At 45.7% G+C, this 142,611-nt stretch overlaps 1 protein-coding gene across 1 annotated transcript; it reads left to right on the forward strand.

Moving 5' to 3' along the window:
- Positions 1-2,276: 2,276 nt before the first annotated feature.
- VPS13C (vacuolar protein sorting 13 homolog C) lies at positions 2,277-69,516 on the forward strand. The gene is made up of 83 exons (XM_088148310.1): positions 2,277-2,432; positions 5,618-5,661; positions 6,316-6,358; positions 6,703-6,798; positions 7,590-7,691; positions 10,994-11,103; positions 11,489-11,548; positions 11,866-11,925; positions 12,464-12,544; positions 13,894-13,951; positions 14,506-14,633; positions 15,040-15,146; positions 15,722-15,893; positions 16,662-16,724; positions 17,492-17,624; positions 19,286-19,380; positions 19,807-19,949; positions 20,743-20,935; positions 21,081-21,195; positions 21,408-21,544; positions 22,068-22,191; positions 23,169-23,286; positions 23,943-24,072; positions 24,671-24,749; positions 25,520-25,665; positions 25,813-25,966; positions 26,197-26,273; positions 26,404-26,463; positions 27,065-27,218; positions 27,315-27,431; positions 27,885-27,988; positions 28,681-28,848; positions 29,051-29,355; positions 29,455-29,602; positions 30,467-30,575; positions 31,353-31,465; positions 32,273-32,429; positions 33,085-33,164; positions 33,791-33,850; positions 34,091-34,247; positions 34,554-34,670; positions 34,927-35,030; positions 35,542-35,709; positions 36,067-36,371; positions 37,299-37,443; positions 38,009-38,165; positions 38,803-38,927; positions 39,548-39,717; positions 40,499-40,740; positions 41,478-41,707; positions 41,801-41,893; positions 42,541-42,906; positions 43,083-43,172; positions 43,759-43,914; positions 44,516-44,780; positions 45,437-45,597; positions 47,591-47,712; positions 47,824-48,118; positions 48,829-49,218; positions 49,875-49,979; positions 50,291-50,455; positions 50,921-51,049; positions 51,297-51,430; positions 51,560-51,686; positions 52,073-52,308; positions 52,599-52,749; positions 53,714-53,854; positions 54,260-54,341; positions 54,431-54,500; positions 55,617-55,728; positions 55,969-56,082; positions 56,990-57,129; positions 58,116-58,197; positions 58,402-58,515; positions 59,007-59,082; positions 59,187-59,350; positions 60,803-60,848; positions 61,267-61,390; positions 61,706-61,820; positions 65,126-65,217; positions 65,879-66,002; positions 66,739-66,828; positions 67,390-69,516. Exons 1-83 carry the CDS (start codon positions 2,333-2,335, stop codon positions 67,483-67,485), a joined length of 11,130 nt encoding a protein of 3,709 aa, XP_088004436.1. The 5' UTR covers positions 2,277-2,332; the 3' UTR covers positions 67,486-69,516.
- Positions 69,517-142,611: the final 73,095 nt, after the last annotated feature.

The raw sequence follows: 142,611 nt of genomic DNA on the forward strand, positions 1-142,611 counted from the left end.
GTTCTTGACCGTCATTGGCAAGGACGGGGAAAGACGACCTGTAAAAATTCAGCAGCTGGAAATAAAAAGTCCCTCCGTGTCCATAAGAGGGCTGTCCCTTGAACATTTGATCGTGTTCCTTCAAATTCCCCATGATTCCCAGAGCAGAAACTTCAAATCATGTCAACACAAAGGACTCATTTATTCTATATATTTATCGTCTCTCCAAAACATGTGATTTCCTGAACCAAGCATACTGGGGACAGCAGGAGTTTAGCAGCAACTTGAGAGCTCTTACTTAGACAGGTCGGCTGGGTTCAAACAACACGTTTAGCCCCTATGTAGCTTCTTACTGGATGGTGTAAACAAAGACCCTTTGCTTTTTAAGCTATGGTCTCTCCCCAGCCCCAGCAGGTTCTTGGTATATGTCATCCTCGTCCCTCAGGATGATATTCCTCGAGGGAGACCGCAATTCACCAAACCTTTTGCAGTGGCAAATCGGTCTGGCCTTAAGGTCTCACCAGACTCTTTCATTTGTACGTATTTGCTGTGAAAATTAGCCCTCTGGGAAGGGAAGCCCCAATGGTGGTTTATTCAACAGTAATGATTAAGCAACCTCTGGCCTAGCCCAAGGTGCGAGTGACAGCGTGATAACCCACAAGGAGAGGATTCTTGGTGGATGAACTCATTCGCAAGAGTATCGTGGAATAATTCTTCCTTTGGGGGCCAGGGTTGAGCGGGGGGGGGTGGTCTGTAGAACTGGGCTACCCGTGATGAATTCAGGGTCTCAGACTTTGGGCACAAGCCGGTGATGTTGGTCCTTTGCAGAGCAAGTCCAAGGCCTTCTCTTAATTTCTCCCAAAGACAGATTCCGTCCAGAGCCGCTGGGAGTTGGTCGGGGGGCATATAATTCAAAAAGTTATCCTTCTTCTTCTTCTGTCGCCGCCTTGTGCGTGCAACCCCCGAATGCCCTGGTACCCCGGCTGCTCCGGATCCATTGTGGTACGACCCGACCTCAGAACCCGAGGCGTTGGGGTCAGCCGGCCTGCGGGCAGCGTGCTGACCGAGCCACCGTCCTGGCTTTGTTTGAAAACAAAGTGGCTTTGAAGTAAAAATAGCCCGAGGACGTCAATGGGTTTTCCTTCTTTTCACAGGAGGGCCCCGGATTCAACGCCGCTCTTGCCTCCTCAGGCTTAATCCCAGGCTTTTAACGCCGTCGATGGATCGCAAAGGTCACTCGGAAGCAGCACCCAAACACGTGAGAGGGTGGCGAGGGCAACGGCCGCTCCCCGGCGGGCTCTCGCGAAAGGAAAAGCCGGCCGCCACGTGCGCGGCCTCAGCGACCTTCCGTGAAGTGGGCGCAAGGGGCCGCTCCCTGGCTTGGCGGGCCCGGCTCGGTGGCTTAGTGCCCGGCCGAGCCCTGCCCGGGAGGGGCTCCGACTCCCTTCCTTCCTCCTGCAGCTGCTGGGCCGAGCTCGACTGCCCCCTCCGGGCAAACGGCGGCACGTGGCGGCCACCCGGGCGTGGAGGGACGTGCGAACGCCGCTCCTGCGCCTTACGGGTCTGGCTCGCTTCTCGGCGCCCCGGCATCCTCGGCGACGCCTTTTCTCACGTGTGCGGTGCTGCGTTCTCGGGCCGCGACCCCCGACTCGGCCTCCTGGGCGCTTCTAAGCCGCAACGCGCCAGGCAGCTGACTCGCTGCCCCCGAGGTTTCGGGTTCCCGCCACCCGGGCAGCCTTCACCTCCGCCGGCAGTGGCAGGCTCAGTTCTTCAGACTCAGCTCTGGGCGAGTCAGCGCGTCCAGCAACGCGGAAGCCGCCGCGTTCCCACGACGCGTGTACCCGGGGGACCCACCGAACGTCCTCGCGCGGCGAACCCCCAAGGTGGCGGTTCCTCAGCTCCACGGGCGCCGCGTGCGAGCCAGGCCAATCAGGGCGCGGGGAAGGGTCGCGCCCCGCCTCGCGCTCTCCGGAGATCGAATAGGGGGCTGCCGGGGCGGGGCTTGGCAGCCAGGGTCACGCCCACCGCGCGGCTCACCTCAGCAGCTTCGCCGCTACGCGGGCTCGGGGCCGGGCCGGGCCGGGCCGGGCGGGGCGGGGCCGGGCCGGGCCGGGGAGCCTGACGCCGCCGGCCTTGGGAGGCCCCCCCTCCGCCGCCCCCCCTCCCCTCAGCCGTCGGGCTCGGGAGGGCGAGCCTCGCCGGCGCGCGTGAGAAAAGGAGGGAAAGCCGGCCGCTTGGACAGAGCGCGCATGCGCGGGACCGCCTCCGTCGACGGAGGGCGGGGTGATCTCGCGGGTGCGCGCCCAGCTGGCCTTTCCCTCCCGCCCGGCGAGGAAAGGCCGCCGCCGCCGCCATGGTGCTGGAGTCGGTGGTGGCCGACCTGCTCAACCGCTTCCTGGGCAGCTACGTGGAGAACCTGAACAAGTCCCAGCTCAAGCTGGGCATCTGGGGGGGTAAGGAGCGCCAGGGTGCCGTGCCATGCTGTGCAGCTGCGGATTCCCCTTGGCAGGGCGGGGGGCTTTCCCTCCCCCCTCCCCCCAGCAGTGGGCTTGCGGAAGCTCCCCGGGGCCGCTTGCAAGCCGGGGTGCAGGGCTGAGCCCCGCCGGGTGCAGCCCAAGCAAAGGGGGCTGCGTGCGATGGGCGAGCCCGGGATCCCTCGCCGGGCCGCGGATCGGTGGGCAGGCCTGGCACGCAGCGAGGACGCGGCCGCCCCCCGTGGAGCGCCTCCTCCGAATTTGGTCCTTCCTTCCCTTATTTCCTAAGCTGTTCGTTCCTTTACAAACACTTTAGCGTTCCCTAAGGAGTCCTGTGAAGACCTTGCTCCTCCCAGGGAGAGAGAAGCCCCGCAGGCTCCCAATTATTATTAGTATTATTATTATTTATTTAAATTGATTGGCTGCCCGACTCCAGTGGTCTCTGGGCGGCGTACCAAACTGGAAAAAAACATAAAAACAGCTAAACACATAAGGCCAGAGAGACCATAAACATATTCTGAGTATTTGGACACGCATCTGATTGTGAAATATTGCTTTGTGGAAGAGTCTCAGGTTTTCAGTGCCTGAAGCAGCAACAGGCTACTATTGTGACTCTTTGCTGTATGGCAAGGAGCCACCTTTCCATAATGCATAACTTGGTTCCTTTTTTAAAGATTAGTTTGGTGGTTTGTGTCTTGGTTGCACGTCACCTTTGTCCAAAAGTTAAGTTCCTCCCACTTGCATCTGCCAGGGTCGAGCAATAATAGTAAATATAGTACAGTGTACGATCCCTTATGCCATATTTATAATGCCTGATCTCAAAACCTTGATACTTTTTTTCTTGGTTTGTGTTCTTTGAAAAGTCAGTCGATCTTAGCTAGATAAGAAGACTGACTCGGTTTTGTCTTTGAAAATATATGTAGCTCAATGCATTGCATTCACATTAGGTTTCTTCAAAACACTTAAAAGAGAATGTTTTTGTGACATTTAAATCTGACTAAAAAAGAAAGACCATTTTAACTTTATTCACGTTAGCAGTACAAAGAAGGCTTCTTGCATTTACAGAAATAAAACTGAAGTTGGTGCTTTGGCTGTGATTTCTCAATGAATGGATTGGATCCAGTTTTTCCAGTTACAGTATAATTGGAAAGATTTTCTTGACAAACCACATTATTGTTTTGCGAATGTTTGCATTGGAAGGTGTCCAATGGGAATGCTTATACACGGAAGCTGGATTTCAGTTGTACGGTATCTACGTCACTTCTGCAAAATATGCTATACGTACGTACCTTATTGACTGTCAGTTCTGTTTCACCTTTTGGAAAGACACTTCTGAAAGAAAATCTCTTAAAGATTCGTTAGGTTGCATATAATCTAAGCTTCCTTGTAAAAATTATTCTTGCTTTTGTGGAGTGGATTTAGCAGAAAGTATATTTGCTTTCTGGGTTGGACAGAAACATGAATTCGGTTGAAGCAAGAGAAGTTGGGGTGAAAGGGCAAGAAAGAATTGAAGTGTTGCCTTGAAGAATCATCTGGCCAGTGATGACTAAGAACGAACTGTGTGTATTCTTTGGTTGGAAGAAGTTTGCAGATCATGAGATGTAGAGTCCCGAGTTGCTGGTGGGATAGTAGAGTTACACAATTATATGGGTGTTACATGTTTAAAAGGCATGGATTCTTTTAGGGCCGGACTCCCTGTCAGGGTTGGCTCAGGGCTTTTTGTAGAGATGTTGGGCTTTAGGTTTTAGAGTGTTTTTGTTGTTGGTAAGAAAACACTATTAAAAAGAGGATGTGTTCTGTTGCAAAATAGCAGTTTTTCAGGAATGAGAGGTCATCTTGATTCTTCCTGTTGGTTTGTAATAAGAATTAAGTGCACGCTGCCTTCAGCACAAGGACTACGTGCTTCAGAGTTGCCCTTTCATAGTAGCTTCCCTAGCTTTGACTGTGGTTAATCAGCACGTGTAGTTTTCCATAAATAGTTTACCCAGTATCTCATCAGGATATAAGACTGACAGTTTTCCCTTTTCATTTTGGCTGCAACCATGATTTAATCTCACATCTGTGGTATGGCTTCTCTCCTAGCCAGAACTCAGTAGTTGCAGGGTACTCTGGTTAGAGATAACCAATATAGGAAGAGCTGCATTGTGAATATCTTCTGATTCTGGTTGTTCAAAATGAGGTGTATTTCGTGAAATGAAAAAGTTCACAAAATGAGCCTTCTCTTTTGGCTCATGGGTATGTTAAACAAGCAGAAAAAGAATGTATTTCAAGCACATATCTGTTTGGTTTCAGTTGGGTTACTAGAAGTTTGACACGAGCTTAGTAACTGATTCAAAAATTGCATTGCTGCTTTTTGCTTTAAAACCATGTTGGGAGCAGTAGGAAGTTTGAAGCAAAATGCATTTCTAGAGATTGGCGCTGAGTCAAATATTACAGTAAAATTAAGTGTAAGTCTTCCACTGAAATTCTGGTGTTTAGTTCCTGCCCAGGTTGGGAAAGTTGTCAAAGTAGAAGATTCTGTTCATGATCTCCATAACTTGCTTCCTTCAGATGTGGGCACAGTTTCTCTAAAAGATTCAAAACTAAGCAGCTGATTAATGTTCACTTTGCTTTTCCTCTAGGTTAATGACTTACTTGTCACTGCTTAGATCATGGCATTCAACATTTTGCTCATGTTGCTGCTGTCGAAATTAGCACGATAAAGCTAACAGGATTATTATACTGGAGGACTTGTTCCTTTCATGATTTTATAATAGGAATGAATAAGGCTGGAAACAGGGGGTTGTGGTGCAGCACTGCCCAGTTCATTCCCCTTTTAGTTTTCTGTTTTAATCATTTTTATTGTATTAATGCTTACAATTGCTTTAGTGTTTTAATTTTTGTTTTATTTTGTTGGATCCCAAGTCTGACAAGAAGACAGCAGGCTACAAATATTGATAAATAAATAACCCAATATTCCATAGCCACTAGATATGCTCAATATTCAACCGGGGGAGCATCCCTCCCACTGACATTTTCCTTAAAGGTAGCTTGCACTGCAGCTTGAACCTACTGCTCTTCCTCTTATTTGTGGATGTTGTCACTTTGGTTATATAAACATTAGCTTTTGTGATTAGGTAGGTATGGTGGGAATATGTCTCCTAGATACCTTTTTTCTTTTATAGGCAATGTGGCACTTGATAACCTACTCATCAAGGAAAATGCTCTGGTAAGTTGTTAAGGAATTCCTTTCATTATTTCCGTGGAGCCAATATATGATTTACAAACTTAAAAACAAGGGCAGTTAATGCAGTTTTGATGGATTTAAGAAATTTGGATTTCAGATCATGCTGTAGATTTTGTGGTGTTAAGAGAAGCTCCGAATGGTACTGAAATGATGAAATGCCAGGCCAGAACAATCTCTCACAAGAAGAACTATAGTGTTTTCTTTTGCTGCCCATGTTAGAGCATGCATATTGAAAATCATCCCCTTTTAATCTTCATGCTTATAGACTGGCCTAACTGATCTCTCATCTGTAGCGAGACTAGTAACAGTTGGGAGCAGATTTATGGAAAATCTTCTGAGTCCTGCCAGTTCATTCTCACAAAAAAATATGTGAGTCTTTTCCCCGGTCCACCACACCCCAGTGGCCTCTCCAAAATATGTTTCCATTCTTGCAAAATAGGAAGATTAAGTATCCCACCCACAGGGCTGTCTTACTCTCTTCTCTTATCAAGGGATTGCAAAGCATCTGTGGCCATCACGAGGAGGCTCTGAAGGGACTAACCCCCTTTCCTGCTGGTCGAGGGCCTGCCTGGCTTGATTAGTAACTTTTACTATGGATCAACTTAGTGCTTAAAAAGTCTTTTCTTTCTTGATTAGAGCGAATTGGATGTACCGTTTAGAGTAAAGGCTGGCCAAATAGGTAAGTTCTTTACTCAGAATGATTTTTAGATGGCTCTGTGCACTCTGTGGGCCCACGCTTGAAGAATACCTGGAAATTGCAGCTAGCCAACATTCAGTAGCTCTCCCTTTGCCAGAACTGGCTTTGTAGGCTTACGTTCAGTCAGGCAGGCAACAATTTCTCCATTGTTGGTTTGCTTCCAGGCACAGACCAAGTACAAATGATGGAAATAACTAGTAAGGTGCATTTGAATATTGTCCCTACAGACAGAATCTAGGTGCACAGTATAAGCGGTCTCTGCTCGCTGCTTATTTAACGTATTAGCAGAATAAATGAAACCTGAATAGAGGATATTTTGTCTGCAGATAAGCTGACTTTGAAGATTCCTTGGAAGAATTTGTACAGTGAAGCGGTAGTTGCATCCCTAGAAGGCTTGTATCTTCTTGTTGTCCCTGGAGCAAGTAAGTTTCTTGGGGTAAATTTACATCGCTCAGCGGAGCTGCATTGGGTTGATTACTATCAGTCTCTGAATTTGGGATAGATTGCCGATAGAGGGATGCCAAGCAGAGAGCTCTCAGCCATTTTAAGCATAAAACATCATAAAACGTCCCATTTTGAACATTGGGAAGTCTCTGTAGTTTGAAACACTCCCAAAAGCTGTTTTGCACTCAAAATAGAAGAGTGGGTGAAATTTCACGCTCATAACCAATTTGAAATTAAACCCTTTTTCAGCCTTGACTTGCTGGTGTCTTTTACAAAGTGCATGGCCAAGATAAAATTTCGTCAAGGTGGGCCGATGCCTGTCTGAGTCTCTCATTACGGTCCAGGGCTTCCTAGAATTAAGTCCTCCTGTGTACGTGGAACCTGACTCCCAGGTGAATCTGCACAGAATTACATAGTTTGGCTTTCTTTGTTGGTAACCTTACATAAAACTTCTTACCAGGCAGTAGACACTCATATTACATTGGTCTTAAGCATGTGGTCTTGATGAAGAAACTTTTAAGTAGAAGATCAGAAATATCCAATAACAGTTAGATGCTAAGAAACAAAGCTGATCGTATTGAAGTTCTGAGCTTGCTTCAGAATATGTTTCTTAATTTCTGGTCTCTGAAGGTTATCGTAATTATAAGGAGAGATGGGAAAGGCAGGCTGCATAAGTGAATGTGTAAAGGGCAGGGTGATGGTCTGATCAAGATACTATGTTCCATAAGGATGCAGTAAGTATGACTTCCTTACTGTTTTTTCCTTGCAGGCATCAAATATGATGCAGAAAAAGAAGAAAAATATCTACAAGATAATAAGCAAAAGGAATTGTCAAGAATTGAAGAAGCCTTACGAAAATCAGCAGAAAAAGGTATATTATCTTTAAGAGATGAACATGACTGCTATGTTCAGAGCTACTCCAGAGAGCCATAGTGAAGCATAGCAGTCCTCGAAAATCCCAAGAGACAAATTACCTGCATTTTTGTTAACTTTATGTGGGAGAGAAGGAGCTTAAAATCTATTTTTCCATGCTTTAGAGATACTACTATCTGTTTCATGCCGTACTGGGAATTTTAGCTTTCATTTTTGTCCTTTACATTGTCTTCAGTTAGAAGCCCCTTGTCTTACATAATTTAAAAAATAAAACAAACGTGGCTTATGGACTTTTTGGTTAAGGCATGAAATCTCCCTGTAGATTGAAGCTCTCAGTGACGAATATGGTTGTGGGTCATAGCTTTATTTCTCGAAATGCGTAGGAACTCTCTTGTCTCAGTGCTCAAAAATATGTATTGGTGGTTCAGCTTGAAGAGCTGCTTCTGTGCTTTAAATGTGTGCTTTTTAATTGATTATGCTGCCATGTGGATGAAGGAGCTCCTTCAGATTTCATATATGGCCTGGAGAATATTGTGCACACGCCCGGTGGGTATGCATGCTTAATGGCGACATTCAAGCAGTTGGGAGGTTGGATGGCTGGATTGTAAGATTAACCATCTAGCTTAAGACTAACGGTTGTAATCTGCCAACTACTGCAGCATTCCCTGGATGGTAACTCTTCTCTTCTCAGCTCTCTGTCTTCCAGATAGTTTAAAAAACCATCACACTTAAGCGATTCTTAATATTTCAAGCTTTGCAAACCTAAACCAACCGCACCATACCTTAACATAGTGTATGAATCAAACATGGTGAGAGACAAGTTGCTTCTGCAGGCAGCTGAGGGTCTTAGAGGATGGACTCTCAGTCTCTGGTGACAGAATTGCTCTTTTTACGATGGAAGTTTTGCACAAAGCAACACTAGTAGGACGTCTTCCCAACATGGGTTGAAATTGTTTAATAATACTAGCGTTTCAGTTTCAGGTAACTTTGAGAACTTGTTGGCTAGAAAATTAATTAACCTCAACAGCTAGAAATGTTACTCTGTTTCATTTGATATTCATGCTCTGCTTATATGAAAAACGCAGAAACGCTTTTAAATAGTGCAGTGAATGTTTACTACAGGCACTTGTGGATATTTAATTTAACAGTTCTAATGAAAGATGGTATTTTCCTCAGTTACCTTCTTAGTTTGTCTTCCTTTATTTCTGTTGCTTGCTTTATAAGACTTTCCTAACTTTAATTTATCCTTTTTCTGTAAAATTGCTTACACTATGAAGGACGTAAGTCTAAAAAGACTAAAAAACATTTTAAGAAACCATTTAAAGCTCGTGAGCACTCAAAAGGTGGGTACAATTAGCAGAATTTGCTGAATATTCTGTTTGCTGCTTCTGTTTTTTGTAAAATGATTTGAAAAATTCTGCAGTGATATGTGCAACTTCATCTTTGTCAATAGTGTTTTCATGAGAAATGAAGGTAATGAGAGATAAACAAGAGGAAAACTAACAAAGGTGTTTCATGTTGTACATTGCGATGAAAAGTGAGCTGCAGATTTGAAAATATTGTGCTCGTAGCTTTGGGGAGAAAACAGTTTATTTTATATACAGTTCAGTTGCATGTTCTCTGCTTGATATTTTTCCATGTTGGCTATTTCTCAAAAATACAAATTATCTGTAATAAAGTTTAGCCTCTGTTTGGAGTTTGTTGGCTGGATGCTTTAAATTAGGTTAAGATCATGACAGCCATCTCCTTGAAATGATAACGTTACCTTTTTAAATTGCATGACTACTTAAAATAGTTAATATACAATGTTTATAGGGCTCTCTAAACTATAGGCTTCCAGGCTTGTGAGAAACGTTTTTTTTTTTTTCTGAAATTAATGTCTCTTAGTCATATTTTCTAAATGTTCTTTTAGATGCCTGGCAAATTATATCTACACTTCCAGTTATATTTCAAAGCCATTATGATTTTCATTTCTCCACAGATTAGTTTTGGGTCTTCTTGCCTATTTGTATTTTCTTATCAATTGCTGTAGTATTTTAGCTTTTTAAAAACATAGTGTCTTGTGCTTTTGGCAATAAAGCTGAATATACACTAACATATGTGGGAAAAGGTACAGGAATCTTAGTCTGAAGCAAAGGATGTTGTGTGGCATTTGGAAAACCAACAGTTCCATCGTAGTGTTGGCTGTCTTACGCTCAAATGAAGCAGATGCAGGAGAACTGAGTTAGGCCCCAGTAAAGCTCTGTGTCGTCTTTCCTGCAGAACTGGTTGCGTCACGATTTCCTAAGAGCTAGATGGGAGGGAAGTGCACAGTGTAAACCATCGCATGGAGACATCTGGCAGCAAAAATGTGAAGCAGCGAAACGCTGCTTGTTGTGTTTGCTGATTGATCTGGAGCCAGAGACTGGTTTTGCAGTGCCCTTGTGCACTCCTATTTTGGATGACACTCCCTCTGAACTTAAATTTCTTAAGAGCGAGATTGACTCAGAAGCTGTCGTTGGGTCAAAGAATCTTGATTTGCTAGAAGTTCCCAGTTACTTTTTATTGATTTGGGATAGCAGCCTTGTCAAGAAAAAGCTGCATGGTCTGACTGAGATGTCACACTGTCCTGTGGCTTGTACGGCATGCGTGTTTTGGGTTAATGTGCTCCCCCTTGATTCAGTGACATAGCGATGATTGGCATTGTGCTTAAACTTAGGAAAACAGCACTTGAAATTATTTGGAGTTTAGTCAAACAAAAACTCAGTTAAAAATGGAAGTGTAAGATCCTGACCCAGTTGTGCACACTAGAGGAAATGTAACACTAACCATAAATTGCACACATCTTGCATGATTCAGATATGTAGTTCAGAAACGGGCAGGTATGTGGTACCTCAATCCTATCAATTGTCAATCACTAAGTGCTGAAGGAAACGTGATGACTGTCACCTTGCTTGAGACTTTGCTATTTAGAGAAGATGATGAAAAAAAAGGGAAGGATAGTCGCTCGGTGACAGAAGATTGGTTGTGCAACAGAAGGCTCACATTTGGTCTTTGGTTTCTGAAACCCTGGAAACATGCCCAGAGAGCGTATTCGTTGCTGAAGTAGATGAACCAATTGTCTGGCTTTTATTCTGAAAAACAATGCTGTTTTTCTTAACTTGCATCTTAAAATGAAATAAAAACACGCTGCGTTGTTTAGAAGTGATGAAAAGTAAACAGATGATGCTTAATGTGATAATCTAATTTATAGTTTAAGGAATGAGTTTAAGGAATAATTTAAGGAATGAGATGGAAACTAACTTACAAATTATTGTTTAGATAAACCAAAGGAAGAGAAAAAAGATACTTTTTTGGAAAAGCTTGCGACCCAAGTCATCAAAAATGTACAAGTCAAAATCACTGGCATCCATATCAAGTATGAAGACGATGTAAGTAGCATGAAGTCTGTTTTGAACTGGTTAACTGAAAGAAGCAGGCTTACTGAATGTATATGAAGTGTTGGGGTGCTTATCTAAGGATCAGTGTAATAGCTTCAATAAACAGTGGCATAAAAAGTAGGTAAGAATATAAAATACATTGTTTCATGAAAAGGCTGGCAACTTACCTGTACAAGGTTTACAGAAGGCTACTGTTGCTTCAAAATATATGAAAATAATGGAATTACAGAACAGTTAAATCCTCTACTCACTTACCAGCACCTATCTCAGATCTTATGCAGATTTTTTTTTTTTGATGTAACTAAATTGCAACCACAGGAATTATACTAAAATGTTTAATATTCCTTACGAAATATTTTCTTCTGGTACTTTGTAGATCACAGATCCTAACCGACCAATTTCTTTAGGAATGACTCTGGCAGAGCTCAGTTTGCAGGTAAGGGGTTTAAAAGTTCCTGATGTGCTATGGACTAACCGAAGAATGAAAAGTTGTTTTAGGTTATATAGGTATTTTCACACTAGAAGCCATTCATAAAGATAAATGCTTCTTAATTAATGTAGAACCCAAGTTGCAGCTTTATCAACAGTTGGGAATTAGTGGGGATGGTGCAAGAGACATTTTTAGTTGTGAGACTTTGACTTCAAGGAAGGAAATAAATTAGTTCCAAGTGTGATAAAAGCCTGGCACCTAAATGGTGTAACACTGAGAAGTTTGAAACAAGCAATATCATGTGATTTCTTTCTCGTTTCCAGACTACTAATGAAAACTGGACTCCTTGTATTTTAAATGAGGCTGCGAAGATCATATACAAGGTACAGCTGTCATGTTCAAGTGCAGGAGTTTCCTTTTAGTAGTTCCTAGAGATACCTGGAAAAGCATGGACAGGTAGAATTTTAATAGCCATGATGCACAGTGATGCTGTGGTTCAGCCTGAAGCGCTGGACCCATGGCAGGGTTTTTGATCTCTTACCTTTTGAATAGGGTATTCTGCCCCTCTTTCTCCCTCACTTCCCTGAAAGATCACACACCATTTTTGAAAGCAAGTTTCTGCTCTGCTCTTTTGAAAGCAGGTTTCCTATAAACATACCCTGTTTTGACACACCCTTGGGCAAGCAGAACAAACTCATTAATTGGCTCCCAGCCAAAGAAGTGATTTTGGCAGCTTGTCTAGACCAAGGTGATCTTTCCCTCAAACTAAACTGTTCTGGCTTGGCTTTATACCCATCTCTGTAAATGTCTGTACTTTGAACTGCTTCCCCAAGTGCTTCCCTGATTTTAAAGTCGTTTGTGTTTGAGTGATACTTGGTAGTCTTCACTGTAGCAGCTAATGAATTACATCTGTTCTTTCAGCTTTTGTGCCTTGATTCCCTCAGTGCCTATTGGAATGTGGACAGTGAAATGTATTATCATTCTTCCCGGGAGCAGATCTTGGTAATTTAAGACTTAATGTACCTTATGTTTATGAACACGCTTCTTCCTGTCTTTTTACCGATAAGGTTGAAAGAGCAGTAGTATAAGATGAAATTAGCAAGCAGCCAAGGATTTCCACTTGAGGGAATTTCCCTTGCATGGTGTCATCACCAAAGTCCACGACAGACCAAACTTAATGGGCAAGTGTAAGATAAGAAGCAGGAGTACTTTTCCAAGACCAGTGTTTCTCAAACTTGGCAACTTTAAGATGAGTGGACTTCAACTCCCAGAATTCCCCAGCCAGCATTGAACACTGTGCTAAACAGGGGTAGAGTTTAATAAAGTGTTAACTTCGAATTGGGCAATTTTGCAATGGGTAGCTGCCCCTCAGATATAACCTCTGACTTTTTCTGCATTGTCTCCTCTGATGAGGCAAAAGGAAGAGAGACATTCTGACATGTTTTCCTAATTGAACGAATCACTGCACCCCACACTGTGTTGATGTTTTGCAGCCAAAAAGCACACATCAATTTACTTCTTGGTACTGCAGAAATTTAGTCTGTTTTCTTGTGTGAATGTTGGTTTATTTATTTCAATTTATATGGCCACCCCTCCTGCCAAAGCAACTCTGAGTGGTGAGCAGAATTTAAAATTAAAGCAACAATATAAATAACTATAAAATATGGCATACAATCAGAAAAAGAAAAGAAATGGCAGCCAAGAATTAAAACTTCAAAATAAAGACAGCCCCACCCTCCAGGGCTTCACTAACGTCCTGACCCCCATGCCTGGTCAAACAGCTGGGTCTTCAGTGCAGTTAGAGAGGACAGAAGTTAAAACATTTGACTTGTTGTGTTGTGCAGAGTAGGTCTAAATAATTTAGTTGATCTAGAAACTTTATTTCTGTTAAAACTTTTTTCTAATGAAGCTTTTTTCTTAATTCCTTATGCTACCTATCAGCTACTTAGAAGATGAGGCTCCATGCAGTGATGTTGTCTTTCTTTCATAGAAAATCCTTGGAACCCATCAGTCTTGAGAGTTAGGCCTCTGCAGGGTAACTGTTGGCAAGTCTTTGGCCTGATGCTGCTTTGAAAGTTACCAGAATATTCTTGACTTGCATCTATGGATGTTGCAGGCTATGTCTGAAAGTGTAGTGAGAGGTTGTACGGTACCCTGGTACTGTGGAAGAAGAACGGTGGGATAGCTTCTGTGTTATGGTTGAGTTATTTTTGGTACCATGAATTCTACCTCAATGAAAAGTGGTGAGATGTCCACATTGTCATTTGAGCTTCATCAGGACTATGTTCTCCTACACATTTGTTGTTAGAAAGCTTGAAATTATGGTTGTTGTTATTTTTTGCCACATACAGGAGCGGTTGAAAAAAGGAGTCCCTTCTATGAATCAGGAGCCTCCTGACTATCAGTACAGTAAGTGAGAAGGACAGAATTGGGGGCATGGATGCACAGAATTCACTACTGGTAATGGCAGATAGCCCATGGGTGGAACTTTGGAAGACTGAGCATGGAACTGGGGCTTACACAAAGCATGTGTGGTTTCTGTAGGTACTCTGGTTTTCTACCAGGTAAAGCAAATGGGTGTGGGGTGGGATAAGAATCTGGTGGCCATGGAGCTGTGTTGTGAAGAGGGATTTAGGCCAAGAAGTACAATATTCACAGAGGAATAGAAACAGGAGGAGAGGATCAGGGTGAAATAAATAGGTCAGATAGAGTTCATGCTACTCCCAGGGTAGAACTTCTTCTGTGACTCAATGGTTTCTATCTTGTGCTGAGTACAGAGTGAGTCCTTTTGGCGCAATATGTTGTATGAACACACCAGCTGTGATTTATAAACCAAGGCTTTTGGCACAGCATGACGTATGAACTCAAGTAGTAATAAGCTTATAAGTAGCATATTTTAGATTTGAACTCTTCAGCAATGATTTTATATCCATTTTTCCTGATTTCTCTCTCTTTTCTGAAAGTATTTAAGCCTGTATCGGCTTCTGCAAAACTCTACATTAATCCTCATGCTGAAGTAGAACTAAAAACTCCCAAGGTTGACTGGAGCATGGAAGTCCAGAGCATTGCTGTTGAACTGACCAAGCCTCAGGTAGGAAGATACATGGCATCAACTCTTGTCACCCACGGAAGGCAGGTGATGACTTCCATAAGCTGTCCTGGAAGAATGTGTGTGACAGCAAGGATTTGACAAAGCTGCAGGTTTAACATGCTCTATTATTTTGCTTTCCCGTTTTTGTGAATTGTGCTTATTTTCATAAACGGTTTTGTTCCAAGAAGTTAATTGTTCGTGATTAATTTGAGGACTGCCATAGTAATAATAATAATAATAATTATTATTATTATTATTATTATTTATTAAATTTATATGCCGCCCAATTCCCAGCAACTCTGGGCAGTTTACAATTATTAGAAACGTTTAATACAACTTCCTTAGCTGATGCTCAAAATTCAGTGATTCTCTGGTTAAGATTCCTTGTTGTTTCTTATTCATGTAGTACCTTAGTATGATTGATCTCCTGGAATCCATCGATTACATGGTTCGAAATGTCCCGTATAGAAAATACAGACCTGAAGTACCTCTGCATGGGAATGCCGAACAATGGTGAGCTGGAGCTATTTCTGCATTGCTTCTAATCTGGTTGCAAGGGTGTTTCAGTGCAGCAAATAGTAGGTCGCAAAGTTACTATTTTATCACCATTGTAAATGTGAATGGTCACTGTATGAGGCAGTCACTAAATGAGGACTACTTGTATTTCAGAAAATTAAGAGCCTTAGCTTAAATTATTTGTTTTATTGCTGTAAATAAAGCTGAAGCGAGAAAAGAGGTCCATTAATCAGACTTTCAGAAATTGTTTAACTCTCAGTAGATGAGTTTGGGTAAAAATGGCAGGCTTCTTGCTTGCTGGATCAGCTTCAATTTTAACTAGAACCCTATAAATTTCTTAGCATTAAGAAAGCAATTTGATTTCTAGTACTGGAACTGAGTTTGCATCCTTTTCATGCAGAATCACAAGCCTCCTTTGTTTCAGTTAGGAAAAAAAGTCTTGAATTGAGGAAATATTAGCCATAGAAGGCCTTGCCTGCAAATATCCTGCCTGCCCTGGGTCATGTTCCAGTCAGTTCAAAGTGTTCCTGAGTTATTTCTCAGAGGAAAATAATGTTGATTATTTCTTCCAGGTGGAAGTATGCAGGAAATTGCATTCTTGACCTTCACATCAAGCGATGCTCACAGATGTGGTTATGGAATAATATAAAGAGGCACAGACAACTCCTAAAAAGTTACAAAAACGTTTATAAAATTAAACTGACGCAAACCAAATTGTCAGAAGAAAATCAGAAACAAATCCAGGTAACTGGGACACGGCTAGAAGGCGTGCGTAGATTGCATGAAACGTGGAAGGGAGCTTACGTTGTAGGTGTTGTCACAACTGGGCAAAGTAGAGCTGCAGAAATACCACCAGTTCTTCTTCTGTAGTTTCTTACTTCATCTGTGTGCCCACTAATCTCAAAGGTTCTAGGCAGCTAACAGCCTCATAGCATCCCTAAGAGAAAAGAAAAATAACCCGAGTATGCATTAAAAAGGCAAACTGAAATCAGAAGATGAGACGGAAGATACAAAGGTTGTGCCCTCGTCAACCTGACTTCCAGTCTGAGCCTCCTCTCTTCCTGCGCTAGATGAAACAGATGGGTTTTGACAGCTTTCCTAAGCCCTGGAGGGACTGAGCTGACCGAATCTCTGCAGGAAGGGTGTTCCAAAGTGGGGGAGCGGCGACGGAATTATCTCGTGAAGGCATTTTACAGGGGAGTCTAAAACCGAGCTGGCCCCTGGAGAACAAGCTCTAATCTTGGATCAGACTGATGAGCCATAAATGCAAAAGGGGAAACTGGCAATGAATGATGAGCTCTTAACCTTAAGGGTGCCTTGGTGGAATAGTTAATTGCTCTGCTTACATCCGAGCTTCCACGCGTGCTGCGCGGGGCCGTCCCTCGTCCAGGCCGCTAGCTTTGGCCCTGGATCAGACAGGGGCTGGTGCCAGCAGACAGCTTTAACAGAAGCAGGGTTGGAGGAAGCATATGGACGTTATCCTGAAACTCCACATATGCATTTGCTCCACAGGACTTAGAGAAAGCTCTGGATGTTTTCAACATCGTTTTAGCAAGGCAACAAGCACAGACTGAGGTAGGTTCTTCTTCTCTTTTCTATATTCGTTTTATATGGATTTTAAAATATTCAAGGGTTCCACAAGTTTAAATATGAAATGAATTTTACATATCTGATTTACAAAATGGCTGTACTGACCATCGATAGAAATACTTCCAGGACAGGTTCCATTGTCAGCCAAACATAATTAATTTCTAAAGACAGCAAATTGAGAAGTTACTTACAGTATAGTAACACAACTTCGTGCCCTTTTCAGATTATTTAGTTTGAATTATTCTTGCCATTTTATTTGTTGATTAGTGATAATAAACTAGCTATTACCACATAGACCTCACATGTGCAAAATAGTGGTTGGTTGGTTGGTTTGTGTATATGTAAAATATACTTCTGAATGGTGAAGGTTAGGTCCTTGACACAATATACGCGTCCCTGCTTCTCGCTTGGTTGTAGCAGTCTTGCTGGATGAATTGGCTGCAGGGTTCCGCCTGCTTCTTTGCATGTGGGACTTACTTCAGCACAACTCACTTGTCCAGTGATGGAAGGAGTCACCCCATGTCCCCCTTTGTGATTGTACTGTTAGGTGTTGGTCCTGCAAGCTGCTTGTAGGTCACACCAACGACCATGCTGATTGCGGCAGTCCCCTTTTCTCTAAAATGTCTGGCCGCAGCATCAGCAGACCTTTCAAGATTACATTTCTTGAGCCCTGTTCTGCTTGCTGAGGTTGAGGCTGGTGAAAGTATAGTACCTCTAGTCATTTGCCTGCATCTTAACTCTCTGGTTTACAGGTCGTTAGGTCAGGACAAAAGCTGTCAAAGAAATCTGCTGATGGGGAGAGAAAAAGGGGATGGTTTTCTGGCTTGTGGGGGAAGAAGGAGTCCAAGAAGAAAGAAGCGGAAGAAGAAAAGTCAGTTCCTGAAAGTAAGCCTGACTCTAACCAGCAGCCCTGCTCCAGAGTGGTGGTTGCAAGCGGCTGAGCGTTCAGCTGGGCTGCAGAGTGGTGAAGTGAAGACACCAGGTTAGTGGGAATGTGACAGCAGAGGGGAAGGCAGATGAACAGCGGTACCAGCTCAGCTTTGCGCCTGCTTGGCGGCAGCAAGAGGGACGGAGCGCCAACGCTTCTTTGTGCTTATTGTGTCCTCCGACCCCAATTGGGAGCCCTATTAAGAGGGACCTGGATCCTTCTGGAGAAGGGTGTGTTCATATAAGCGATTTATGTGGCTGTCCATCTCACAACACTGACTCTGGGTGGCATACAAAGGTTAAAACCAGCGGTTGCAAACAATAACCCCTGATGCCTGAGGTGGACAGTATGTCCCAGTCATAGTACTGCATTAACAGCAGAGCTCACCTAACCACCTGGACCAAACACCTGGGGAGTCAGCAGAAGGCGAATGGGGTTGGGGCTCTCTGGGGGGGTGCTGTTCCACTTGGATGGCCCACATGATGTTGCCAGATAATTTTGCGGGTTTCCTGGCTTGTATTCTCTCTGGTTTGAGCAGTACAAGTGAGGTAAGTGGGGTGATGTCTTTTGTTATAGTCAGAGATTCTTTTGAACTTGTGGAACCTCAGAAAGTAGATAGGGGTCTCCTTATGAACTGCACTAAGGCATGACCCACATCCCTTCTGGACAGCTGGATTCAGGAGGGATTAATCCTTTGAGAGAGGACGTTGTGCCACTGCATCTGAAAGAAGTGGTGGGTCCCTCCCCTGAAGAAGTCCTGTCTTGATCCAGATGTATTGGACAACCTCTGCCTACTTGTTGAGAAGGTGGTGATGAATTGGCTGCAGAGGATCCAAGAGGAGCAGATTATCTGGATTCCCTTTAGTTGGGATTCAGCCCTGACATGCAACAGAAAGGGCCTTGTTGCTCTGGTAAATTGTCATGGACGGAACCTGGATGTGGGGAGGGTACCCTTCCTTGTCGTCTTGGTCCTCTTGGCAACATTTGGCATTATTCACCATGGTATCGTGCTGGACTGTCTGCAAAGGTTAGGAGCAGGGGCATCGTCTTATGGTGGCTCTGGTCTGACTTGAGTGAGCAGTTCCAGTCCTAGAGGATGGGGGGTTGAGCCTTTGGCTGCTCAGGTGTAAGTACCACTGGTCTCCTTTCTCTCCCCTTCTTTGTTTAACATCTGTAAGAAATCACTAGGAAACATCTGCCAGTTCAAAGTGACAGGTCATAATGCAGTTGTTGGGCAAGAATTGTTTATTACGTTAAAGATGGCTTCATGTTAATTCCTTTGGGTGGTTTCTCATTCCGGTTTTCTCTGTTGTGTGCTACCCAACGTCTCAGTGACTGGGGTGGTATACAGAAACTGGAAAATCAATCAATAATCAATCAATCAATCATAATAATAATCAAGGGAGCTTGTGCAACAGTTGCTGGGATAACTCATGCTTTTAAAAATGATCTTTATATTCATGAACATGGGCCTGCTGTCTCTTTATATGTAAAACCTTTGATGATGGAATTGCTGTAAATCACTTGTGAATTGGAGAACTGTGTGCAGTTGAAGGATGCTGGGAGAAGGTAGCCTCTCAAGAGTGGCTCACGATCATATCTTCAACCCTTTCCGCAGCTATTGATGACCTCATGACCCCTGAAGAGAAGGCAAAGCTTTTCACTGCCATTGGGTATAGTGACAGTTCCCACAATCTGACTTTACCCAAAAAGGTATTTGTGCCTCTTGATTAAAGCTGGCATGTCACAGAATATGATGATTTTCTCAATTTCTTGTGGGTGAAAGTTGACATGAAAACAACTCTGCATTTTTTGGCTGGATTCACACCTTAGGCCCAAGCTGGCATTTTGCCATTCAGTGGACCACAGTGGCTGGGTTCACCCAGAGTTCAGGCAGAATTGGGTAATTCAGAGCATTGAATTACAAATGATAAAAACCAGTGATATTACTGCTTCATGCATTGCATGAGCCCAGTTTGAGCGTTGCCAGAGAAACTGACAAGTGGGCTGTAGTTGACGTCTGTCTTTCTTTCCCACCTGTGTTTTAGAGTAGGGGCACCCTGGGCCTAATTTTTATGGTAAAAATACAGCATTTGTTAATATGACTAATGCTCTGTAATGCTTTTGTCTCCTGTTTAGTATGTGGCCCATGTGATGTCCCTGAAACTGTTAAGCACTTCCTTTACTATTAAAGAGGACAGAAACGTTCCAGACACTCTTAAAATTCAGATCATCGATTTAAGTACTAAAATCTCACAGAGGCCAGGCGCACAAGCTCTTAAGTAAGCGTCAGTTCCAGAAGTCTTGCCATCTGGGACGCAGAGCAAAAATGACTCCAGTTCCAGTTTCATTATGGGCGCTGTGTGTATGTGCTTGTTGGTTTATTGAAAGGGGTGGTTTTTGGGGGGCATCACTGATGACAGATAACACTTTGGCAGAACAAAACTGGATTCTCTAAGTTTAACGTTTGGGTTCTGTTCCCATTCCTGCATCAGCTGGGCTGTCAACCTTTCCATTTTTTTTTTTCATTAATTGTACAGATACTTCCCCCTCTTTAAGACAGACCCTCGTATAGTCAGTCCCTTATATTTTGGAGAGGAGAAACAAGTTGACCATTCCTGACATCCTCACTTCCAACCAATCTGTGCTGTGCAAAGTTGGCTGGCTGAGCAATTGAGCTAGTTTCTACGAAGTGCAGTTGGAAGAGAAAGGGTGTGAAGCCTGAAACAAACAGGGAGGCTTGCATGAAAGCTGGTCTTCAAATTCTGCTCTTCCGCGCCTTTCCTTTTATTCTTTGCCGTAGTGTTACCTGAATGCATGCTCACATGTATGATGAAGACGTGGGAAATACCTTGTCGATAACTAAACAGGAAAGTGATTTGACAAGATATTTCCTCATGTGTTCATGAAGACAGTAACAGTGTTAAACTTAGAACACTGGTCATTTGTAATGTGTTCAAGTGTTTGTTTTATTATTAAAAACTATTTAATAGACCTGAGACTATTTATACTACATCCTTGGTATATCCTATTTACATGGATATTGAAATTCTGCTTTCCCATGATAATTTACAGGATAGAGGCAAAGCTTGAGCATTGGTATGTGACGGGCTTGAGGCAAGAGAATGTTGTACCTTCTCTCGTGGCTTCCATTGGTGATGCTGAGTCATCTCTGCTCGAAATAAAATTTGAGACAAATCCGGAGGATAGCGTGGCTGATCAGAGCCTCTTCGTTCAGTCACAGCCTGTAGAAATTATTTACGATGCAGTGAGTGATATCAGCGTGAAATGCTTATCAATTCTTACATGTGATCTTCCTCCTTTCCTATTTCCTATTTTTTCCCTTACGGAACTCCGTATTTGCAGTTCCATAAGGGGGGGAAAATGATACAGTTGACATCCTTCTTTTTCAGAGAACGATCAATGCCCTGGTGGAATTCTTCCAGACAAACCGAGGGATGGACCTTGAACGCTTAACCACAGCTACTTTGTCGAAGCTAGAAGAAATTAAAGAGAGGACAGCCACAGGTCTGTTTTAGAAGCGTCTCTTCTCATGCTAGCAAGTCAACTCCAGATGACTAACTAGCCACTTTGACACTGTGGGAAAATATATGCAGGTGTGGAGGGGGCAAGGGGTTTCTCGTTGCTTCTGGGGGCAGTGATGTATTTTAAACAGAATTCTGCTCCAGTTGGGGAGGGGGGGACCGTCCTTCTCAGCTCCATTCTGCTTCCTGTTTTAGGACTTATGCATATTATTGAAACTCGAAAAGTCCTTGACCTCAGGATTAACCTGAAGCCTTCCTATCTTCTCATCCCACAAAGTGGCTTCCACTGTGAAAAGTCGAACTTGCTTATTTTGGACCTCGGTACTTTCCGGGTATGTTATGATGACCTTTCTTAAAGATTGAAGACAAGTCATTGTGAAATTAAAGGTTGGTGGAACAGGGGAACATTGTCCTCTCGAGTGTAACTTAGAAACAGGCAGAAGATGAAAATCAGTTCCCCACCTCCATGCTTCCTGCTGCCTTTCACTTCCAAGGTCCTGTACATGCATATATTCTTTCAAAGGTTTAGAAATGTCATGAAAATACGTATTTCTGTTTGAAATATAGTAACCAAATTATGACACTGATACTAATAGTGTTAAATGTTTTCTGGTCTGCAATTGGCATGTTGATGCTAGCCCATTTTAGAGACAAAAAATAGAAAATGCTTTTTGGCATGAAAAGTAGTTGATATAGCACTTTATAATGCAGAAAAAAGGTACACCATTACACACAAAAACATAGATTGCATATGCTTTGATGAATACAGTAATTGGCTGGTTGTGTTTACTGATACTTTGTGAACACTAAGTGACAGTTACATTTTAAGTAACAGAGAAACTTATTATTCAATAGCTGAAGAGCATCAGTCAAGGTAGCCACCACGCTTCAAGCAGTTCCTTGGAAGAGATCATGGACAAAGCATATGATAAGTTTGATGTAGAAATCAGGAACGTACAACTGCTGTTTGGCAGATCAGGTACTATGACTCTAAACACAAAATACTCTTGACTACGTATCAAGTGGAAAGTAATTCTTTAAAAATGTAATAATACCTAAGGGAGGAAGAAAACTTGATCATTGGCAATGATTCTTTTCTGCTTCATCTGAACTTGTACGGGGCTGGCATCTGTCCCATTTCTAAACAAGTCAACTTAATACCAACGTGAGGTTCCACTTCAGAATTGACCCAGAGGCCGTATGCCAGTGTGTGTCTCATCTTGACTTGGTCTCCTCCTCCTCCTCTTCCTCCTCCTCTTTTAACAAATATCTCTAGAGTACTTACTTGGATAGATGTTAATTTGTTTAAAACTATCATAGATTGAAATTAAAATAGCACATTTAAGCAGCTTAGGGGCAGGCAGGGAGAATCATTACATGGCGCCAGGCTTATTCATTTATTTAGGATATTTATATGGCTACCCAACTCAGCATGATGCTGGGTGTGTGGTATACACAAATCAGTAAACCAGAAGATAAAAGAAGAACAACGCAAACCACTAAGGCAAGCTAAAACAATGAAATGGCAGTCAGAACTAAAAATAGACCCTGCTTCCCACTTGGAAGAGCCAGATCTGAACTGCTTTTCTAAAGGCCTGCAGGGTATGTCGGGGGAGATTGTTCCAAAGGCAAACTTGGGGAAGGACTTCTGTGGAGACGATGCCACCGGTTGCTTCGGGAGATTGGTTCAAAAGTGTTTGGACTAGTGTGATTTTCCATCCGAAGGCCTAGGTTTCCTGCCAGCAAAAGAAAATTGGCACAGGTGGTACAGTATTAACTGTATAAGCTTTTTGAAATTGGAGTGTATTTACTTTTCTGGAGTTCGGCAGTTGAGCATATGTAATTCTTCATTTTTTTTGTGGCATCACTAGGACTTACTAGACTTCTGCGCATCAGTGTTATTTAGTATTATGCTATAATTACCAAAGGATGAGCCACTCTTTACTTGTACTTTAGGAGAAGACTGGAAAAAGGCTCGGTTTGAGCCTGCATCATCGCTGCACATACTGCGTCCCATGGATATGCGTGTACAAGTTGCCAAATCAATGGTGGAGAAGGATGTCAGAATGGCAAAGTAATGTAGCAATTTTAAAAGCTGTAAATAGGGTTCAGTTGGGGTAGGCCGCATTTTTGTGGCTAGGGAGCTGGACTTTTATTCAACATGCTCGTTGCTGCCACAGGCCTCTTAAAGCGTTGCTAGAGTGACATCATTGGCAGGAGTGGGAATTCATGGCCCGTTTTTCATTGTGGGTTGTTTGGGAGAGTTATTTTTAACTATAAACTTTGGCACACATACGCTACTGATGGATGCCATGAAACTCTTGCTAATTAAATTTAATTATCCAAAGCTTTTTGGGAGAGAGTAGCAGGCTGGTTTCCTTGGAGAAGTTTTAATGGTCTTTTTAAAAACTGAAAAACTGGATGTTTCTCAGAAACATTCGTTCAGGCCCAGTTCAAAGAAAACTCTGAGCTGGCAGTTCATTTCATGTCCTTGTAGCCAGAGGTCAGTGCATTTGTTTGTAAAAACAAGATCTCACTACATTTCTTTTGATGGTGCCTTCCACGTCGTGTGTGCCAGTTTCAGAGCCCTGCTGATTTGGGGGTTGTGTATGTTTGTGTGCGTGTGTGTGTGTGCGCGTGCATGCTTTCCCTTCTAGATCAAAAGTGTAGCAAAGTTATTAGCAACCTAGTTCTGTTCTACACAGCGTGAAAATCTTTTTATATCCTTAGGTTTAAAGTGTCGGGGGAGCTTCCTTTAGTTCATCTGAGAATTTCTGATCAGAAGATCAAAGGTGTTTTTGAACTTATTGATAGCATTCCCCTTCCACAGAAATCAGTTGTTTCAGCTTCAAGTGCAAAGGTAAACTATCAAACATGTTGAATCTCAGAGAGCAATCGAGGGGGTCACATCCTATCGTCTGATAGGAATAGAAGAATCTGTTAAAAAACAAAAACAAAGCCACGAGCAGGGTGTGTAAATTCAGGCATCCCTGCTGAAAAGCACAGATCTTTTAGAAGATTGGCCTGAAGAGCATCTCTTGCTTCGCAGACACTGTTTGTTAGAGGATTTCAAACAGGGCTTCTCTCCTTTCCCTTGCCTCGCCTCGCCTCATCTCATCTCCATCCAGTTTTGCTTCCCTGCAACTAGCTCTTCCCTGACCTACAGCCTGTTTTTTTTCCACCTCCCCCCCCCCAATGTTTTTGTTGAAAGAAGAGAGAGATGCCTAGGTATATGCATGTCCTTCTCTATGTGAGAGAATAGTGGGTAAGGTACACATGGGGAACAATTAATTTCTACTTTGGGACAAGTCCAGTCAGTAACTAGCATAATGATTGACATTTCTGATACACAATAACAAATACTTGTGAAGCAGTTGTGCCATCTTTGCACTGCTCTGGGCCCATTCCAGCCTGAAGTGTTGTTCGGTGGTTTCTCACTGTCCTGAATTCTTTTGTAGGTTCCTGCCATTCCTGTGGTTTCTGCAGGAAGGAAAGATTTCCTTGGTACTACGTTGTTTCTGGAAGAATTAGGATCAGGTAAAAAAGGAAAAAAGAAAGAACATCCAAATGTGGGGCAAATCCAAGGCAATCGCTGGGTTTGGCTCCTGGGCTGTTGATTCAGTAGAACAGAAAGGGTATCTGGAGCCCACCAAATAAACAGTGGGGAGAGGTGGCCCCTGCCAATCCGGGACGGCTTCTCCATAAGCAGAGGGCCGCTGCTGAGAGGAAACTCAGGACCTCTGCCTTCCTTGAGAAGGTCGGGCCAGCAGACAAAGCTTTTAAGGGAGACCCGCTCAATCTGCTATTAACCTTTGCCTCCAAGGAGATCCCACACTCCCTCTTGTGCAATTCCTTGATTGGATAGTAAATGATTATTTGAACAGTGAGATGCTGCTAATTTCTCTTGATGGAATTATCACTTGATAATCTGCAGGTACCCAAACCCATGAAATTAATAAATTGAAAAATTATAAATGAAGACTGGAAAACCTTGCAGTATTTTTTGGGTGTGGGGAGGACTATATTAATATTTTTTTGCTGAAGCCCTTTGAGATTGAGCCCAGTCTAAATGGAATCACCAGATTATTTTAGAAGGGATTCTTCTGGCTAAGGCAACTTACCTTAACTTTCAGTTAAAACCTTTAAATGGAACGCTTTTTAAAAAACAAATTATGGTAGTTAGAAAAAAACTGCAAATGACTGTACCAACGCCATTTTATTTAAACGTTTGAGATTAATCAGTACATTCCAAAGAGAATATTTTGATGCCCGCAGAATGTTCTAATAGCACTTTCTTTGTTCCTTAGAATCTGAGGATGAATATTTTGATACTGATGAGCATCTCCAGCAACCAGGGAAAGCGGTTTCCCCTAAAGAAAGGCAGTTAAGGAATGAGACTGGAGCCATTCAGGAAGAGCTGACAGACCTGCTATTAAAATTTGAAATTAAGGAGGCAAGTGTGGGTTTATCTGTTTTTTTCCAGGAGGTGGAAGTGAGCAATTCAGCTGTGTGGGCTGCTAGAGAGACAGAGAGCATCAGGGAGAAACCAGGTGTCTGAACATGCCCAGAGTGCAAAATTTAACAAGCATCTCTTGTTTAGGTGATTTTGGAGCTCACCAAGCAGCTGCAGAGAGAAGAAACAATACTTATACTTAACGTAAAGCAGCTTGGGATGCAAGCCACGGCTAGAACATACGACTTGAGAGCTGTGTCTTACTTGAGAAAGATTAGCCTGACTTATTATGAAATTCAAGGTAACTTGGTCAATAAATTAAGGAGTTACAAAAATGTACTTTTTGGGCAGGGGAATGAGGGGAAGAAAAATGATTTAATCTATATCCTGTGGTCCTTTGGTAGAAAAGACTTACGAAAAAAGCTTTGTGGATTTTGTTTAGAAGTGCTAATTCTAGAAAAGGCTTAGTTTAAAAAAAATCTGTGGACTTTACACAATCTGTCATTTCTTAGATGTCGCATATTTTTGTAGGTGAACGGCAGCAACTTCATTTGATTAGTTCATCGGATAAATCTGGATTAGATCTTTTGAAAGTAGAATATATCAAGGTAAGAGCTTTTTTAAAAATAATGTTACCAAATGTTGCGTATTGAACTGCATAAGCAAATAATTGCTTTTGTATGATATGAAGATTGTGTTTTAATTTTTAGTCACTTATTCATTGATCTTTGCCCTCAGGCCAGTAAAAATGGTCCAAATTTTCAGACAGTTTTTGACAATACTGAACAAAGAGTGGAGGTAAGAATAATTTAAGAAACCTCATTCTAACCTTTATTGTAAATAATGCCTATAATGCCAGGTTTGGTCCTACTGAAGGCTCCTTGACTCCCCCCCACAAGAGTGGTTTGGATGGAAAAATGTAAGCCAGTTTTTGAGCAAGGCCTGGCTTTTTATAAACTCTTGTTTGTGTTGTTGCTCTTGACTTACGTCAAGGAAGGTGGTCCCCTGTCTTTGGCCCTCCCTCATTTTGAAACAACCCGCTGCATCCTCAGCCTGGTAAGCTAAGTATCCGTCATGCCCCAGGTCAGACAACGAAGTGGCATTGTGTCCTTTTTAGTAGTTTTGAGTCATAAGCTGACATTTGAAATAGAGAAGCCAGTCTTCTTCAGAGTGGGGTACTTTTATTCTTTAAGAAAACGGTTGCTTCTCTCTGGGAAGCTGTGCTGAGATCCATTTATGGAATGTGCATGAAAGGCAGTATGCAGAGGTTCCCTATATTTTCCCCCTAACCAACAATGTAATCCTTGTGCATTAAGAAAGCGATTCTTGTGGACTGGTGGGTGAATTGCGAGGTCTTGCTATTGAAGAGGTGCCTTCCCCTGTCCCCCAAACCCCACAGGTGGCTTTCTCCTCCCTCCAAGTGTTGCTGCACACCCAGGCTCTTCTCTCGGCCCTCGGCTATCTCATGGCTGTGATCCCAGCAAGAGACCAGCAGCCTCAGGCCCTGCAGAGACTGGAGGAAAGACAGAGGAAGGAGTCTGCTTGGAAGGAAGGTAAGCGGGGGGGGGGGCATATTTGGATGCCATTTTCTCCCGATCGAAGGTGGGGTCTACAGCATGTTGATTTTTTTTTTTAATCTCTTCCTACAGTGGCAAAACTGAGCAAAGACAAGGATGTGTTTAATTTCAAACTTTTTGCCAAGATGGAGGCCTTCTGTTTAAACGTTTGCGATGAGAAGAACAATATTGCTGAAATCAAAATCCAAGGTAATGGGAAGATGCAGCATTTCGTACAATCGTTCCAAGCTGTCAAGAACATTCTCTAAGCTTGAATTATCGAAACATACTCCATACATCAGAGGACCTTGAGTGTATCCATTTCTCATTTCTTCATTCTAATCTAGCGTATAGCAGAATGTCAGGTTAAATATACATATTTCTGGTGGCTTGAAATGAGGGGGGAAAAACCAGCTGGACATAGATTTGGGCGCTTTGAATGGTCTCGCCAAGACAGGGCAGAATGAGATAAGTTCCTCGGCTATTGACATAATGTATTCGGTGGCCCAGATCTTAAAAATACAGTAGTTGTAAAACAGCCTCAAAATGTGCTTTTGGAATTTGAGTAATATGGTTAGTCTGTTTGATTAGGGCTCTATGATTGCATTTGTATGGTTCTTAACAACCATGCTTTAAAATAATTAACCATTTTTTCCCTTTCAGGCCTTGACTCCTTTCTTTTTCTGCAGTCCAGTCAAACCATTTTCTTTGCACGGCTGAAAGATATAGACGTTATAGATGTTGATTCGAGGACAATTCATAAAAAGGTACAGTTACTCATTTGACTGCAAGTCTTTGATATCGTTCATATAAAAGACTTTTTATTCGTCAAGGAGAAGCAAATGTTATTTGGCACACTATATTGTAGACTTGCAAGCTGCTTGGTTTGGGCAGTAAGGCAAGACTGAATCCTCCGTCTTTTAGAAAAGCTAAAATCTGTGCTGGAAATCAGCTTGCTTGCTTTGAAATGATAGGATGGCGTCCACAAATTGGGAGGAGTCTGGTAGCACCTTTTCAGTCTCGCAAATGTTGTTACAAGGCACCAGCTCGTGTGAGCTGCAGCCCCCTTCAGATGTGTGGCTGATGAAGGGAGCTGCAGCTTGCAAACGCTGGTGCCTTGTAACAACATTTGTGAGTCTGAAAAGGCGCCACCGGACTCCTCCTGATTTTTAGCTACTATAGACCAGAATGGCTCTCCTATGTTATCTGCCATGCGAAGCACCACGAATGCCTCCAGGAAGTTTCTTCTCTCAAGTGTTTTGAAAGGAATGGCTTGCAAATCCAGTCAGAGTTGATTTGACTTTTCAAAGTCCACATTAGCCTTCAGAACTGCAGTCTTAAGAACCACCATGCACTTGCATTTTAGAGCGTTGCAAAAACGTCTTTTGGATACTGATCCAGAAACTGATCTAGAAACTATATATCTAGCAAATGATATGTTTGCTTGCCCATTTTTTAGGCTGTTTCAATTGTCGGTGATGAAGTCTTCAGTTTCCATCTGGCGTTATATCCAGAGGCGACCAAGGGCGAAGCTTACACAGATATGTCCAAAGTGGATGGAACCGTGGCTCTCAAAGTGGGGTGCATTCAGATTATATATCTGCACAAATTCCTCATGTCGCTCCTGGTAAGACTGCCAATGTGGGAGTTTCTATTCTGTTTTTCATGTTGCGTGGAAGGAAGTCTTTATACTAGTATGCAAAAAACACAGGATCTCTCTATGTGGTTAACAGGATGCTCAAAAATGTGAAATGTAAATATAAATGTTAAGTAATGCCTCACTGCTCCTTCGCCCCATTCCTGACCTGCAAGCCCTTGCTTTGTTACAGAATTTTTTGAGCAACTTCCAAATTGCCACCGAGGCCTTGAGTGCTGCTACGGTGCAAGCCGCCGAAAAGGCTGCCACCAGCATGAGAGACTTTGCTCAGAGGAGTTTTCGTCTCTCCATGGACATAAACCTGAAGGCTCCGGTCATCCTCGTACCGCAGTCTTCTGTGTCTTTTAATGCTGTTGTCATTGATCTTGGACTGATTAAAATACAAAACCAATTCAGTTTGGTGCTGGCAGAGAATTGCCCGCTCCCTCCAATCATGGATAAAATGGATGTACACCTCACACAGCTGAAGTTGTCAAGGTAAATCTGATTTCTCTTTTCTTTTTACCAGTGAAACGCAGCATTATTTTGGGGGCATTAAGGGATGCTACCCCATAATAATCATGTTACTTTCTATAGGACAGTCTTGCAGCGAGGGGGTTCACAGCCTGACATTCAAATTCTGCACCCTATTAATCTGGACCTTTCTGTGAACCGCAACCTGGCTGGAATGTGGTATCACAAAATACCCATGGTGGAAGTCAGAGGTTATCTTGATACTATCAGCGTAAGTTGATTTCCCTTCCTGTGTGTGCTTGTACATTTCTCCCAGTCTCCCGAGAGAGAGAAAATGGAAGATGCAGAGAAATGGGCAGAGGCCTTTGGCAGGATCCCCTTTTCATTCCTGCTCGCCAGATGCTGCTGTGCTTTTAAAAGCAGCTCTTCTGACTATACTGCAGCTCTGTGTTGGAAGTGTGTGTGTGTGTGTGGGGGGGATCCTTCATTATACACATACGTGAGGAATTCCTGGGTTCTAACCTCTTTAACAGCCCTTGATTAATTCCAGTATTATGAGAGGTGCCTTTTCTGGTCTGTGTCCTTGCTGAAGGGGTGTGCTGGGAGTGCTGAACGGTCCCCCAGTAGTTGGGGCCTAGGGGCTCCCTTTGAGACCATGGTGATTTGGGGAGGGGTGACCTTGTTACCTTGGCTTTTGCTGAGGCTAAGCCCCTCAGGGACTGGAAAAAGAGGCCTCTGGGATATTGAAGGAGGTGTCTGTCTGAGGAGGAAGGGAGGAAGAGCCGCAGAGGTGACTTTTAAATGCATGATGTTTATATAGCAAACAGTGGTTGACATAATGATCTTGACTAGAACCTTCGCTTAGTTATGGTTGCAGTAGAAGCAAGGAAATTGGAGTGGGATAGTGAATGATGAAAGGTAGCGTAGCTGGACTATTAAGGGCTGATAAATATGTGTCTGCTTTTATTTCACATTTTATTGGACACACTTTAAAGGTATGGGTGTGGAAGGATTTACCGAAAAGGCAGGAGAAGGTAGCCGTTTACTTGATGTGCAAGGATAGTCCCCATTGTTCAGCGGTGGTTCATTCAGTTGGAAGAAATGTAATTTCCCCTTGAAATGCCACTGTTTTTAGGTTATCCTGAGTCAGGAGGACTTAAATGTTCTGCTTAAAGTTGTGACTGAAAACCTGGCAGAAGCAGACAAAACCGTCTCTGGTGCAGAACCAACGGCACAGGTTGAAGGTAGGAAATTGGTATCTTCAGGGCCAAATGGGTCTCTGTTCCCAGGTTTCGTAGTTAGAGAGTTTTTCCTGCAGGGAGGTTTCTCCTTGCTGTTCATGTTTCTGCTGGCCGAATGCTCAGAGGAGAGGAAGTCCTCAGAGCCATCAGAACAATAAGAAGTGTGAGGCTAAGTGTCCATCCAATCCAGCATTTGCTCCAGCAGTTCCCCTCTGAGCACCAAGCGCAGCATTTGCGGAATTTCAGCTGAGGAAAAAGGCACATAAAAAATCTGTCAAGATGTGTTTGTGGAGAGAAGATGGGTCTGAGGAATTTTTATTCCTCTCTCAAAGTACTAAAACCCGGGAAGCTGAATGGGGAGAAATTCCGGGCAAATAGATATTCCGTTTCATGGAGTACATGATGAAACTCTGGAATTCCCTGCCATAAAAGACACTGGAGCCTGCCACCTTGGGCAGCTTGAAAAGAGAGCGAAGCAGGTGGGCAATAATGAATTAAAGCTGGTTAAGACTGACGGTGGTGTCGCTCTCCAGCTCCAGGGCCACTTGAGCCAGTGGTCGGGCAGGATTGTCGTGTGACTAGGAGGGAGCTAATGTGCCGTGTCCTGCTGTGGACTGACAGCTGATAGCGGGCGGACTGCAGCAGGGAAGATATTCTAAATGAGAGGGGCTCTCGGCCTGATCCAGGCTCATAGCTGACGTCTGAAACTGACAAGTATTGCTTTTGCAACAAGAGGTAAAAATGCTTTCTTCAAATGGAAGTCTCTTGTTTTGGAATTAGCGGACAAGGCAAAAGAAACGACGCAGACAACTGGAGCTCAGAAACCAAGCATCTCAGAAGAAGCCCTGAAGGAAGATAGAACCAATCTGCTGCTGAACTTTGAAATAAACAAGGTAAGAAAGCTTGTGAATCTGTCTCAGTTCAGTTGTTGTATTACACATGGACCCTACTTTTTAGATTTTTTAAAAAACATTGGTTATTACTGTGCTTGTCAGTGTAACATTCAACTTCTGAATAAGTATACAGAAGCAGATTAAGCCTAATTCAGACCTAAGGGACCCACGGTATCCCTGGATAAGCGGTGGCAAGAACAGCCTCATTTGTTCTTCTTCCTATGACTCCTTTCTGGCGTGACAGGTGTATGTGCTTTACCTAGACCAGAGGAACTGTGACTGTTATTGGTCCAGCTCTCTTTGCTCCCAGTGGGCTTCCAGCATTTATCTGGAGGGTCTTTCCCTGTCATACTAGGTGGAGGTAGCAGTTGAGCTTGGGAGTGCCCATTTGCAAAGCATGTGCTCCCCTCCCAAGGGAACGTTTCAGATTTCTGCGGAGGGGTGAAAAGGGATGGGGGAGTAGGTTAATGCCCCACTTGCCGTAGCTCATCCTGGTGTGGGAAATGGTGGTGGCTTCTCAGGAGTCATGAGTCAGACCCAGCTGGATGGTGCCTCCACCTGGACGAGTCAAGGTCAGAACTTGGTGTGTTCTGATTGGATGCTCTGTTGAATCTAGAAATGACTTCTTTGGCATATTCATGAATCTGACTGAAATGAATTCCTGTTTCTTCCTACAACAACACACCTCTCTCCTTGAAGATGGCTTGGCAAAATGGGAAATGTAGATAGAAGACTGGGATATGAATGGTTGATGTATTCTTAACACGTCCATGCAGTCTTTAAGATACCTTATTCTCCCCCTTTTAGGTTTCAGTAACATTAACGAAACAAGTGGAAAAGCAAAGTTTTCCTTTATACAGGCTAACAGTATTAAAACTTGGAAGTGAAGGCAGAATTAAAATGCATGATATGACTGTTACAGCATATCTTAAGAAAATCCAGATGAATTGCCTTGAATTCACTGGTAAGTCATATTTAATTTAGGTTTTGACAAATGTAAATCAGATTAGACACAGATTTTTATATGACAATGTTAAGCTGCAGATCGAGTTTTTCTAAATATTTAAATTTTGTGTTGTGACTTTTTATTCTTATTCATTACGCAAAGCTGTATTTGAGTTTAGTTTTAAAGCATTTTTAAGGGACTAGTTTAACTTGCTATTTTTCCATAAAGACTCCCATTTTCTCAGTTCCTGTAATTATTTAGTGGTAGGTGGGTTTGGGTGGTTTAAGAAATATGTTAGAGAATATGGCTAGAAATGTGAGACACTGTTATTCTGGGTTAATTTTGACTGCAAGGATTTTTCCTAAAGAGAAAAACTGAATTGAGAAATTATATAACTTGGCAAATTAATGACTATTGAGATGTAAATCTTTAATGCTAAAACAAGCCAGTTTTCCCTTCATAGACAGGAGGATCTTATCAAGCTTGTGAAGCATCTGTTTATATTTTGGGTAATTTCCAGTTTCTTAAATTCTACAACTGTTCTTTTGAGGAACACTGCATCAATGAAGAAATTACCATCTTTCCTGTATTAATCAACTTTTACTTGCTTAGTGAATCTGTTGGCAACGAGTGGCTTACAACTGTTTAAATATGAATTGCATTGTTTCTACAGATTCCAAAGGAGATCCATTAAATATTATTAGTTCTTCAGATGAATCCGGCAAGCATCTTCTAAAGATGGAATATGTTAAGGTAGAACAGTTTTTTTAAACTAAAAATTACTGTGGGGTATTTTGAGTTGATGTTTAAAATAAAAAGCCAATTATTTTATATGAAGGAGCAAAGTAAAATAATGCAAATTAATATGCATTACAAAAAATTGAATTGAATCTTAGTTGCTAGTAGTCATCAGACTGAGGCTTCTGCTAGAAGGCTGGACAGTGCTGGCCTGTCCGTTTTGACCGGTCGGTTTTATAGTGAGGCGGGCGCCTGTTTCTAGACAGGAAAGAGAGTGCATACTCCTTTCCACTTTTCTTTCTTGCCCTCTGGTCCTGGGAGTCGAACAGTACCCAGGTTAGTCTCCTCTGTGGCATTTCTAGCGGTAACATGGCATGCGCTTACTCTGCTGAGATAGTGGTTGGCCAAAAAGGTTAGATATTTGAACCCAGGGCCACCTGCAGGATATAGTAAAACATGTCAGGATGGTGGCTGCAATGGTGGGACTGAACCAGGAGGAGCTTTGATTGCACCGCTGTGTCTGCCGACGTGACTTTTTTGACCACGTACCCCTGTTTGAACTTAATAGTTTGCTTGAGCCTATGTATGCTTAGATTTTGCTTCACCATTTGCAATAAACTGCAATTTTGATTTTCACTTAGGCTGATGTAGATGGTCCTCACTTTGAAACAGTTTACAATAAAACAAAGCAATTGTTGAATGTAAGTATTAAAACATATTACTATGTTAGCTACAAATATAGAATGCTCTTGGTGTCATTTTGAGAACAAATGTTAGTTTAACTAAAAAGATTTCAGGTTCTAATTGTATTTTTTTAAAGCAAAATAACTTCCATTTAACCTACATAGGCTGAAGGGCATTTTTTCATAATAGAAATAATAAAAACCTGCTTTCAGATGAGATGGCAGAGACCCCCTGATTTATTTTCTTCCTTTTTTCAGGTCTCCTTTTCTTCGTTAGACTTACTTTTGCACACCGATGCCTTGGTTTCTATCATGAATTTTTTCACATATGCCTCAGGCAGTCTTACACCAGCTGATAAGGGGACTGATGTAAAGGAACAGTCGGAGGAGCCCAAATTAGCTGTTGCAAAATCAGGTATCAGAGGGTTGATCTCCCTCTCTCTTTTTCGCTCTCTCTTGCGCTCTCTGTGGATCCTTTTTGATAATGCTGAGCCAAGGTGGTTCATTAATTTAAGAAGCATTTTGAATTTTCAAGTTTCTTTGCATGGCTTTGAAAGTTCAGGAATGTGGGGCAGTGGGGGGCAGAAAAGAAGAAAAGCTGGTGTGATGTAACTGAGGAGGAGGCTAAAGAGGATTACAAGACGAGGAAGTGGATGAAGAGTTAGGAGCACTGCTGAAAAGGAGCGCCTAATGAGCTGACAGATGTCTTCTTGTTCTGCAGTTGCTGCTACTGCAGCCAGCGATGATGTGTTTGAATTGAAGCTCACTGCCAAACTGAATGCCTTTAATGTTTTGGTCTGTGATCAGAAAGCTAATATTGCAGATATCCGAATACAAGGTAAGTGCATTTGAGATAATGTACAGGGAGTCAGAAAAATGTCAAACCCCCCCCCCCACCATTATTTAGCCCCTGCTGTTGCTGTAGGATTGAATTCTTCTGGTTCAGTCCTTGGGTCAATTATTTTGCCTACTACAAGCAAGAGAGGACTGCTAGTTATGGAATCAGTGTCAGTTCTTTAAGAAAAATTCCTGTGTCAGAACTTTTGTCAAAAGTTGAATGCATCCCCCTTTGTTTTGTCTTCCTTTCTCCCTAGGCATGGAGGCCTGTGTGTTCACAACAACAAAGCACACTGAAGTTTTTGCCAGGCTTCGGGATTTCATAATAACAAACGTTGATCCGGAAACTGTTCATAAAAAGGTGACCATGGAATTGAGACTGCTGAAATGAGCCTCATGAACAAGTTTGGAAGTTAAGAACAGAACAAAAGAGAAGGGCGGAGGGAAAATAGCCCATCTTGAATGTGTTGAGGAAGTGGAGGTTGCATCCTCTGGGCGGTTCGCACTTTGCCTTTTCCTTATGAGACGGAGAAACGGGATTGGAGGGCAGGGAGTGGGGCCTGGGGGAGCTGGAAGCTTTTCAGGAGGAAACTGGGACTGAGCAACCTGGGAAGCTATTGAGGCTAATGCAGGATCTAGTTAAACCAGGAGGAGAGAACAGGGGTCCCCCGTTTCAAATTAAAGACCAGCACTATTGGCTTTTAATGAATGCTCCCTAAAATTACTACATGTGCCTTTTTTAGGCCATAAGACCTTTGTCCTATTCCCTGGGGACCTTTTTTCCTTACTAAAGGGCAGGGTAGGCAAGATGATGGAGGATGATACCAGAGAGATCAACTCACTCCTAATCACGGTAAATACGATCTTTGCAGACAGTCTCGATAGTGGGAGATGAAGTCTTCCGGTTCACGATGTCCCTTTATTCTGATGCCACAGAGGGAGATGCTTATATGGATATGTCCAAGGTTGATGGTCAGATGTCTCTGAAAGTGGGCTGCGTCCAGATTGTTTATGTGCATAAATTCTTCATGTCGCTTCTGGTAAGAGAGCGTGATCTTTCTGTTGACTTGCCTTAGACTTTTCAAATGTTGTTTAGGAGTTTGATTTTCTGGATCAAGATCCCAATCTCATCACAAATGACAGAAAAGAATGAGATCACTTCCAGCACACTCCAGCCCCATTACTCCAAGTTCTTCTTCCTTTATGTTGTGACACTTGGGAATGGGACTGTTAGTTGGTGGAGTTCACACAATAATACTTGTTTAGCTTTTTTTTTTTAAAAAAAAATACTGGCTACAAACTCACCTGTTGGATCCATTTGTATCTTTCCTTCTTGAATCGCTTTGAACTTATGCTGGTTCTGCTTAATCAGGCTGTGTAATTCTGTCTTTGCTTAGCATTTCCTAAATCACTTCCAAACTGCAAAGGAGGCCCTGAGTGCTGCCACAGTTCAAGCCGCAGAAAAGGCTGCTTCCAGCATGAAGGATTTTGCTCAAAAGAGCTTTCGCCTCTCAATGGACATCGACCTGAAAGCTCCAGTTATAGTGATTCCTCAGTCTTCTGTGTCCAGCAATGTACTGATAGCAGATCTTGGCTTAATCAGAGTTTGGAATGAGTTCACTCTGGTCTCTGGGGAAGAGAATACTCCTCCTCCAGTGATTGACAAGATGGATATACAGTTAACCCAGTTAAAGATCTCCAGGTATAAATGTTGTTAACTTCTTTCTCCTTGAGGTTGAGGTTAACAGAGAGATGACTGCCTAGTGCAGATTTTCATTGGATGTTGTGGTGTGGTTTCTCCTGGCAGTGGGAACAGTTTTCTGCAACAGAAAGGCCTGACTAGAGACACTGTGGTGGTTCTCTGGAGCATAGCAGCGAGCTTCAGTTGGCTCACCCTGTATTTGGATATGAATGCAAGCCTAAACAACATAGGTTGCTATTCTAAGCAAGCCATTCTTGCTTGTTTTTCATCACACACAGGGAAGATTTCAGAAGGGCTTAGTCGCCTGTACTGAACTAAGCTGTGTTGGGGCAGGGTAGCCTGTTGGATTAGTGGCCACCTCAGCTTTACTCCAGGCCACGGATACGACTTGGGCATCTCTTGAAAATGTCCAACCCGCCACAACAGCCTTTCACTAGTGAACCTGCATGGAAACACCCCTGTGGTGGGAGCTTGCATTACAGCAGTGTTTCTCAACCTTGGCAGCTTTCGGATGGGTGGACTCCAACTCCCAGAATTCCCCAGCCAGCTGTGCTGGCTGGGGAATTCTGGGAGTTGGAGTCCACCCATCCGAAAGCTGCCAAGGTTGAGAAACACTGCGTTACAGTGAAAAGATCAGTTCAAAAATAAGCAGAGGACATTATACAGAAGCCGTAAAACCTCAGCAGGAAGGAAGCCGGCGGACGCTGCCAGGCTCCCCTGCCTGTAACAACTTATGATCCCATGCAGCAGAAACAGATGATGAAAGATGTGAGCGTGCCTTCCATGCCGTAAGATGCCCATCCCCAAGTGGGTGAGCCTTAGACCTTGAAGGCTATTCCCAGTGACGTCACGGACTGCCGGCAGGAGGGGCTGGTTTGCTCAGAGGGCCACCTTGTGAGTCACCATCTCTTCCCCTTTCATCTATAGGACCACCGTAGGCCGCGGTCCTCAGCCAGACCTTGAAATTTTGCAGCCCGTCAATCTGCAGCTGTCCATCCAGAGGAATTTAGCCGCAGCTTGGTATCCTCAAATTCCAGGGATTGCCGTCCAAGGAGACTTGAAGGCCATGCTGGTAAGGTCACAAATGTTGTGAGAGCCACGACCTCTGTGGAGATAAGCTTTGGACCATAATTATAACTTGGATTATGAGGCATTGGCCTAATAAAGGTTACGCTGCTTTTGCCAGGAAAAGGGCTTTGCTTTTCCAGTTCAGCTTGTCTCCACTTACAAGTTGAAGCTGTTTTACCCAAGATTTTTTTCTTCTGTGTGGAAGCATTCCTGCCTCTTTTGAATGCATGCAAGTATGTAAAGAGAAAACCAACCGTTTCTGCCCTTTTGGGCAATACTTTGTGCAGTTGCTGCCATCACTGTGTATCTGTATTTGCTGCCTGATATTAGCTAATTCATACAGACCCGTCACGGTGAACGGCAAGTATTTCTTATCTATACTGGTTAGCATTTTTTTTCCTGGTGTCTGCAATCTGGCGTCTTGAAGAGTTTTAATAAACGGAGGTGTGAAGTTCCTGCGCCAGCCTAAGATTGATCTTTACTATTTCCACCTGTTTATAAAAACAAAAAACAAAATGGGTAGTGTTGCCAGAGGAAAGCAGTTTAATAATGGATTATGCCCTTTGCAGATCTCAATCAGTCAAGATGACTTGACTTTGCTCATGAAAATTTTGCTAGAGAATCTCAGTGAAGCTGCTGCGGATCCCAAAGTTACGCATTCAACCTTACCAGAAGCTCAGAAATTTCAAAAGCACAAACCTGAAACTGTGGCTGATGTTGGTGAAGGTACTTCTTTTCCCAAAGTTGGATATTTAATTAAAATAGTTGCAAAATACTTTATTTGGTTGTTACACAATCAAGACAAAATAGTACTGTGAAGCACTGGAGAAAAGAGTTCGGTGTAGTGGCCTGACACCTGGAGACCTTGGACATGAAAGCTGGCTGGTGACTTTGGGCCGGTCCGTCTCTCTCAGCTACTAAGCATATGATGCACTAATATGCTGGACATTTGTAATTCGTTCAGAAGAAAAAAATATTTCTTATTTCAGATGCAGTCCTGTGCATGCTTACCAAGGGAATAAATTTAGCTAGTGTGTGCCAAGTTATAAAATATATTATAAGAGAACAGAGAAAGCAGTTTAAGTCTGCAATGAAAATGTTTCATATGCAGTATTTCATTCAGTTTTCATGGCTTCAAAATTTCTAGAGATGTTTACATCTCTGTATTCTATTGTGATTGATTAAATAAGATTTTATGCTGGTCTTTGGCCGTAATAAAATTTTTGTTTGTGAAATAAGATCAAACAGGGTTGGCATCTAATGTGAAGATAATGGTCACATAAGAATTAAATGAGTATCAGTCCTCAGACCACTAGTAGTCATTATTGCTTTTAAATGCCTTTCTTATTTCTCAACCATTCAGGAATTCCTGAGATTTCTGGAGAGGAAGGACTTGGTGACGCTCAGCCTAAGAAAAGTGTGGCTGTGATGTTTCATTTCAACTTTGAATCTCTTTCCATTGTTCTCTACAATGCTGATGAGAACCAGGTTTGTGACAGTGTTCTTGAAAGCCAGTTTTCTTGGGACCCCTAGATATAGCATTAATAAAATAACATGCAAACTAGATCAGTGTGGTCCAAATAGGGGAGAGTCTGTAGCAAAAACATGTAAAAATTTGTCTTTGAGTTTGGTATCCATTTGTGTGTGCCCCTTCATACATGCACACACACATTGTTCATCAGGCCCCCAGCTTTCCCCGCCCCATTCCTGCTCCTTACTTTTGCTCTGCCTGGCATCCTGCCACCCTCTCCCACCACTTCTGATATTTTTCAGGATTTCTCTATTGACTAACTTGGGTGTCAAAAAGCCTTAAAATATTTGTTTGGAGAGATCTCTTCTTTGTAAACTGAGTTTTGTTGTTTTAATACAAAAAATTGTCCTTCCATGCTCTTTCTCTGTTCAGATAGGTTCTATTTGAACCTTCTGTTTACAGGGTTGTTGTTGAGGGGAAAATAGAAGGAGGAGGGAGTATTAGGTATGTTTGTGGCTTGAGTTATTTATAAAAATAATAAAGGGATAAAAAAAACCAGCCCAAACCAAGATTGATGGAGAAGTATTGTGAGCTATGAAAGTAATCTTTTTATCTCAACCATTTTTATCTGTTGTAGAAATCTCAGCTTTCGCTTCACAATAGCCACTTACGTCTTGGAGAGCTCCGGCTGCATTTTATGAGATCATCAGGACAGATGTTTTCAGACGGCTCTATAGATGTCAGTACTAAGATGGAAACATGTACATTGGATGATCTCAGAGAAGGGATACAGAAAGTGACTTCAAGGTTAGCTGTCTAGCAGTTATTTGAAAACACCGCATCTCTGCCGTGTGTACCATAGGTACTTTGCTTAACACACACACACACACACACACACACACACACACTGATGTTCTCCTAAGGCTTTACTACCCAGGTAAATAGAATACAAGGGAAGAGAAGCAGAAGTGCAAATGAAGACCAGTTTGTAAATGCCATAATAATGCTAATAGTGCATATATCAAAGTTCACCCTCAGAATCTCCCTTCAGCTTTTGTTCCTTTCGGTGGTGACTTGAATAGTTCTGCAATGTCATCAGTTTACTTACTCGCTTCCTGTGTTTCTAGACTGTTCAGGAACTGCAGTTCTATGGATGGTGTGTAAATTATACTGTCCCTGCCTCTAAATTAGGTGTGTGTGTGCGTGTGCATGCACATTCATTCATTCATTCATTCATTCCTTTTATTTAAGTTATTTGATTTGTATCAAAGAAGAAATTAAAAAATGATTGGGAACTGCCAGTTGGCATCAAATTATAGTAGCAAGTGGCAAATTATGGTATCTTTATTTCCTCAAACAGATGCATGTCTTCATATAATTGGTCAGCCATTAAAAATCTACCTTTTGTAAAGAATATGGAATTTGGTTGCAGGTCTGTTGAATCTGATGCCTTGCAGATGGGGGCCCTCTGACTAGAAATTCTAGGAATCTTAGCCTCGGCATAATTGGAGGGTGCAAACTGGATTAATCTATTACAAATTCTTCTATAAACACAACCACCTCTTCTATGAATGCATTTCTTTTCCAGAATGCTAGCTAAAAAGGATGGTAAGGCTGGTAGCGTCATGATTGACATCAGCTACAAGCAAGATAAAAATGGGAGTGAAATTGTATCTGTCTTGGATCAGCTGTATTTGTGTGCCAGCATGGAGTTCTTACTGACCGTGGCGGATTTCTTCATTAAATCCATGCCTGCAAGCTCTCCAGCGGAAAGATCAACCCAGTTTTCCTTAAAGCACGCTTCCCAGGCAAAGCCTAAGCCTGAAAAAGGTCAGCAGACAGAAGGAGTCACAGACGTCCGCTTTGAATATCAATAACTCTTAATCACTGGGCAGTCTTGTGTTCTGACTTTATTTTCAGTTTATGTTGGATGGTGCCTTGAGTGTTTGTGTGATCCACAGACTATCTGGAATACCGATAGTTCTTGACAATCAATGTCTCTGGAAAATCAAGTAGGAGACTTGAGGATATTTTCAAAAGTAGTTTGTAACATGGCGTCTCCCATACAGGAGATATGGGAGACAGAAGTCAGTCCTTCTGTACTCTCTCGGGCCGTTGAGCCTGCCCCCCCCGCCACCGATCTTGGCCTTTGCGTTGACACTAGGAATGTTGAAATGCTCTTTTTCATGACAAAATGATTGAGTTCCTCAGGGAGTGTGTGTGCGTATGTGCGCATGTGTGTGTTTACCTCCTTTCTGATCAATATAATACAGTGAAGCTTTTGCCTCTCAGTTGGATTCAGCAGTTGTGTGACAGGAGGCCACTTGTAAAAGACTTTCTCCATTTCTTTCTCCCGCTGAGCGGGTCAGTTCCCGAGATCCTGCTGGGGCCGACATTGCTGCAGTGCCTCTCTTCCAGTTGCTCTGTTTTCAGAGCAACAGTGCCAGGGCAGCGACTTAAGCGCAGGATTGTTGTATTTTCTATAGTCGTGATAATGATGGTGTATGTTATTGCTCTGTTCTGGTAACCAATTAATAGCTCAGTAAACTTGATTTAAACTTTTATAGCTGCAGCTCTGCGATCAAACATGTCGGTAATAGCACAAATCTTGGATCCAGAAATCGTGTTTGTTGCCAACTTGACAAAGGCCGATGCTCCTGCCTTAGCAGCTTCGTTCCAGTGCAGTTTCATGTTGTCAGGGGGCTCGATGGCACACCAGGTGACCGCTCAGGTGTTTGACCTCAAGGTGCTGGCCTGCCCCTTCCTCCAGGGGAAAGCAAAGAAGAATGTCACCACGGTAAGCCCCTTTGCATGTATTAGGGAAGTTGACTTTTTTTCTGAAAATAGAAAGGTTGCATTGACCACAATACTTTGCTTGTGTTCTTTTAAGGTGGTGCAACCATGCTCTTTAGCTGTGGAAGCCACGATGAATACTTCTGGAGTGCAAAGTGTGGATGTGATCATGGACACATTGATCGTGAAAGTTAGTAGCAAATCACATTCTGTCACCCTGGTGCTTCTGTGTATTCCTAGAAAAAATCTGCCGCTGAGTTCAGATCTACAGTGTGTAGGATAGATAATCTAGTATCCCGTGCCTTCCTCTTTTGGACATTTTAAATCTCACTTTAGGCTGTGTGCTAGTAAGGGAGAATGTCTGCAGTACATAATACTGTCCTCTGACAAAGGGAGGTTACCTCTCTCAGTGACAATGCAGCTTCTGCCTTGTGGTCATCCATCGTAAAAATACTGGTTTGATTTTATCAGGAGTAATCTTACCACCGCTCTGAAAATATCCCCATCTGTAAAATAGCAGCTCTTCATCAGAGGCTGATATGTGGAAGGCCCTTGATTTAAATCAGCCTTTGACTGCGCACGCAGGATTACGGGATTTAAATGGAAATGCATTTGCAAAGCGATAGGAAGCCTACTTTTTCAAGTTTACCCACTGTCTACAATAGTGTTTTTCAAACTTGGCAACTTTAAGAGGTGTGGACAGCATGCTGGTTGGGGAATTCTGGGAGTTGAAGTCCACACCTCTTAAAGTTGCCACGTTTGAAAAACACCGGTCTACAATTAGTACATATAAAGAAAGTGCATAGTTCAGCTTTAATTTCCTTTTTTTTTTTTAAGGTTTCACCAATAATTCTCAACACTGTAATGACTATCCTGGCTGCCATGAAGTCACAGGCAAAGGAGGAAGAATCTGGAGGGATTGCTTGTAATCCTGGGAACCTCTGGAGCGTCAAATCCGTTGACCAGTGCCAGAATTGGTTCCTAGGTGTCGACATGGCCACGGAAGTCACTGAAACCTTCCTAGCCAGCGAGCAGTGTGAAAAAAAGGAACGCTTTGAGGTGGAGGTGAAATCGGTTCAGGTCACCCTGGAGTGTGGATTGGGACATCGTACCGTTCCTTTATTATTAGCAGAATCTGCGTTTTCTGGAACCGTGAAAAATTGGTCTTCTCTCATGACAGCCAGAGCTGACATGACGCTGGAGGTATGTCAGTAGGGGTGATAGCTTCGAATTTGGGCATCCCTCTTTTAAATGGCTTCGTTGCTAGGGTCGGCAGTCCCTTGAACTTGTAATAGGTTTCCATGATTCTTGAGTTTGGTTTGTTGATCGGGAAGAGAAAGATAGATGAGTTCAGCTTTGTGTTCACTCCTGCATTCCAGGTGCATTATTACAATGAAACACACGCTCTCTGGGAGCCTCTTATAGAACAAGCGGATAGAGAAGGACGTCGGTGGAACTTAAAGTTGGAAGTAAACATCTAATTTAAAGTTTCTGCTTAGCCATGTGTTTTCTGTGGGTTATAAAAATGCAAAGTGTATTTTTAGCATGCTTTGGGGAAATTGGTGGTCTGGACTTCATTATGCAGCAGTGCAGCCTCCTTTCATTTCCTTGCTTAAGTCTGTCCTCTGCCACACAGATGAACAGCCTTTCAGGACCAGTTACAGATCCAATGCAAGCAATTATGCTAATATTGTTTTCTCTAATGATTGAATAGTTGAAGAATATGTATTATTCTGTATTATGTTTAATTCTAAAGTACCATGTGTTAAATGCATTAAGTAAGAATTGGTTTTCTTTTAAATTCACATTCACCACAAGTTGTTGTTCCTTAAAGCGTATCTATAAAGTTAAAGGAACCCTTTATCTGCATTCATCATTCTTAATTTTATTTTTGGGAAGTAAGAGAGTTAATCATTTGGGTGTAATGCTGCCTTTATTCTAGACAATCATAGACCAAAGGACAGATTACTGTCCAAATCAAACCTGGCAGGCCAAATTGTGCCTTCATCGTGATTCTGACGGGCATATATTTGACTCTGTCCTTTTCCTTTCTAGATGAAGACAAACCCTGAACAGGAAAGAAGTCTGTTGCCAGGAGATGACTTTATTGTTCTACCTGAACCACAACGAATGATCAGTATCTCGTCAAAAGATACCATGAATATAACAATATCCAAGTGTTGCCTAACTGTCCTTAATAATCTAGCCAAGGTAACTTCTGTGACCAAAGGGGGTAACGAAAAGGCCAGCTCTTCTTGCACTCATATCTTGCAGAGGCATTATTTTTCTGCTTTGATGTCTCAGTTTGCAAGCTGAAGATACCTTGGTCTCTTGAACAAGCATCATCCATTTCTGGTATAGCAATCATGCAGCAAAAATCTGTTATTTATCCATAGTACAATAAACCTGAAATTCAGATCCTAGAGTTAAATCTAATCTCAGTTAATAGTATGATCGTAATGGTTGATTAATGATGCTCCAACTTCGTTGGCATAGCTGTTGGTAAAAGAGGGACATGGCATAGACAATCCTGTGGTGGCATTTTTTCCCAACATGCCATAATTTTAGATTTGGTGAAGGTCTGCTAAAGGGCACATTTTCTGTAGCAATGATTTAAGTTGAAAATTAAAATTAAGTTTAATGATTAGTTAGGGTTAGGGTAACATGTATGTCATGTAACCTGTAAGTTACATGACATACAAGAAAGAACCCTAAAGTTCAGATAGACTTCTTCAAGCATTAGAGGGTGTTTTAATTTCTTTAATTGGTGTTACATCACAGTTTTTAAAGTAAAGTTTGGCTTTATTTTTAGGGCTTTTCAGAGGGAGCTGCTTCCACTTACGACTATGCTTTGAAAGACAGGGCTCCCTTTACTGTCAGGAATGCTTTGGGAATTCCTCTCAGAGTTCATGCGTGCAAAAGCCTCCAGGTTGTTGGACTGCCTACAAGTGATGATATTCACGATATGGGAATTGGTCAGAGTTTAGAACTGGAGTATGCTACCTCGGAGACTCTGAACAAAGGGAACCGAAGCATCTTACATCGCCAAGACAGTTCTCTGTTAACACTGAGCTTTGGTAAGGTGAAAGAAAGTGTTTGGAAATGTTTCCAAATGACTAAGAATGATTTTCAGACAAGGACTTCTGAAAACTCTTCTTTTGAGATTAGCAGGGGTTACCTTGTTGTCCTCCATTGATTGAATAAGCGGAAATTTACTTTGGTGGAGGAACACTCATATCGTATCTTTTTTTTTTCAGAATAAAACTTTTAATTATCAATACTGGTTTGGATTTTGAAGTTTTTCCATTCTCTCTTGCATTTGGAATTATTCCAGCCATTCAAAAAAAGTACCGTGTGTTATCTTAGGAGGCCTTCTGGAGAAAGAATGCTCTTGTTCATAAAAGCAAAAAGTTATCCGCAGGATAAAATATTAGTATTTTAGGTATAAAGCTGCATTTAGTATCCTTCTCCTTGAGAGGTTTATTTTTCACTGGCAGGGAATTTTTGACTGAATTTTTTTCATTACTTAGTTGCATGATCTACCACAGTTCTATGACAAGAAATATTTTATTTTCCTTGTAAGCAGATGAAGTTGTATACAGTGGCTGTAAGTTTCTGGAACTGAGGAATAATTGCTTGAATTATGGTTGAATTGTAGACTTTTATTTTTTTAAAGAAAAAATGATGAAGGAATAACATACATGAAATCTGATGTTGTTTTGATGTAAAACAGCACCTGAAGGATACAGTGAAGTGGCCGGTGTTCCCATAGCAAAGCCAGGGAGAAGACTGCATAGTGTCAGAGAGCCTGAAAGCAATTCCTCCAATACAGTCGTTGTGCAGATAGACGCAGAAGAAGGAAACAAAGTGATTACACTACGCTCCCCTCTCCAGGTAAATCATGGTGTTCTGAGCCTGCCTTGTAAAGGCCTTGTGCACATCGAGCGTGCCGTGAAAACTCCAATAAGCTGTGCTTTCCTGCAGCACCGATCCCACAGGGCAAAGCATTTTAACTCTCCTGACTTCAGTGTAGAGTAGCTCCTTTTTTTGCAGCCTCTGACATCAGTTTGGAAAAAGTTAATCTTTACATGTGTCAGAAGTCAGATTACGAAGGTAATATATCCAGATTTGTGGAGCACTCGGGACACTTCACGTATGCTGCATTTTGTTGTTTATACATCCTTTCCTGTACATGGCAGTGGCAGTCGCTTGAGGGGATGAGTATGTCGTTGTTTAATTACACTTATTTAGACTTTAATATCATTGGGTCTGAGGTCTCACAGGCTGGGCAGGCATCTTCAGAGGTCAGGGGTGAGGTGGGATTTGAAAAAGGAAGGGAGACAGCAGCCTGGAAGTCTTCTAGAAGGCAATTTCAGACGTACAGAACCTCAAGGAAGAAAGTGTGGACTTGTTCCAAGCAAAAAGACGAGGTTGTGGAACTGGGTGAACAACACTCTGCAGCAAGGATGTTGTTGGCATATGAGAATGAAATGATAATGGAGGAATCCATGGAGTTTCCTTAGTTTGGTGGTTCAGGCATGCCAGCTTTAGTTTTTTTATACGTAGTTCATCCGTGTAGATGAGAGATGTTATTTGCCCTGAAATATCTTGTGCTTTAAACTGACCTTGGGTGAAATGAGATTTTTTTCTCTGGGGACGTTCAAGTCATAGCTTGGTTTACAGACCATGAACGATTGTGTGTTTATGGACCAATATTATAACAACCCAACATCCCACAAGAGGAGCTGTGTAAGAACATTATTCAGACAAGTACAAATGTACTGCAGCAACCCAGAACGCCAGAAAAAGGAAACAGACCACCTGTACAACATCTTCCAACACAATAGATACCCACACAACTTTATCAAAAAGTGCCTGACCACTCAACCCACTACAGCACAACCAGCACAAGCTATGAAAAGGATAACACTGCCATACCTCAAAAACATTTCAGAAACAACCAACAGACTATTACAACCACACGGCATTAGTGTAGCACAGAAACCAACTAAAGCCCTCCAAAACCTCTTAAGTAAACCAAAAGACCCAGTAGCCCAAGAAGAAAAAACGAGTCGTCTACAACGTAGAGTGTAAGGACTATAACAGCCACTGTGTAGGACAGGCAGGCAGAAGACTAGCAGAGCACATCCATGAACACCAAGTAGCAGTCAGAAGACACCATGAAAACTCCTTGATCTCATAACTCACGGACAGACTCAACCATAGTTTCAGTTGGGAAACTCTGAGCATCCTAGACCGAGCTAAATCCAAAAATGCTAAGGAATTCCTGAAAGCCTGGCATTCAAAAAAAATCAGCCATCAATAGACACATAGAAATAAACTACACTTACACATCATTCAAAAGAGAATTTAAAAAGCTAAGAAGGACCAGAACACATCCTCTCCAGCAGCCAACACCTGGATAAGCAGGGATTAAGACCAGACAAACAAGCAGAAAACAATACCCTAATCAAGGAGCTTTGTTGTTTAGTCGTTAAGTCGTGTCTGACTCTTCGTGACCCCATGAACCATATTGCGTCAGGCCTTCCTGTCCTTCACTGCCTCCCTGAGTTTGCTCAGTTTCATGCTCATTGCTTCAGTGATGCTATCTAACCATCTCATCCTCTGCCGTCCTCTTCTCCCAAGGAGAAAACCACACTCCTACCAACACTGGCAGGGCAAGCGACTGTGTATAAATGGGGAGCAAACCCCACACTCCCTCACACTGATGATGTTACCTAGTTAGGTAATGAGATGTCTGCAAGCCAACAACCAAGCTCAGAGCACCAAGGACTCCACAGTTCAACCCTGAGCTACAGAGATTCTCTTCTCTTGGAGCCATTAATTTGTTCAAGGTGCAGTAAAATGTTGCTATTTTCCATTTCAGATTAAGAACCACTTCTCTGTCCCATTTATAATCTACAAACTTGTTAGGAATATTAAACAGCTGAAGCCTATAGGCGTGTCTATGCCGGAAGAGGAATTTCACGTTCCATTAGATTCATACAGGTAAATATTTCATTCATTCAGGTACTTAAGCAATTTTATTTTTTGTGAAGTATTCCAATGCTTTTGGCTTTTTTTCAATGCCTTCTGTTTTTTCTGTGATTGGGTTATTAGATGTCAACTGTTTGTTCAGCCAGCGGGGATCTTAAAAGGCCAGTTTGAGCCATCCACGACCTACATATCTTGGCAAGAAGAGCTGCATAGGAGTAGTGAAGTTAAATGTTTGCTTCGTTGCCCAGCCACCGAAGCCAATTTCCTGCCACTAACACTGAAAGCCACTGCTGTGCCCGACGAGCTGAACTTCATTGCAACTCACGAGGACAACTGGGAGCCAGCCTACCTTATTCATTTCTATCCCACGCTTACTCTGCGGAATCTCCTGCCTTACTCCTTGCGATACCTGCTTGAGGTATGTTAGCAGGCAGGGGCTGCGATGGAACTCGAAAAGGCCCAGGGGATTCCGGTATTCAATCAATTCCTTCCTCTTTTTTATTTTGGCAACACATCAAAGTTTGTCATTCTTCCACAGATCGTTGCTTATTGATATTTTAATTTTGCCCTAAATGCCTTTAGCACTCTCCATCCTTTTGTCTGGGAAATGAACAGGGTTATGATTTTTACAAGCATTTTAAAAATGTCTTCTTACGGTGATGAATTGGAGAGCATATTAACTTCCTTTTTAAAAAAAAAAAAAAAAAGCCCCATGTTCAGTATATTCAAGGATAAAATTAGTACCTCTGGCTGTCTGGGTTGGTGAGCAAGAGGGAATTAATGGGCAGTTGTGCCCGAGGCAATGGTAGAGCATCTGGTTGAACTGGAGCATCTCAGCTACGATCTCTGCCACATTCCTGAAGTTGTACTATGATGGATGATGCCCTGCTTCCAATTTTCTGTCACTGTTTGTTTTTCATACTTAGCCTGGAAAAATTACGATCATTTTTACTTCCATACAGTAGTAAATAGATAGTGTCTTCAAGGTGTGTTTTTATCATATTTAATTTTTCTTTGCAAACATCAAGGGGTTTAATTTTGTCTCAGTGTCCCAAGAAGTGCTCCAGTCCCTGCCAGCGCTGCCTGTATGTCTTCTCAGACTCTTACAGTTTTTATTGCCGTTCTTAGGGAACAGCAGAGGCCCACGAGCTACAAGAAGGAAGCACTGCCGATGTTCTTCACTCCAGAATCGATGGGGAAATCATGGAGCTGGTCCTGATAAAATATCAGGGTAAAAACTGGAACGGGCACTTTCGTATCTGTGACACACTGCCAGAATTTTTCCCAATATGCTTCACGTCGCATTCGGCAGACATAGCTACAGTGGACATATATATTCATGTCAGGAAAGTCAGCACCCACATGATCCTCTCTGTGTATAGTCCTTACTGGATCATCAATAAGACTTCCCGTGTTCTCCAGTACCGCGCTGAGGATATTCATGTAAAACACCCGGCAGACTTTCGGGACATCGTCTTATTCTCCTTCAAGAGGAAAAATATTTTCAGTAAAAACAAGGTATGATGTCAAGCTTCTGTTTAACTTGCCTAAAGAAGTAAGCTATGGAACTTTGGTGATTTTTATTAATAGCGTATTTTGCAGTTTGGAAAGGTTGTGCTCAACCTGCTTATAAAAATTGCCTGTTTTATTTGGCTAATAGCCCACTGTTTTTGAGGAAGCTAAAATATATTTCATCAGCTTGGTATTGATTTGCCCACTAGATTATGCTGGACTAAATGTTTCCTCATTAATTTTATAGCTTTATTTTTTTATTTGTTTTTACTGATTTGCACTTTATTGCAGATTTCCCATCATTTTTCTTAATTGGAAATGAGCAATTTGAATGGATCTCAATTTTCTCTGTTTATCCCTGCAGCTATCCAAGTATGGATCATTCTCTCTCTCTCTCTCTCTCTTAACGTTGCCACCTCAGCAGTGAATTAAAATTTTTGTCTCTAGCTTTTCAGGTGGTCAAGAAAGTGTGAGATCTGATTTCTTGCAGTTTTCTACACTTACCTTCCTAACGCTACTGTCACCACTTGTGGCCTATTGCTGGAAACCTGAGGCATAATTGCCGCTTCTTGACATTAGGGGCGGACATTACTGATCTTCAGAAACAAACTCGTGGCTTGTTTTCTGTGCTCCAAATCACTTTGTCCTCCCTTTCACTCTAGATCCAGCTGTGTGTCTCAACTAGCATGTGGTCGAACAGTTTCTCCCTGGATACAGTAGGAAACTCTGGATGTGTGAAGTGCCCAGCCAGCAACATGGATTTTCTGGTAACGCTTGACTTCCACACTTGCTTCCTGCCTTGACTAATTGCTGTTGTTTGTTCCAGGTGTAGGGAACAAAACCCAATTTGTACATCAGTCTCATTTACTCTGTTTTTGTTTTTTTTCCCCATACTGTTCTGCTGTCAGTAGATGGAATGAGATGGTTCTTGGTCAGAGGAATCAGACTCCCTCTTCCCGGTAGTGCCCAAACCAAAGCCTTCCCTTAGAACAGCACGAGCTAAAAATGTTCTGAACCATGTTAAAATACACACAATGCCGAGTCTTCTTGAAATATAAACCGTAGTATCATTCTGCAGGTTGGCGTTACTATTAAGATGAGCAGCTTCAATCTCACTCGGATAGTCACTCTGACTCCATTCTATACCGTAACAAACATGTCTTCTTTGGAGCTGGAATTCGGAGAAATGGGAGTTGATGGCTCGTTTCCTACTAATAAATGGAGTTATTTCTCACCCTCAGAGGTAATATTTTAAGGCTGAGTTTGTCAGTTAAGCTGGCTTGCTCTTAACGTCAAGCTTTCTGAAACAAAAGGCTTATTTTTAATTCATCTGAATATTAGAGTTTTTAGTTGTAAACATGGTTGCAGTGTTAGCAGTCCAGTGGCCAGCAGGTATGACTTGGAAGGAGTTCTGTCGTTAAGAATGATCATTACTCGTTACTGCTCCCTGATTTAAACATGCAGTGCTGGTTGGGACATTAAAGCAGCACATTCAGCTCAAGATCTAAGTGGTAATAATTGTAGTGATCACCCAACTTCATAACCTCCATGTACAGCTGACGTGGGATTTTGGGAGTTGTATTCCCAGAATACCTAGAGGGCACCAGGTTGGAGGACATGCCAACTCCAACTTCTTACAAGAAATTAATAAAAACAATTGGTGTACTTATTTATCTACCCCTCAAAACTGATCCCTGTTTTCGGTTAGTGTGTTGCGTTTTGGCCTGAAAATTCGTCTGGCAAGCTGTGTATCAGAGTGATTGGCTCCAACCAGTTTTCCAAACCGTTCTTCTACAATCGACAGGACAATGGGACATTGCTGAGCCTGGAAGAATTGGTGAGATTGCAGATACGTTTGTTATTTTCTTTTAAGGCACTGAAAGCGATCTGGGGTCCTTGTTGAAGCCTGGCAGCTCACGGCTTCCTGATCTTGTTGGTGGTAGTCATTTGTCCCCTTCACCTGGCCAACAGCGGCGGCGGCAGGTGGCTTCCTGCCACCTTTAGAGCTGCCGTGAAACTGCCAAAATGCTGTGGGCATCAAGGCGTGGTTGTTTCTAGAGCAGCACTTCTGTTCCTTCCAACAGAATACCGGTATCCTGGTGGATGTCAGCTTGGCTGAGCATTCCACAGTTATAAACTTCTCTGATTATTATGAGGGGGCCGCACCTGCTTTGATCATTAATCATACTTCCTGGGGGACTCTTAAATATCAGCAGAGGTAGGTGAGACTGCATCCATTTCTTTAGAGAGAGGCTTTGTTACTGTCTTCAGTTGTCGACCATGGGCTCATAAGAAAGATTCTGTGCAGCTGTATGAATGTTGCGTTTGTGTTTTTTAATCCATGCAGAGGCGTGCAGGCAGCGATGGAACTGAAGCCGAGGGAAGTTAGATTGTTCGTTTGGGCAGATCCTACAGAGATAAGAAAGTTAAGCTGGGAATATGCGCAAAACACTGGTGAACTCAATCTCCTTAAGGTATTCTATATCTCAAAAAACCCTATCAATGTAGCATTTCCACAACTGTGCTTAACTTACAGCAGCCTCAGTCTCTGTATGCGCTTTTCTCGTCTTTCAGATAAGATCTTTTTTGAATCTTCTTTTTGGGGCCCATTGGAAATAGGATTTAATTTCTGACCCCTGGAGCCTCACGGTCAACGTATTCATTTAGGCAGCTCATTACTGTAGAGCCTAGCAACCCCCCTACAGCAGTATTTAAGTTATGTTATTCCATTCATTTCCCTTGCTAATCATCCAGTGACTATTTTTAAAGCTAAATTAACTATTTTAGTGAAACAGTATCCAGAAGTTTACATTTTGCTGATTACCGCCTCAGCCTGGTTTCTTCTTTCCTGCCAATTCAGGATGAATGTGGACAGTTTTCCTACAACGCCAACACTCCGATACATTGGGTCTCCTTCTTGGACGGACGGCAGAGGGTCCTGCTTTTCACAGAGGATGTTGCTTTGGTGTCCAGAGCAAGGCAAGCAGAAGAGATGGAGCAGCCTGACCAAGAAATAAGCGTTGCTCTTCACGGCCTTGGGCTGTCGCTGGTCAACAACAAACGGAAACAGGAGATCTCTTATATCGGGATCACTAGGTAACCTCAGTCGGCCGGAGGCTGCTGGCGCCTTTTGGTGCAAAGATTAGTTAGTCAAATGCCCATTTCTGATTCCTTTAGTATAAAGAAGGCTGCTAAAGATAGGTTTGGAAGGTTTTTCTTTGACTCTTAAGGGCATACAATTGCACTGCTGAGAAACAACAGTATCAGTCTTTTAGAAATTAAACAATTAAGACTTTCCAGGCAGTTATTTTGTGAAACTTCAGTTAGTGACATGCAGCGTATTTTCTTATAAGGGTTTAGCTTCTTGTTTCCTTTTTTTCTTGCAGTTCAGGCATTATCTGGGAATCAAAACCTAAGCAGCGGTGGAAGCCATTTAGTCAGAAGGACATCAACCTCTTGGAACAGTCTTATCAAAAGCACATCTTTGAACAAGGCACAGAGACTTCTGGCTGGGTTAAAATCAACAACAATTTTGAGGTACGCTGGAGCCGCAGAGGAAGGTCAAACCATCCAAGTGGCAGATATGCAGCAGAGCCTCAGGCGCTTGATAAAGCATCTTTATAAATATGAGCTCCCTTCCAGAAGCGAGGACACCTCCAACCAATTATGGAATCCGTGGCAGGTCATTGGAGTACGAAGCTGAAGGGCCAAATGTGACAAACTAGAGTAGAGGTTCAGGTGAAGAAGAAATTGGATGTGTAGTCTGAGAACCAGAGAAGCCCAGAATCTGCCCCCAGAACTATGTCTGGGGTTTAGAAGAGTCCCAAAGCTGTGAGTTGCTCCTGTTGCTCAGTACTAGCATTTCACTGCCATCTGGAGGACTCAGAGCGTGGACCTCTGCATGTGCACAGGGCCCCTTTGTATGCAAGTGAGGTGTGTCGGGGCATGGCTAAACTGAACTGTTTTTCTCTGTTTTAGAAAAATGACCATTTTGATTCGATAGGAAGATTCGCTTTTTTAAAGGGGACAGGCCCCAAGTCGGGATGTTTTAGATACTGGACAATCAGTAGCCTATTTCAGTATTTAAAGCATAGGGAATTAAGGTTCATTAAGAGGACTGACCCAGTAGCAGTAGAACCAAGATGACTTAAGTTTGCCTCTGAGCTCCTGAATAGGACCTGGGTTGGGCACTGAAGAAATAGGGTGGGTGGCAAAATGAGCCACAGCTAGGTTAATCAGGGTGTAGTTCTAAGCGGGACAAGGGCAATCTGCCCCCTTTGTTGCTGTTGTTGCTCTGCCTATCCGCTGTGGTGTTTGCCACTCGAATAATGCAGCACTGGGAGACAGTTCAGAGGAAGGAGATTTTCAGTGGGTTTCCTCACTGTTTCTTTGCTTGCAAAAAAAGAAGCGGGCTGGGGGAGAATCTCATTTTGGGCTGAAATATGTGAAATGGAGGGGCAATGCATAATAAGAGTTATGTATCTGTTTTCTCTGCGTTCAGGTAAACTTTGATAAGGTGCCTATGGAAATGCGCCTTCCATCGAAATGCTTTATCAAGCGAGACTTTCTGTCGGGCATCCAAATTGAATTCAAACAGTCACCGCATCAAAAGAGTTTACGGGCTCAGTTATATTGGCTCCAGGTATGACCCTTTATGTTTCTTAGGTTTTAGAGAACCGTAGCAAATCTCTCCCTGGACTCCTTAAAGATGATCACCGTAAGTTCTGCCAAAGTCCTGTATCACTATATTTATCCAGGGTCGACGCCTAGAAATTTACTTGATGATGTTCCTGAAAAAGTAAGGACTAAAAAAATGTCACAACTGTATTTTGTAGAAACATAGATGTCACAATTTTCCTCTAAGCAAATCCTCTAAGATTTGCCCCTTACTCTGGTATCACACATCTAATATATTTCTAGTTTGTTGACTTTTTGTTAAATAGATGCTGACACGCTTTAGCCTGCAGGGTTACATGTTTAGAAATAACTTCTAAACTGGCAGACTGGGTTAATATTCTCTGTAGATCACTGTTCTCCTCCCTCGCAGGTGGATAACCAACTCCCAGGTTCCATGTTCCCTGTGGTATTTCATCCTGTGGCTCCTCCCAAATCCATTGCGCTGGATTCAGGTAAGAGGCATCTAGAAATGATAAAACACCAACCAACTAGCCGAACCAGGCAAAACTGGCGTTCGAGTCATCTCTTTTTTTTTTCATAGAACCAAAACCATTCATTGATGTCAGCATCATCATTAGATTTAATGAATACAGTAAAGTGTTGCAGTTCAAGTAAGTAAATTATATTCAGAAATGTCTGAAACATAAATCATATCTGTCTGGTTCCAAACTAAATAATGACATATTCTTAATATTCAGAGAAAAGGTAAAACAGTCCAGTGATTCCATGTTCGTAGCTTTTGGCATAATGTTCAAAGATGATTTCCTCCACAATTCTCTCTAGAAGATGAGAAATTTGGTGTCTAATCATAGCCAGTGGGTTCTCACAGAGTAAATCTGTGGGTGGGTGGGTGGGTGGGTGGGGTTTCTGCTTTCCCGTTTCTAGAGCCCTGCATCGGAATGATTTAGTAAAAGGCTTTTGCTTTTAGTCAATCTGCCTTCAGTTGGACAGATACAATTTTACTTTGTGATAGTTCAGTTGGAATTTTTTCTGGCCTGAGCTATCTTGTGTCTTGTGAAGGAGAATGGAATATAAATGCATTTTACATACAAACATATTCCATCTCTGTGTTAAACTGGTTGAGAAAAAAGCATCAAAGTTCTGAAATTACTCTCAGGTTTTCCAAAGCCATACAATTTGCTCTTCAAACGTTTTCAGCGTTTCAGATTAATCTGGATAAAATATTACAGATTTCAGTTACCTTAAGATTAAAAATTAAAATGATATTTTCATGGATGTTTCTGTGCATATGAATAGACAAATATATATTTTAGCTCTAACCAGCCTCCCCTGCAAAAAAGCATATAACAAAATAAAGATGAACAAAAACAGAAATTACACTTGACCAAAATTAAAGCTAGTGCCTTAAAATCCAAGGAACAGGGTTTAAAATCTCAAAACCCACCTTTAAAAGCTGAGTGGAATAGCCATGTTTTCACACCTACCTGAGTATCACCAGGGAGGGGAGTAGTTTTACTTCCTTGTGTGGGGGGCAGTGCCATCTCAGGAGTTGCTGCCAGGAACAGTTCTTGTCCTCTGCTCCCACAATCCTCTCTGGTAGAGATGCAACAGGGCTTCCAAAGAGGAGGTCCAATTAGAGGAGGAGATGTGTAACCTGCGACCGTCCAGGGTTTTTGGATTCTGGCTGTCCTCATTCTTCAGCTTGCCAAATGAAATAGTTGCTCTCCTACAGGTTTCTGTGTCAATTCTGATTTCCTTTGGCTTAGATATTTCATGGTCCTTGTCCAGGAGATGGCTTTGAAATTAGACCAGGGATTCCTAGGAGCTCTCATTGAACTCTTCACTCCATCTACAGACACAGAAGCTGAAAAGCAAAAGGTAATACCTGCTTAAGAAATTGGTTCTCTACCTTCAATTGGGAGACAGGTTTTCAAAACAAGAGAGGTTAAAAAAAAGGGGGGGGGGGAATTTGCACTTTTAAAAAAGTAGGCACTGAAAGGGTTGAGGATATTAACCAAAGCAGTTTCAGTAAACAAATATAAAAATCTGTTTGTCTTAGTATGTTTGTGCTTGAACCCAGTTGAGGGTATTTCTTCAAAATTATTTCTGCTTTAACAGATGAAGTTGATACAAAAGGATATTGATGCTCTTAACACAGAGTTGATGGAGTCATCCCTGACAGATGTATCCACTCTTAGTTTCTTTGAACATTTCCATATTTCTCCATTGAAGGTATGTTTTCAAAGGGCAGCTCCTCCCCAAAAGAGAGGGCTGTTATGCTGATCACCCGCAGGTTTGCAGTAAGGCTTCCCCTGGAACATCGTGGCCCCAGGACAGTTGAAAGTGCCAGTGCTTTTGCCCAAGTGCCTTAGTTACACCAGAGCCAAGTGCCGGTGCTTTAGAGCCAAAAGCACTTATTTCCTCCAGCGAGCACCGCCTGAGACCACTCCTCTGGGAAGAGCTACACGTCCCCTTTCTCATTTTCCTCGTTTACATCCTTACATGAGCTCAGTAGGGAGAAAATGGCTTCGTTATCTTTGTTGCATTCTCGCTCGGCTTCCATATATGGAAGACTTTAATTTCTTTCTCCATTAGCTAGCTAACTAGATGGAAGAAAACATCTCCTGGGTTAATTCAGAATAATTTGTGGAACCTGCCTGCCTTAAATTTTATTTTTTTACACTTTTGAGCCTAAAGCTTTGTCTTAGAGGACCACAAATTCCATAATTTGCTTTTCATTGTCATGGCCATAATAGATGTAGAAGGCATAATTTCTAGCTCCATTTTTCCCTGTCCCCCAAGTGGGTTTTTTTAATCTTTAAATGGGTTTGCCTTTAAATCCTTAAGTTCTGTGCAGAAATGTTAAGTTGAAAATTCAGCAGGCTGTTCCACACTGAATTCTTTGATTTTTTTTTCCATCTTAAAAGGATACTAACAGGACTGAAAGCCAGGTTTGAAATATGGTTGATATTGAACTTTTGTGAAAGGAGACAAATTCACTAGAAGCAAACCCATGAAAAAGCTGGCAGGAAGTTTTGAGTTACTGCAAAATTTCGATCGTTTTTTTTTTTAGTTCAGCAAAGCTTAATAGCTAACCACCCAAAATGGCTATTTTAGGGGTTGTTTTCTGTCTTGCTAGCTACATTTGAGCCTTTCCTTGGGCTCTGGCACAGAAGCGTCCGAGACAGGCAAAGGCGATATGATAGCCATCCATTCAGTGAATCTGCTCTTGAAGAGCATTGGAGCCACCCTGACAGACGTGGATGACCTGATCTTCAAGTAAGTGACTCCAGTGTGTATCTCAGAAGCTTCCTGGGAATAGAGAGAGGCAACGCAGGGACCTCCAGGTAGTTTGGACCATGACTCACATCCAGCAGGTCAATGGGTCAGAGATTATGGAAGGATGTATGTATGTATACATTTATTTACTGGGCTTACATGCTGCTCCTGTCATGCCAGATTTGGAGCAGCAACCCTACCCTATTCCATAAACAAGGTTTAAAAAATCCACACAAAACACACATAACAACAACATTGAAATTACACTACCCTGCTAAGGAACAGTACCCCAGCTCTGCTTAAATAAAGCCCCAAACCACAAGAGGAACTGAAATTCATAACATCTCTATCCACAAAGGCTGTTGGAGAAGCCAGGCTGCAGTAGGTTTTCTAAAACCCAACAGGGGTTGGCGCCATGGAGCTCTCAGGTGGTAGGGTGCCTCCAAAGTCCCTGCAAGAAGGGACTGGGAAGGAGCTCCTTCTGCCTGCCCAGTTCAGAGAGGGGTGACCCAGAGATATCCAGGTCCTGAGCCATGAATGGTTTTAAAGGTGACCACCAGCACCTTGTACTTCAGACATCTGGAGGGCTCCACATCGTCCCTGGATGAATGTTTGCGGAACTGGTCACTTCTAATTTCCTCGCCACTGCATGTGTGGATTCCTTTGGAAACTCCAACCTAGGCCCATTAGCAGGGGAAGGAATTAGTGGCAGATCTTCTCATGAAGATTTTAGCCATGTAGAGAATGAATATCCCACACACTTAAGTGGTGAGGAACATCGGTTGTGAAGTCCCTTGCCCAAATCTCATCTCGACCATGAATCTGCTTTCTGGACGGCTTCAGTAGAATGGGGTGGAGGTAGTTTGCTCTGCAAGGTTGCTGTATAGAGTGGTGTATGTAAGATTCCTGAAATACAAAAGGACAGTAGATTTCTAAGCAATGGATAACCATTATTCTTCATGAGATTGTTTATGTGCTGCTTTCAGGCTGGCTTTCTTCGAAATCAAGTATCAGTTTTACAAAAGAAATGAATTGCTGTGGAGAGTCATTGGCCATTACAAAGGGCAAGTGAGTAGTCCCTGTTCTTTGCCCCTTCCTCCCCCTTGTATATGTACCACTAGCAAGGGCAGCATGGAACCATTGCCGTTTCTCATCTAGTTAAGGGTTGTTACGTTTGACCTGTGAATCTCTTCACTCTCCTTTCCTGCTTTCAAGATACACCTATGTATAATTTCAAACCCTCATTTTTTGTGTTCCTTTTTTTTTTTTTAGTTCCTGAAGCAGATGTATGTTCTTGTGCTGGGACTGGATGTCCTGGGTAACCCCTTTGGCTTAATCCGAGGCCTTTCGGAGGGTGTGGAGGCTTTCTTCTACGAGCCCTTCCAGGTGTGGCACCAGAGCATCGTGGAGCGATGGTTGAAAGAACTTGAGCAGAAAATATTGAAAGCTTGTGTCTGGATAGGTACCCCCCCCCAAATCCTCCCTCCCAAATGTATTTTTAAGAGTGCTGTGTTTCAGATAAAAGCACTGAAGGCAAACAAGCCACAGGGTTACCGCCTGCGTGTCTCGTTTGGGGGGAGGAATCCATGAAATCTTTGCTCTCCTTCATGACCACTTGCTCAGTGCTGTTGCCAGTTGTGCGATAGGAATCAGAACGTGGAATTTACCTGAACGCTCATTTCCCCCTCTAGCTTTTCCCTGGGTGTTCCAGCAAGGAGCATATGCTGGTAGCCGTGCAGTTTTAAGTAACTTATTGCAGGTGTTCAGCTGCCACCTGAGCTGTCTAAAGCCACAATTGGCAAGAGTGGGGCGCTGGGTGTGCACTGAACACTTTGTTTCGTTCTCAAAATCCAAAAGCACATGTAATTTCTGTTTAGGGAGCCGTCCAAGGGCCTGAAGAGTTTGCTGAAGGGATTTTGATTGGCGTGAGAAGTCTTCTCGGCCATACTGTCGGTAGGTGGAGCACCTCCAACGGGAATGACCTGGAGAAGCTTTCTTGAGCTGCTCTCGATCAGCGGTATGTACGCTTCCCTTAACTTCTCTCCCTTGGCTCGCAGGTGGCGCAGCAGGCGTGGTGTCCCGCATCACTGGCTCGGTTGGAAAAGGTTTGGCTGCCATCACTATGGATAAGGAGTATCAGCAGAAGAGAAGGGAGGAGATGGGACGTCAGCCGAAAGATTTTGGGGACAGCCTTGCCAAAGGTGGAAAAGGCTTTCTGAGGGTAGGACGCTTTAGATACTCCTTGGACTTCTGCTTTTTTCTACTATGTTAAATTAACCCCAATCCATATTGCATTGGTTGTGTTTTGGGTCTGTTTCATTTTCTGTGCTTGTTAGTAAAAAAAAAAAAGGCAACCTATCAAAGCAACAAAAATAGAACTATTAATTACATGCAGTAACATTTTGTTTTGATATCTTTTTCAAGTGGATTTTCTGTTAGGTTTTCCATAGACATTTGGGGGACAAAACGTACCATCCATCTCTGTGCCCTTTGTGCATGAGTGGGTGAGGGTGGCGGGAGCACCTGCCTGAAGATGGGGAATGAGTTATTTTGCTCCCGAGAACAAGCTCTTGATACCTGTGTACAAATTGTCTTCGATGGCTGGAGTGTCTCCCACTCGGCAGCAGCAGCAGCAGCAGCAGCAGCAGCCCAGTGATGATTTTAGAAAGAGGGGTGGTAGAGTGTGCACTTAGGAGTAAATTTTTAATATTACAGTCTGAGCAGCTTTTTCTGTCGATCAGAGTCCTCAAAATGTCCTAGAAACATGAAGCAGGGTTGAAATTCCCAGGCCCTGTTTGGTTCCTGCTGCCGAGCCAGAAGACGGAGGTTCCAGCCTACTCCTGGGAGGCTTGAGAATCGCCCGCCTTGTAGGGCTCCGATACCTCGGCTCCCTGTGGCTGAAGCTGATTCCAGCTGGGTCAGATGGGCGTTAATGGAGGGGTTCCTAGAATATATCTCTACTCTTCTCATATCTAATAGAAGTTAGTTTCTCATATTCCTTTTCTTTACAAAAAGAGGATTATTATCTTGTTTTTTACATACTGGGTTGTATGTCTGGGCAGACTTTATCATCAGAATTTCTGGTTCTGGTGAATTCATGGACTGTGATGGAATGGAATTATGAAGGCCAGGCTCAGGGAGACAAACATTTTCTTAGCTCACCAGAACCGCGTGGGAGGAACAAGAGGATGAGACTGGCACCTCCCTGAGGAATTCACACTGTTGTGGCTGGAGGACTTTGGGAACTGGGGTTTTAGTCTGGGAAGATTCTTGCTAGAGGTTGTAGCTAATAAACATAGCTGGACTGAATTGGCATTGTCTCTTGGAGTTCCTTGGGCTAGGCCTGACATCAATCTTCCCAGACTCAAACCCCAGATCCCAAAGTCCTCCAGCCACAACAGTGTGACTTCCTCAGGGAGGTGCCAGTCTCATCCTCTTGTTCCTCCCACGCGGTTCTGGTGAGCTAAGAAAATGTTTATCTCCCTGAGCTTGGCCTTCATAATTCCATTCCATCACATGGACTTGTCTTAAGATGAACGTTTGAGGAGGCTAAACCCGTTTTAGCCTTGAACTCCAGGATGTGCAGAAGGGGAGGGTTGTGGGAGAAATGAATGTGGCACTCTTCCATTCCAACCTGCTCTTCCATCTCTCCCCACCCCCCACTTTCTTTAAGGGAGTTGTTGGTGGAGTAACTGGGATAGTCACAAAACCCGTAGACGGTAAGTTAACAGGATTCTGTTGGTGAGTAACAATAGAAGCGTTAAGAGTTTCTGAATAAACATGTAAACCTGTAAATTATTTTATTGAAAAGTTAAATTAATTCTCACAGAATTCAGTGAAGAAGCATATTAATGATAGCAACTTTAGTACTTGCTTTGCTTCACATTCCATTGAAATGTTCCGGATTTGAATTATCTGAAATATTAAGTCGTTACGTGAAGTGAAACACGACTGTGCTGTATCATGTTAGAACCAAGAGACAACAATACTAACTTTGATATTCTCAAGTATACTGAAATTTTAAATAGAAAACCAATGCTTCTTGCAGACGGCCTGAAATTAAAATCCTTTGAATTTCGTGGCACTGTCTGCAGCCAGAAAATGCAATCCTGTTTTTCTTACTCTTGATATTGAAAGGTGCCAGAAAGGAAGGTGCAGCTGGCTTCTTCAAAGGGATCGGGAAAGGACTTGTCGGAGTGGTGGCCCGTCCCACCGGGGGCATCATTGACATGGCAAGCAGTACATTCCAAGGGATCCAGAGGTAAGCGCGGTGGGTTCCTTCCCTGGGCCTCATTTTTCAGAAGGAGACAGAGGCTCTTTCCTGCCTGAGAACCAGACTTGTGTGGGAGGGAGAACACGGACATGCACGCCCAACGTCTGCTTCTCTGTTGGTATGGATTGGGCCTTTCTGTGCAGAGCAGCATGCCGCCTTCCGCTAGCTGCTGTTTAACGAAACAGATTCCAGGATGAAACGCCCAGGGCTGTGGAATAACTCAGAGGCAGCAGGCCTTTCAGGCTGCCCTGCTTTCAGAACGCCCCGCACTAGAAAGGCCCTTCCTTCCATCTCTGCTCGTAGGGTGGCCGAATCTACTGAAGAAGTATCCAGCCTGCGCCCCCCTCGCCTCATTCGTGAAGATGGGATCATTCGGCCCTACGACAGAGGCGAGGCAGAAGGTTTTGACTTGTTTGAGGTACGGCTTTCAAATGTAGATATCTGTATGTGCCTGTGTGTATGCGCATGGATTACTGTGTGCAAGTGGTTGTTATTGCTTTTGTGGATGTTGTCTGTGGGGAGTCCTTGCTGAGGAAGGCGGTCGATGAAACAAACAAAATAATAGGCTCATCTGTACATATTGTAAGAGGTGTGAATTGGATCCTTTGTGGCCCAGACAGAAGTTTAGTGGTGGACATTTTGTTCTCAAATTGTTGAGAGGTGTTCGTTGAAGGTTGTCATCTGTGGATTTTTAATGAGGTATCATAAACAAGCCTCAGCCCTGACCCATTCTTGTGCTTTCTGCTTCTGACCTCTGGAATATTCTCTTGAGCATGGAACAAATCCTCCAGTCCCCTTGCAGGGTTCAGTCTGTAGGTTAGTCTGCCAAGTAAAAATAGCTGAGACGCACTGCTTCATTCCAGAAGAACAAGCTCTGTGCAAACCATTTCATTCTCCAACCTGAAATTGTCTCTCGGTTCAAATGGGGGGGGGGTCCCTGAGCAACATGAAAATCCATGTGTGATGGCAGTGGGAATGAGCCAGTGTGCACTTCCCTTCAAGGATGGCTTGGATGTACTCATTTCTCGTTCACCTTAACTGTCGCTTTCTCACAACAAGGGAACTCCAGAGTATGATACTATTTCGTTTTAATAAATCATTGTTAGGGAGGGCCACCCTTTAGAACCTAAATCTGAAAGGCAAAGGGAAACTTTTCTCCACAGCTGAAGAAGGAAAGCAGGAGAAAGTGCAAGGCTGAAAGGGGAGGCTGGCTGAGGTGGGATGCAATGCCAGCCATGGTTAGCTTTGAGAAATAAGTATCTTTTATAAGAAGGGGTTGAGGTTCTCTTTTGTGATTCAATCACCAGTGTGGTAGAGGAGTTTGGAGTTCCAAATTCATGCCCGGCCATGAAGTTGCCTGGCCTTGGGCCATGTTCCCCTTTCTGGCCCACCCTCATATGGTCCTTTTGTGAAATTCATAAGATGTGTGCCACAATGGGGTTGGAGGAAGAAGGCAAGGCCTCGGCGGTGACTCAGAGGTGTTCGAATTGTAAACATGCGCTTTTCATTTTTGCTGGGCTCTTCAATGACATTATGCATTCATCAATACATTTAATTGTTAAAAAACTATCTTGATTTCCACAGTAGCAAGAAGCTTGTACTATAATAATATTAAGATTCCAAACAAATGCCCTAAACTCAGACTGTTTTTTTTCTCTTGTTGTATTATCTTCTAAATGCAGCACGCAAACCCTTTCTAATGTTTCTTCTTTCTTCCTTTCTCCTTCCATGCATGCGCAACCCCGGCTGGAATGATGGAATCTTCTCTTTTCCTGATTAATTTAACCGTCTTTATCTGCCTTGGTTTCATTTAAATTTAAAGGCATAATTCCAGAGACATCCACTTGGTTTGGTGCTGTTTCACCGAGCCTTTGCGTATCGCTAATACTAATTTTTGATATTCTTCGTTTCCAATTGCAGGGCAAATGTTTCTTAATGCTAAGAGTAGCAGTCTGCTAGGAAAGTTAGCTGTGGACAGGAAGGGGTTGCACAGATAGCCATGAAAGAAGGCAAATGGGGAAAGAGCTCACATTTTTGGACGGGCCAGTTCTTCCTAAATTATTGTAATTGAGACCAAAGACACTGTTGTGAGAGGTATTGTGGAACATCATTTTATGATATGCAAAAAGGAGGTGGGTCGCTGGCTGAGGGGCTTATAAAACTGCTGGCACGTTTTGGGCATCTTGCTACGCATAGGTCTCCCAGGGGCAGTTGACAAAATGTGCATTGCAACATCGTGATGCAAATTCTGCTTCTGGGATACTTGTATGCAATGTCACAATGCAAGTGCAAAAAGGAAGCGCGTGCATTGTGATGTCCTGGTGCATGTTTTGTCATTTCCTCATCATCATGGATAGAAGCAGACAGCTATTTTACTGTGGGTGGATATTTGGGGGTCTCCCGGGCACCCCAGACCAGAAATCTGGGTGGCTTTCAGTTTCAGCATCAAACTTCCTTCAAAACCTGGCTGGAACACGCGATAGGTTTTTCGGTAGGGAATCTGACTATGTTTCAAACTATATTAACACCTAGAACTCACTCTGTAGATAGGTGGTGTCTTAATCATTCTGTCCAGGTCAGTAAATTTATTCTTTTCAAACAGTAACACCTGTGCCTTGATGCTCAAAGGAAATGATGTATTCAGAAATATGTATTTATTTTTACTTTTTACAAATGTATATATTTCCCTTCAATGTACGGTCATACTATATTGATTAAAAGGTGACAAATTATGTTGAGAGGCAACGTATCCTTATTGCATTGTAAAATGTTGCAGGCACTTGGGGGGTAATGAAAAATGGACATGTGGCTTTCCCCCGAATATGTGCTAAATTCAGTTGATATTGAGAGCTAGCGTTACTGTTATTATGAACAGTAAGAGCTGCCCCGTGCAGAGCAGCAGGGAGAGAGAAATGGCCCTCCTGCCCTTCTCTTGCATGTAGCTGCTTTCACTTGCAACGGATGGGAACGCTCACGTTTCTCAATAACGTCCCCCCCCCCATAAAGCTAGTTCTTGGTAATATTTTCAACTTAATATTGGTGTTCGGATGCATTGAGCAATTTGTAATGTTACAGGAATGTATATATAATGTTATGAACCAGTGAATTAAAAAATGGTTTTTCATGCCTAAACTTGTGAGAACCTTTTTTGAAAGTGGATGATGATTTTATCCTCTGCCTCTTTCCCTGAGAAAGGCTGCTGCTTAGAGCAGGGGTAGATCGTGTGACATCTTTCAGATAAATAGAGCTTCGACACCCATTGTCCCCAGCCAAGATGACTAGTGGGGAAGGGGTTGAGGTCTTCAACATCTGGAGGGCACCGCATTGCTGATCCTGGCTACAGAGGGAGGAGCCCCCAACCGGGCTTCATCTCCCGTTTCCTTTTCATCCCATCTGTCTTTGAACTTCATGGGAGTAGTTTGTCTTTCTCTCGTTGTCACCACTGTTGGTGCTCCCTTCGCCCTCAGATCCCCTACTCTCAGCTGGGTCAGAATTGAAGGCCTCCAGTTTGGCAGAAGGGTGGGGGGGTGGAGGCCTCCTAATGGCTTCATTTGGGGCTTCAGTGTGCTCTGCCTTCAGCTGCATCCCAAATGGGGCTCTTGGACCATTAGCAGTGTGTCTGGGGAGGGAGGTCAGTCCAAGACAAGCTGGTAGTGCCTCATGGAAGAGTTTAAATATTGCAGCTCTAATCTGAAGCATTTTTTCCCCCACCCCTGGCTCCAGAACTCCCACATCAAGAAGCTGGAAGCAGAGAGTTTCCAGGACCATTGCCCAGTTTCAGGGAGCAGAAAGACCCACATCGTCGTGACCAGCAGGTACGGCCACACTGGCCAAACTGAAGGAGGAGTCTCCTCCACTGACCCTGGAATTTAATAATCTAGGGAGTCTAATCCTGAAGGATGCTGTTCTTTGTTCATTCTCTTATGGAATGAGGTGGCAGACGCTTTGGCTCTGCAAAGAGTTGAGTTTCTGTATAGACCTTGGCAGAAGCTTACATTAAAAGTAGTGGAAGGCACATCTCGGAGACCGGATGCCTGAAAGTTATTTTAAAGGGGGATTTGCCTCCTCCGTTGCTAGCACTCACTTGGGTGTGGGTTGGCATCTGGATAGGCCTTCAGTTGCTGATTTATATGTGGGAGACAGCAAAGAGGCTTGGTTTAGCTTTTCTTCTGGCCTGTGTTATTTGTTCCAGCTGAAGAGCCTGTCCCACCTTCTCTCACGTGGTCCTCTTAACTCAGCATGCTGACATGGCACCTCGAAGGTGCTCTGTAATTAAGCTGAGCCACCCCATAAGTAGAGTTGGGGTTTTCTGGGTGTGTGTGCGTGCGCACGCGTGCACGCTTTCTACATTCTTTAGTGGAGGACGGATTGTTTCACTCAAGTTAAAATGCCTTTGATCTCAGACACCCTGGACATTTTATCAGCAGATTGTTTCTTCTGAAACGGAAGTCCTAAGATACCTTTCTGTCAATCTAGGAGAGTCGTGTTAATGAAAGAAGTGGAGATCCTAGGGCACATGACAACAGATTGGGATTACTTATATGAAGATTTTACACGACCTCCCACTACAGATGAAAATGTACTGCAAATCTTCGTTAAGGTAAGAAAGTCTGATCTCTGCGTAGTAAGTTTAATCAATGCATAATAGCAGTTAACAGCCCGAAACTGTTATTAATCAGCAAAACAAGCTGCTACAGCAATAGAGACCGAGAACCAAAGCCTGTAGCGTGTTTCAAGAATATAGATATATTTTAAATCATCCTTGTAGCATTTATTTTGATAGTTGAGTGGTAGTTAGCACTCAGCATGGACTAACGCTGCACCTCCTTTTGTGAGCTTAGAATAATAAGGTAAGGAGCGCAACTGGGGTTCCCGTTGTTCTCAGGGAGGGATCCTTGAACATTTCTGAAACGTTTATTCCAAGCTCTTTTCCTTGTCTTCTGCACATCCCCATCTCAGTTACTGGTCGATCTGATTTGTAGACTTGAAGAACTTGATCTGCCCAGGTGAGGACTGTATAACATAGACAAGTTGTTAAGGTTTCCAGGCATCTTTCTCCGAAGCAAAGTCCTTCCTGTTCTCTCGTCTATGTAAACATAATACATTGCTGGGAAAATGTGGTCCTTTATGCAGGGGGCTGTAGTTCATGAAAATGTATGCCTAATAAACGTGCTTGTCTTCAAAGTATTGCAAGAATCTCTCAGCAAAAATAACAGAGGGTTTAACTTTGGATATGAGGATATTCCAAGATAAAATTGGGTAAATGCAGAGATGTTTTCTGATTCATTTTCTGATACATAATTTAATACTTAAGTATTATGTGCAATATCTGACAGGACCGAGGGATGCTACCATTCCACAAAAAAGAGAGTTCGGGACACGAATTAATAAAGAAAATCCGGCTCCCAGATGCAGCTGCAGCAAAGGTAAGGGTCCCCTAAAGCATTCAACTTAACTGTAAGCTTGATATCTCAGGGTCGTGGCAGCGCTGGGTCTTGAGTGACATTTGTACTTCACAGTCTTGCCTCATGTCAGGACATTAACGTGTCACTTGGCATTTCCAGAGCAATTGTCAGGCGCCGTGGTTTTTCTACCCTCCACCCTGAAGATTAACTTTTGTTTAATTAGGAAAGGAGGACAAAAATGTTCCTTCCCTTTTGGGGCATGAGAGCTGACACTTGCCTCTCTTAGGATCATGGCAACCCCCGACAGTTCCTTAGCTGCAGTGGATTAAGTGGCAAGAGAAGTGCGCTGATGAGCATGGAGGCCCCGGGCCTCGCAGGTGGAAAGGCACTTGCTCAAGTGCTCCTAATAACGCTTCCTGCTCACCTGGGCCATTTCCATTACCACCCTGATTTAAGGTTGCGGTGGCTTTGCAGAGCTGAATTTTTCTGTCTTTCCAATAGAAGTTTGCTCGTTTTTTCAGGAAAGGATTTTTTTTCCCTGTAATGTTCAGGAGCGACTAATAAAATTCTGCCGCTTCACAGAGAATGTGTCAAGCCATTGATGCAGCTGAAGCCAGCAGCCACCAGCAGAAGTTGGTGAAGCAAGCATCTCTGAAAAGAAGTATATCCAAGACGTGACTGGGGAACAAACGCCTTCGCTTGGCCAGCCTTTCAGAAGATGTCTTTTTGGGGAGCGGTCGGTGCCTGGGTGATGATTCTTGGTTTGGGCTTGTGAGCTTGGGAACCGTTTAAGCCAGCCCTTGTCTCAACTTTACTAGATCTAGATTTTGATTGATTCCGTGTGTGCTTCTATAAAATCTTGACAGTCAAAACACCAAAGAAGAAATTCAGAGATTCCTTCTGTTTTAAATTTCCCTTACGATAAATTAATCAGAATTCATTTCTGCTTTTGCCTTTGGCAAAAAATAAGCTTTCATTTAGAGTAAATTAAATACATCAACCTCCTATCAGATCTATTCAGAGAGAGATTTTCTAATGCAGAAGACTCATTTTTCCTCACCGTCCAGGAACTAGTGAAGTGAGTCACTTGTGCTGTTGTAATCAGGGGCGCAAGTTCTTTATTCTTGTTGGTCAGTAAATAGTGCCTAATTATGTTAATTGCTCATACTTAGATTTATGTGACATGGAAATGAATGTTTGGCTTAGAATATAATTCTTTCTTTAGAAATGATCAGCACAAAATTTACACTAGAAAATCTGATGACAGTATATACAGAAAAATACATAGATTTAAAAGAATGAACTGACTCAGGGTCATAGCATATCTCATGCCACCAAATGCAGAGGTTTAAAGCACACTCTCGTCTACCCCAGCTGACTGTAACGGAATGCAGCTCGTGATTCTCTCTTCTCCTGATACCGGAAATTAGTGGGTTTCAGGTTGCAGTTCAAGAACACACGTGTACTTGCCAGGGATCGCACCCTGAGTGATTTAACTGCCCTGAGAGAGAACCCCTCTGCACTCCGGCAGCTGGAAGATTCCCGTTGAAGTCATCTTTTAAGTGGTAAATCAAGTACTGATGCTGCCAGATTTTTATATATGAAGGTATTTCTGCTTAACATTCAGTATTTCTTAAGCCTGATTATTTGTTTTTTGACGATGCTCTCTTTTTGCACACTTCTTTTAGATAGCACCTTTACTGTTACTCATAACGTGCTGGCATTAACATTAGCATGGCCAAAGCTGGTTAACAATATTAGCTGCATTTATAGTTTCAGCACATCCAGTTTACAGCCCAGAATAATCAGTCCATCAGAGTTTGAACCAAAGAAGATACGGATTTGTGTGCCAGCGGTTTCAGTCAGATTAGGGGGAAATAATTGCCTCAAGCAAAGAATCAGTAGCACAAACTGTTATTTATAAAATAACAGGATTAATTCCTAAATGATATTAGATTCTGATTTAGAATTGTAAATGAGGGAGAAACTATTATGGCTAGGTCAGAGTTAACAGGTAGGAGTCTTCAAACTTACCTAGTTCGCTCAGGGAGTTGGCTACTGGTCATATAAAATGTACTATTTTCTGTGTTTACTTTTGTTACATATATAATATATAATGCTGCCAAATAAAAGTATTTTATATGCAACTCTTTCTGTGATACAATCAAAGAATGTTAATTGTGCCGCAAAATTTGTGCCGCCTACAAAGTGATGCGTAGTTGAGTCATCGGTCATACTCTCTGAAATAGGGTTTGATTGCTTTCCACAAGATGGTAGCATTCACCTACTTTTACAACTGATACCTCAGTCTTTCTGTGGTTTGGTAAGAGCAAGTTGCATCAAGCCACGGGGCCCATGTGTAATAGTTACAAAACTTCACTTCTTGTGAGTGCATATGCACGTACCCACTTCGGTGCTTCCTCCAGAAGAGCACTGGCTGATTTTAAAAGTATGGCGCACTTAGGACTGATGTAGCAGAGTTGTCTAGTTTTGTTCCAGGGCTGCTGCTGTTTGACAAGGTTAAATGCTGCAAAATAACGTTATTGAACCAAACTTAGTAGTTGTACAAAAATGCAAGGTTTTAAGGAAGGAGGGGGAAAACAATTGATGTAAGTCGATGGAGACAGATTTTATTTTTATTAAACCGATCTTGGACTCACCTGATGAAACTGATTAGCAGTAAGATACAGAATTTGCAAAGCTGGTAAGCGCATTAAAAATAAACGAATCCTGGTAACTTGGATATCTATTTTTATTGGTAAATAGCTTTAAAAATAATTTAAGAGGGATAGGCACGTAATGACTATTAGTCCCGGTAGCCAACTAAGTTGTGCACTCTGAATGCCAGCTGCTCTGCGCAGTTAAAAGGAATGCCCATCTCCGTGAGTTCCCAGAGGCCATTGCTAAAAGCGGAAGACTGAGATGGATAAACTTCAGGGCATTTGGTGGTGTTCGAGGAATAGGGTTTTTGAAACAACGTGGCGGCAACTGTCCTTGCCAGCAAAGCTGCGTAACTGGATTGATGCCAGCGCAGCAACCAGGTGACCTCATTCAAGAGATCTGCACAGGAGCAATTGGCCATGGACGAGGAGGCCCACCATGGTTCGCAAAATGCATTTGGGTGCTTGGTATGACTGCTGATCTCTGAGCCAGCTATTCCTTCGTAGAAACTGTTCTTGAAGACCTCTTCACATCTAAAATGTTCATCAATATTCAGAGAAAGCGGCATGAGACTGTGGTGTCTCAAAAAATGAGCCTGAATTCTGGTGCAGCAGCCTGGAGACCTTCCGTGCATTTTCATCAGGCGCAGAAATCGCTTTTTACTTAATATGAAATGCAAAGTACCACAGAACCAAATGACGACACCATTATGCAGTGAGTGAGGTTTTTTTTTAAAGGATTTTGTATGTTTACGTTGACATGTAACCTGAGCACTCTATGAGGGAAAGGAGCAAAAGAAACTGTATTACTGTTAGCCATGCTGGTCTGTTAATACAACAAACCTAAATTATGGCATAACCTTTGATAGGGCAGAGCCCACACAAGCTTATTCAGTAATCAATGTATTAGTTTGTGAAATGCCACAAGATGCTTTAGCACCCTGTGTTTTACTAAACATGGGGACGTGGAAAACAGCTCAAGCAGCTGAATATTCATAATACCGGCTCTTCTTAAGAATGAGCGTATGCCTTTCTGAGGTGTACAGGTAGAGACTGGAGGATAATTAGTTGTGTAATTCATTATGCATGCTTTTTGTTATACAATAGGTGAGTTGGTTCCTCAAGATGTACTCTTCTAGGTCAGCACTGTTTTGACTGAGCAGAGAGGTGGTGGTACAGGCTGGGAGAGTGTTTCATTAACTTATACAAGTTTTTATAAGAGTTCTGGAACTGAAAATATATTTTCAAAAGTCTTCGGCCCTGTCATTGTTTAAAATCCAGGGATAGGAATGTTGGATTTGCTTCTGTCAAGACTTTCCATCTTTTCCTGAAGAAACTGATGAACAATAATTAATAATTTTATTATTTACATGTACCATGCCTACCATTAATCAACATCTGGTGTAATTTCTTTAAAGGTTCTGTATAAACCTCCCAGATAGGAATAATATTGGGAAACAGAGGCGGGGGGGGGAGATAGAGTTTGTGCATGTGTGTGTTGCAAAACTTATGTAATGCAAAAGGTGCGTTAAGTTAAAAACACATTTTTAAAACTTCCCTTTGGCATATAGTTGGCCATGATGGGAATGAAATGCTGGATTAAATAGGGTTTGGTCTGCTGCAACAAAGCTCCTGTGTTCTTAAATAACTTGGCCTGCAACGTCCGGTACAGAAATTTGGACAGGGATTGTAATCCAAGTTGTGATGTGTATGTTTTAGCATGTGCATAGCTAAATGCATTTTTGGTTTGGCACCAAAAATCCAGTTCCTTCAAGATTGTTGGGGCATGTGAAGTGGAAATCCTGTTTATATCCAATGGGTGATTCTATGGCCTGCTTCTGAAAATGGCATGCCACCCCTGGTTTCCATCCCCCAAGCTAACGCTTCCATCTCTCAGTGCTGTGATTTGACCTGCTGTTTGGCCATCATAGAATTTAAAAAAAGAAAATCAGGCTTCTCTTCAGTTTTGGACTCTGAGGAAAACAATATTCAACTGTCATTTGCTAAACTAGCCAAAAAAAGATTCATGTGAGGGAAGACTGGAGGAGTCTCTCTATAATTAAAAGCTGAAGGATGTACCTTACTTACATATCACATCTAACAAGGCAGCAAAGCCCAGACCTTCCTAATTGCAAGAAGAAAGAAAAGAACCTGGGTGCCTAGTCCTTGGTCTGCTGGAGCACCCAAGTTTTAATGATGGTTATAGTTGTCTCTCCACCTGTGACACCTTGGTATCCATCTTAATTTTTGGATCCTTCTCAACGAGACAATGATTAAAGATCTCTTCTCCAGCTCCAGCTAGTGATCAATGGCAGCTGGCGCTTGCCATTGTTTATCTCACCAACTGGAGGCTAGGGGCAGATCAGGGAGCATAATATCCTCCTTTGGGCCCCACTTTGCTTTGATCTTCTCCGCCTCAAAGGCAATACATTTTTATTAGTCCCTCTTGGTGACCCCGGGAGGATCAATCATGTTCCCAGACTGCAGATGGCATCTGCTTGTTCCTGCAGTTCAAGAAGATTGGACCGTAGCACTTGTGATGGGAGAGGAAGAGTTTGACTCCTAATAAGATATTTATTATCGGTTGTTGTTATTCTTCATATTTTGGCCCAACCTCTCATGTGCAGATGCAATTAAGTTCTTTTTTCTCACAGATCCCATTCCATGACCATTGAGGCAGATGGTGCTTTTCTTGGGCCAGTTTAAGAGTAGAAAGGCTGGGGTTCAGACTTCCTATCTCTCTCTTGTCCCTAGGCCAACAATGTTTGCTGCTTTTTAAAGTTTCCCGCTCTGAGGTTTTGTAAGAGTCTGTGCAAAAGTAAATCCTTGCAAGCTATAATTTTTCAAATGTGTCAAACAAAATTCAGAGTAAACCTCTTTCTTTTGCTAAAAAGCCAAGAAGTGTACTATTTGCTAAAACTCAAAAGGCCCTGCTCTCTCTCTCTCGTTGAAAAGGGCTGCTTTAACTTCCCCAAACTTGCTAAGGGTATGTTGCATCTGCCACAATGTTTTGCGTGCCAGCCTTTTTCTTAACTTTGCAATGTTGGAAATGACTTCTGAGCCATGTTGTATCATTGCCTGCTGGCACTGTAAGTAAATCTCTCTAGTTTGGGACTTTGTGCAGCTGTCAGGGGAGAGAGGAATGCCCAGTGTAAGCTTTCTGAGCTGAAGAACACAGTTAAGCTTCTTATGTGAATTTCCCTCATAGAGGAAAGACTGCTTTCTGTGTACTTATTTTTAAATTTCTCCTTCATATAGTGAATTGCCTGGGAAATGTGATGGGTTGGCAGTTTCAGGGCTGCGAGCTGTCCATTAATCCAGAGAAGAGAGTTTAATAAGCTGCAGATCCTCTTTGAAGTGTGTTGTCCCCTCCAGACCTGAGGGTTCAAGTCAGAAGAGGGCCATCTCTGCATCCGTCCTCCCATCCGTGGTGAGCAAATTAAGTTCTCTGACCTTTGCTTGTGGAGAGTAGAGTATTAAGCGATCGGTGCTTGCTTTTAGCTGAAGTTGAGAGTTGGAGTGATCTGTGGGACAGTGCAGGAAGCTAGAGCCTCCCAGAGTGACGTTTGCAAAGCTGGGTGAGAGGGAACTTCCTTAAAGGCAGCAAACAGCTATATGGAGTGGCACAAGTTATTCTGCTGTTGGGGTTAAACAGTGGTTTAACCACCGTTAGTTGACGAAACAACATGCTAGACCAGTGTTTCTCAACCTTGGCAACTTTAAGATGTGTGGACTCCCACTCCCAGAACTCCCCAGCCAGCCATGGCTGGCTGGGGAATTCTGGGAGTGGGAGTCCACACATCTTAAAGTTGCCAAGGTTGAGAAACACTGTGCTAGACTACAAAGCAGGGGTGCAAAATGTGTGGGCCCAAGAACTTCATCCAGACCACCACCATCCTTTTTATGGCGCTCAGAATCACTCGTGTGGCCTCGAAGGGCAATTGTACTTCAAACTGCCAATCCTCCCTAACGGTGGCCCCTCCCCACTTTGGGATTGTGGCCCTTTACGTGCTGTGCAAAGCTCGGTGGAGCTCTCCAGTCACACATTCCGGCCATGAACCCTGGTTTGCAACCATAGCAGCTGAGAGCTAAACCCGGGGCGACTGGCTGCACTGCGGGCTAGTGGGATGTGTAAGTCCTGCCACGGCGCTTTTAGTCACGGCCTGAAAGGCCCAGGTTTCAACAAAGTACACGGTAATTGAAGGGCCCTGTGAAGATACGCCGGCCTTCTTCTATAGCCCCCAAAACTGTGCAAATCTGTACAGGAAAACGTGGCCTTTGGGGTAGTTTTAGCCCAGGCCAGGGAGAGACTTGTGGCACGACCAAGCCGATGAGCTTGGATGAAAGCATTTCAACCCTACTGGTAAGTGAGCTAGAACTTTATTTCAATGTACGTCTCACTACTTTTCCTCTGGGAGGACTGACCCATGGCAAAGTCTTTGTGAAAATCTTGCCTTACCCTCTTTTTTGTATTACAGTTTAAGATCAAGTCCTGTGCCCAAGGTCTGTCCTTAAGTTGAATTTATACGTAACCCAGAACAGTATCATTGTATAAGACTGCAGAAGTAGCATTGTGGAATGAACTCGAGCCCTTGTGTATTTCACTCGAGTCACTGTGTATTTAACTCGGATTTTGCTACAATAGGCTCTGTTCTGAACTGTGGGTCATCCGTAATCTGGGCATGCTTAATCCGTGGACTACCTGTAGTTTCTCAAGAAAGGGCACAGAATTCAGTGCTGGATGCAAAATCTTAATACCCTCTAAAGTTCTGCGGCAAAACTCTTTGGCCTGTTAAACTAAGAAAAGAATTTGGGGAAAAAAGTATTTGTCAAATTATTATGATAATGGGGCAATTGATTCAAAATGGAATATGGTGAGTAAATATTATATGATCTTTAAACACAATGTCCTTCTCCAAAATATGCTGCAAAAGTTTTTCCCCTCAACAGCACGATCAGCGTTTCTGAGTGCCCTCGGCTTTGCCTTTAGCTAAAGATTATTCACTTACTGACATTTATCCTACAAATGATTCAAATCTGTCATCAACCAGAAGTTGCTCCCAAACTGTGAATTTAGCAAATGAAACCTGGCTTTGTTAAGGGGATAAAAATGGATTTCATTGCTGCCATGGTGGGGAGAATTGGGTTCAAACCCTCCTGGAAGTGGCCTTGAAGTCCCTGCCTTCAACTTTCATTCCATGCATACATTTGATCCTTAGGAAGACGTGGACCTCAGGTACTCAATGGGTGGTCACAGTGGGCCAAAGGGTTAGCTGCTGGAAGGTCTCAAGGCCAATGGGATCAGTGGGATTGCTTAGGTAGTGACCGCTCTTCAGAGAAAAGCTAAGCAGTGGGAAGGTTGAGCTCCATGGCTTTGTAGGACCTGGTGCCCCAAGGCTGGGCCTTGGAGTCAGCTGATTAGGCTGGGACTGGATAGGGCAGGGCTACAATGGGGCTGATCTTTCCACACCAGGTGGCTAAAGCAGTGTGCAAAGAACCAGCTTAATGATTATACCAGGCAAGGAAGAGACTTTTCTTATTTTTTTTTTATAAATAACTCAAGGTGGCGAACATACCTAATACACCTTCCTCCTCCTCCTGTTTTCCCCACAACCACCACCCTGTGAGGTGAGCTGGGCTGGGCTGAGAGAGGGGGACTGGCCCAAAGCCACCCAGATGGCTTTCATGCCTAAGGCGGGACTAGAACTCATCGTCTTTGGCACCAGCTCCAGCTATCTGGGACAACACCAAGCGTGACTGGAGCTGAACCACGTGGCCCCCAAGTTAGAGAAAAACACACAGAACAAAAGTCCTGAAAGACACTGGAATTACGACTGGGCCAAGAGAGCACCATCGGCTCTCCACACTGATTGTCTCTGGTCAGTAATCTTCCATCAGCAAAGACTGGTCGTGAGAAACTCATCCTAGGATGGCAACATTTGATTGGCACATGCTTTTGAATAGGAAAAGAGACCAGGTTATTCTGCCTGAACTTGGTTTCACCTTCATCCTTAACTCAGGTGCTGCTTGTGCTTGTAGAGGCTGGTCTGCTGTTGCCGGAAGGTGCAAAGTCCTCAGGTCAGCAGATGGCCTTGTGGCTGCTCTTTCCAACCTGCTTCGGCTGACCATCTCATCCCAGTAGGAACAGCTGCTCCACTCACTTTGGGGCCGCAACACCTGATTGGTTATTCTTCAGTTTTTCCTTTTGACCAAACATAATCTTTGCTTTTTGAGCTGGCCTACAGTTCCACCCACCTGCGCTTGCCTTGAGCGGTGTCTAACCTCATGCCAGGTTTTCTTCACTTTAGGTAGCTATAATTGCATCAAGGTTTGCAACCTGTTGACTCTGAACAGCTGAACAGGTGTTTCTTGGGTGTTGCAGGACAGGCACTCAGTTGAAGAATCCAACATTGATTTCTGCAGACTTTTCTAAACCACTATAGCTGGAAGGAGTTGTCAAAAGAAGAGATCTTTGTTTTACACATAAGCATACACAAAGTTGCAAAGAAACACCCAATCGATTCCGATGTTTCTACCATCTTTTGCGGTTAAAAATCACAATGTATTGGTGATGTTGGATTGGCTGTGTCTGTTTTAGTCAGTGACAGAGTAGAAACATCAGAAAAAGGATAATAGTTTGGCGGTGATTTGGGGGTATTTTATGCATCGTAACATTCCTGGTTTCATGCCAAAAGGGTAGTTCAGTTTCCTTGCTTTTAATAGACTTCAGAAGAAATCTAGAAAAAGACAGTCTTGGATGAACATATCTGTTAGGAAGACCCGTTGCAAGGGTGTCCTTCCAGAATATCTGCCAAAAGGAGACAAAGACAGAAAAGAAAAATCCCTATTTGGAGAACCGGTTTGCAATAAGGAAGCTCAGGGAAGTACAGAGGTACAAGTTAGAGTAATTCTTGTCCTGAAGCTAGTCCTTCCGGTTGTACTCTGGGAACATTTTGTCAGTCTGCAAAAACCCAGACTTTCTCAGTGTTGAAGCTACATCCCCGCATCCTTCCCGTATTGCGTGTGCTCCAGGGCTCCGGCGGTTGGTTGGATGAGGGAGCCATCAAGATGAGCCTTTCAGACTGGAAGGGGATTGCTACAGCTCAGAGTTTCAATGGGAGCAGATCTAAAAACATATTGTGGCCTAACGTTAGGCTGCCAGGTCTCCCTGGGGTGATTAAATTGCTCCCCGAAGACTTACCAAGCGCAGTCCCTGTTTCCTAAGAACTTGGGTATCGTTGGACAGAAAAGTGCCCGTGTATGCGTCCAGATTACAGCTGCCATTTTCCAGGTTAATATAGTTCACCTGGAAGAGGCCTCTTCCATTTGGTGCACTCCCAGGGCATTAGGGTGGCAACTTCCACAATCCCAAATCAGCACGGCCGTTTTTCTGTGCAGTGATTAGTGGTATCTTTTTGCTAAAAGAAGGTCATTTTCATCATTTTCTATCTGCTGTTCTTCATGGGTGAACTTAAGGCTTTATGCACACAAAGGTAAAAACTTCAAGCTGAGTTTGACTTCCGCTGATTTCACAACCATGCAGTTTTCTTGGCAATGGCATGGAAGTAGTTTACTTACACCTCTTTTTTTTTTTTTTTTGACTTCCCATTCTAAAAAGCCTGGGACGTCCTGGTGGTCTCGTACTCCAAAATGTTTTTTTTTTAAAAAACAACAACTCTAGATTAGTTCCTCGATTTCTTTCTGTTCTTGAACTCTGATGGGGAGTGGCTGTCTAGGCAGAAGTATTTCTGATGCCCTGTTCCTCCCCCCCCATGGAGATTCCCAGGTTTAAAATTGTGCAGCAAAACTGGTGCCCCATCAATGGAGCTGTGGAGACCTGTCTTTGGATCCCTCTGTGCTGCATCTGCTGACTTCAGAAGATCCCTGCAGTTTGGGCTCCTGCCCTCTGTTCAAACTTTTCCTTTTAATTTGCCCACATCATATCAGCCCCATGACTTCAAGTAGCTGTGCTGTGCCCCAAGGGATGGGAAGTGTGTACCTCGGCTCATTTGTATTTCCAGCCTAACAACGGGCACGTGTGAACAGAAGGCAGAATGGCCAAGTGGTGACAGGACAGGGCTCCGCTCGGGGGCTTGATACAAATTGAGCTTAGCCCTGGAGTCTGGACCAGAAAAAATGCTACCACGAGGTCCTATCCTGCTGAGCACGCTCGGTGCGGAGACTAATTTCCCAGTGCCTGATCTAGATGGTTGGATTTCTAAATTTGTGAAACCCCTGATCTGATGGCAAGCAGCGAAAAGGTCTTCAGCAAAGCAAGCAGGAGGCTTTAAAACAAAATGATAAAGCTGGGTAATTTCATTAACAACAGTTGTATTTACTGGGAGCCACAGATGGTGCCGTTTAGCTTATGGCCAATTTGTTAAGTTAAAATGAATATAAAGAAAGACAGGAAAGTATTCCAAGTGAGAGGTGGTTAAAAATTTAAATAGGGACCAGATGGCTGAAGATCATCATTCATCCAAATTTGGTGAGGAGTAGCCTGCACAATTGGAGAGATATTTATATCGGAGCTCTTGGAAGTGCCAGGCCTTCTTCAGATCCAGAAGGGAATCACCAAGGCTTGCTTGTTTGTTTGTAGACAGACAGATCCTGGAGACTGGTGGAGGGACTACAAGAATGTCCTGCTATGCTCTTTTAGTCACTTGGCCTTGGATGAGTAGCAGGGAGCAACCAGATTAGAACGAAATGTTGTTTTCAACAGTTTTTTGCTGTCGAGTGATGGGAAGACTAAAACATACACATTACGTTTCTGCTTCAACACTCCTTTAGCATGGAAGCTCTCAGCCTAACTCCCAATTCAACAGCAGCAACACAGCTCAAGCAATTGTAAAATCACAGTCAATTCAATGAGCACGTTGTTCTGTAACCACCGCTCTAGGACTCCTCTGATGACAATAAACTGTGTTCTGTATTGCTGGACTTTCTTCTAAGGAAACATGTCTCAGATTCTACTGGAAGGCTCTGAAAGGCCAGGTGAATCAAAGGGTTTCATCTGGGGCTGAAAAGAAGCTTGTCCAGATAAGGCATTTTGAAGGTCCAACCTGAAAGGTGTACAGAAGCTGCAAAGGTACATGAGAAAGATGAAGAAACTTGCTCAGCGTCTCACTGTCAGGCCAGTGTTTTAAACAGGTAGAAGATGCATCTGCTTGAAATTTGCAGTGCATTTCGATTTCACTGTGAAAATATATGCTCAGTAAATGCTTGCTCATAAAATTATTTTTCTACTCTCTTATGCTACCACCTCTAATGTCTTAGCAGAGTTTAATTCAGGAAAATAATGCAGCACCAAAACTCTTTCAATCACCCTGAACTCTCGTAAGAATTTGCACTGGCAAAGCTGAGTTGCTCCCCAAATAGAAAATCTTTCTGCAGTTGGTCACTTTCCATTGGTTTCCAACCTGGCCCCTTAATATTACTTTTAATCCTGCTTTCCCTTTGGGCAGAAGGTTCTCCCAGCTCCTCCCAGTTTTATCTTTACAACAATCCTGGGAGGTAGATTGGGTTAAAAGGGAGTGATTTAAGAGCTTTATTTTTCCAGGTGAAGTTCTGTTCAGCCAAATGCACACAAGAATGTGTCTTCAATATTTTTCTCACAGCCATCACTGATAAATCTGCTTGTAGGTCCCTGGGGAAGGAATTCCAATGGTATATATCAAAGAGAATATGTAAATACTGATTTAAGACAAATTATTATTAGAATTCTCTGGCAGTTCCTATGCTTCTTTCAAGAAATTTATTTCCTCTCTCTTATTATTTCTTTATTTCTGGTGGTTCCTCTCTCTATATTATTAAAGAGAGAGGAACTACCGCTTAAAAACATATATTATAGAGGAGGGTTTTTTGTTTCAACATGAACGTAGTTCAAATCTAAAATATTCTCCCTACTGGTGTATTCTGTACATATAGTATGAAAATGGAGGATTTATTTATATTTTGATTTTAACCGCACAAGAGAGAAAGGTTGGTATTGAATTCAGTGGTGAAGCAAGAAAGACAAGGGAGGGAAAAACTCCTTTAGGCCATAATGTGTAGTTAATATTTCAAATTAATTCAGTGGATTATGCATCAACCAATAGGTCAAACTCAGCTTTAGGTGCCATAATTTATAGTACAGCATTTTGCCCAAAGCAACATGAAAGCCCTGAAGCAGCATGCTGAATTATTATACCTACATAATACAGAAAACTCCCTGGAAATGCAAGGTCAGTGGCAGTTTCCTCTGTTTCTGAGCATTCTTCCAAGTCCAAGGACCAGGTGACTGGACAACACTGGAAATCGCCATTTCCTTGGGTTAGCAATAAATTAGGATACCTGTGACAGTTTGAAATTATCGAGGCCTACCTCTTGAGTTTGGTTAGAAGAGTGTGACAAAAAGGAAAGATTCCCCATTGATCCCTCTGGGCTGGAGAAGCAACTGAGGACCACAGCTGAGATGGAATTCTCATTGCACAGAGGACCAATTCCTCAAGGGCTACTAGAGACTCCATGTTACTTCTTGTGGTAAGGGAACAAGAGTGGGAGAGGGGTATAGCTCTATTTCCTATTTGCGAGCACCCTTCCCGATGGGATCTGGCTAGCCACCATGAAAAACAAAATGCTGGACTAAGATGGTCTGCAGCCTGATCCTTCAGAGCCATTAAGTTCTTGTGTTCGTGAGGTACGATAAGAGACACTGGTAAATATACAGAGGACAAGCCTACAAAGGACTGTTGGTGTCTTGAAGACTCCATATTACATCTGAGTTAGGGGCAGCAGGACTTCAAATATCAGTTTCAGGAGAACACAGCAGCAGCAGAAACAAAGGTCTCCAGTACATAAGCTTCTCAGGGGCATCCGTTGGCCACTGTGGGAAACAGAAGATCAAACTAAGATGGGCCTTGGCATGATCCAACAGGGCTACTCTTATGTTCATGTCTTTATCATGATAGCGATGACGTAAAAGTATTTGAGCGTTCCGAAATATAATAAAAATGTTAGCACTAATACTAATAGAAAAAATTGTATCAGTTACAGCAGCAGGGAGGGCTTTGAATAAACTTTGCTTATGATTTGTGCAGAAAATGGAAATGCGTCTTTTTCATGCGCTCCTTGAAAACACTGTTTCTTCCCTGGTGGTATAATTCACTCTGTAATTGTAGGTCCTACTCCCCCATTACTGTTACAAAACAGGAATACTTTATTGAAGAAATAATTCACTCCAGATTATCCTGCCTGCTGTACTAAAAATTTCAGTCCTTATGATGTCAAATAACATCTAATCTCTGGAAAGAGTTTGTGATTTAGATGGGAATCTGGAGGCCTCTTGGGCTATTAGGTGCATTACATACATTATTAAGAAATAACAGGGGCAAATTCCAAAGACAGGACAGCAGACATAACAAGGGGACATTGATTGTCAGCGAGAAAGAAATTACATTTTTTCCCCTTTTAGCTACACAGCAGGGCTCTCAGACCTGCCAGCCAGGCCTTCTGCACAAATTTAGGTGCACAGGCCTGGCAATCCCTGACAGATCTTCACATCTGGAAAACTAGATAATAACAACAATTCAATTCAGGTAGAAGGAATGGAAATTAGGTTTTCAGTCTTGATGCCAGGTAGGAGCTTTAGATATAGGGATACAAATTTGGGTTTGCATGAGTTGACTATTTAAAAAGCAAAGGGGAAAAGGGATGGGTGGGTGGATGATACAGCAGTAGGAAAACTCTTAGGTAAGTGATAAACAGGGATCTTTAGCAAGGTTTTGGGGCTTGTGAGGGCAATGGCAGGTGGCACGAAAGCTGGTACTACGTGGCAGCCATTGCTGCTGAGGTCATGAGCGCCTTCTCACAGATCTGAAGGGTGGCAAAGCAAGGAACAGCCGCCCTAGAATGGTCTTGCCAGAGGGGTTGTAAATGGATGGGCCTCCAAGTGCACGTCTCAGCATCTGGGCTCCCACTGCACCCTTCAAGAGCTGTGGGCCCAACCCCACCTGGGCTGTGCCCACCGCCTATCAGCAAGCGCAGACGGTCCACTCCTAACACTCTGAAGCTGCTACCGCTGAGCTTGCTGCTTGCTGACGCCTCTTGATAGACAAGTAGGATGTTTCTGCTTTGCTGCTGTGGGTTTTTCCCCTTCCCTCCTGCTCTCCTTTGGGAGCCTCTCGGCCTGTTGATAAGCTTGCTGTCCCGGAACACGCCTTTGAGTCACACAGACCTTTCCGGTTAAGCAGGGGGCAGGATAAGGACAGGTAACGTTCTGCCTCACCTGGATCAAACTTCGCCCAGGCAGAAGAACCTTGCGTGGACAGTGACTGGGAGAAAGATACAGAACAAGATAGTGTGCTTGGTGGTTGCAACATTTGCAGATTCTTAGCTCAGCCCTCTGTGTATTTCCTCTGAAGTTAGTTTCTTTGGAAGTTACTCTCAGGAAAGTGTGTCTTGGTTTGCAGCCTCAACCGTTTTTGTTTGGTCTGGCCAGGTGTGTTTTAATGAAGATGCTGATGCATCCAAGGTTCTAAAATGCCACCAGAAAAGAATCGACCCACTTCTTTGATAGATGACTTGTTCCAGTTTATTTTCCTCCTTGCTTCACACACTTAAAAAAAAGGGAAGTAATGGAGCTGTTGAAAGCACTGGGTATCAGGCAAAGAGAATATAGGCAATGGCCAAACGCTTTGCATTAACAAACATTTCTCTTTCAAGTGCTGGGGAGAGGGTAAAAGATGTAGGGGTAAACATTTGGCCCTCCAGATATCTCTGAGCCAAATCCCAGTGACCCATCCTGATCAATGCACGAGGAGTGCTAGGAGTTTTGGGGCCCTGTACCCTGTTGTGTGCCCCCTCAAGAGAAAGAGTGGACTGTTAAATCTGGCAAATCAAAACACAATCCAGGGAGACGACAAAGGCTTTTGAGACATCTTAAAGGCTACTGTGGTACAAGTTGCCCACAACCATTTATGCCATCCTAAGTTTGGCTTGAAGGTCCATGACCTACCCAGGGGTCTTTGGCAGTGGGAAGGAGGCTGTAGATGGATTCACAGGCAACTGATGCTATTTACTGTTCTCTTAGTTCTGTGTCATTGGATGATGGTCCATATCAGTTACTGGGAAGATGAAAATGTTCACTGTCTTCCTTCCTTGGTCCCCAGTGTCTCCACCAGTCTTGCCCCTTGGTGCAAAGCTCCTTCATTTTTCCCTGGGAGCTTCAAGACTATCAGAAATTCTAGGGAGATATTCAAGGTAACCTTCAACTTAATACTTCCCCAAGCTGCTTACCAATAATGGTGTGTGTGTGTGCCTGTGTGTGCATACTTTCAACTTCAAAATGTCTCCAAGCTTTAGAGCACCAGTTTGAAAGGAAGGCATCAGAACAGACAGCAGTTTGGCTTGTACTGAAGAATAAAATTGTAGGATAAAACAGAAAGACTGTCTGGGGCAGCATAAAATCCGCCCCCCCATCCTAAAGCGTTTCCTTCCTTCCTTCCTTCCTTCCTTCCTTCCTTCCTTCCTTCCTTCCTTCCTTCCTTCCTTCCTTCCTTCCTTCCTTCCTTCCTTCCTTCCTTCCTCCCTCCCTCCCATTGTGTTTGTGTGCATTTAAGATTTCAAAGAAAGTGGGGTAAAATTGTGTCTCTTAACAGAAGCCAAAGAACAAGGACCTATCCGTGGATCATTGGGTTGTCTCATTCCTAGCTTCATCTAACATTAAGCATTTTCCAAACTCAACTTGGAGTCTAGAAAGTCAATTTTATTTTGCTTATTTAAAATGCAAATTACCTGTATCTGGCACTGGATTTCATGAATGCATTAAGCAGAAACACCACTAGGCCCATCTTGCTGTTCTTAAGATGCCCTAAGTATAGAGCAGGAACATGTGGGGGCTGAACAAAGCCCCCAGTTTTCCTGGATAAAATTCCTACAGCTTCTGCTGGCTTTGGTTACTCTATTTTGGCAACTGAACCTTCCTCAGATCTCCAGGTTGGGACCGGGAAGCTATGTGGCAACAACCCATATTTGCTCAGCTGGTTGTAGGTCTAAAGATGCTCTATCACGTTGGTTTTATGGAGGTCCACAAACCTACTCCAAGTACTTACAAAAACAATTAAGTTAGATTTGAAAAAAACAGTGCTTGAAGGAATCCTACTGAGATTTATTGTTATACATACCATAGTTCTAAAGCTCTGTAACTGGATTCTGTTTGTCAATTCTAATTTATAACATTGGATGGCTATTTTTATTGCTCCTGCTGTGTGCTTCTTTAAAAGAAATCACTATTGCTTTGGTTTTGTGGCAGGTTAGTGGTTCTGCCTGAAGTTAAATCGAGGCTGTCTGGAGAAAGACTTTGGGACAGATTTGGAATGGTATGGAAGGACCCAGATATGGAGCTATTCCTAATACAAATACAAGGAACTTTCAGCCCTGCTGTTCTGAACAACAGTGAGTATCATAAACTATTCTCTGCTTCCTTGGGTTGCATTCCCCCCTCCTCCCCCCCAAAAAATGGTTTTTCGGCCTCTTCTTCCTCTTTCAGCTTCTGGGCAAAATGGCAGCCGTTTGGCTCTTGTCCTGACACAAGACAAATGAGACTCGGGAATTTGGAGAGATGCTCTGGTTGCCAGGGGGTTCCAAAATAGCACACTATTTTTCACGAACACAGTGTGATCAGGAGTAAGTTGAAGCAGGTGTGCAGGCATACACAGGAGCCGTCTGCAGAATGGGGAGTTCAGCACGTAGCCTCATCTGTGCGTGTGTTGGTGTTTATATATATAAAATAATCTCCTTTCACACCTGGCCAGCTGTTTTCTTCTCTGGGCCAGACTGAGGCATCCTGGTAGCGCTAGAATTCCAACTCTCCTTTTGAACCCGGGCATTAAAGTCCTGCAGTACCAGCATGGCCCAGGTGGGATAAAAATTAAAATCTTCATGGTCCCCCATATTTCACTGCTGGAAATAGGGATATATCAGTAACAATCTAATTATGGATGCTGATTTTCTTCCTAGTTCATCTGTTCCTTGTAAGTTTGTTATTGATTGCACTCTGCACTCTGGAAGCTTTATGTCGAAGGGCAATTTAGAAATTGAATGAATTAATTTTTGCACGAAAGGCTATTGCCAACTCTTACCTCATTCCCCGATGCATCCCCAGATGGCTTGCCTGGGCCCCAGATGTCTTAACTACCACTCCCATTTGTCCCCAGCCCAAATGACCTGGATGGACACTTGATGCAAATCCCTTGGGCTTTTTTAATGTTCCTATAACAAAATAAGTCATCTCCCTAAAAACAGAGCCTAGAATACAGTAGACCTGCTGACTGACTGACAATCAAGAAAGGGGAACAGATCTGGTTAGCAGGAAGCACCAAAATGTATGGAGCTTCCCAACTGGGAACCGATTTTATATGTTACCCCACTGGGCTCTATATCCGCCCCCCCACCCATTTATTTTTCTCTTTTGGAATTGTAAGCAGAGCTGTTAGCAAGTAGCTGTAAGTGGAGATGTGATTGCCTGGGGAAAAAAAACAACCACTGGAAAATGTTTAAAATGTCTGTTTTATTTAGGCTGGGGGCAGAAACAAACTTCTCTCCCTGCCCCCTAAAAATAAAATCCCTTTTTCCCCCTTGGCCTTCATATCTCTACTGTACTTGTAAATATCTGGTGCCTTGGAAGGCTGTGACTGTAAACATGCAGGAAGCGATAGTTGAAATGGAGGCTCGTGTTTGTTTTATTCAATGTGGATGCCACCCGACTCTAACCGACTCTGGGCGGCATTTAGTCATCTTCCAAATATCAAGAAAAAGAAAAGACAAAGGGGTTGGGGAAGACCAGTGAGTTTTACAGGAGAAAAGCTGAAAGGCAGCATAACCAACTTGAGTCTCAGTGTTAAGTCTTTCCCACTTTGGCTTTAGAAGAAGAAGAAGATACTTACTACGGCCAACATGTAAAACCCAACAGGGCAAAACAAGCGACATGTATACGCGGAAGCACAGATGATAAAATTAACTGGATGTATCGATCAGTTGGGCGTGCCTTTAACTTTTCACATATACAAAATTTAGCTACCCGAAATCACATGTACGTATCTGAAAGTAAAAATTGTAAACAGAACTTGCCTCTAGAGATTATATTTTTATCAGATTGTTGTGTGGTTCTGTCTTGCAACCGAAGACATGTTTGCCATGCTCCCGTCTAAGAAAAACTGTGCCTTGATTTGTAAACGTAGTTTGTCCCAGAGAATAGAGTCATGCCATACTTGAAGTATTTGTGTTTCAGAAGAGGCAATGTTGCAGGATACAGCCGTCCACGTTAAGAACAAGGGCTGCTTTGGAGGCTCCGGAACCATAGGTGCCCGCAAAGCCTGTACTCCTGTATCTTACCCGAAGTTATTAGAATTAATGTCCACCAGGCCAGTCCTTCAGGTGGCTTATAAAATGCAAGTACCCCATCTTATTAAAATGTGGGTGCTGTGCCAAAGAACCAGAGCAAAAGGTGCCCATTGCTGAGTGTAGAGTTGCCAGCTACATGCTTTGAGGTCTTAGTTTAAATTCATCCTTTGGGGCAAGGATTGCATGAAATGATCATGGTTTCTCCTTTCCTTTTTTGGCCATGGGGCAGGATCTGCGCCTTCTCCCACACACAGTCATGCTTTTCTAACAGTTAAATTACATGCATGATTGGAGTAACCAGGATTAGTCACCACCTCTCCTGGAGGTGCCTGCCTTGCCATCTTGTGATGGCAGTTTCCACCAGTAATTGTGGTGTGGGTTGTGTGAAGACCGGGTCCCATGCCAAAAGTTCAATCAAATATTAGAGGTGCACTTTGCTTTCACTCCAATTCAGCTACCTGTGATTTTGAGTCCCCTGTTTTTTCTTTATTATCTCCCCCTGCTGGCTTCTCCCCTCTTTTTTTTAAGCTCAAGCAAGCCTGTTGGATAATAGCTAGCTCACAGTATCAATTACCCCTAAAGTGAGCTGAATTGTGTGTAAATCCAATCCATTTGCTTCAATTGTCCCATTTTACTGCATTTTGTCTCCATTTTGAAATCAATCCATTGTCCTTCACTCTGCTTGTTTTGCTCTAAACGCTTTAGAGGCTTAGAGGCAGCACTGACCTCTGTTGCAACGTCCCCTTGCCCAACGCATCCAGCTAAAATAGCTACACTCAACAGCACGAAGAACCTCCTCCATTATCTCTGGTTTGATGGGAAATCCATTTCCGGATCCCAGGGAACCATTTTCTAGTCACTCAGGGCAACGCCCCAGTACCATTCATGTCCTGGCTCCAATGGCAGGATATACATGCTTTGCTGCAATCGGTGGGGGTGCCCAGCTCTGGAACGACTTCAGTGAGAAAGTCATTCTCTCAGTAACAACCCTGTTTTGCGATCTCAGATGAACCTTTGCATCTTATCTGGATAGATTCAACTCCTAGGCTGCTCTGTTCGGTGTTAAATTTGGAAGGTCCAGTTGTCTATTGATAGCCTACATTGTGCATTTGATTAGGCCCCTCTGAAAGCCATCAAAACTATTGGCAGTCACAGCATATTGGTTGTGTGTCCTTCTCTTCTTCTGTGTCATAAACCTCCTGTCAACCAGTTGGATTGGTGACCTTAGGTCTCATTTGGCCAGCCCTTCTATCCTTCAAGATTCCCCTTCCTACTACCATCTGCAGGCCTTACTTTCAGGATTAGGCAAGGTCGTCAAGACACACACTCCATTATCCAATTTCTCATGTGAGAATGCAGAACCTGAGTCAATACTGGCATATATTGCCTTCTTAGAACAGTACAAAGCTTCTGAAAGGAAATGTTTTCTCTTTGTTGGCTAAGTCCTCTTCTCTTCTCTTCTCTTCTCTTCTCTTCTCTTCTCTTCTCTTCTCTTCTCTTCTCTTCTCTTCTCTTCTCTTCTCTTCTCTTCTCTTCTCTTCTCTTCTCTTCTCTTCTCTTCTCTTCTCTTCTCTTCTCTTCCTAACCATGCCTGGCAAAGATGCTGAGTTGCAGAGCTGCCCATATGCATCCTTCTAAAGGCAGATCACACGATGGTTTCTGCTCCCAGTTGTATGTGAGGTTGGAACAAACCCCCCACCCCCAGCCTGGCCTATCCTGCATTTTCCTCTATGACCCATCTATTGAACCTCATCATTTGAGGTGCTTCTCCAGAAGGTGTTACTAGGCGATGAAAGTTAATGCTCTCTCTTCGTTTCCGTTTAGTTGACTGTTATTGGTGAGGGAGATACATGGGCCAAGAGAACTGCATTCTAGGACAGTGGTAGAGGAATTGGCCTGTGAGAAGAATTTTTCTCTCTCTCTTGGAAATCTAACAGGAAAGCCATTTTCTCTTCATTAGTTGTTGCTAATATAAATGAAGGAGGGGATTTGGGAGATTTAAATATTTAAGCAGCTCTCTGCAGTGCAGGAAATGTAAACAGCCCACAACTTCTGCTGAGTAATGGGGAGAAAACAAATGTCCCCCTTCTTTCTACCTCCCACTCCATGGGTATATGGAATGCAAGTGGCTGTTCTCATAAGCTGAAGATCAACCATGCCCTTCCCAGTGGGGAAAAGTCAGGAGGTTTTATTCTTCTTAACATTAACAACAGATATGGACTGCAATGCAAAACATGGAGGTGCAGTCCAGAAGATAGGAATAGTTCACATGGCATTTATGGTCTTCTGTTAAGCCAGAAGTGCTGACTGCACAACTTCTGGTGAAGGCCTGCATGTGTGAACAAGGTATCACTGCAAGAATATGCTATTGATTGTTGACAGCACCATGCTCTTCAGAAGATTCATTTTCCCCTCCAGTGGTTGATTGGAAGAGTCCAGCAAAATGAGATGATGGACATTAATGTACGATTTCTGGTAAATGTTTCCATCTATTCCATCTCTTGAATATTGGTGGATCCTTTAGGCTTCACACAGGTGACAGGCGAGACTAAGACTTTATTCAACAAGAATTATGTTGTCCTTGAAATCCAGATGGGAAGAGTGTCTCTCCCTGTCCTACGGAAGGGGTCATCCCCTTCTTCCCAGGAAGAACATTTATCAGCCAGGAAAAAAAAATGATTTCTAAGATGACACTTAGAGAAACGAGGGCTCCAAGTTGCTGCCTTCTTTCTTCCAAACAAGATTGCCAGGAACTGGAGACCTGTCTAGTTCTCAAGGGGCATAAATGTCCCTTTGCCTGTCTCAGTGCATTCAGGTTGAGCTGGGCCAACCTCCAAATGCTGGTGGGAAAGAACAGTTTGTGAAATTCCCTGACATACCTGCTGGATCATTGTGGGAAGATGATGCTAGATCCGATGGGCCCCTGTCTGGTCCAGCAAGGCAGTTTTTATGTTCTGCAAATTCTTGGTAACCAGGCTTTCATTCACTGCCACCAGTCAGTAGCTGAATCCCCTTTTAAAATGAACTTGCGAAGGAGTCCACATGTGTGTGGAGCATACAATGAGGTGTGTACGGCGTTTGCAGAAGCAGCAGGGACCATACAGCAACGTTTACTTGATAAATGCATCTGCCTTTGATTAGCAGAGACTGTTCGGTGCTCGGAAATTCAGCCCACATGCTCGGCTTCCCTGTCCAGACACCGCCTGCAATCCTCCCTCGCCTGCCCTTGTCTCTCCAACTTACCTCATCCACTCAAGGAAGGGACGTTACAACAGTGTGTGAGCAGCATCCATAAATTGGATTCAAGAGCTCTCTTGCCTTCACCCAAGATGACCTCAAGCCAGGCCATCCTTCCAGTGGAGTGCACTTAATGCACACGTTTTATTTTACTTCTGGAGGAAAAAGATACGGTTCTCAGAATTGCTGGTTGTTTCTCGGAGAGGGCTTCTCTTGTAAATTTTTTGCATTTGGTAGGGTTTGAATCATGTTTAAGAAGCAACTTTTTTTTTTTCACAAAACAGAGATCCACATGCCTTCTCTCCTTCCTCCCAAAGTTGTGGGCTGAGGCTTTCAATGTATATGTGTTTTAAAATAATTTTCCCCCCAATTGCTCATGAATATTGAACAGTTCCTATTCAAACACACAACATTTATTTACTTATTTAGAAAATTTATGTGCCTGTTGATCTTATACATGATAATTGTAGGCGGCTCACAACAACATCCGATAAAAACAAAATTAAGAAGACCAACCAAACCCTACAACAACACCATATATCCCAACCACGGTGCCACGACATCCCACTAACTCTACACTGACTTTTGCATTTCCTGGTGGCTAATTCTCTGCTTGGGCAGCAACAGATTGCATTCCCTCTTCCTCTGATCTAATGCTGACTGCTATAAAACGCCAGTGACATCCACTTAAGAGGCAGTAGACAACACTGAGCAAAGACCGATCAGGTAGGGTGGAAGCCCTTTTTCCTCTCAAAAGCCCCCCTTGCCCCTTTGAGACCTGTTGTGGTCCGTGTTCTGGGAGCAGGTCGTAAAAACAAGACTTTGCATCTGGACATTCCCTTTCACCAGCTCACGCGGCGTTCCTCGCCTTTTGTACAGAAAGCAGCCTGGCAGAGTAAACTATTAATAATCTGGAAAGGGGATGGAGTCAGTGCGCCTTGCTGCCTGGAAGATAATCCAGAGTTCTGGGTTTGCCGTTGGCTCAGGGGTCAGCAGTTTGTCCCCGTGCACAAGCCACAAAGTGGCTTTGTGGCCCAAACTGGCTCCCTACTGCAGGACGGAGGTTTTGAAAGTGGCAATAAACGCAACCTCAGGCCTGGCGTGATACTCATAATCTACTGCCTCAAAAGCCCCCCTTGTTAGATGTCAGACCCACCTCAATCTTGCTGTCTTTTAAACAAGTTGTGACCATGTTGTTCAGTAGCAGATCTATTTCTAGGTGTTTTCCCAGCTTCTTGCTTAGTCACTTTCCCAGTTTTGTTTCTTTTTTGCAAACTTAGCACCCTGCAGTCAGTAAATTGGACTCTGGAGGCTATGTTGTTAACTAAGCAGTTTCGTCTGCTCTCGTTCAACACCTCCAGTGGCTGCTGAGATCTTGACCTGGCCTCTGGAAATAGACTGCTCCAGACAGGTCACATCTGGAGCCCCTCAAAACCTTGGAATGCTGGAAGAGTTTGAAGCATAGTTTTGCAAAACTTCCTCGTGGCTTATTTATGTAGCCTGAACTTGGAGCCCCATCTCAGATCACTTGATGTCTCCAGTCTAGCGCTTCCTCAGATGGTGCCTTTGCCTCATCTTTTACAAGAGCGCCAAGTCGCTCACACGTTTGGGATATGAGTCATCACAATGCATTCTGCCCATATTACGTTTCAGCGGTCTTTGCATTGTGTTCCTTTCCTATCTCTAATGCTAGTGGAAACAAACAAACCAACAGGGAAGGTATTGTTGGGATTCCTTCCAAAACTTTCAACCTGCTTTTGCGTTTTTCAGAATCATTTTCACGCAGTGCTAAGATGAGAATCTGAACCAAGCTTGCCCAGTTGTCAACTGTGTCTACAAAGATTTGCATCAGTGCAGAGATGTTTTGTGGCAGGACCAGTGAATGTCACTGCTGTCCCTTCATTCATGTCTTGATAGATTTAAAGATTCCCTTAGGTGAAAACTGAAGTGAAGTGAAGTGAAGCTAGGAGGAAAAGATGCGCAGAGGGAGATCAGGATATGCCTTAAATTTACAAGTAAGGATTTGGCCTGGAAGCTAGCCCGAATTAAAGGTCTCTTGGGTTGCTCCAATGCCCGCAGCATCTCCACAGTTTGAGTTAATGGTAGGGAAGGCGGGTATCGAATGATCTATGGACTGACTCAGACAATTTAGACACATGCAACATCATTTTGCAAACCGATGCATCGAGAGCTTCAGGAACCCTAACATCTAGCTGCTTCTGGGCTTCCTGAATCTCTCGACTTGGCATTTACAGGAGGTGGGGGAATGAGGTGGGGAGCTTGGTATTTCAATATAGATTCCTTTTCTTAATAAGCACTAACTTCTTACCTTTTTGCCTTTTTACCGTGGCTGCGGCACAATTGAGCTGACATTTTCAAGGCAATTCCAATGGTGTCTCCAAGATCCTGGAAAATGTTAGCCATGCCGTAGTACCCAATGTTGCATAATTGGTATCATTTTGTCCCAGAGTACATCACTTTTTACAATTATTTAGCCTGAGTTTCAGGGCTGGCCATCTCCAATAAAGACAATTTATTAATCTTTCAATTTACATTTTTTTCCAAGGGTATCTTTAAAAAAACAAACAAAGCCTTGTTGCTTTCTTTGTTGTTTCAATTTAGCTAATTAAACCTTTCAAGCTGAGAATCCCCTGTGAGGTCCTTGAGAGTCCTCCTCCCTCCTTGATTCAGCTGCCACGTTACTTTCAAGAGACAGAATCAGTTAGCTTCCCAAAGCAGGTCCCTGAGGGGTTCAAATCCCCACCAAGCGGTGATTCTTCTTCCTCTTCCTCCAAGGGAAGTGGAATGAGGCCTTATTAAATTCCTACAATTGAATTCGCTTAAATTCCCTCCAAGTACGATATTTTGCCTGACAAGCTGTGTCAAGAAAAACGGCTTTCGTCTCGCTAATTAAGACATTTCTTTTGACAGGCTGGATTGCGTTTAAGCTCAGTGTGTTGTACACAAGCTAATAATTTAATGTTTTTTTTTTCTTCCTCCAATGCAACTAAATATGCTATAGCCAGAAACTGTCAAAATAACAGAAGACTCAAAACTTTGGTTCAAGTTTTGAAGGAAAGCAAAACTAAAGCGGGGAAAGATATGCCACTGGGTTGATTGATATGCATCCCTTTATCTAAAAGACTTGATGGGAAAGGCTTCAAAAACTTGCAACTTCCAGCCCGCCCCTCTCCAGATGTGCTGAGACTGAGGTTCCCAGATGGACTTCCAAGACAGCCTGGCCAGAGCTGGCTTGGAATTCTGTGAACTGCCATCTCAACACATCTGGGGGAGGCCCTAGTCTGGAGATGATCCATGAGATTAGCTCTCATGCGTGGTCTTCAGGGAAGATGCTTAATTTCAAGGCCAGCTAGAGATACCCTAAGGCAGTGTTGTCCAAACTTGGCCACTTTAAGATGAGTGGACTTCAACTCTCAGAATTCCCCAGCCAGCCATGCTGGCCGGGGAATTCTGGGAGTTGAAGTCCACTCATCTTAAAGTGGCCAAGTTTGGACAACACTGCCCTAAGGTTTACGATCAGCAAGTTAAGTTCTCAATATGCTTTATTTGTCAGATCCATGTAATTCCCGTCTTATAAATTCTGCACTGGCTCTCACTTGGATTCCAAGCTTATTGTGGTCACAATGATATATGGAGGTAAGGCTGGGGCAAACCAACTCCCTAGGGAGCGTTAAGCCAGCAAGACTCCACCTGGACCCAGTTGCCTACTCATTCCTTCCTGCCTGTATGTTGAATGGTTATTTGCAATCATTGTTTGACAGCTAATTTTATGCCACCATGTTAACCCTAGATTTACTCCCAAGGCTCTTACCATCTATAATCTTGAGGGCCATGAATGGCAAATGGAGAATCAAGGCAGACATGCTTTTTATAACTTAATAAAGTTCTTATTAAAAGAAAGAGAGAGAATCAAGGCAGACTTCTGGGCATGGCAGGCAGATAGGAAATGAAAAGGAGGGAGGGGCTGCTTTTTCTAAGATCTGGTTCTCAGCTTTCCCCCATATTCTCTTGATGGAGAGCTTCCTTGGCGGAGTGTGACAGCCTCCACAGCAACTGGTAGGAATCAAGCCAGACCACGCTTCTGCTGGAATTGGAAGAGTGAGGAGGCCGTCGCATCTTCTGCCACGCAGGTGAGCAAAGATGTTCCTGCTCTCACAAATGGTAGCCATCTTCAAAGGAGGAAGCAGATAGAGAGAGGGGGATGGAGGATCCCAGAACAGAAGCTAGTGCTAAATTTCCTTTACTCTATAAAAGAATACACCGCTCCCTTTGACTGCTGAGTCCCCTATATTTATTTATTTACTTTGCTAGATTGATGTTTCCTCCAGGGGCTGAAAGCAATGTGGAGAGTGCACACCTGTGCCCCGTTTCCCCACAACAGCAACCCTGTGAGGTCAGTTGGGCTGAGGAAGAGTGAGTGGCCCCCCAAGTTGGCTCACCATGGGCCAGCCCAGTCCTGGTCCTACACTGCAACCCCTACTCCAAGATACCTAGCACTCCTGGTGCCTTAGCTTTTATCTTCTTCTTGATGGGGCTGCTTTGTGCCATGAGCCTTCGCTCCTCTGCCCCTCTGCAGCCGCCCTTCCTTGTGATTTACCTTCTCCGCTTCCATTCCAGTTCTGCATCTCATGGTTGGCTTACTGAAGTCTAATGCTTTTGCCTCCTTCTCCCCTTTTCTCTTGGGACCAAACAACCCCCCCCCCCCCCCCCCGTTCAGCATTTCATTCTTGAGGGGGAAACCCTCCTTCCTTTAAACTGGGTGGTTAAAACATGGTGGATAATCAGATGAAATGATGAAATGATCCCCTAAGGGAGAACATACTGCAATTTGTAAAAGATTCCCTCCAGATGCCGCAGCAGAAACCAGGTCCCCTTCTTAAGACTCCCACCCAGCTGCTTGGCTGGATTTGCATTGTAGATGGGTTGGAAGGAGAGACAAATGAGAAGGGCTTCCCTGTGTATTTACTCTGAGTATACCCTTGTCTTTCTGCTCAAAGATTCCAGACAGTTAAAAAAATTAAGCACTAATCACTGAAGTCATAAAGTTAATAGAATCATCAAGCAACAACAATTTGGAGATGCAACTTTGCAGGTTTTTAAAATGCCAAAGGAGTGGGAAGCCCAGGAGGGCATTCCTTAGCTTGGGGACAACTCCGGAGGGTCCCCTTCTAGGTTCCAGAAAGATGAGCCTTGTTTTTTTCCTCCTTATGAAAAAATTGGCCATTCTTGAACATTTTTGTGCTTTGCAGTGAAGTCAATGCATTAAACACTTCCCACTTGTTCCTAAAATTACTTTACATTATTTTATGATTGTCTGTCTGACAATGGATCAATAAAAGTGTTTGGTTTTTGAAAAAGATCAAACACTTTCCACCTGTTCCTAACCTTTGCATCCATCTGTGAAAAAAGAAATAACTGGAGTGGGAAAAACTAGGAGGATTAAAGATGGACATTCACTGGATTTCAGGGTGACTGAAATAAAAGGCCTTATCTGGAAGCATCCCAAACTGTTGAGCATCTCCTTGGACCAGCAAGTCCTCCAAATTATTTGAATACTGCATGAAGAAGGATTTTCATGTCCCCATACTTCTAAGAGTTGCAAAAAATAAGAGGAAACTAAAGTGCTTTGGCTCTCTGGCCAGGATATCTAGGCTCAGACTCAGCTATTTCATTTCATTCCAAGGTGCTGTAATTTCTTTGTGCAGCCTAACTCATGGGTCTCTCTCTCTCTCTCTCTCTCTCTCTCTCTCTCTCTCTCTCTCTCACACACACACACACACACACACACACACACAATTTTTGCTATGATATGTCAAGGAGTTCCCGGCACCCAGCAACTTCGCCTGAATTCTTCCATCTCCTGGTTAATTATGTGTCTTTGTGTTTCCACCGACGAATTCCTTTGTGGTGGGAGGGCAACGCATGTTCCACTTAGCATCTCAGTTGCTCCCTTGCAAGGGGTAATTATACAACAAAGGCCATGCTTGAATGACAGGTGCTGAAGAAGCACACTTTTCTGCTTTGAGACGACACCATTGTTTATTAATTAAAAGCAGAATTTCTAAACTGGGAACAAGATGAAATGTTGGCCTTCTGAACTCTGTTGTAGGAGAAATACCACATCAAAAGCAACAATGGGTATTTCGTCCCATTTGGTTACAAGCCTGATGCTCTTAGAGCTAAGTCATGTGTTTACACCAGTATTTTCTGTAGGGGTGGATAAGGGTATCCAGTTCTCCCCATTTTTCATTTTGTGATTCGGCAAACTCTGTTGAGCCTGAGAATGTTTTAAAGTTTGCAGTAACATTTGTATGCATTTCGGTGCCTAGTTCTCTAAACATACATTTTTGTTTGCAGTTTTGAGTACTATACATTGTCTTCATATAATGCACTTTTACACATTATTTTCATGAATACATCCATTTTTGTACACGTTTCCCTTACATACTTAAAAAAAAAGCAAAGTACCTTGCAAAATGTTAAAAAGTGAGAATTCTGAGTAATAACGTAAGTTTTGGCCTGTAAGCCTTCGTTGGCTTGTGAAGTTCCTGTTTGCTGCTGGCATCCAAATTTAGCCTCTTTTTTTCTTCAGCTGGAAGAAGTTACATTATGGAAAAATGCTTGCAAATCTTAGCTGTGTCACACCTTATTAGTCATACAAACACTTAGAAAGCAAGGGGAAGAAATGCAACCTTCCACAAATGTGCAGAGGGAGGATATTTTCCGTATTGATAACAAAAAAGTACCACTTTGAAGTTTCCCCAGATTTACTTTGGCTCATACTGGACCAGGTTTCAGAGCCTTACATTCTGTGAGCAGTGCAGTTTTCAGAAGGAGGATTATATGCCATTTTGAAAAGTGGCGGGGTGGGAAACCTATGCTCCCACTTGGCAAAACCTTTCATTCCCCTCCACCCGGCTGCCCCGTTAGGTCCCAAGTATATCCTGGCGCGTATCTCCTTGGGGGAACTGTTCCAACTGCTGGAGTTGCCTGGGGTTGCACACAGGTAAATTAGGCCACAAAGCTCTAAAGAATAAGTACGTTTTGTATGTGAAAATGGCTTGTGTTTGGAATTTGAGGCGGCATCTCTTGGTTGGGAATCTCCTGTTCTGCCCTGCCCGGTATTGGGCACAGCTTTCTGGGTTCAACGGCAACCCTATACCCCAAAAACGGTAGCTTACACCTGAACGTTTGAAAAGCCAAAAGTGTGGTCCCATTTGGGAGGGGTCTGTGGACGGGAAGAAGAGCAGAAGCTCTTCCCAGCTGGTACCTTTTGGAGTTGGGGTTGGCATCTTTAAAGGGAGCTCTTCAAAGCTCTGCAGAGTTCTGCTGCATTCATTGCTCAGAAGGAAAGTCTTGTTTTAATATTTGATGGGCCATTCTTTCCTTGGAACCCCATGTCAGTTTCTAAGGAGTCTCCACAATAGCAGGTTCGCCCATTAAAAATGGGCATTTTAGGGTGCCATCCTCCATATGGCTAATTACCTGAAGCTGCATTCCTGGAATCCGCACAATTCATCAGAAACCCTCCACTGGATTTTGCTGCTAGCCAATCTCTTCTGTTGAAACTGTTGAACAAAGTGTGCACCTCCAGGTTTTGTCGGTATGAACAGATACGGATATGATGAACGATATATTTGTTTTAGGTGCACTCCTTCTCTTACAGACCTCCCCTACAAATTCCCAGCCCAGAAGGAAATCTGGGCTTCCAGTATCATCCTAGCAGGATAAAGTTTGACAGGTGCAGCTTCTTCTGTTAGAGGATACCTGGAAGCCATTCCAGGCACTGAGTGCTCTATTTGCTTATGGAAGCCCATCTCTCATTGCCAAATCCTGTTAGGGTAGCCTCACTTGACAGATGACCCTACCAAACTTCCAGCTGGCTACTGATGTGATTTTCCTTCTTGGATAAGCCACATGGCTCATTGCAATATCCAGGAGCCTTAGACTGCCTGCTAAAAAAAGGTAGAAAGTGAGACAGGGCATCACTGATAATAATGTTTTGAGAGAAGAAGAGAAAAGTACACATTCATTTTGTTTCATGATGCTGCAAGAATAGCCATAGGCGTGTAGCAGTGCATCCCCTTCTTCAGGACGTGTGTAGTAAGTAGCCCAACCATTTTCTTCTCTTGTTCTGTGTCTTTTCTAATGCACCACGTTTTTCTCTCTTATCTTTTACAGCTTCTGAAGGGCAAGCTATTACAGAGAATAATGCTGCAGAGCAAAGTAAGTGATCAGTCTGGCTTGCGAAGCTGATATGGAGAATGCTCAGCCAGGTGAATTTTGCTGAACGAACGTTCTGTATAGTTTTGCGGGGGGGCTGAAACCAAACCATTTACACATTGCACTGAGCAATGGCTGGTTTAACAATGGTTTATTGAACAGTCCCATTAACAATTGGCTGGGTTCAAGCAACATGGTGTTCCAGGAATCACTTTACAAACTACAGCTGGCTCAGTTCATACAAAATGCTGACCTGGAGCTAAACAAGACACAATATGGTTTAGCATAACATATTAATGCAGTTGCTGAATAAATAAAAGCACCCTTTCGCTTATATTTGGACTGTAGGACCTGCTCCACTTGCTAAGCCATAGGAAAATTCAAGTGGAGGTGCTTAGCAAATTAAAGACTAGATCAATTGATTAAACCTTGTTTTAATCAACTAAGAAGGTTCCCATGGTTAATTGGAGAGAAACTGCAAGTGATTCCCTTTCCTTGCACCTGAGGAATGCTCTTTGGGCAAATATGGGCTGAAGATGCTCCTGACTTGCCTAAAATTTGCATCTACCAATTGATGTATTGTTCCAAAGCTGGCAGTAGTGACCACCTTCTCACCTGTCAACTTCAAGGCAGTACTTTCTCTTTCTGTGTGTGGAGTTTTTGTTTATGCAGACCTTGACACTGAACTGGGCAGATCTTCCAATAAACGATGCCTCCAAACAGAGAACTGTCTTTGTAAAGGAGAATATCTGGTTTAATCAAAGAAGGTAACTTTCCCCACCAAAATGACCTTTACAATATGTTTTGTCTTCATTAATTTTCAGATATCTTCTTTCCCTGCAAATGTGGAATGAAATATTACATTTAGCTTTCTCTTATGTAGCTTTGGCCAATTATAACAACCACAGTAAATTCATGTCTTTGACTCTTGAAAATCATCATACAGTAATCAGATTCAAAGTGAGACCATTTACTACATTTGATTCTTTGGTTATTCAAACATTTGTTTATTTGCTGTTATTCGGATAAGTGGAACTCCTTATTTATAGAGCTGAAAAGGTCTGGAGAGAGATTTCCTCCCCCACCAATTTCTCCAGCTCTTCTTGCAGAACAGTGTTGGTCAAGTGAGAGCCCAAGGATGAATCTGCCCTGCTCTGATCAATAGATGGTGCTAATGTGGCTTCACGGTTGTTGCATTTCTTAACCAAGATGCAAATCTCATTCCAGGGAGCTAACACCAAAAGCCAGTCTAATTTCTTGTGTGTGTTTGTGTGTGTGTGTGTGTGTGTGTGGTGAATTGAGAGCAAGTGTGGTGGGGTGGTTAAGGCGATGGACTAGGAGCAGGGATACCCAGGTTCTAGTCCTCCGTTAGGCACAGAAGCTGCCCTCTCTCTCAGCCCTAGGCTGGCAAATTGGAAAACATCTATCTATCACGCAGCATTAGACCAGCATTATAGATTATAGTCCATAGCCTTCAGTTAAGAGCCCTTCATCTTATAGTGGATTGATTCAGGGATTGATTCTTCTTCATCATCATCATCATCATCATCATCATCATCATCATCATCATCAATAATTGTGCCATTTGTTCCTGCTTTTGGGTGATGAGACAGGATCATGGTGTGTTATCAGAATGCTAAAACACAACTTTCAAGAGTCTCCTGGGCCAATCTTTTCTGTCCTATTGCTAAGAAAACGACATGGGTGTGGAGCGTCTAGGATTCAGCCACACTAGCAAGGCCTTTTAGTTGAATAAGTGAAATTACCTCCGTCCTCCGTCACCTTCCTTAATCACCCTTTTTCTCTTTTGCCTCATTGCTATTGATGTTTCACAGGTAAGCTCTGTGCTGGTGGCCTTTTTGGGCCCAAACTCTGAAAAGTATTCCTGCAAACTGGTATCGTAGCAACAACACACCTTTGTCTCACTTGACATTTTCTCAGAACAGCCAAAAGCTGGGATGTGATCTTGCCTTGCCTCCAAAATGGTTGCTGCTGGTTGGGGAGATTTTGGCTTCTAACCCAGCCTTCCGGCACGGGGTTCAGAGTGTTGGATGTGACCTTCTCTATCTCCCTTTTAAGCCGTCCAACGACAGTGGGAAATGGAGAGAAAGCAGTTGCCTCGGGGTCATCAGCGCAACTAGCTGGATGTGAATTGGAGCCCAGCTCAGCCCACATTCTCTAAGCCAAGCTCCTTCAACTCGTTCCCTCCAGGAGTGTTGGACTACAATGCTTTTCCTCAGCTCCTCTAAACCCTGCAAAACTTGGCTTCGGTATCTGAAAGAAAGAGCCCTGCCACAAGATAAATTTGGGGAGAGGTGGTGAGAGATTTGAGCGCCTGAAGTGTTTTTAAATTGCTGCTTAAACAGATGTAACAATCTTGTTTGACAACCCAACCATAAAAACCTCCTTAATAACTCTGCTCGTTTGTATTCCAGATTGGATTAATAGATATAAATATTTCAGGGATTAAACAGGCTCTCCCTGCCGGCAAGAGCAAATCTTCACAGGATGCATGAAAACAGTACAGGAACCCTGCCGATAGATATTCCAGCAGTTTCAGGAGTCGCGTTCTTCAAGCAGGCTTCCATCAAGACAAAAACGCTGTAAATTCAAGATTGCCCCAGAGCTGCATCACAGAATTTGAAAATGCTGCAATTTCTTTTCTTCCAAGTAGTAACGCAAGCTCCCAGTGACATTACAGTGGATGATATCTGTCCTATCATTTTGACCCAGAGCTGAAATGCAGCTGTTCGATGGGCTGTTCGGCTACTCCATCATTCCATTCACATCCAGCCACCTGACGCCATTGAGCTGTAGCATTCCTTGCTCTGGAATCTCTCTCCATCAAGCGCAATCACATTTGCATGATTGCAGGGGATGCCAAACGAGTTCCTGTCCTAGGATTTCTTCTCTCACGTGACCTGCTCCAAAGTAGCATCAGCGGAAGACTCTTCAAGACCAACGTCTATGGGGTTGGCCGAAGGAGAGTGCTGGAAGAACCAAAAGGAGAGTTCCTGTGGCTTGGACCGCTGAGCAAGCCACGCACGGGGAAGTTTCGTAGGAGAGGCCTGGTCAGAGGTCTTGTTCTAGTCACTGCAGTTCAGCAACTGGAATTGGATGAGGCCGGCAAATCTTGATCTGCAGGATCCTGGTGGATTAGGACAGAAGGTAAATTCAGAGCCTGGAAGTGCTTCAGTAACAACTAGAAAAGTAGGAGCAAATTGGCAGGAGAAAAAAGGGAGAGAAAATGTACCAGCATGAAGCAAAATGTCAAGAATACTTGATTGGCAACGGTGGATATCGTGAGCATATTATCAGAAACGAGGAATCTTCTCAGTTGTGTTTGGCATGTCGAGAACAAAAGGAATAGTCGGAAACATAAGGTGCAACAGGGTCAGTCAAACACCCCAATGTTCTCTAACTTGTGCTTTTAACCAGTTGAGTAGATCTGCGGACTGGAGTGGGGGATGGTCAAATTCTTACGATTCTCTACCCAGTCCGCATCTTCCACGTAGTCTTTTTGGGAGAGCTGAAGTGGAGGAAAGAGAGTGCAGAGGATAGTGCAGATAATTTAACAGGCTGTGGCAGTGTTTTATACAAAATTATTTATGATGGAAATTATTGTCATCAAATATTCATCTCTTCCTTTACTCGTGCAATATGGCTAGGGAAGAAGTGTTAGGCAGGGGAAGGCTCTAAGATGCTTGGCTGCCTTTGGCAATACTAGGTGAATTTGGAAGACGGTTCTTCTAGGCAGAGAGGGGGCTGATAGGGACGCCCCTTCTCCCCCTTCAGCGGGGGAACAAACTTCCATGAACATGTGTGCTGCAGACGGTTGCCATTTTGAGTGACCGAAGGGGGCGAGAGCCAAGTGCATGTCTGATAACACAGCCAGGAATTAAAATCTCTGCAGAACCCTAACATGGAGCCTTTAAAGTCCCCTTTTCCTTCTCTCCCCGTGCCAGCCTTCTAAAGAAGAAGGTAGGGTTTTCTTTAATTGTGACCTTGTCTCATCTTCTTTATTTTCGATACCTTGGACTAGAGTGCCAAATAAGCTGTTGTGTTGAAGTGAGGGGGGATAAAACAGAGCAACATCCCATTCCTATGGCTCATGGGAATCTTGCCCAACCTAGAATCTCACCTTCTGCAGCTGTAGGACCTGTCTGGTTCCAAGTGTCAAACCTGTTCACCGTGGATGCCTTTGGACCTTCTCACGTTAATGAGAGGGGGCAGGTTTTCTGTATGCCCACTATACCTTTGAACATACTGCACCGTGGGCCAACTTTGGTTGCATGTGTCGTCATTTTGGGCCTTGCATCCATCCCATTTTCAGCAGGACATCTGTTGTTGACTGGGCAAGCTCCAAAGCAGGACAGAAGGAAAACCTTTGCTGCTGATTGTCTCTCAGAGCTCCAGACAAGGATATACATCTGTGGAGGTGAATTGGCTCCCAGCCCAGCTCTCTTTGGCAGAGTGGCACAAGCGTTTGGTGTAGCATGGATAAGCCCCATCTAAATGCATGGACTGGACAAGCCCCCTAAAACTCTGTGGCTCTTAGAGCCTAAAACACTGAGCCTTTATAAACCCAGCCAGAGAAGTGGTGGTCCATGGCCAAAACTGAAAATGCGTGGAGAGCTCAAGCGTTGCCAACCCTGAGTGACTCCTCAAGAATGCTCGTTTCACATGAAAAACATTGGACCAAGAGAACCAGAACCGAAAATGTAGAATAATGACATGGGAAAGAAAAGAAGAAGCAGAATCAAATAAAAATAATGGGAGGAGATAAGCGTTTAATATTTAATCTGAGGGCCACCAAATATTTTAAAGGAAAGTTTCACGCACAAGGGAGGAATAGAGACTCTTGAGAATTTTACCTTTTTGAATTCGGATGTGGTCGGCAATCAGCGGTTTGGTCAATTCCCCTGTACTTACAGCATACTTGTGTAATGCAGCATGCAAGGGGAGGCCCTTTCTCTGCTCCCTTTTCCAAGTGCACATTTTTTAATTCCTTAATTCTTTATTTTTGCTGCCTCTCCCTCCTTCCACCCTTGGATCTGCATTCACAACAACGTTCATTCTCCCCAGTCAAGGCAGCAGGGAGGGTCAAGTTGTTGACCTGATGGCGAATCCAGCCCAGCCTGAAACCCGTTTGATTGTTCATTCAGCACCAGAGTCTGAATTGCTTACTTAACATTACATGTGTACTCACTTTCATCTGCCAAATGTTGCATCTTGGGCTTCCGTTGGCCTCTGGATAATAGAAGCACGGGTTTGATTCACTCTCTGATCTTGCCTCAAACATCGCTCTGTCAATTTGCTTTCTAAGGAGGCACCACGATGACCCAGTGGGAATACGTGTCTTTAATTTGTCCTTTCACCTACTCTTACCGCACTTAAAGCCTCCGTTCTCGTCTCTCCCACTCAGTCTTGTGCATGAAAATGAAAGAATTCTCCATCTAGCTTGGGCTTGTGTGGTTGATACCTTCATGCAATTTGTTGTTGCAGAACTAGATCAAAGCCGATGTTTTTTGTTTATGCAGGGACTCTGTGTCAAAGCAATGTCTCGTTTTCTCTACTCAGATCAGCCAGGCAGGAAAGGGGATTTGTAGAGCTCTCCAAGAGGGCATAAGTGCTGGGTTGGATAACCATAGGCAGTATTCAAGTGATCATTGCTGACGGGCTCAGTCCTAAGAGAAGTGAGTGGAAGGAATTTCTTGGACCCTCTTGGACCCAACCATTAGCTATGATCCTACCCACCCCAGTTAAATCTCTCCTGAATAATGGGAGATGTTTTAGGCAGATTTGGAGAACGGTCTCCTCTCTTTCCAACAGCTTCCTTCACGAGAGGCTTTTGGAGGTGCCTCTCAAAAAGGAAGGGGTTACTGTTGTTATTTTGCTTCCATCCAGTCAATAAATCCAAGCAGTATCTCCCTGTTCTTAAGAAAATAGTCAGGGCTAAAGAGCACAAACGGTTGCAGAATCCAGAAGGACTGAAGAGCCATCAGAGAATCCCTTCACACCCCGGAGCACCCAAAGAGTCTCAGCTGTAGCAGAAACTCTTTTTGGAGTCCGTTTCAGGAGGATCCAGAGGCTGGCCTTTGTCCTAAGCTGCTTCTAAGCAGATGAAGGACCACCTTCCAGGCAGGTATTTGGCCAGGCGTGACCTTCTCAGCTGGGCACCAGGGAAGGGCCATCAGCAGCAGCTGATAAGCATCAGGGTCCCACGCTGGTACTGCAAGATGGAAACAGCCGCATCGGAAGCAACCATTTGTGGGGAGAGTCAGAAGGTCAACGCTGCCTTTCCCATGTGCTGCTGCCTTGGCGTCTGCCAGGGTTGCCAACTGACCTGCCAAATCAGACTGCCCTTTTGAAGCAGGGCAGTCTTAATCCCAGAGAAGGGGTGGGGTTGAGGAAAAGATGTTTCATCCTTCCTTTTTACTATGGAGACTCACAAGCTACTTAGTCCATCGTAGGTAGACTTTGAAGCTTAATAGCTTGTCTTCTCCCACCAATTACGCTTGAGAAATGGGATTGCTTGGAGACTCATATCGAATTGTTATCAAAAACATTTCAATTCAGATTTTGACAGCTTCTGCAGGAATGAGTTTCTTCAGTCCAGAGCAGAGACCAGAGAATTGGACTCCATAACTTCCCACTCAAGCTATGGATTTCCTGTCAGGAAAAATAAATCCATGCCCGAATTCATCTACAATTAAAGCATCTGGCTCTTCTTTCGCATCTGTTAGTTCTTCTGTTTTGATTGTGTGCAAAGAGAGAGAGATTCACAAAGGTATTGGAATATCAAGACAACTCTATTTTTTGAGAATTAATTTCTTCAACGGCTAATGTTGCCATGATGTTTCTTTCAAAATGATACCATTTGGGGGTGTTAAAAAGTCACTTTGCAAGGGACGGATCACAAGTACAGATGGAAAATACCAGATTTCTCAGCCTTTGATGAATGCATCTCTTTGCAGGAAAGATGTGCCATGAAGATCTCAAAGGAGGCTTGCAGTTTGAGCAGGCTTCTAAATCTCTTCATGATCTCAGTCTTCAAACATCAGGCAATCATATGGTTATGCCTGGTTTTGCATTTTGCTCATTGAGTGGATAATATACAAGTCTGGCCCATGCATGGGGTAAATTGGGTCTGGCTTAATAAGTTGCAGGAATCCAGATATTCTGTTCTGTAAATCGTGGTTTACAATCTGTATTTACCAGCTTAGCCAAGTATGCAGACCAAGACCTAACGTACAGATTGAGGCAATTCCCACATTATTTAGTGTTAAAAGGGTAAACTATGAGCTGTATGTCCTTGGTTCAAATCTCAATATATTACCGTATTATCTGGGGAAAGCAATTAACTTTTTCAGCCACACATAGCTTATGGGAATAGAAATTTTTACCCAGTGTGGTTATTTATACTTAAAAATGTATGTCCTATCTTTCCAACCACCAGAATCCAGGCTGATTTAAATGCCTCAAAACAGCACAATTAAAGAAGCAATGAAAATTACACCATCATCTTCACACAGAACAGCACCTGACATGGCAGTTTTATAGTGGAGATATAAATTCCCCATCTGAAGGTGATGAACAGTGTTTTCATGGCAGCAAAGTTGAGGCCCTCAGGTTCATAAATCAGTTGTGTTAAATGCTCCAACCTGACACAATCTGAGCAGCGGGCATGGAACATTCTTTTCTTCTACAAATGCAGATTTGTTTTTACGACTCAAAGTAACCAAGTTATGTTACCATAAATTCATAGCGATCCATCTTTATCTCCAGTTTTCCTCCATTTGTTGATCTTGATTATTGCTGCTTCTTAACTAGAGCCACACATCGCCAAGGTCTAACTGAATGGCATGTATACTTACCTGGCAGGGGAGATACCATGGTCATGAATGGCATCTAGAATGTCTTTTGAATTCTTTTGTGAAGTGTGATTATATGGTGGGCAGATTCTTCCCACAGTTTGAAGGTCTTTGCTAGGGCTTCTGTTGCCTATAAGGGTGTACAGACACTAGAAATTTAGTTTTGGTCTGCTGGTCTGTAACGGTCTGTGGGAATGATCTTGGGAGACAGGAGGAAGAGCCATGGACTAGACAACTGGTGTGTCAAAGATGTCTCAGCCCACAGAAGGAGAGGAGGCGTGGGAAACGTTTCAGAAGGGACCCCCCCTGGTTTTCTGGAGAGTAAAAGGAGAGGAGGGGAGGAACACTTTCAGACCTGCAAGACTGATGCTAGCCCTTTGAGGTAGTCCAGCCAAGAAGCACAACAGTGAATCCTAGCTCTAATTTTACTGTCAGGTTACATTAACTGAATCTTGCAAGACCGTCCAAAATACATGGATGGATATCTAGTAAACTCTGCTAGTGTAGCTTTTCCATTTGTCTCCAGGCAAGCTAAGGTAACCTTAAGAAGCATTGACAAAAACAAAGAACCTAAGTTGTCACCAGCACAAACACCTGGTTTGCTAGCTTCAAGTAACCAAGGAAGGAGAGTTCTAATTATCTAGGGAAGTGCTAATTATCTAAGGTATTTAAACTATAAATATAGGAAGCTGGAACTGGCTTTTTACATTTCCTCCCTAAATGAGACTCGCTCCGTAATCTGCCCTCTCCCTCTTTCTCTTTTCTCCCCAGTTTCTCTGTCCAAAGACTCCACGTTCAAAACAAAATTTAGGTTTCACAACATTATTCCTATTTCTGGTTCCTATTTAAGAAATAAATTTCAGGATAACTTGCAAAAAATGTGATCCGTTCCTGTCCCCTCCCCGCTGCCAAGTTTATTGGGAAAAATACTTATGGCCCTGATTCAAGGTTATCCTACCCTTCCCCTCCTCTCTAGCTTCAGGGAAGCTCCTGATATCTGTGTGCAATTCCCCCCTTCCCAACCCTTGACAAGGGAGCTGGATGTACAAGCACAAGAGAGTTCCCCCAGTGAATCATCATCATGGTGTGAATGACAGTTGCAAGACCCTGGCTTGACAGGCAGGGTCACAACCCTTCCCCTTGAGTTCTTTCACCCGTGATACCTGGACTCATCCTGCTGCCCACCCTCCAGAACTCCAATGCAGATAAAACCGCATTAAGGGAAAGAGACTTTGTCAGACGGGAGAAATAAAAACTCCAGCAAACACGGCATTTTGCCTTGCTCTTGCCTTATTGTGCTTTTGTAGAGCCATTTCATGTCCTATTCCTGTCAAACAGAGACTAACTCCTGCGATCACGCTTGCTCAGTGCTCTGGCTTTGCAGCTGGGGAAAAAAACGACTGCAACAGGGAAGTTCAGCGTTCTTCAAGTCGTGCTGGGTGGGAGAAGACTGGAGTATTCACCAAATAATAATAATAATAATAGAATTCAAACAAACAAGCACCTGCCACACAACACCCCAGACTTAACAATTGTTGATAAGAAAGACCAAAAAGTCTGGACAGTGGACATTGCAAGACCTGGAGACAGCAGAAGAGAAGAGAAAGAACTGGAGAAAATCAGAAGATACGAAGACCTGCCAATAGAAGTAGAACGACTGTGGCAAAAGAAAGCAAAGATAGTCCCAATGGTAATAGGCACCTTGGGTGCAATCCCAACACATCTGGAGCACCCCTTGAAGACCCTCAGCCTTGACAAAATCACCCCCAGTCCATTGCAAAAGGCAGCTTTACTTGGAACGGCTTCCATCCGTGGTGCGACGATGCCTTTCACACCATCAAACAACAATGTCTGCCATATATCTGCCAAATATCCCATATTTTTAAAAATAGATGGATAAAAATGCCAAATCCAGTCTAAACATCTGGCTGACTGTGTGACCAACAACAACAGCAACAACAATTTTATTATTATTATTATTTTTGTAGAGCAGTGTTGTCCAAACTTGGCCACTTTAAGATGAGTGGACTTCAACTCCCAGAATTCCCCAGCCAGCATGGCTGGCTGGGGAATTCTGGGAGTTGAAGTCCACTCATCTTAAAGTGGCCAAGTTTGGACAACACTGTTGTAGAGTGACCAGCTGGGAATTGTAGGAGGAGAGCTGTGTTACTCCATGATAGCAAAAAATCAGGAGGGGCCCGGCAGCACCTTTTCTGTCTAACAACATTTATTAAAAGGCACCAACTTCCGCGAGCTGCGGCTTCTTCAGATGCCTTAGAGTGGCTTGACTGATGCCTGATGAAGTGAATTGTTCAGATGGGAACTATAATTCTAGGAACTGTGATCCCACTACCTGTGGCCAAAGCTGTCGTCTTAAACTGCAAGATACGTGACGCGTAATCCGATGGATGTGTTCCTCACTGTATCCTGGTGGTGTATGGAGTCCTTTAGGAAATGGGTAGTCCATAAGTCATTAAGGAAATAAACAAATGAATGTTTTGAACCAGCAGAAATTGCTGAGCCTTCTGTAAAGTCTGGGCAGCCCCATGTAAGATGGACGCGTGGAAGGAAGATGAAGGGCAGCTTGGGGTACAACGACAACCAGGGGTCTGGGGTGGGAGCAAGTCGGCTGATGGCTTGAGTAGCCTGGATCAGCAGCAAGAGGGTTTGGGTTCCAGAAAGGGAGCTTTGGAGAGGGACATTGCTAGCTGGTGCTTTCCTTGGAGGTTGACACGAGGCATACCGACCATTTGCCACAAGAGGCATTTCAGGAGAGCTGAGGAGACCATGATGCCCACCTTGATCCAGCACCAGATCTCACTGTACATCATCACAGAAGCGTGCAATCGGGTCTGTGGTCTGAATGGTGGCCAGTTCTGTTTGTGTTGCTGTTCCTTCAAGGCTGCACTCACTCTGCACAGATGCATTTATTTTTTGATGTTCCTCTGTGGAGCCAACCTGAAACAATGGATGCTTCTTCTCCCTTCCTCTTTTTCCCTCAGCAGCGATCTGCAAGCGTTGCATTAAGGATCATGAAGACTCGAAACAAAACTCTCCCTATTGGGAGGCCTCTCTACTGATCTTGCACGCCTTGGAGTATCAGAACCCTTCGGGCCCCTAGTTCTCCAAAAGGATATTTCATTGCTGGAGAAAGTGCAGAAAAGCACAACTCCAAAGCTTAAGGGGCTTGCTCGGAAGTAAGAAAGCAAAATCATGTTGAAGATGATAAAAAAAAAAAATCGCAATACGATTAGAATTAGAACACACAGAGGATATTGCTGGGTATTAACTGACTGTTCCTGAAATCATAATGATAACTAACACATAAATATTATGTAAGATAACAGCATGGATTCTGCTTCCCTCACTCTTCTGCTGTTACAGAACTAATTACGTTCTCTGTGTGTAATGCCGCAGGAGCAAATGGAGCTCTTCCAGTGATCAAGGTCTCCCCACGTTTCCTTCTCTGCCTTGCTGCCTGATTTGCATTCCTGGTGATTCGGGAAGGGTTGCGACTGCAGCCTCCCCGGTCATCTCCGGACAGAGGTCTAACGTCTCTGTCAGTTTGTAAGCAAGGAGGGCATCTCCAAGTCAAGACGGTGGTTTCTGGAGCGGCCTTGGGGAGGGGAGGTTGAGGAATAAAGGAGAACTTGAGTTTCTGAATTAAAAAGATGTATTTGACCCCAGGGAATTCAAGCTGCCTGATAAGACGTTTTCAAGAGAGGTGGAACATCTCTCTCCATCTTTGTCAAACAGCTTCCAAAAGAGAAGCAGGAAAGAGAAAGGAAGTGCAAAAGAAGGGAATGAAGGGAGGGAGGGAGAGAAGAAGGGAGGATTTTGATTTTGCTAGCTGTTCACAGCATGAGTGAGCAACCCTTGGCTTCTGGCACTCCTTGGAGTTTGCACCTCGCTTCCCATGGAAAAATTGTGGGGACACAGTTTGAAATTATGAAAATTGTGTTCCAGCACATCTGGAGCACACGCGGTTGGGACTGAGGGCTCGTCTAAAGGAAGGTGTGGGCTGGCAGACAGACGCACTTGCAAGAATGTGATTGAGATCGTGCGATCTGCAGGGATGGTGCACTGAGATCTTCCCAAGCTATGGTTTATGATGGCAATGGCTAAGAGCTGCAGCTCTAGGGTGGCTCCTGCTCTGGAATTCAAGTTGAGAGGTCTTCTCTCTTGGTGAGAGAAGGGGTTGAGCAAGCCTAAGGGACAAGCAAGGGACAGAAAAAATAAATGTTTATGGCATGGATTTCTCCCCCCTCTCCCCGCCCCAGCAGTGAGTCTTCCTGTTTGATCTCTTCCTGAAAACCGGAGAGGAAAGTCTGTCCCTGTCCAGAATGACTGACGGGATGTATCTGCAGAAAAAAGCCTCTGTGGATCCTACTCCAGAGTAAGTGTACAAAGGTTAACATCCTATGCATTTTCATGGCACGGCAGATTAGATTTGGGGCCCTCCTAAAACAATTGCCAGAGGTTGTGTCATGGGATTTGTAGCTGAGCACATCTGGAGGCCCTTCCTCCATCAGCGGGCCCCTGCAGTTTTCCTAGCGGAGTGAAAGGTCCCAGCTCCCTCCCTGCCCTTTCAACTTCCCCAAACGCCGCAGAGCAAAAATGCAAAAGGGGTGTGCCGTAGGGCCTGTTCTTAAAAGAGGGCAGAGCGTGGGCATGCAACAGCCAGAGCGCCAGTCCTCCAGGGATGCCGAGCGCCTGGTGCCTGGCCCTCAGATCGTGAAGGTAAACCCTGGTTCAGAGGGCTCCAGGTCAAGGGTCCGGTGGCTCTAGCTGCCCTCTTGTTTCCAGAGAAGGAGAGGGCAGGAGCATAAAGCAGAACCTTCACTTGAGGGAGGGGCCGAGGGGACCCCCTTCCCAAGGCCACAGCTTTGCCCCCTGCGTGCGTTTCCCCCTCCTTTTGGCGTTACCGCTTCCCAGCCTCTTCGCTGCGTGCATCGACTAGGAAGGGAAGGTTTAGGAGCCCCGACCTGTGCCGAGGAAGAGGCGTCAGCAGCTGTAACAAGGTATCCTGGCGTGAACTATACTTCACAGGTACTGCAAAGCTGGGAGCACGGATTATAATAGCGAGTGTGAGCCATTATTGTCAATGCCACCCCCGTGTCCCAAACTGTAATAGTAAGGCATGGTGGCACCCAATTAAAATTCCTGGTCTCTAGTTGCACAGTGGGATAGGAACAGCTACGGGGGGGAGAGATGCGTTTTTAAGACTACATTTTTCCCAGGAAAAGCACAGCCGTAGTGAATGCATCTCCAAGGTATGGATTTCTCAGCAGATACAGCGATGGCGGCCTTTGCACCCCGAGAATCACATCTGAACTGGGAAACAGGGCCCAGAATAAGCCTAAGGAACAAGCCACTTTCTTGCAATGCATTTTTGGGAAATTATCCGGTTTCTTTCTAATCCGGGCATTTCAGCCCCCATTCCTTGGCTTTTCAATAACCCCAGTGTCTGGTTTTGGAGGAGCTCATTTATTTTGTTCCTATTTGTGTTGTTCCCGTTGCTTCCTATGGGAAAGCTGTTTTGTTTTCCGCTACTCGACACAGATATTTTCCTGCCAGTGGTATGTTTCAGACATTCTGCTATTTTTGGTCCAAGAATCAGAACTGCCATCTTTCAAGTGCATGGAGGGAAAGTCCTCCCTTTGGGGAAGCAAGGGACACTGCGGGGATTTCCCCCTGCTTCCAGGGGACACCCAGCTCCTTCTCTTGCGTATGACTTCAGTGCTTCCTGATCAGCTGCGATGCTTTGTACCAGATCTCAGAAGAACTGCCAGATTTCAGAAGATTGTCTAAAAGGTCTCTAGGTCACAGGCAGTTTGGAAAGACAGAGACACGGCCGGCCCATCTTTTCACTTTCGAGGCATGTTTATGTGACTTTACAGGCGGCTCCAGATGATTTCCATTTCCCATCTCAGTAGATACAACTGAGGAAGACGAACAGCCATTTGTTTGAATGTCCTCCTATTAATGCAATGATCATTTGTTTCATTCTTTATTCCCTTGAAGCCCCTTTCTAAGTCCTGCAGATCCTCCTCCATGGCGGCTGAAGAGACCCTCTTCTCAGAACTCCTAGAGCGTTGGGGGGCTTGGAGGTGTAGTCTGAATCCTGCTTTATTGCTGAGATGTATTCATTTATAGGCTAGGAGCTTGAGCTAGGAGGTCATGTTAGAGCAGGGAGTCTCCATCTCCACACCTGTGGTAGGAGGTACTTGTAACAGCCGACCTTTCAAAGTTGCTTGTGAAGATTCCTGGGATGCTCCACGTCGTCTAATACAGAGGGTAAACAGGGCTGCATTCCATCAGGGCAGTCTCTGATCGTTGGGAGGGGGACAGAGGGCCTGGTGGCATCCATTCTCTTCCAGCCCTTCTGTTCTCCTGCTCCTCCCCTACCCCAAAAACGCAGCTTGCAAAGGAAGGGTCTGAAAAGCCTCATCAGAGGTCTAAGTTGCTTGCTCACAGGGAGCTCTTGAAATGAAGGGACTGCTTGTCTTCTCCTGCTCTCACGGCCCCATATGGAAACCTGCTGATCATTAGCCATTCAAATTCACGGGGAATCAGGCTACGAGAGAAAGGAAAACTCAACCCCACATCGGGTGGTGTGAACATGCCTCTGTTCTTGCCCCTTCTGCTTCCGTTGTTTCACTACACGACAACAAATTGCCATTTGGGTTATGCACAGCTCCCCGTTTTATCTTGAAAATTAATCCAGGGCTTTTTCTTTCAAATCCCAAGAACCCACCCCAATCCCAATCCTTTCTTAAAATGACCAAAGGTTGCCTGTCAAAGGAGAGGGAAGAAGAAACATTTTTTTAGGAATTCTCTGGGGAAGACCCACTGTTCAGGCAGAGCACCCGGCTGATGTAATTCAGACGTGGGATGGAGGGGATATGTGGCCGAGAACCTGTAAGGCTAGAGGGGGACCCAGACTTTCCTCTTCTGATGTAGCCAGAGAAGAGCACCATGAAAACAGATTGATTTTATTGTCCAGGTGGAACCTCTGTAGATGTTTCTCGCACTGTTGGCTAAAGGAACCTGGCTCTAACATTTGGCGCAGCTATGCGTGCTTCAGTGCTTTTAGCATCGGCGAATTCAAGGTACTTCTCGATCCTGAGAAGGAAAAGGCCCTTGCAGGGCTGGGTCTCTCGTTGGGCAGAATGGGAAGGTGATGTTGGGTGGGCAGCTGTGACGTCTGTCTTGAGAGGCCCCACTTTTTTTTGCTGAGAAGGGGAATGTTATAAGTAGGTCTCCGCGTTTGCTAAATATGTAACAGTGGGTATGATTTTACCTGAGGGCACAAAAGACCTAAAACACTTCTTGGAGCTTCGGGGCCAAACTGATCCTTGTGGAGCTCCCTGGTCCCTGCTGAGTCCACTGTCCTTTTTAAAACAACAAATGTCACTCCTCTGTGACTCTTCGCACCATGCACTTGCTGAAGACCTGAGACTCCTCCTTGTCCCGTGCAGGTGATGCAAATTCTGACTTTTTGAAAGCCAAACTGCACCTGGCGGTGGAGGAGAATGGGAGATAAGGTGTTCCCACCTGCTTCTCTTCCTTGTTTTCTCAGCCTAAATCCTCCCCTGCTCCAGTCTCTGGCATCAGCTTGTCCCGCCGAGCATATGCATCTTTCTCTGGACAGGGACCAAGATGTCTCTTGCTGGCTGGTGTTATCTTAATGTTCTGCCTGAGATTTATTAATAGAGAATGGAGAAAGGACAAGATCATTTTCCATATCATAACCACTTGGCAGAGAGCCATAAAATAAAGAGGAAAAAAAATTCAGATACAGTCCCAATCGTTTATTGCCTGGCAAAGTCTGTCAAGGGAAGGTCATCCGAGATTTCTCACCCATCAATCCAGGAAGGTGATAAATGTGTCACTCGCCACCGTCTTAATCTGGGCATTGGGGCTGAGGGGGGAGAAGATGCTTCTTCTTTCAATGGAGATTGATCTCCTTCGAGAAGGGCTGCAGCCGCTGAAACAGACTCGGCCGCCACCTTGCGTGATGGGGAGATGGCCTCCTTGAAGGTGCCCCCAGGCTGGTTGCTTATCCACTCCAGGCACTCCGTGTTACCCTTCCACTGTTGTCTTCTTCCCCAACTGGTCACCTTCGGTATGTTGAATCACAGGGCTGGAATCCCCTTTGGAATTCTGTCCTGGCTGGAAATCCTGGAGTCGAGGGTCCAACCCATTTGGAAGGTGACAGCCGGGGGATGTCATCTCCAAAAAATGCACGGTTTGAAGGGGGTGACAGTAAAATTTACGTGGTGTCCTGGGATGGACATCCCAGCCAGCGCTGAGGGAGGCAGCCCTATCTGCAGGGTAGAGGGTTCCAACGCGTCTGGGGTTGGGGATGGCCAAGTCATCCTTCAGCCGTTGAAAAAGAGTTTGAATTTTACAGGGACGATGCCAAAATACTGTTGACCGGCTCCGTGTCAATCCAGCAGTGGGGAATGGCTGTTCTGAACAAATCCCAGCTGAACCCTGCTCTCAAGGCCTGAGAGCAGCTGCTTCTCACAGGGGGATCCGCTGAACCGTGGCACAACGACTGGAAGCTCTAGGGGTGCTTCTCTGAAAGTAACCCATGAAAGCTTTGAACATGAATTAAAGATGACCCCGAGTTCCAGAGGTTTGTGTTTGCTGTTTGGAGAGCCACAGCCAAGGGCTCGTCTTGCTCTCAGAGCTGGAGGATCAAGAGACGTGTGATTTCCGGGACCCCAGTGCATTATGCAAAGAGTCGGAGAAGAAGGAGGGCTGCAGCCGGGGAGCGGGCTGGGGCTAAAGGCCAGGGATGGCCACCGCTGAGGCCTTATGGCTTCAGTTGTTTGCGACGCAGGAAGAAACATGCATGTGGGGGACGTATTTTAACCAGCAGGTGGAGGCTGTGTGGGACCAGCTCTGCAGAGCTGTCTCTCCGGTGGAGGGGAGCCGTGAAGCACAGAGCAGCCTGAGTGGAACTGGGAACAGAAACCACTGTGTCGGTCCAGGAGAAGGCTTCTGCTCTGCCTGGCAAGTGTGGCAGGTCTGCTGCTGCCGCCATGGAACACTGTCTCAAGTGCGCAGGGGCCGTGTGGGTTCCGGAGATTGTGCAGAGGCTTTGCAGACGCTCCTGAAGATCAGCCCTTCTGGCCCTGGTTCTGCCCAGTAGCTCAAAGCTGGGCTGGCACAGAGCATGCCAGAGCCGGCTGCTGCCAGAGCCAGGTCCGAGTTGCCCCAGCGTCTCAAGGAGTTTGCTGGCTGAAAAGAGAGCCCCTCGAAAGGCAGTGGCGTCCTTTTGGCAGCAGGCATCGGGCGAGGAAGTCGGTTTCAGCAAGGCCACAGGGTGGCCACTGCAGCTCCAGCGTGGCCAGAGCGGTCCCCGGCGAGAGCATCTTGCAGGATTCAGGCCATCCGAAGCAGACCGCAGAGGTCTCAGCTTGAGCTGACGGCTGTGCTGAGGCCCTGCCCTAATCCTGGCCGCCCAGCTGCTGCGGGCAAGCCCTGGATCAGTGCCATGCGCAAGCTCTGAACGGCAAAGGACAGTACTCCGAGAACATTAGATGGATTTGGGGAAATCCCTAGGGTTTATAATTCCATCAGCAAAATATTGTCTGGATGTGCGGGTGCGTGCCTGCTTTTCTCCCAGCCTAAACCCAGAGACGTAATCCTTCTTTTCCCATGTGTTGCATTGCTTTAAAATGGAAATGACGGGGATTTGGAGCGGGGGGGTGGCATTTGGAGCATTTGTCTCTTGTAGCAAAAACAGCCAACTGGCTGGTGAGCAACCCTTGAATCCTAACATTTTTAAGGAGGTTTTGCAGACGGTCTGCTCTCCGTTGTTTCTTTCTTCGTGCAGAGGTAGAGACGTAAATCGAATTAAGCCTCTGTTAATTAATCCAAGCCTCATTTGACTGGGTTCTAAGTTGCGTCTGGTTTAGGCCCACACTAAGGAGGCCTCTTGATTCCTCACATCTGCTGAGAAGTCCCACCCCTCTGCCCTTCCTTGTTGATCGAAAGGTAACAGGCTTGATGCCAGGGCACAGGATGGACTTCCCCGTACCTGAACGTTGGCATCTGCTCCCAACAGGAGTGAATTAGACTTGCCTGTCAACCTTGCAAGCAGAATCTAATGATCACAGAGGTGGGGTTCTGTTTAACAATTAAGATCAAGGGCTAATATGCTCTTCTTCTGTGATTTTGGCTAGTCCAGCCTTTGCTTTTCTAATGGTTGGACATGATGGGACATGCCAGAGAATATGGTGGATAATAATAATAATTACTATTTAGTCCACTTTCAAAGATTGTTACAGGTAGTCCTTGTTTAGTGACTGCCTTGTTTGGTGACCTTTAATAGTTATGACGGTGATGAAAAAGTCACTTGTGACCAGTCCTCGCATTTATGACCTTTGCAGGTTTCAAAGCAAAGGAAAACTGAACTCAGATCATACACAGTCATGGTTTCACTTAGTGACTGCTTCGCTCAGTGACCAAGTTGCCAGTCCCAGCTGTGGTTGCTAAACAAGGATGGCCTGTATTGTATTTAGTCTCCCTTTAATCTTGGATCCAATCCCTCCAATTCCGGCCTCTGTTTGGATGACTTTGTCTGGGCTCAGAAAAAAAGCAGAATTGGGTCTGATTTGTATATGGATGGGAGACCACAAGGCTATAGACCTGGACTATGGACTGGACTACAAAGTCAAAAAATATTCTGGAAATGTGCAACGGCAAGCCGTGTTCATATTGCAGTCCAGAAAACCATGGGATTGTGTAGATGCCAGGAGTCAAACTTCTTTTTGACTCTGCTGAAAATTCATCCAGAAAGGTTCCTTAGTATTGTTTTATTGAAGGACAGCCATTTTTAAAAATTCTGCTTTGATACACATTTAATCTTTTCCTTTTCCCAGTTCACCTTTTCTGACCTGTAACTCTCCACTCCAGGGTTTCTTGGTTGCTGGGCTGGTTCCAGAGCACAGGGCATCTCCCTGAGCGGGCACAAGCAATTTATCCCTCCTTAAATCTTGGTTATTTCCTGGCTACCAAGCCAATGATAGACAGGTGGCCTTATCTGTGCAAAGCAGCAGAGATAAGATAGTCAAAGTTTTTTTTTTCCCCCTGCAGCTGCCACTAACCTTTTGAAGAGGGAAACTGGATTAGCAGTGTTGGTTTTTTCTTTTTTTGAGCATAGAAACGCAGAGTTTAGAGCTTGGGGGAGCACTGCTACAACGCTGCCTTTGGGCTGGATTCCCACATCACACTAAACCCAATCCCAGGTTAACAAAATACGGATGCTGGACTCACACCTGCACCCATGAACTAGCTTTATGTGTTGTGCAAACTCAGCTTTTCACGGGGCAGCCGGTCAGCCCCTTATCCTCAGCCGTTCTGCCTTAACGTTTTGCCTCTGGATTTGTGCGCTGAGCAGGGCTGCACGGCCAACCTCAAAAGCAGCTCTGGGGCACCCTCTTGACCCCCCTCTAGGAAAGTCTGGGCTTCTTGGCTGGTTACACGATGCTTCCCAAACCATTTCCCCCAGTTTCCCCCCAACAGCCCTCAAACCTTAGCCCTGCTTGGTTGGCGTGTCTCTCCCGGCCATGCCCATGCGCTAGTGCAACAGCGCCGGCTTCCAGCTGGGCAAAGGAACTGGAAAAGTTTCTCTCTTCACTTGAAGCCACCCGGGACTATTCTGCAGAGCTTCCCTAAAAAGGGGGAGAGCCGGATTGATGTCCTGGTTACAGGCACCAGGCTGGAAACCGAGAGACCGTGAGTTCTAGTCCTGCCTAGACACAAAGCCAGCTGGGTGACCTTGGGCCAGTCACTTTCTCTCAGCCCTAGGAAGCAGCCAAGGGCAAGCCACTTCCGAAATCTTGCCAAGAAAACTGCAGGGACTTGTCCAGGCAGTCTCCGGGAGTCAAAAAGGAAAGCATACACACACACGTGCACACACACACAAACACACAAAGGGGTTGTGTATTGTACAGATGAGATTGTGTGAGGTTTGTTGTTCAGTCGTTAAGTCATGTCTGACTCTTTGTGGCCCCATGAACCACGCCAGGCCTTCCTGTCCTTCGCTGCCTCCCTGAGTTTGCTCAGTTTCATGCTCATTGCTGCAGTGATGCTCTCTAACCATCTCATCCTCTGCCGTCCTCTTCTCCTTTTGCCTTCCATCTTTCCCAGCATCACGGTCTCTTCCAAAGAGTCCTCTCTTCGCATTAGGTGGCCAAAGTATCTGAGCTTGAGCTTCAGTATCAATCCTTCCAATGAGCAATCAGGGTTGATTTCCTTTAGGATTGACTGGTTTGACCTCCTAGCAGTCCAGGGGACTCTTAAGAGTCTTCTCCAGCACCGCAGTTCAAAGGCATGTGTGAGGTTAGGTAGCTGTTTTCCTGCATGCAGGACCCAATTCGGCCTTTAGGAAGAGGAGGCAGGGAGGCGGTTTTGCCACTGAATTATAGCCATGGGGGGGTGTCATATTTTGGGGAGAGGGCTTTGTTTTTCAGCTCTGCTCCTGAGGCTGCCCTTTGGCTTCCCAACACCAGCCACTGTGAACCGAAGTCAGAACCGCTCGGCACCGATCCTCTGCTCGGGGCCTTGGCCCCATTCAAGCACTCTGGGTGCTGGTGGTTCTTCTGAGGAGTCCTCCTTCCATCTTCCCCCTTCTCTTTCCAGTCAGGACATACCCTGATTTCCTACACGGAGGGGCCGTGCTAAATTGTGGTCGCTGTTCTGAAAAGACAGCAGTGCAACTGGAGGCGCTGGGGCTTCTTCCCCTATAATCCTCTTTGAATTGGGGGGTTGGCATGCCTGGGCGGGGGGAGATCATCCATCAGTATCATGTTTCTGAAGAGGGGCATTAGAGATGGTGGTCTAAGGGGGAAGCCCTGCCCAGGCCCTCCTGTGCTGCCTCGCTGTGGCCTTTTCTGACTCCTAATTTTCCCCTGGGGGGGGATGGCAGGGGTTCCCTTATTCAGACCTGGGTGGTGCGAGCGCCTTGCATTTTTCTTCGGGGTTTCATGTCTCCTTTTCCCCAAGAGAGTGCCTGAAGAGCAACATCTGAGCAGGAGAAGCGATTTCATTGCCCCCAAAGGCAGGTGCACGAACAAATTTGACGCACCGCAGCTGCTGAGGTATATTTTGAACTGTTGATAACATATTGTCAGGCATTCCTGTTTCTTGCTAATGTCACCTCCTGCCATCTTGCTCTTGAAATTAGCTGAAAATGGGTGGCTGCAGATTATAGGAAGGGAGCCTGTAATGGAGTTCAGCCTTTGGCTCCTAATGATGGGCTGTGTCGGTGCCGCCCGAAAGGAAGAGAAGGGAGTAAGATTAGGGTGTTACGAATGCATCACATTTTTCCAGGGTAAAATGTTGGAGTCCAGATACGGGCATCCCTCGTCCTGTCATTTCTGTAATAACCGTAAAGCCCGCTGAATCCTTAAACTTCCTTCCTCTACTGCAGTTTAGATGATATGCTATCTGATCAAACTTGGGTATTTTCCTAGCGTCTTCCTTTGTAAAAGCTGCTATATTTCACTCCAGCACTTTTGATTTATTTTGCCATCTGCTAAGAACAGTCTGTTATCGATAGAGATAATTTCCAATTCTTTTCACATCACTGAAGGTTTGGCACGTGGTCGATAACCTTGAAGATGAGGTGGGAATGGTCTCTTTGGCATATCAATTAAGCTTTCCCAAGTGGCTAATTGACTGGCTCTGATGTCCGCCCCAAACCTGAGGTTTCCTAGGCTTGGGCAAAAAGAAGGGGTGGAGGAGCTCTTCAGGTGGGTCCACGGAGACCGTATATCGCCAGAAGCATCGGTCTCCTCCACGTTTGTCTTTGGCTTCTCCCCAGCGCCTGGTTCCCAAGCCCTTGCCTCTACCTTGGGCTGTTCCATGGATCTGGAACCATGGTCAGATAACACATCAGGCGAACCTGGCTGGTCAAACGGTATGAGTGGTGAACCCGCCTGGCGAGTCATCCGTCACACAACTTTGAGACCCCTGCACTGCGTGTCAAAAATACAACCCGGCAGCCCCCCCATCTCTCTCTCTCTCTCTCCCCCTCCCCAAACTTTGAAGAGAGTCTTCTTAGACTCTCTGAAACTCTCTGGCTTGCTTCAATGTGCTGCCTCCAGCAGAATCCACGTCGCAGGGAGCGGATTGTTGTTACAGCCGAAACAGTCAGAAGGGATGGCGGTTGCTTGGAGTGGTTCAACAGGAGCCGCCTGTCAAAAGGAAGAGGCGCCCGTGGAAGCTGGAGGGGGACTGCGACAGAAGGCGGGTGAAGCCTGCAGGGGGATGGAGGTGAGGAGAGCAGGTGAGGAGCAGAAAGGTAAACAGCTTTGGAGGGACTGGGACTGGGACGGGAGAGCAGAGGCCAGACCTGCTCTTCCCAGCTCAGCATTTCCTGCAAGAGGTAAATATTCCAGCAGTCGGTGTCTTGTGCGCAAGGGAACACTCAGCTGCCTGAACATGGGGCTTCTTCTCTGCCAGCCCACTTCATGCTTCTTTTCTCAGACGGGTTGGAGTGTGCGGGCTTCCGGTCTGTGGATACCTGGCTGGAACACGGCGGCGGTTACTTACGGAGGGAAATTGGAAGTACTTTTCTTCCTCTCTCCCAAACATGCAAATGGATGTTCTGAAATGAAGCTTGAGCAAGGTCGCATCTTTGCCACCCTGGAGTCAGGGGCGAAGGCTGGTGCTGCTCCTCCCATTGACTGTTTGAGGAGGCATCCGAGGGGGCATTTGGTCTTCTCAGCTGTGGAAACGGAGCAGGGAATCCTTCCTTCCTCCCTCCCTCCTAGCTGTCAAAGACAAGGCTGGGATTTGGGGACATTTGTACCCCCCTGTAGGGACGATAGTGCTGCCAGAGAGAAGCATCCAGGCTTATTAGCTGCATGCAACATGGCAGATTAAGTTGCACCTCCCAAACATTGTGACATTTTGGGAACGCATTTCAGGATTTCTGGCAGATTAAGACACGATAGTGCCCAGTTCCTGAATTGCCCTCTAGTGTCCTCCAGATGCACTGGGTCTCCTCTCACCCAGTCATCAAAGATTCATGGGAACTGTAGTCCAATGTATCCAGAGGACATCAGCTTGATGACTATCTCTGGTCATTGAGACTGTTGGCTGTGGTTGATGGAAGTTGTGGCTCATAATATCCCAAGGACAGCAGCATCCTGGAGGAATCTGTTTTATGTGGTCTCAAATCCAACTCTTCAATATTAAGGACCTGAGTTAAGGGGAAGTCTCACACCTCTTTCATGTAACATACAGCAAGCCATGATGGGATTTGTTTGGGTTTAGCACTGTGGCTTGTTCAGGAGCTCCAGGTCTTGCTTCGGGTACCACTCTTTCTGCAAAGGCTGGTTCCCTCTTGGTCCTGTAAGTTTACAGCAAGGCTGGGCCAGGTCCCTAACATATGGATTTGTATTATTCTTTACATTTCAGAGCACCTGATCATTACAGAGGGGATGGTATAAGCCATTTAAATTAAACAGCAAATGAACTGTTTCCCACCACCCATGTCCTAAGTTCCTACAACCCTCTGCCGTAGACAGTCTAATGAGCTTGGTGGTATTAGTGATTTTATTAAATATCTTTGGATTCCAGCCCGGTTTCCACTTCACCTTCACAAGAGGTGAACTTCTGTCTTTTAAAGTTCTTTCACTGATCTTCTTGCTCTTTAAAGTTCTTCCGGAAGGAAAGGCATGAGAGGAACCAGCAAAATATAAATTAAGCCCGTTGAAAAGTTGTCGTTTCTTTTTCTGTTCCTCGGGGAAGGCTCCGGAAAGTTAAACCAGCGATGGTGTAAGAGCCTGTTTTGGAGGGCTTGTTTTCTATCTGGATTTTGTGTCTTGGTCTCTCAGGTCTTGCCTCGTCCTTCTGGAGAGCTCCCGGCTCTTCCCTGAGGCTTCAACAGAGTGTCGGAACCGACAGAAGCCACGTTGGTTTAAGGATGACGTATCATTCTTGCCCTGGAGGACTTCGAGTTGGTGCTTAGCCATGGGCCTCCTCGGGTGACTTCAGGTCAGTGACTCCCTCAGCCCAACCTACAGCTCAAGGTTATTGGTGTGAACATAAAAAGAGGTGAGTCCCCATCTTGAATTCTCAAGAGGATGTAAAGGCAATAACACATAAAATAAGCTGTTGGGCGGGAATCAAGTTGGCTAGGTTCACACATCGTACAAATGGTTAACCATGCTTTGCTGAGAGCATAAACCGTGGCTTGAGAACCACAGTGCTGGTGGTGCCGTACCAATCCCATTATAGCTACCCTAGATTCTTGTGGCAACACCTCCTACAGGTTCCACGGAAGCAGGCATAGCATCCTGGTTTGAATCAACCAAGCCATCTCAGGCGTGGCTTCTCACCCCAAGGCCAAGGGGTTTGCTTCAGTTCAGCTGCTTCTTTAAGCTTATATTAAAAGCAGTTTAGCAGCTTGGAATGTCTAGAAGCCAGCTATTTAAAAACCTATATTTTTCAAAACTGACAATTTTGAGGGGTGGGGATTGTAACAAGCAACACCTCAGGGATTTTAGCAGCTCCGTGGCAGACACCTGGAGTGAGATGTAATTGGCAGCAATACGGAACACAGGCCAGATGCAAGAAGGAGGAGGAGGAAGGATCAGGCGGAAGTTGGATCATCGATGCGTACCATGGGACAAGACACCCATATTTTAGGTCCTGACTAATTTTGCATTTACTGCTTGGAAGCAGCTTCGTACTTGGTTGGCAGACTAGTTTTCATTAGGAAACCGTAGGCAAAACTGGGAAGTCAGAAAGTCATGCTGGAAAAGGCACATCCATTGCCTGCAGATGGAGTTATGCTCACCTTGCAAAAGACTTGACTTTATCAGCTCTTCATCCAGGGAACTTGCCTGACACAGGAAGTTGCCAACGTTTGTTGAACTCCATACGACACACCAAACCACCATAGGGTTGTTTCATTTTGGCTTAGTGAGTGGCATGAACCCAATTATCATGGTGGGTAAACTGCTGCTTGTGCCTTCATGTGTTGTGTGAACGCAGCTCATTGGGGTTTATTCCACAAACTACAGCTCAGCTTGCTGTGTGAACCAAGTCATTGTTTTCTCTGAAGGGCATGATGAGTTTAGCTATAGCTGTATGTCCATTATCCAAACCTCATTCTATCTTTCTTTTTACAGTTAAGAAAGATTTAAAAAACCAAAATCAGGCTAGAGCCCCTATCAAATTTGCCACCCCAGGAAAAGGGAGCTACGCCCAGAGCTCCAGGGGAGCAATTAAATTCAGCGCCCATTTGAAGCGGAGGCCATAAAATCAACCCAATGCAAAGCAAGGCGCTAATTGCAAAAACATCCATCTCGCGCCGTCTCTCGCATTCCATCAGAACTCCTGGACGTGCACGCGAGACCCCAAATTACCCTTGAGAGTCCCTTGCTGGAGCAGTTTTCTAAGTAGAGACATAAAAGGACGCTGGAACCGATCGGCAGGCTTAGTGCTCACCTCAGAACTTCGCTTTGCTCCTCCGAGCACTTCAATCACGGCACGCTCGCAAAACAGCCTCCCCGGCACCAGCCCGACTCATTAGGAGCGATCCCCGAGTAACATCAATCAGGCTGCTGGTGCTCAGGGCGGATGCTCTGCCCCCGGCAGCTCCCGCCAAATAAATCAACGCCCTGCCCCGATGATGCTAGCTGCCCGATGTAGACCCCCTCCAAAGTCAGGCATTTATGACCTAAAGACTGCCAGGAAAATAATTCCCCCCCGCGCAAGCTGCTGGGATAGCGAGGAACAGTGGCATACATGCCCTGCCTGGGGTGATGGTGTTACAAGGTCTTCCTATGTTTTTTTCCCCTTCAGGAAACCCTTCTTTGTCAGGGAATCATCGGTGTTTCCTGTCCTTGGCCTTCCAGGTCAGAAGATGATGTTTTTCTGGATTCCTGAGGGGTGGAATCCATGCCCACCCCCACCCCCACCCCTGCCAAGCCTCTCAGGAACCTTTGACCTATGCAGAATTGGGCGAAGAACCTGTACAAGCACGGCCAGTCTTTCAGAGGGGCTGAAGGCAAGAGCAAAAGAAGGCAGGGGAGCCTTCTGGAGGCCACGGCATCTTCTGGAGGCAGCGGTTCTGCAGGGTCCGGGTGAGACTGCGCCATCCAGAGGGCCCTTCTCAAGGTTCTGACCAAGTCCGCCTCGTTGCTTCCGGCTCTTTGTGACCCAATGGACACCACATTGCCAGGGTTGCCTATAAGTCTCTTGACTGGAGCTCTTGTAGACTCTTGCTCCTGTCCTCAGTAATCCTATCTAACTAGCTTTTTATTTATTTTTTATTTAAGCAATCTATGTGGCTGCCGAACTCACTCACGGCGACGCCTGGCAGTTTACAGGAATAAAAATCCCAAATGCAAAACCCCCTACACCCCCCCCTTGTCACCCCTTTTTTGATTGCCTTCAACGTTTGAAGGACCAGATCTTTTCCAACGACACCTGCCTTTGCATTAAAAGTGTCCCAAAGGTTTACGCGTTTATCTTGATTTTTAGTGCTTCCAATGAGCCATCTAGTTTCGCTTCAGCTAGTGTTGGGTGACTCGGTCTTCTTGCGGTCCAAGGTATTCTCAGCAATGTTCTCCAGCACTTCAGCAGCATCAGGTGCTCTGTGCAGCCTTCTGGCCGTGTTAGAATTGGGAAGACCATGGGTGTGGTGATATGTTCTGTTCTTGGTGTGACGTCTCTACTGTTCGCAATGCTAAAGATGTGGAGGGCTTCCTTGGTATACAGAAGTGTGAGGAAAAGTGAAAATGCCAAAGGCGCAAGGACTGGTGAAGTGCCTGAACGTTGCAAGGCTGGAAACACTGAGTAGCCACTTCCTGATTTTCTCCAGGGCTGTATGTGAAATATTACAAAGCTTTGTCTCTGGTGTGGGCTCCTCAGCCTCAGCCAGTAACCGCAACTGGAAAAATGCTTTTGAGAGCTTGGGGGCCACGACCATGAGAATTCCCTTACCCTCCAGGCTACAAGCCCCAGAATTCAACAGTGCGCTCTCAACACGTCTGGCGGGCACCAGGTTGGGGAAGGGCGTCATAGTAAGTACAATGTTGCGATGGCCCCTCAATTATTGGACAGGTTATCAATAGACCCCTGAACCTGGGGCTACCACCTTCGCTAGCAGCCTTCTTAGAGGTCCCTGGGAGTGGAATTTCAGAGACTAATTCAGACAACCGGTTTCCCTAATTCTGAATTCCTGGGTCTTCCAAGGTTTTCGAAAGGAGTCTTTTGGGGAGGCCGGGGGTTATTAAACCAGAACACAAGTGTTGCTGAAACCTTGGCAGTTCATTCTGGAGCTCTTTAATGTAGGACAAGCTCCTCCTTGATGGTTTGCCATAAGATTCAGAGTGTGAACTTGTGCACCGAGTTCCGGCGAACCACTTATTACATGTGTGAAATGCCAGTTTGTCACCCTTTCAATAACACCCTCTATTGTTCTTGAGGTGTTCTGTGGGGAAACAGAGGCCCGCAAGGAACTGCACAACCCACTTCGAGCTTCTGCTCCCAACTGGTTTCATGGGTGCGGGTGGGTGCTTATTTATATTATTTTGGATTATACCAGAGTTAGGTCAGAGCCTGGCTGGGCCAACTCCCATCCTCTTCCGGGCAGAACGGCCACGTGGTCCACACGCTGCCCGGAGAGTCGTGGGAGCCGAAGGGCAGCAGTCTGGGCAGCACCAGGTGGGGGAAGGGGAAGGGGGGTCTTCAAGATCCTGCGAAGTCCATCTGGGAGCCTTTCCCTTTGGACGGTCCTCTTCTGGCTGCTGCAGAACTTCTCTTCAGGGGCCCACCGGTCACAGTCCAGCTGCGTTTAGCTGGGACCGGTTTTATTCCCCGCAGTCGGGATGGATCTCTAGGCCGGCAGCCATCAGATTGCGTCCTAGCACCCAAAGCGAAGACTCAGCCGGTGCGCTCTCTGCTGCCCCGGGTCACTTTCTGAAATGGACCAGGGGCCGCCCTGTTGTGCCATTTTGTTCTGGCGTTCACACTGGCGGTTTTGGTTTACGATAGCTGCCTTTTACTTTTAAAACAGGCGAAGGGGACTGAGAACTCTCGCCGGAAGGATGAGCGAAGCCCAGCCAGGTTAGGGCGACAGGACTCTCTACCTCCGAGGGCCGTTTATTCGACTGCCGGCTCCTCGGCCCCCTCGCCCCTTCCCTGCTGGCACAGCAGGGCGTGCAATGCTCCGGGCGCCCCTGGCAGCCCAGAGGTGAAAGGCGGAGCCCTCCCGTCCCGCCCCGCCCCGCCCCGCCCGGGGCCCGTCTCGGGACCCAGCGCGGCCCGGGAGGGGGACGGGCGCCGCCGGTCAGGGGCCGCGGCCGGCCGGCCAGAGGGGCCGGAGCGCCGCCCCCTTTCGCAGCTGCGGCGCCGCTTCCCCGGGGCCGGGACCGGGTCTCGGGGAAGGCGGGCGGAGCCGGGGCCGCCGGGCGCGGCGCTCGGGGGTCGCGCGAGCTCCGCGCGGGCCGCTCTCCCGGGGCGCGGGTCCGGGCCTCCCCGGGCAGGGCCGCGCGCGTCCGCACGGGAGCGGGGAGGTGGGGGGCGAGCGCGCGCGCGCGGAGGGGGCCCGTAAAAGCTCTCGCTAGCGCTGCTTGTGGTCACAGGCAAGCAAGCTCGCTTCCCGTCTGGATCCCGCTCCGCTCCGCCTCGCTCCGCTCGGGCTCCCCGCCCCGGACCGGGCGCCGCGGCTGCTCCGCTGCTCGAGCCCGGCCAGCGCAGCGCAGCGCAGCGCAGCGCAGGGCAGGCAGCCGCGCGGCGCGGCGCGGCGCCCTGGCCGGGCAGCCGCGGCCGGGCAGCCCCCGCCAGCCAGCGCGCCATCGCCGGGCCGGGAGGGGGCAGAGGCGGCCCCGCCGCCGCCGCCGCCGCCGCAACATGGACTCCGCGCCGGCAGCGCCCGAGCCTACCGCCGGGGAAGCGGGCAGCAGCGGCGGCGGCGGCGGCGGCGGCGGCAGCCCCGAAGATGCGGCGGCGGCGGCGGCGGCGGCGGCTCGGAATCCCCCCGCCGGCGCGGAGCAAGCGCGGAAAGGCGATGCGCCGCCGCCGCCGCCTCCCAACCGCAGCAGGCACAGCTGTTCCGGCGGCGGCGGCGGCGGCAGAGGAGGAGGAGGCGGCGGCGGCGGAGGCGGAGGCGGCGGAGGAGGTAGGCGCGGGCGGGGCGGGGCGGGGCGGGGGCGATGCTGGGGGCGGCTCGCGCTCCCGGCCGGGCTCTCCCGCGTCTGCGCCGCGCGCCGCCCGCAAACTTTTAATGGCTTTGAGCCGGCTTCTCCGAGGGGCGACATGGGGCGCAGAGGCGGCTCTCGGGCCCCTCCACGCGTTACGCGCCCTTTCCACGTGGCAGGCGCGCCGCCACGCGTGGGCTCGAGGCGCGTCTCTGGCGCGGGGGCTGTGGCCGCGCCCCGGCGGGCTTGCGGGGGGCGAGCGCTCGCGCGGGAAGGCAACTTTTGCGGGGCCGCGCGCGTGGCGAGGAGGAAAAGTTTCGTCGTGCCCCGCGGCGCCCGGCAGCCCCTCGGCCCGCGCTCCCGCTTGGGGACGGGGGCGGCCGCCCTGCCTCCGGGGGGGCGGGGGTCGCGCGCGCCGGCTGCGCTGGAGGCGGGCAGCCCCTCCGCACGTGCAGCCCGGGCGGGCTCAGGGGGCCGGCACCGGCTCGCTCCCGCGGAGGGCCCCTGCGCCCCCGGCCGCCCCTCCGCTTTGCCCGGAGCCCGCGAGGGCTGCGCTGCCCGCGGAGGCTCCTCGGGGAAGGGCTGGGGGCGCTCACGCGGCTGAGGGGCAGGTGGCAGCTGCCGCTCGCCCGGGGCTCTTCCGCGGGGGGGACGGTCGAGGCAGCCCTCCGCCTTCCGTTGCCGCAGGGCGGCGGGCTCCTTCCCGGCCCTCGGCCCCTCGCCCGCCGCTCCCGGCGTTCGGCGGCCCGGCAGTGGGGGAGGGGGCCCGGGGAGGGGGCCCGGGGGGGCGGGGGCCGTCCCGCTGTGCGCCGGCGCCTCGCCGGGGAGTCCGAGCGCGAGGCCCGCCGCAGCCCGTTATGTAACAGCCTCCGCCAGAAGCGCCGGCGAGCAGGGGCGGGGGAGGGGGAGGAGCGGCGGGGCGCCCGGCTGGCCGGCTGCTCGTCGCCCCCCGCCCCCCTCCGCCCGCCCCCAACTGGTCTTCCTTTGCTCAGTTTGGTGCGCTTCACTCAGGGACTTCGGGGCCCCCGTTCCTGCTCCCCTGTGCCAGAGGGGCGGGGGGAGAACTCTGCCCTTCCGGGCCGGGCGCTCCGACTCGAGTGCGGCGCCCTTCCCTAGCCAACTGGCTGGCGGGGCGGTGGGGCTGAGCCGCGGCTGGGGCACCCGGTTGCAGGAGCCTGGCTGTCCTTGCCGGAAGGAACCCAGAGAAAATTACATAAACGGCTAGGGGGGAGGGGGGCTCCTCCAGCTGGAGCTCCGGGTGGCACAAATCCAGGGCTAGTGAAAGTGCCCTGGGTCCTGGTTTTCGGGGCGGGGGGAGCAGCTGCTTGAGCAGTCTTAAATGGGTTAAGCTTTTGATACTGGTAACCTGCTGACCCAAATGCGTGCTGCTGCTGCTGCTGCTGCTGTCTCTGTTCCCTGCTGCCCCCCCATTACACCAAATCCTGCTAAGATTAATCAGGGGAAGCACACGCTGCCGCCAGGCTGCTGCCTCGCCAGGGCTCTGCACGCAAGCGCTGCCTTATGTAAGCGTCTGGGGGGCAGGCAGGAAGACAAAGGCAGTGGGGAGCGTTCCTGGAAGGAGCGAAAGGCCGGCCCAGCCAGGCTCTGGGGTCGGCGGGCAGGGGGCAGCCGGAGCAGCCCGCCTGGCCGGTCAGCCGGCCGGCCTCTGCACGCGGAGGCCTCCGCAGCCGCATGTGTCGGGTGCACTGGGGGCAGGCCGTGGAGCTGGCGGGAAGCCAGGCTTTCTGGGGGGGTTAAGGTCAGAGAGCAGAGCTGGCATCTCCTGCCGTTGGGGGCCCTGGCGTTGGAGCCGCCCTTGGTGGAAGGGGGCTCCCCTCAGACAAGGGCAGCCTTTCGCCAGCCGCACAACCCGGGCTGGCTGCAAGCGTGATGTCCCTTGCGAGTCCCCGGGATGTCACATGGCCTTGATGCCCTTTGTTTATTTCCTGCGACTCGCATTTCGCTCCAGCTGCTCGAAAGTTGCAAGCGGTCATGCCACCTCAGGGCTGCGCACCAAGAATAAAGCACTGAATCCATAGCAGGAGGAGCGCCCTCATAACACATCTCTTCCTGGCCTCTGGACCCACCGGGCTTAGCGGCTTTCTGGGAAAGCAGTGGGAGGGCGCGGTTCAAATCTTGGGGGAAACGCTGTGGCAGAGGAAGGGAGCAGGGCTGAGAGGGCTCTTCCTTGCGGTTCCTGAAGTTAGCGCTGCTTAAGAGAAGAGGCCCCCAGAGCCGTTCCAGAGCGTAAGAGAGGGCACCGGAGGGCATGTCCGGCTGCCAAGCTGACAGCCAGCATCTGGCATTGCCCAAATGACCCTGATTGTGTAATATGCGTGGTGACATCCTCCCCCTCCCCGAGTCTCATAGTTGAGGGCTCTTTTTTGTCAATCCCCCCCTTTCTCCCAGGGTCTACTCTCCTATTCTCAAACCTTCCTTGCCTGGTTTATGGCTGGCAACTCTGGGAGGGGTGGAATCAGGTGGAGGGCGTTTGGCAGGAAAGGCATGGGGGTCTCCAAATTGCGCCGCATGGAATGGTTTCTCATTTAAGAACAGCAATGGCTAGAGACCCCCTTCCACCCTCATCTGACAAGCCCTGAGGGCCATTTCCCCAAGAAGGGCTCTTCAGCTCTTCCCGCTGGGTCCCATTACCCATAGCAGGAGAACTGGGGAGCCTTGAAGCCGCAGAGAGGATTGGACTCAACAAGACTGCCTTCCGGATACCTTGCCTTCACTTGGAGAGTGGCAGTTTGCCCTTAAACCAGGTTCCCTTGGCTTTTTAGTTGTCTTCTGGAGGACCTGCCAAGATGGATTTCCGGTACCTACAGAGAAAGGGGCCGCTGGAAGCTGGTTGCTCACCTTTGCTTTAGGACGGAGGCATCTGATAAACATCTTTCCAGGAAATGCCGTGTGCCCCCCAGCTGGGTTGAGCATTGGGGCCCACCTCCTTAGTAGTTGACCATGGAGGTGTAGGATGTACGTGATCTCCTGGAAAGAGAGTTTGTATTGGGGAGGTGAAGATCAGGGAGAGCCAGGTTCAAGCCCACTCCCAGCCCACTGGGCAACTTAGGGCTGCTCCCCCTCTCAGCCAGTCTCCCCGGCTGCTTGTTGGGGGGTGAAATGAACTCCCTGTAACTTGCCTTGAGCTCCCCGGAAAGTAGGCTGTGCATCTAATAAGTAAACATATACTTTCGGCAGTAAGAGAAGTTCAGAGTCGGGACTGGGAGGTGAAACAACCAAAGAGGTTGGGAAAGTAATGAATGGGGGATGGAGGGGGGTCTCCGCCTGGACACGCTTGCCTTGGAAGGGGCCACAGGGAACACTGGGGGGTGATTTCCATGTAAATGCACATCATCTTGCATTGTAGGATTGACTTCTAGTGCTGTGATGGTCACAAGATTGCTCCTTCCCGAGTCCCCCTGCTGTCCCCCGGTGTGGCTGGGATGATGGGAGTTGTAGTGTAGCTCATATGGAGGGCAGCTGCCTGGGGAATGTTGGCTTACACCAAGGTTCAGCCTTGGAGTGGAAGACGGGAAGGGCCCCTTTCCCCCCTCCCCATGAAATAGGGTAGGGTTCTAACGACTCTGTTTGAGGCAGCTTCCCTTATGTCTGAATGGGGTTAAAACTAAGCATCTTAGCATGATTGTTGTGGGACTGTCTTCCCAGGTGTTTGGGCCACCTGTGCCCCCAGGGCCCTGCAGACTTAGGCAGGAAAGGAGGGAAAGCCCCCCGAGGGGTCCCCCCTTACGTCTTCGCCGGGGCCGGCCAACAAGGCCACGGTTCCATCTCCGAGCCACGTTCTGGGGTGCTGCGGACGCGCCTCTGGACCTTCGGGTGTGTTACAGAAGCACTCTGCATCGGGGATGCAGCACGCCCCTGAAACCGAGTGCCCGGGGCTGAAGGGCAGACACACGTTAGTGTGGTAAGGTAGGAAGCCATTCGCAGTGGTGTCTCTCATTTTGTAGGTTGATCTAATAATTTTCGGTGCTCCAAAGCAGCCTGCCAGGATGGCGCGTGTGGTATGAAATTGAGGTGCTCGGAGAGGCAGCGGGAGGGCTGGCATTACAGCAGCGGGAGGTGTGTTGGGGAAGCCAAGTCAGCTGCGGCTTAAAAGCAAGTGGGGGCTGCGGTGACCCCCGCCCGGGCTGCTCTCCCTTCTCCAGTCCATTGCTGTCGGAGCTCTCCCGGTCGCTCAGGTGGGGGGTGGCTGGGGGTGGCCTCTTTCTCCTTCCTTGGCCGGAAGGGAGATATCCGAAGCGGGGGGACATTCTGGGCCTCCCCTTTGTGCACGGGATACAATGGCAAGTTGGGGGGGTTGTGAGGCAGGGCCTCCTTTGGAGCGCGCAGAGAACACCCACTTGGTAGTTTCCTGGAACGGGGAGCCCCTCGGGTTGGGGCAGGTCTGCAGCCGGTGGGCCTTGCACCTTGCGCAATGTGGAGTCCGGATTGCAGCCGGAACGCCCACACCGCTAGTGCTGCCGCTGATGGCGCGCGACAGGCGCCTCCATCAGAGGACGGCGAGGGGCGGCTGGAGGACGGAAGACCTTCGATCTCAAGGCCAGCCATGGGGGTAGACCTGCGTGGTGAGGATACCTGCGGGTGGGTGGGAGCGCACACGCACACACACATCCATACATTAGCTTGGCTGTCTCTGGCCATCTGTAAAACATGAACTTGGCATTGCTCTCAGCTTCTCTAGGCAGCATTTAAAAACAATCAGGAGTCTGTGGCGCTTAAACACTAACAAATTTATTGTGCCACTTCATCAGGAGCTGGGCTGTGGTCCAAGAAGGCATCTGTCATGATAAATCTGTTAGTCTTTAAGGGGCCATAGGATTTGTTACCGTTGCATCAAGTCACTCCGCTCCTTCCTGGCAGCTGGAATTGGGGTGTACCAAGACCCTTGAGAATGCAGCTCGCTCAGCTGGGGGGGGGAGCTTGGAGGCTAGTGGCTGCTTCCCTCCTGAAAATGAGAGGGGTGTAGCACGCAGTCCAGATGTGCGGGGCTGGTAGCTCTGAGATTTCCCAAGCAGTGACCTGGCGATCTGGTGGCTCTGGGGCTTCACCGGTATCCTAGTCCCTATGAGGAAAGGCCTGGCTTTCGTCTAAGGAAATCGCAGAGGGCAGAGTCCAGCTTGGGGGACCTCCAGCAGCAATTGGGGCGCTCAGCCCTGTTCTGCCTCTGCAGCCTGGGTCTCCTGTCGCCATGCACGGTTCTCTTCAGCATTTCCAGAGCAGTGCCAGCGGCCGATGGATCCGCCCAGAAGCGAACCAACGTGGGCCAGTGTGAAATTGCCTTACGCTAATCGCACGGGCTTCAATTGTGCCAAACTATTGCGGCCATGTGCTTCTGCCATGTTGGCTCCGAGCATCCGCAAGGAGGGCCCGAAACCCAGCTGTGTGGCGTGGGAAGGGTGGGAGCGGTGAGTGGCAGCCCTGTCTGGGCTCTGCAGCCTCTGCTGCTGCCTTCCTGGTGTCGGGCTGATCAAGGCCCTCTTCTGTGCTCCTGTTTTCTTTGCTTGTGAGGAGCATCGGGAGAGAGCCTGCCTTTCTCCTGACCTCGCCGGCATCTCCTTCGAGGCCTTTGAAAGAGCCGGCAGCCTTCACTTGGCCAGGAACCTGGCAGTGCAAGGTGCTTGGGTCCAGAAAGCCCCACGCAGAGAGGCCGTGGCCCACTCAGCAGAGGGCCAGCTCTGGGGGCCACAGGCCCGGGCAGCCCTCGCAGCTCCACGGACAGAGCTGGTGACCGGAGGAGCGGCTGGAATTGTTCAGGGTGGCACGTCTGAAGGGTGGTGCCCCTTCAGCGTCCCTTCCGCCTGGCGACCCGTCCCTCTTTGAGCAAGCCTCGTCCTGGCTCCGCGGCTCGGGGGTGGGGGGCGCGACTTGCCAGCCTCCCTCCCCGCCAATTACTCTCCCGTGGCTGATGGTTTTCCGGAGCGCTCAGCTGCCTCGTTGCCTGGAGCCAGGCAACCCCAGCGTATTTTCGGGAAAGCAGGCCCGTGATTTAAAGACTCCTGGTTTATGGAGACTTCAGTTCTCTGCCGGCAGTCAGCGGGTAATGATAAATTATCCCCAGCGAGAAAAATCTGCACTTGTCTTCCTCCGGTGCTTCCAGTTGACACGTTTGTGGTTCAGCTTGCCTTCAGTGAGGCGCTGAGGCTGATGCCCGCTTGTGTTTGCCCAGCAGTCAAGCTCCAAGGAGTGGCTCCAAACCCCACGGTTAGTGGGGCTTCCCCCCTGCCTTTTGGTGCCTTGGAGTCAGCGTTTGCGCCTCTCTCCGCACTCTGCGCCTCTGTCAGTGTCGAGCTCCTGCCTCTGGCCGACCCAGAGCTGCATTTTGCATTCCTTTGCAGGGGTCTCAGGCCTGGACCGGTTTGGTCTCCAAGAGCGTCCCGAGGCTGCCCTGGCACCAAGGCCACAGCTGCTCAAAGTTGGCTTCACGCCGCATCCTTACACCGCTTCGTTTCTTTGGGCTTGGCACGACCTTCAATCCGGATGCTGGCTTAGCATGCTGGGTGGAGCCAGCCAGCTGTGGTTGGTCAAAACCATTGTGGTGAGGCTGATCCGGACACGCCTGGCACACACTTGAGAGTGGATAGCATTCGGGGTTCAGCCCCCATCTTCAGATTGGTGCAAGGAGAACTCCGGAGTTTGGTGAGACTGAAACTCGGTCCTGACCCGACTCTGAGATTTCACCCAGCATCGTTTGCAAATATTCAGAGCCATTCTTGTAGCGCTGAGGACTAGGGACTTAGAATACAACTTTTCTGCTGAATGCTACCGTGTCTTTTATGTCTCTGCTCTGTGTTGAATGTATGTGCAAGGTGTGGACTCTGCTTCCAGCCCCACCATCTGCCCTGAAACAGTGCTTTTGGGTGTCTGCAGGGTGGGGCCAAAGCCCCTCTGCCCTTCTTTCTTCTCTCGTTGCTTGCTCCGTGGGCTTCCCTCCATCTGCTCTGCCCCTGCCTTTTCCACCAGACCCCTTGACTTTATTTCTTAAATAACCTCCTCCCGAATGATGTGCAGAAGGCTGTTTTTCCAGCGTGAGTTGAACTTCTTGATAGCGTAACAAATTTTAGCTTAGCTTGCTACTATTCTAATGAGCTTCCTTCTGGCTAGATAAAAAAAAAGAAAAAGAAAAAGGGGAAAAAAGCTTCAGCCTTGCTGGAAAAAGATTCCTGCACACGGATTTGACAAGTAAGTTTAGCCGATTGTTGAAAAAGCAAGCGATGATTACAGGCTGGCAGCGAGCCCTACCAGTTCTGAATTTTAAAGCAGGCAGACCTAATGCTTATTGGCAAAACAATGCATTTGAGAGCAAGGGGTTTTTTTTGCTGCTCTGCCAGGGGGCTGAGCAGTGTGTGCTGGGTTTTGGAACTCCCTGGGGGGGGGGTTCTGCATGAAAGATAAGCCTACCTGTGTGTAAGCTTCCTTGCGACGCCGAGGACCCAACCTTGCAGTTTTCTTGGCAACAAAATGGAAACGGTTCTCTGTGGCTGTTCTTTCATGAGGGCGTTCTTGTTTTTTCCAAAGTAATCCGTGGCTGGGGGATTTCCTGGTGGGGTCACATCCAAGTACCAGTCCGGTCCACTTGGGCTTAGCCTTCTGAGATCATTGTAGCCTGTAACGGTGAAGAAATCCTGTATGTTCTTGTGCGTTCGGAAGTCCGGTATGGCCCCAGCGAGTCACACATTTGCTAGGTATTGAATCACAGCTCTGAGCATCTTTTGCTTTTAGTGTTGATGGCATCCCAGGGTTTATAGATGCCCCGGGGGCTCCCCGACGCCTTAAAAAGGCCCCCTTGATTCGGGTGGAGTTTGTTCCTGAATTGGAAGCCCCTTGTCTGGAACGTTCTCCTGAACCGAGATGGGTGTGTAAGATTGGTGGAAGAGTATAAATAGCAGCTGGAGATGAAGTCGAAAAGAACCGGCTGTGAGCTGCGTGCTTCGGAACTCGCTGTGGCGCTGAAGCATGGAGTTTGTAGTGTTCCTTAAGTCAGGAAAACAGCAAGCTGTTGCCATGGATGATTTTTAAAGTATTGTGTGTACCCACAGGTCAGGACAAAACCGCGCAAGCCGTGCCGTTGCGTGGAAGTGCGGTTTTTCTTGTGCAGCAGTTTTAACAAGAGCATCCTGGATTCTCGCCAACCTGCCAGAGTTTTCCAAGCCATGCTTGGAATAGGCAAAACTGCACTCTTTGAATTAGCCTCCTTGGCGCTTTGGAGCGAGCTGCCTTTTTCCAGCTAAGACCTCTTGGATACTGGCCCTGGGCATGGAAGTGCTGCCCCTCCCTCCAGGGACCGCCCCGTGCAGGATGCAGCTTTTCACAGGAAGTTTTTAAACTTGGCTTGGCTTTGAGGTTTCGCAGGCTGCAGAGGATCTCCTGCTGGACCGACTTTAACAGCCAGATAACTTCACGTTGGCTGCTTCCGCAAGCTCAGATTTATCGCTCGCAGTTCATTCAGCAGAACCAAGGGGCGAAAGCTCCCTTGGGCCCTGAGGATTGCAGAGAACTCGCGGGGAGTGGTGGGTCTGAAGAAAACCGTCTTGCACCAGGAAGGAAGGTGATTTGGGGGAGCCAGAGACCCAGCCAAGGGGCTCCCCTGACATTCTCGCTTTCTGCAGGCAGCCATGGCTTGATCCTAGCTTCTCACCTGTGGTTTGCAGGCTGTGCTGGGGGGCCCCGGCCCTTCTGCTTCAGCCAACTCTGGCAGGGGGCCCTGTGTGAGCCAGCCAGCGTCCTTCCCTTCCTCTTCAAATCCCAACGTGAAAAACTCCGGTAGGCTGGCCTTTTGGGAAGACTCCCATATGGGGACGGGGCTGCAAATGGAAGCCCCTTCCTCCCCCCACTGCTTCAAGGCAGTTGCTTGTCCTACTCGGTTGGAGAAGACGGGCGGTGTGGCGCCTAAGCAGGGACCCGGAGTGAGCGGAAGCCCTGAGCGGCTTTGCGTCCAGTTTATTTGGAAGGCCGGCGTCCATCCCGGCCCCTGTAGGTTTAGGGCGTTGAGTTGAAAGTTGAGCAAGAAAATGCTTCTGATGTGGATAAAAAACTGCCTTGGTTTTCCCCAAAACTGCTGCAATCTCCAAGTATTGCTGTTTGCCACAAGCTGTAGATGGATGGATGGATGGACGGACGGACACACACGCGCACACACACACACAGACACACACGCTATATATATATATATATATATATATATATATATATATATATATATACTGTATATATATACATACCAAGGTGTTAACTCCAGCTTTTAGGTACCTCTTCAATAGCTAGCATGTTCTGTTTAATCTTTTGGTCAAAGACCAAAACAAGCGTCCGTGAAAGCAGAAAAGCCTTGATGGGGGTGACTGAGAGTTACCGGCAACTCTTCTGTAAAAAGTACCGAATTGCCCAACGGCTGAACGTCCAGGAGGGATGGCAGTTGCAGTGAAGGAGCAACTTGTTTGGAGGCATCTGGCGACCAGGCAGCCAAGAGGGGGGCCTTTGTCCTCTGAGCCGGCCAGGGGTGGGATTGGGGAGGCAGAAAAGGCCAGGCAGATGCCAGGCAGATTGTGGGGCTGAACGGAAGGGGCTAGGCAGATGCCCAAGAGAGTCCGCGGACGGGGCCCCTCCTGCACAGAGAAGGCACCACCTCGTCTCTCGAGCAGCAAGGATGCAGAATGGACCGGCGTGGGAGCCCTTCGGCCAGCCCGGCCAGGACTGCTGGCTGAATGCTTGGCGTGGGAGAAGGGCCCCGAGCGAGCCTGCTGCAGCCAGAAATGGGGCTTCTCTTGGGGGTGCAGGGGCTGAGCTGGAAGGCTGCTGGTTTCTGCTCTCTCGGAGCTGAGGGAAGGCAGATGGGGGCGAGCGCTGGGTGGCTAGCAGCCACGACCATCGGGCCCCCAGAGAGTGGGTTGCGGCTGTTCCCAAGAAATCCCCTTTGTGGACCTCGTGGTCTGGTCTGGTGCCTCTCAGAAAACGAAGGGAAGGCCGGGCAGCTTCAGGGGAGGCCACTTTAAAACCCCACCCCGGTGGTCAGACGTTGGAGGTGCGTCTGTTGAGGTTTTAATTCCCCCCCTGCCCTTCTCCTGGGAGAAGGGAAAAATCTGGAATCTCCCTAGGCTCTAGTCCGAAGTTAGTCTGAAGAGGAGGAGGCAAGCTGCGTTAAAGGATTGCTCTGCAGCTGTGCAACGTCTTGTCTGGACAACTTCTCCGGCCAGGGGGTGTTCCTTTGGACACAGCCTCAGTTTGTGGGTGTGGGTGTGGGTGTGAACGTGCCCAGGACTTGACTCGCCACTTTGGGGCTTGGTTTGCCAGCAATAACAAGCCGGTGCCTTTCCTCCTGAGGTCAAAAGGGAGCTAAATCATTCTTACGGGTGCCTGCGAGCAGACACGCTGCTGGTCCTTAAACCTGCAGAGTTAAATTTTCCAAAACGACAGCCGTATTCTTGGGATTTAGTTACATAAGAGCTACTGCTGTGTTTCAAGTTACGCTAATCCAACCTGGAGGTGGTGCAGCCTTGGAAGGCTGCTTGCTCTCTCTGAGTTGAGCTTGCTGGTGTGTGTGTGTGGGGGGGTTAATCCAGACTTTTCTTGCAGACGTCCAGCTGCCTTCTGGTCCCGTTGAGGCAGCCTGGCAGTTTCTTGCCATTTTGGCTGAATGAAGCCACTCTCGTGAGGATTTGGAGTCCTGGGTTCAAATCGGTGCTTGGCCGTTCCAGAAAGCTGCTTGGTTAATCTTGGACCAGTCTCATCTTTCAGTCTAACCAACATCAGCAAGTAAAATGGCGTGAATGGCCAGTAACTTGGGCTCTTTGAAGGAATCGTTGGGCTGGTGGTGGGGATGGTGCTGGCCCCAGACCCTGGAAGCGCCCTCGTTTTAAAGATGGAAATTGAGCGTGGCAGCAAGGCAGTTCTTGGGTGAGAACCATGGATGCTTAATCAGTACACATTAAGTGATGGGCCGTAAAGTTTTGGAGACATTAACTCACAGTTTAGCTATCGAGGGCCAACACAGGCGGGCCCTGTGAAGATGTGTTTGGGCAGGCATTTGGGAGGGTCCTGATGCTCCAGAGAGATTCTTCACACAAAAAAAGGAATGGCCTGAAGTCTTCTAGGCTGACAGCGGTCACCTTGTGGATCAGGGATCTTTCAAGTGTGTTGTGGCTGGACTTCCTGAAATCCTGAAAGCCTTCCCAGCTTCAAGGTTTTCTGAATGTGAGGATTTGCAAAAGGCTGTTTGTTTCCTATGCATTTGCTCCCCTCTCCAGATGTTTTCACTCAACCAGCCCTCTGGCAGCACTGGAAATGTGGTCTGGTCACACAGAGCTGTGGAGAAGACAGTGGGTCTGCCCTAGACAAACTATTCTTGAAAATGCTATTTTTGCTGGAAGTTGACACAAAGGCTCACTAGTGAAAGGTCCTGAGAACTGAAACCCAGCCCATAGTCGTAGTGAAGAGATTCCTTTTTACGCTACACTTACCTTGATTATGGCTATTCTTTTTTTATTATTATTACAGAAAGAATACTTTACTGCAGTAGAATTAGGAGTCTTTGCTTAATACCTATAGAAAAGGACAAGATAATGCAATGGCGTTACTCAAAAACTTGGGAGCTTCATAGCTGACCCCCTCTGGGATGGTAGAAGTCCTTCTTCCCTGGCCTCTTGTCCCCCTCCCCTGAAAGTTAATTCATTCATCCATCCATCCATCCAAGTTCCTAGGAACTTCTGTTTCATAAGCAAAACTCTGAAAGCAAGTAGATAATAATGATGCTTTTCACAATAATACTTACCCAAATGTAGTGAATTGTTCTGGTAAGTTGTTAAAAAAAATCTGGAATGACCCTTGTGGTGCAACACTCCTCCCAAGCCTGCTGAGAAGTCTCTAGGCATTCCCTGGGGCTCCTGGGCTCTGTTTCAGCCTTGCAAAGACGTCCTCTTGCCTGCAGGAGCGGGAGACACGGTGGTGGCAGTGGCGGCCACGTTATTGAAGGATTCAGGACCTCATCAGAGCTGCTCCTCTGACTGGAGGAGAGCCTTTAGTGCCAAAGAGGGTCTGTTTCTGCTTGCATCTTCTCTCCCTGAGTGTAAAAAAAGGTGTGGGAGCTGAAAGGTTTGCAAGCATTGGCCCATCCTGATGCATTTCACTTCCTTCCTTGTCCATGGAGGAAATCATGAATGGTTTCATCACACGATTTTCTGTCTCTCATGCGTCACATGAATGCAAGAGGGCCCTCCCTGTTTAAGAACCACATTAATGAGAGCTGAGATCTGGCATTTCTGCTTCAATCCCCAAGGTGGACAGAGGGAGGGTGGGTGGTGCCAAGAAGACCAAGTTGGAGAAAGAGGGAGCTTCTCCAGTCTTCTCAATGTTGAGATACATGCCTGCACACACAGATGGCCCTGGCCTCCAGAAGTTTGTCCCTGACCCAGGTTTCTTAGGGACCTCTAAATGTGTGAGATAAGCTGGTGGTCCTATTGGTTTCAGTCTGCACACGTTCGGACACGTCTGTGTTGAAGCCTTCTGTTATTCCTGCAAGCCAGAGAGCCGGGGTTTCATTTTTCTCTTCCTGATGCCAGCTGAATGAAACCACCCTGAGCTGTCTTGCGCCGTCAGGATAATGCTAGGAGAGAAAACTACTTTTGCATTTAAGCGAGCCCCTGGGTAATTCTAAATTATCCAAATACTGTAATGTATGCCACATTCACCCATTGAACGCTCCCCTGGAATGTGTACACCACTTGGAACAATGTTTTTCCAAGCTGGCAAAAGCTTTCAAGAGACATTAATGTTAAAGCCTTTATAATCTCCGCTAATTATTAACATTACCATCCTATTCCCTGCTCTTGATTGTGCCTGTGTGGGGAATATCAAGATAATGATGATAGACCGGTGGTGCAGTTTTATATGCGCGTGCCTCCGTGTTAACTTTCCTAATTAAGCCCACTTTTCTCTAATAATTGGGTTGGGTGCACCGCAGAAGCATTGGAGATCAGCGCCTGTCACTCCCAGCCAGAGTGTGGCCCCTGCAACCCATCGGTCATGTACTTCGTAGAGGTCTTTTTCAAAATGCATTGTGCTCCGCCACCGGCCAGGATTACAAGCTGGAACGGTGAGGTTCTTGTAACAGGCTGCGCCAAAATTAAAGGTCCACGTTTGGAGTCATGGGGTGCGTGTGCCAGACTCGTGGCATTTTGTAGCTCCATCCTGCTTTGACATGTGGCTCTGTTCGGGATTGTGGGGGGAACCTCTGGGTTTCAGCGTGTGGTTCGTTTGGTTTTGGCTTAGCAAGATGCATGAATCCCACCACTGCAGTTTGTAGATCCAGTAAGGTGGCTTGGTGCATATCTGAACTCAGCCAGTTGTGGCTTATTGAGCAGCCATGGTTTAGCAAGCACGAAATGTGAGTCCAATCAGTGTGTAGCACTGTAGGGATCTCTTGTTCACACCTTTGTACACAATCCCAGATGGTGGTGCATCCTGGCAAGCACTCTCCAGGATTCAGGAGATACTGCTGGAATTTGGAACTGGAAACCTGCCCACGAAGGCCTCTACCCTGGCGTTGGGCCCTTCCTTAAGTGCGCCGCGGGTTGGGGGCAAGTGGTGGTAGGGCTGGTAGAGGGGAGATGCAAGGGGGTGAAAACCGCATCTCTGCAAAGTCAGGCTCTGCCCTTGAAATTCAGGCCTTGCAAGAGCTGGGATTAAGTCGTCAAGTTTGCATTCAGATGCTCGCTTGAAACGGTGGGGTGGTAGAAGATGGTCGCCTCTGTCCTCGTTGCTTACATGAAACAGCTGAGGACAGAAAGCAGAGTTTTGTTTCGGTTTTTTATTGATTCTCCTGAATAGGGGCATCAACAAACAGAAGCTGAATAGCTTTTTCAAAGAAAGGCCTGGAATACATTTTTCACAGCATAGACAAAAGATTTCTCCTTGTTTTTCTTTTTATTTTTGGGGAGGGGGGAGAGGCAGAGTGGACAGAGAGGGCCAGCTTTGCTGTTATTGCTGCAATTTGACATCAATTGCTGCAATTTAAGGGTGGATGGAAAGTGCCAATAGGCCTGGTACTGAATCATCTTTTTTTCTTTCTTCTTTTAAAAAAGTCTGTTTTGTGTTTTGCTGTGCTCCTTTCTACTGATCAATTTTCCAAAAGGAAATCACCTGTTTTCTCTATATTACATGTTTTAGTCCAGTCCAAATCTCCGAACGCTTTTTGCTGGAAATCTCCGGGGAGCATTGAGACTCGATCTTGGAGTGGTGGGCTAGCTTGGCGTGCTGCACCCCGCCGTTTCCAGAGGGCAACAAAAGTTTACGTCGTTTGTTTTCTGATCCCGGTAAATGTGCCAGCTCTAAACATTGCACCTTGTAAGAGTGGCATTCGGGGCCCCGTCGGAGCTGAAAATGCCTCCCTGTTGGGAGGTGCAGTGCCAAAGGATGGGCCCAGGAGGAGCCACCGTGAATCCCACCCGGAGGGGTCTGTCTAGCAGGCCCTCTCCAAGCTGGCGCCGAGTGGCTTGATTGCTGACCGCCTTGGTGGAGGCCGTGTCTCCCCTCGTCAGCTTCCTTGAGCCCAGATGCCCGTATCCTGCTCCCTTCTGGCGACCTTGGGTTCCCCAGGCCCTCAGCTGACTCCCATTGCCTCTGGCTCTCCCTCTTCCTCCCGCGGGGAGGTTCTTGATCGGCTGCCCAAACCCATCGAGCAACCTGCAGGTTTGTCCCCTTGTTTCAATAAACATGCCACAGCAGCAGGTGGCGGGGCACTTCCAGAGCCCGCGCGATGCGCCCTGAATGGCAGCGTCTTTGGGTGCGTGTCTTGATTGTCACGATTAGAACTCATTTCGGTTCTGGCCGCCATCACCTTCCTCTGGCAGACCCCGGAAGGCAGTCTTTGGCGCCACTGTCTGAAATCATTCACATGTTTGTTAAATAAGGACGTGGAGTCCATTATCCTGTGAATAAATTATGCAGATGTGCCGGAAAGCAAAAGAAGTTTAGCATTTTTTTCTCTCGCCAAAATGAAGGCATTTTTGTGAATTGTAGATGGAGATGGCAATGTGGCGTTTCTTTGGTTCCCTTCATGCAAACACCCATCTCCAGAGAACTTAAACGGAGCTGGTGTGTGTGTGTGTGTGTGTGTGTGTGTGTGTATGTGTTTGTGTGTACGTGTACACGCAGAAGGACGTGCTTTCCCTAAATGAGCCCCCTTATCTTAATAGGAAAGGCTTCTAGAATAGAAAGAGAGAAGCATAGATCGGGACCTTTGGAGATCTGGTGAAATAATGTCAGAGCTGTGCTTGGTCCAGGGTCTCTGTTGATCAGATGGGCAACATGTATTGGAAATAAACCCATAATAAGCTCTTACTGTTGGTGGGTTTGCCCTCAGAACTCCTCTTTGAATGTTCTTCCTTCCCACTCAGCCCAAATTCTCTTGTCCTCCACAAAATAAATTCATTTTTCTCTTTGTTTATTTTCAAGATTTATAAGGCCATCCAACTCCAAAAATGTGACTTTGGGTGGTGTACAGCATAAAGAACAAACAGTAAATCAGAAAAGAAAAAAAAAGCCGTTGTGTTGAGTGGACAAATGGTCTGGGCTCAGCTTGGAACCACCAGGGAGAATCATGATGCTACTTCTGTTCAAGAAACAGGCTCAGGCTGGGTTCGTGGACCACACTAAATCTCAACTTGGTTTCACCCAATGTATTACATGAACCAAGCCAACTGTCATTTACTTAAGGAACCATGCCTTATTGGCTTGTATGAAGGGGCTTTGTCCTTCAAGATTTTGTTCAGCTCTCTCTCAGCTTCTTCATCCGAGCCTGAGAGTTATGTCCCTTCACTTGGTGTCCTCTCCCCAGTGCCCAGGTTCCACCAAAGTAGCAACCTCATGATGCCATGACCTTGTTAGATCCAGACCTTCTCCAGGACTTCCAAGACAGCTAGTTTGCTGTTTTTTTTAGTTAGAGCCTCTCAAACTAGCATTGGATGACCTCACAGTTCTCCAAAAGTATCCCTCCCTCTGTCTGTCTCTCTCTCTCTCAGCCCTAAATGAGTTGGATGTTGTTTGAGGCTCTGAATCTTTTGGTGCTTTGTCATCTCAGAAGACTTGGCTGGTGCCTGTTGGGTTTATGGCAGAATGTTTCAGCTCCTTAAAAGCACGCAAGATCTTAATATAGTTTGCATCTTTGCTGCACGTGAAACTCTGTGGCATAATCAGAGCGGCGGATTTGTAGCAATGTCGACTCAG

The sequence above is a fragment of the Python bivittatus genome, unplaced genomic scaffold (assembly GCF_059951505.1).
Source record: "Python bivittatus isolate LINGU-HERP-01145 unplaced genomic scaffold, Pbiv_v1 ctg000530_np1212, whole genome shotgun sequence".
Classification (NCBI taxonomy): Eukaryota; Metazoa; Chordata; class Lepidosauria; order Squamata; family Pythonidae; genus Python; species Python bivittatus.

Coding starts and splice junctions, on each gene's coding strand:
- VPS13C (XM_088148310.1), top strand. CDS start 2,333: ATGGTGCTGGAGTCGGTGGTGGCCGACCTGCTCAACCGCTTCCTGGGC. Junction 11,104..11,488: donor ATATCAAGTATGAAGACGAT/GTAAGTAGCATG, acceptor GGTACTTTGTAG/ATCACAGATCCTAACCGACC. Junction 61,821..65,125: donor AAGGTTTTGACTTGTTTGAG/GTACGGCTTTCA, acceptor CCCTGGCTCCAG/AACTCCCACATCAAGAAGCT.